The 117,970-nt window shown below is 52.8% G+C and overlaps 7 protein-coding genes across 12 annotated transcripts; 5 read left to right on the forward strand and 2 right to left on the reverse strand.

Moving 5' to 3' along the window:
• Positions 1-3,325: 3,325 nt before the first annotated feature.
• On the forward strand, positions 3,326-5,158 carry CEBPE (CCAAT enhancer binding protein epsilon). Its single transcript, XM_004609470.2, has 2 exons — positions 3,326-3,970; positions 4,770-5,158. The coding sequence occupies exons 1-2, from the start codon at positions 3,461-3,463 to the stop codon at positions 5,103-5,105; spliced, it is 846 nt and encodes a 281-aa protein (XP_004609527.1). The 5' UTR covers positions 3,326-3,460; the 3' UTR covers positions 5,106-5,158.
• Positions 5,159-17,826: 12,668 nt separating this feature from the next.
• CIROP (ciliated left-right organizer metallopeptidase) lies at positions 17,827-25,273 on the forward strand. The gene is made up of 13 exons (XM_055132092.1): positions 17,827-18,124; positions 18,212-18,305; positions 18,394-18,445; positions 18,705-18,848; positions 19,379-19,504; positions 19,598-19,682; positions 19,819-19,964; positions 20,196-20,367; positions 20,858-20,927; positions 21,002-21,098; positions 21,210-21,464; positions 22,987-23,213; positions 25,036-25,273. Exons 1-13 carry the CDS (start codon positions 17,827-17,829, stop codon positions 25,271-25,273), a joined length of 2,004 nt encoding a protein of 667 aa, XP_054988067.1.
• A 329-nt stretch (positions 25,274-25,602) lies between these two features.
• Positions 25,603-29,636, reverse strand: C3H14orf119 (chromosome 3 C14orf119 homolog). Its single transcript, XM_004609471.2, has 2 exons — positions 29,470-29,636; positions 25,603-27,066 (listed from the first exon to the last, which is right to left on the reverse strand). The coding sequence occupies exons 1-2, from the start codon at positions 29,484-29,486 to the stop codon at positions 26,655-26,657; spliced, it is 429 nt and encodes a 142-aa protein (XP_004609528.2). The 5' UTR covers positions 29,487-29,636; the 3' UTR covers positions 25,603-26,654.
• A 312-nt stretch (positions 29,637-29,948) lies between these two features.
• On the forward strand, positions 29,949-73,801 carry ACIN1 (apoptotic chromatin condensation inducer 1). 6 transcript variants are annotated; one of them, XM_055130071.1, is made up of 19 exons: positions 29,949-30,118; positions 31,650-31,715; positions 36,242-36,353; positions 36,932-37,036; positions 44,792-44,877; positions 46,653-47,909; positions 49,129-49,344; positions 50,229-50,344; positions 61,728-61,869; positions 65,319-65,361; positions 68,127-68,260; positions 68,391-68,507; positions 68,950-69,091; positions 69,438-69,583; positions 70,134-70,241; positions 70,362-70,469; positions 70,664-70,988; positions 71,284-71,384; positions 72,864-73,801. In XM_055130071.1, exons 1-19 carry the CDS (start codon positions 29,981-29,983, stop codon positions 73,188-73,190), a joined length of 3,789 nt encoding a protein of 1,262 aa, XP_054986046.1. In that variant the 5' UTR covers positions 29,949-29,980; the 3' UTR covers positions 73,191-73,801. The 6 variants fall into 6 exon arrangements, with proteins under 6 accessions (XP_054986046.1, XP_054986048.1, XP_054986045.1 ...); XM_055130073.1 differs by having other exon boundaries at positions 68,130-68,260; XM_055130070.1 differs by having other exon boundaries at positions 29,950-30,118; positions 68,130-68,260; positions 68,355-68,507.
• A 328-nt stretch (positions 73,802-74,129) lies between these two features.
• CDH24 (cadherin 24) lies at positions 74,130-85,220 on the forward strand. Its single transcript, XM_055133696.1, has 13 exons — positions 74,130-74,586; positions 76,061-76,365; positions 76,482-76,776; positions 76,956-77,075; positions 77,147-77,314; positions 77,469-77,656; positions 78,732-78,985; positions 79,663-79,799; positions 81,910-82,031; positions 82,112-82,223; positions 82,392-82,640; positions 83,945-84,918; positions 85,004-85,220. The coding sequence occupies exons 2-12, from the start codon at positions 76,165-76,167 to the stop codon at positions 84,442-84,444; spliced, it is 2,346 nt and encodes a 781-aa protein (XP_054989671.1). The 5' UTR covers positions 74,130-74,586; positions 76,061-76,164; the 3' UTR covers positions 84,445-84,918; positions 85,004-85,220.
• A 3,884-nt stretch (positions 85,221-89,104) lies between these two features.
• Positions 89,105-90,025, reverse strand: PSMB11 (proteasome subunit beta 11). Its single transcript, XM_004609687.2, has one exon. It carries the CDS (start codon positions 90,023-90,025, stop codon positions 89,105-89,107), a length of 921 nt encoding a protein of 306 aa, XP_004609744.2.
• A 10,896-nt stretch (positions 90,026-100,921) lies between these two features.
• PSMB5 (proteasome 20S subunit beta 5) lies at positions 100,922-109,878 on the forward strand. Its single transcript, XM_004609472.2, has 3 exons — positions 100,922-101,140; positions 101,930-102,236; positions 109,371-109,878. Exons 1-3 carry the CDS (start codon positions 100,943-100,945, stop codon positions 109,655-109,657), a joined length of 792 nt encoding a protein of 263 aa, XP_004609529.1. The 5' UTR covers positions 100,922-100,942; the 3' UTR covers positions 109,658-109,878.
• The last annotated feature ends 8,092 nt before the right edge of the window (positions 109,879-117,970 follow it).

The raw sequence follows: 117,970 nt of genomic DNA on the forward strand, positions 1-117,970 counted from the left end.
CAGGTTCGAGTTCCAGCATCCCATAGAGTCCCCCTGAGCACCTCCAGGAGTGAGTCCTGAGTGCAGAGCCAGGAGAAACCACTGAGCACCACCAGATGTGGCCTCGGAACTGAAAAACTCCATCTGCCTTGCTTTTTTTTTTTTAAAGGGGGAAGGGGTTCTCACACCTGTTCAAGAGCCTATCCCAGAAAAGCAGGCACTCCAGCCCTTTGAACTATCGCCCCAGTCCCACGAGGCCTTCCTTGCTCACCTCCCAGGGAGATGGCCAGGATGGAAAGTGAATGTTCCAATCATTGAAAGACCAGAAATTACAAGACTGAACCGTCAGCACTGTTTCATAATCAAGGAGGGGAAAGCATTTTTCTTCAGTGAGACAATGCCAGGGGGCTGAACCTGCCCCCACTCTTCTGCTAGCGCATTGCAAACCTGTGCTGGTCTTCCTTCTGGAAGCCCGGAAGAGCTTGCCAGGGGCCAGGGTCTTGGGAGGCTGCCCTCTGCCGTCCACCTGATTCCCCCTCCCCAAGTTCCAGAACTTGGAGCATTCTTGCCACCTAGTGGTCATAAGCGGCATCGCATCTAAACAAGTCACTCGGGTTTGGGTCGCGGCTACATGGAGAAGGTAAGTTTTTGGCTTAGTTTTGTTTGGGGGCACACCCAGCGGTGTTTGGGCCTTACTCTCATGGCTCTGTGCTCACTCCTGGTAGGGCTCACCACATGTGATCCCAGGGATTGAACCCAGGTTGACCACATGTAAAGCAAATGCCCTACTGGCTGTACCCTCTCTCTGACCCCAAGGTTCTATATTTGTTGGGTGTTTTTTTTGTTTTGTTTTTTTTTTTGCTTTTTGGCTTTTTGGGTCACACCTGGTGATGCTCAGAGGTTACTCCTGGCTCTGCACTCAGGAATTACTCCTGGCGGTGCTCAGGGGATCATAAGGGATGGCAGAGATCAAACCTGAACATGCAAGGCAAATGCCCTACCTGCTGTACTATCGCTCAAGCCCCTATTTTTGTTGTTGTTTGGGGGCCACACCCGGATGTGCGAAGGGCTTGCTCCTGGCTCTCTGTTCCGGAGTCACTCCTAGTGGTGTTCAGGGGACCAGATGGGATGCTGAGGATGGAACCCAGGTTGGCCACATGCAAGGCAAACATCCTATCTCTCTGACCCCCAGGTTCCTGTGCTGTGTCTCAGAGGCACACATATCTCTGCGTGCCAGAGCAGAGCAGCAGACACCACCTCAAGCCAAACAGAAAAGGTTCTGGGGGCAGGTACAGGTGTGGGGAGGAAGATGACCCCTCTAAGAAAGGAAGGGACCTTTGCCAGCCTTGGAGACAGGCCCCCTTTGAGGGTACTATTCATTTTATTATTTCAAGATCTCATTTTCCATAATTCTGTAATCTGATTTTTTTAAATGATTTTTATAAAGTAGTTCACAATATTTGTCTACATTTAATATTTGAACACCAATCCCACCAACATAACACCTTCTCACCACCACATTTGGGTTATTTCCATCTTAAGCCCCAACCCTTGCCCCAAAGCAGAACCAAGATAATTTATTTATTTATTTATTTATTTTATTAATTTTTTTTTTTTTGCTTTTTGGGTCACACCCGGCAGTGCACAGGGGTTACTCCTGACTCTGCAATCAGGAATCACCCCTGGTGGTGCTCAGGGGACCATATGGGATGCTGGGAATCGAACCCGGGTCGGCTGCGTGTAAGGCAAATGCCCTACCCGCTGTGCTATCGCTCCAGCCCCAAGATAATTTATTTTGTATTATTTGTTATGAATAAATCCCTGAAAGTGATCCCAAAAAGTTCCTTAGAGGAAAATGTGTGGAGATTTGCTGTATTTCACCCAGGGAAAGGGGGCTATTAAATTTTAGTCTTCAGTGCCACACCTGTCACTGCTGCATGTTAGCCTCCATAGCCTGACCGTTGGCATGTCCACTTACAAGACCTGCACCCCCACAGGTACCCACAGCCTCTGCCAGGGGTAGAGAACCAGAAGGCCTGAGCCATAGTCCAGCGGGTAGGGCGTCTGCCTTGCACGTGGCCGACCTGGGTTCATACCCCGGCACCCCCTATGGTCCCCTGAGCACCACCAGGAGTGATTCCTGAGTGCAGCGCCAGGAGTCACCCCTGCGCCTTGCCGGGTGCAGAGACATGCAGGGAAGCGCCTCAGCTGTGGCACAGTGGGCAAGGTTTCTGGCTCACTCCCAAAAGCGCACAGCAGGGCCAGGGGCCAAGGTGCTTTTCATTTTACTGGCCTAAGACCCATCTTGGAGAAGGAATCTGAGCGGTCAGAGCCGGCCCTCCCTCTGCAGGGAGAGTGGGGTGTACCCAGACAAAAGGTGAGGGAAGAGAAAGGGGACCCCGCCAAAGCACAGAGGGGCGCCCCAGCAGGCCCACAGGAAGCCCCAGGAAGAGGTGACGACAACAGAGAAAGCTCCTCGAGCCTCAGAAGAGGAAGTGGACAGAAGAGACACGCAGGGAGGTCAGACAATGGCCGTGCGGGGGCGGGTGGGGGGGAGATGAAAGCAGCAGGGCAAGTGGCCACTGCGCTGGCACAGGAAATGGAGCCGGGTGCCAACTCCGAGTCTGCAGCAGCACAGTGCCACCAGAGGGGGGCAGCAACTGGCCGGGGGCCCGAGGCACAGGGCCAAGTCCAGAACCACCAAGGCCTGGGCAGCGGGGGACCTTGCCAGAGGCGAGAGTGAGCCAAGGCTGGGGGCACATGTGGGCTGGCCCCATGGCTTGGACCCCGGGCACACAGCCTGCTCCAGGTCCCACCCCCACCCCGGCCTGACCTGTCCCTGAGCCCATCACTCAGCTCCAAGCCCCTCACACAGCCCCCTGCAGCCTGCAGCCAGGAGTGTGCCCTGGGAGGTGTGGCTGGCAGGAGCTATGGCACCCCCCCCCACACACAGTGGGTAGGTGGAGCCCAGCACCAGGGGGACACGACAGGGGGTGGAGGGCGGAGCCGAGCCCAGGCTGGGGGTCGGGCTGCAGGAGGGTTTGCTCCTCCATTCTCTCCTGGCTCGCACCCTGCACAGCCCCGATGGAGGCGGGAGAGAGGACGGTGCTGGAGGCCCCAGCACTCGGGGAGGGGCCAAGCGGCCCCAGAAGCCTCGGACCCTGACCCCAGAGTGGAACCCACCGCCAGCCAGGACAGGCGCCCTGTTTCTCAAAGACCTGCACCCTTCTCTCGGGGTGCACCCTGCCCCTCCCTGAGTCACCCCACAGGAGAGGGGGAAAAAAAGGGAAGAGAAAAGAGGCATCTCCGAGAGGAAGGAAAAGGAAGCGGCAGAGGGAGGCGAGGCCACACGGGAGCAGGGGGTGAGGGGAGCCCAGAGGGCAGCTCCGGGCGGAGCAGGGCAGAGCCGGCTGGCCAGCACCCGCCGGGGCACCCCCAGAGCCGGGCAGCGGGGGCGGGGAGCCGAGGGGGCGGGACGGCCATGTCCCACGGGACCTACTACGAGTGTGAGCCCCGGCCTGGCCAGCAGCCGCTCGAGTTCTCGGGGGGCCGCCCGGCGCCCGGGGAGCTGGGGGACATGTGTGAGCACGAGGCGTCCATCGACCTGTCCGCCTACATCGAGTCGGGCGAAGAACAGCTCCTGTCCGACCTCTTCGCCGTCAAGCCAGCCCCGGAGAGCCGAGGCCTCAAGGGTCCGGGCACCCCCGCCTTCCCCCACTACCTGGCGCCAGACCCCCGGCCCTACACCTACCCGCCGCACACCTTCGGACCCGACAGGAAGGCCTTAGGGCCGGGCATCTACAGCAGCCCCGGGAGCTACGACCCGCGGGCCGTGGCCGTGAAAGAGGAGCCCCGGGGCCCCGAGGGCAGCCGAGGGGCCGCCCGGGGCAGCTACAACCCTCTGCAGTACCAGGCAGCCCACTGCGGGCAGACGGCCATGCACCTGCCGCCCGCGCTGGCACCGCCCAGCCAGCCCCTGCGCGTGCTCAAGGTAAGAGCAGCTCTTGTCCTGGCGGGCCTGGGCTGGACACGGGCCTGGGGGCGCCTGGTGGGGGGGGTGAGCTGGGGTGGGGGGTATCAGACCGGATCCAAGCCACCCGCCTTCCCCCTCTCTGCTTCTCGGATTTCATTCCCACCCTAAACCGCACCATATGGCTAGAGCCCTGCCACCCCCAGGCCCCCAGCGCCAGCCAGCCCTGGGCGCAGGCTCCCCACCTGCTTCTCAGCCGCCCACCAGCCCCTCCTCTTGCCTCCACCACAGCTGCTTCTAGGGGGGTGGAGAACTGGGGCCTCCAGCTGGACCCCAGGGCTGGAGGAGGCCGGACAGGGCTGAAGGGGCTTGCCTTGCACCCTGCTGACCTGATTCCATCCCCAGCACCACACACGATGCCAGGAGCCCCACCAAGTGTGAGCCCTGAGCACAGAGTCAGGGTTTTAAGCCTTGAGCACAACCAACACCACTGACCCCCCACTCAAAACAAAAACAAAAACAGAAACAGATGGAGGCCAGAGAAATAGCACAGCAGAGAGGGCATTTGCCTTGCACACGGCCTACTCAGGTTCCATCTTCCGCTTCCCACAGGGTTCCCCGAGCACCCCAGGAGTGATTCCTGAGTGCATAGCCAGGAATAACCCCTGAGCATCACCTGGTGTGGTCCAAAAGGAAAAAAAAAAAAAAGACAGATGGGAGGAAAGTGTCCTTGGAGCATGGGGGTCCCCAAAGGGAGTGTGGGTCCCCAGGCACCGTCCTCAGCCCACCCTCAGCTGGTCCCTCCCGCCTTGCTCTCCAGGCCCCTTTGGCCCCGTCAGGCGCCCCATGCAGCCCCCTCCTCAAGGCGCCCTCCCCGGCCGCGCCCGCGCACAAGGGCAAGAAAGCAGTGAACAAGGACAGCCTGGAGTACCGGCTGCGGCGCGAGCGCAACAACATCGCCGTGCGCAAGAGCCGCGACAAGGCCAAGAGGCGCATCCTGGAGACGCAGCAGAAGGTGCTGGAGTACATGGCGGAGAACGAGCGCCTGCGCAGCCGCGTGGAGCAGCTCACGCAGGAGCTGGACACGCTCCGCAACCTCTTCCGCCAGATCCCCGAGGCCGCCAACCTCATCAAGGGCGTGGGCGGCTGCAGCTGAGGGGGCCTCCTGGGGCGCCCCACGCAGCTGGGGACCAACTGGGCTGGGACTCAGAGCCGGGACAGTGGCAGCGGGTGGCGAGGGCGGGTGGGGGCTGGCCCCGGAGCAACGGTTCTGTGGCTGAATAAAATTGCACTAGGACTCGGTGACGGGGCTGTCGCTAGGGCTGGGGGTGCAGCACCTGCGGGCCTGCGTGTTCACGGACATGCCTTGTATGTGTGTGCCTATGTGTACCTCTTTTTGTGTTCATGGACATGCCTCGTATGTGTGTGCTCGTGTGCATGCATGTGTACTTGTGTACCTGTGTGCATGCCCCTGTGTGTTCATGCATGTGTACCTGTGTACCTGTGTGCATGCCCCTGTGTGTATTCATGGACATGTATGTGTGTGCCCGTGTGCGTGTGTGCATGCATTCATACGTGTGTGCCTGTGTGCATGCCCCTGTGTGTGTTCATGGACACCCCTTGTATGTGTGTGCCTCTTTATGTGTTCACGGACATGCCTTGTATGTGTGTGCTTGTGTACGTGCATGCATGTGTACGTGTGTACCTGTGTGCGTGCCCCTGTGTGTGTGTTCATGGACATGCCCTGTATGTGTGTGCTCGGGTACATGCATGCATGTGTACATGTCTGTGTGTCCCTGTATGTGTTCATGGACATGCCTTGTAAGTGTATACCTGTGTGTGCCTCTGTGTTCATGGGCGCACCTTGTATGTGTGTGCTCGCGTGCATGCATGCGTACATGTGTGCCTGTGTGCGTGTTTGTGACATGGGGGACTCCGAGGACAGGAAATGCTTGTGGCTGGGGCTGCTTCCTTCTCTCCCAGGGTTGGCAAGGTGAGTCTGTAACACCCCCTACCTCCAATATGCTCAGCCCTTCTGGACATCACAGCACCCCAGCACAGGATCTGCAGTGTTCTGAGGATACCTCTAACCGCCCTCTGGCTGACAGAGCCCCCCGCCCCTTGGGGCCACCCCTGCTGACCTGCTCTCTCTTGCTCAGGAGACAGGAGGAAAGACCCTGTTGGCAGGCCCTTACACGCAGTCACTGGTCCCTTCTCTCCAGTCCTGCAGCCTCAGCTCCTCTCAGAAGCCCCTCCTGAACCCCGCCACCCACCTGCCCGCTCCTGTCCCTGCTGCTCAAACCCCTGACTCAGCTCCATATCGAGTGGCCTTGGGCAGTTTGAACAGGAGCTAGTGGGTGGGGGCAGAGACCGTGGGTCATGCCAGTGGAGCCCCGGCTGGAAGCTCTCCTCTCTGTGGAACCCTGCCGGGGGCCTTGGCTCCCTCCCCCTTAGCTGCTTGCCCCACTGGATGGCATTGAGCCACTTACTGTTTTCTATGCTTGTTTATTCATCTGCAAAATGGGAGCAGGGGGTTTCCCACCCCAGGGCACTGTCATGTTTTCAGGTAAATGGTGAGCAGGAAATAACATGTCATTCTAGGACCTCAGAAGTCTCTCCTGAGCTTCTCATTTTGCAGTTGAGGAAATGGGGACCCCCCAGAGAGGGGAAGGGACTCAGCCAGAGTCCCACAATGGGTTAGAGGCAGGACCCAAGAGGCCACTAAAGACAGATTTCCAAGGACTGCATATATGACTCTAAGATCAGCTGGTGGGGCCGGAGAGATAGTACAGTGGGTAGGGCACTTGCCTTGCACATGGCTGACTCAGGTTCAATCCTCGGCATCCCCTATGAGTTCCCCAAGCACAGACAGGAGTGATTACTGAGTGCAGAGCCAGAAGTAAGCCCTGAGCATGCCAGGTGTGGTCCCCCAAAAAAACCCTAAAGTGAGGGGCCGGAGCGATAGCACAGCGGGTAGGGCGTTTGCCTTGCACTCGACCGACCCGGGTTCGATCCCCGGCATCCCATATGGTCCCCCAAGCACCGCCAGGAGTGATTTCTGAGTGCAAGGCCAGGAGTAACCCCTGATCATCGCTGGGTGTGACCCAAAAAGCAAAAAAAAAAAAAAAAAAACCCTAAAGTGAGAGATCATCTGTAGGCTTGCTCTCAGGCGGCAGGTAGGGTGAGATACACTTATAGATAAAACAGCTGAGGTCAAATGAGGGGTGATAAAAGGCCTTGAATAGCTCCATAGCCCCCACCCCAACCCTTCCCCATCCCGCTCACACACGCCCTCATAGACGGACAGCCCCCAGAGGGGACAGGAATCCTTTCAACAGGCTGTTGCCGAGAAAAAGTCAGTCACCAAGGAAGATGGGGACAGAGAGCTCAAGTACTGAGCACAAGCGTGGCATGCAAGTGGCTGGGATTCCGACGAGCACTGACGACCATTCTGCTGTCCCCAGCACTCCGGGCCTGCACACCCCAGCACCAGGCTGGGGTACCAATCCATCAGACTGAAACACCAGGCCCAGTACCTCCAGGATGGGCTCCCTGAGCCCCAGAGCACTGCTGGAGAGCCCTTGGATCTCTCCTCACACACACAGGGGTGTTTCTCTGAGAGGGACGCTCAGGTATGGTCCCTCCCAGTCCTCTCTCTCTGCCAATCACCACACCCCTAGGGTCAGAGGTCAGAGACCCCCACCGCTGGGCAACCTGCCCTCATACCTGCCTCCCTTATCACACCGGCATTCACACCTGCCTTCCCTGCACTCACACCTGTCTCCCCTGCACTCACACCTGCCTCTCCTGCACTCACACCTGTCACACCTGCACTCACACCTGCCTCCCCTGTACTCACACCTGTCTCCCCTGCACTCACACCTGTCACACTGCACTCACACCTGTCACACCTGTACTCACACCTGCATTCCCTCCTGCCTTCCTTTTTGCACCTGCACTCACACCTGTCACACCTAGACTCACACCTGTATTCACACCTGCCTCTCTTATCACACCTGCACTCACACCTGCCACACCTGCACTCACATCTGTCTCCCCTGAACTCACACCTGTCACACCTGCACTCACGCCTGTCTTCCTTGCACTCACACCTGCCTCTATCACACCTGCATTCATACCTGCCTCCCCTACCCTTACCTGTCACACCTATACTCACCCTGCCTCCCCTACAGTCACACCTGCCTCTCCTGTGCTCTTTCTCCTTCCTTCGCCTCTGGTTCCCTCAGGCACCAACTCCCTGCCTCTGTGCCCCCGGCCCCATGTCTGGTGGGCAGACAGATCCAGACCTCGATACATGGTGTTAACTAACAAAAACACAGGTGAGCTCATCTAAAGACCTACTTGGGTTAATGAATCGTGAACTGGGGAGCATCCCATCTAGCAAGAAGAAAGGCAAAAGGTTACCATGAGAGGAAGGTTGTTAGAGGCAGAAAGAGGGTGGGATGAGGGCGTTTGCCAAAGGTAAGTCAGACTTTGGCAAAAATCCCTTCCACTTGGGCAGGCATTGGGTGGAGGGGCGTGGGGGTTCTTATCATGAAGGCGATCTCCTTAGTGTGGACCAGGAAATTCCTGATTGGTTGGTTTCAGTGAAACCCTGGTTGGACCCCCCACACGCCACCCGGTCCCCTGACCACTTTCAGAAGTGATCCCTGTGCGCAGAGCCAGGAGTAAGCCCTGAGCACCACCGGATGTGGCCCCAACCCCCCAAATAAATGATAGAAACCTGCGGTTGGGGCAGGTATTGTTAATGTGTTGGTGGCGCTCTGCATGAATGATTCCACTTGGGAGCTTTTTGTTTTTAAGTGCGGGGTGAGGGATGAGGGTTATGGGCTGTGGAGACGCTCAGTGGGGGGGCGCGCGCATGTTTGTGCCCCAGCACCGTCAGGCGTGTCCCTTCTGTGAAGGAAACCAAATAAGACAATCAAATGGGCAGGGGAGGCTTGGCGGCCCAGGAGAATCCTGCACCTTCCTTTCAGCCCGGGGCAAGGTTGCACAAGGGGCTGCCTGCCCTGCAGAGCAGGGGGATGACTCAACCTCCGGATTTCCTCCTCTCCGTTCAAGACCACTGCCCTGACCTGCTGTCAAGGTTCCGGGACGAGGCCGCTTGCTTCAGCCCCGACGCCAGGCTGTGCTCCCACCACCGCTCCCAGCCCCCACCGTGCCAGGGTCGGGGTGGGGGTGGGGGGCTCTGTGACTCACCTGGGGTCTGCAGAGGAGCCAGCGCCCCCGGGCCCCGGAGAAGAGCACCGTGGGGCTGGTCACACCCCTGCAAGATGGCAGGCATTCAAAAATCACACTTTGGGGGGGGTCCAGATCGTGAAGCTGACTGGTGAAACCCGTGTCTGTGCCCGGCCCTTGCATGGGACTGAGAATACTGTGGTGAGCCAACTAGCCCAGCTCTGAGCCAAGGGGGGCAGGCAGGAGGCTGGGGAGAGCATCAGGGCACAGACTAGAGTCTCAGGTTCCCCCCTGCCCCAGCCTCCCCCGCACTGCATGGTCCTCAGAGCGTGCAGGATTAGCCCTGAGCACTGCTGGGTGTGGCCCCCAAAAAGGGAGCATGGGGTGGTAGGAAGGAAAAGACCACAGGTCAGTGAGCCAAGGGGATTTCTCTGCATTCCTTTGGGTGGGGCCCCCCCTCTGCTGTGGCAGGAGATGCCAGAGATGGCAGAGCAACTTCGAACCCAGTTGGGTGCTTGTCCCTGACATCTCCCATCCCAGGACGCTAGGAGGGGCGCTCTCCTTGGCTCCAGGATGCCTGATCTGCCCCTGGGGGTAAGATGGGCCCCTGCTGCTCACCCCAGTCCTTCCCGCAAGCCTGCTTCGTCCCCAGGTCCCTCTCTCCTCTCAAAGCACTCCCACGGAATTTGTTCCTGCCACCATTGGCACTAGCCCACTGGAGACACCCAGTCAACGGACCAGGAGGCTGGCTAGCTGGGGTGGGTCATCAGGAAGGCCTCTTGTGGTGACACTGAAACTGAAAGCCAAGAAATTGCAAGGAGGGCTGGAGTGATAGTACAGTGGGTAGGGAATTTGCCTTGCATGCGGCCGGCCCGGGTTCCATTCCCAGCATCCCATATGGTCCCCCAAGCATCACCAGGGATAATTCCTGAGTGCAGAGTCAGGAGTGACCCCTGTGCATTACCGGGTGTGACCCAAAAAAATCATCATCATCATCATTATCCCATTAATCATCTATTTTCTCGAGCAGTCTCAGCAACGTCTCCATTTACCTAAGCCCTGAGATTTTAGAAGCCTCTCTTTACTCGTCCTTCCCAATGGTGCTGCATTGGGGGCTCTTTCAGGGTCAGGGGAATGAGACCCATCATTGTTACTATGTCTGGCATATTGAATACACCACAGGGAGTTTGCCAGGCTCTGCCGTGCAGGCAGGAAACTCTCGGTTTCTTGCCAGGTTCACTGAAAGGGAGAACTACACTATAAGATGTCGCTTCTGGGAGCTTGGTATTATAGTCTCTGGATGTTGGCCATTGATGGGATTACACGGTGCCGGGGGCAGTTTCTGGGTGTGACTGCCTAGCTACTGGAAAATGGGGGATCTGGGCAGAAGAGGACCAGTCCCGATCCGAGCAGCCTTGAAGGCCTCAGCCCGGGTCCCACACACACCTGGGTTCCTCTGCTGGTTGCTTCATGCATGGGGCTCATCTGAATGTGTGGAGAGGGGCCTTGAGCATGCCTGTGGCTGGGTTCTGGAGGTCTTCAGCTGCCAGGGCTCTGCTCAGGGTGGGGAGGGAAACTCAACCCGCCCCCTCTGAGGGGCCCCGGTGAAGACAGCCAGGCAAGGGGGCAAGAGACTTTGCCTACCAAAAAAGAAAAAAAAAAATTGCAAGGAAAGGAGATGTGCCAAATTGCAGTGTGTGTGTGTGTGTGTGTGTGTGTGTGTGTGTGTGTGTGTGTGTGTTTGAGAGAGAGAGAGAGAGAAAGAGAGAGAGAGAGTATTCAGGCTCTAAGGAGTTCAGAGGAGACCCAGTGACGGGGGCTCAGTAGGGGCTGCAAATGATCCGCTTGGTTTCTTATGGGAGGACTGTCAGGGAGCATTTGGGGAGGGGTGAGGAGCTGCTCCCCACACCCAGAGACCCTCCTCTCCCTTCACCTGCACCCCCAGGGAAAGACAATGAGCCAGTTCCTGCCTGGGGGAAGGAGTTGGCGGGGACTGCTGAAACGTCGGAAACCCCACAAATCCACATCCAAACACCCACGTCCTCCCATCACTTCCGAATCCACCGCTTCGGGGGCCCCCCATTTCCTGTCTGAGCTAAGCCCACGCTAAGGGCGAGGGGACAGGAGGCCTGAGTGGAGGGGCAGGGTCTCAGCTGGCCCTGGATGCCCGGGAGGGGAAGCCACTAAGGTGAGCAGCCACGGTCAGCCCGCGGTGGCGGCTGCTTGTGAAAGCGACTCCCCGGCTTGGTGCACACCTCCCCACGCCACCCCCACGATTGCCACACACCGGGGGCCCCCAGGGCCCCCAACCCTGGTGTTGCAAGATCCCGGTTGGGGTGGAGGGGTGGAAAGAGGCCTCTTCACCTCCACCCGCGACCCTGCCCCAGGCCAGAGAGGGGACGGTGGGACTGAGGAAGGCTGAGGCCAGGGCCAGCCCGTGCACCTCCGCTCACCTGGAGACCCCCACAGGCCACTCTCTCCTGCTCCCAGGACAGCTCCGGCTCCCCAAAGCACAAAGGTCAGCCCTGTGAGCGTGAAGGAAGCCGCTGTGAGCTCTGACCCAGCGGTGGGAGCCACCCCAGGGTGTTTTCCAGGTGAATGTGGCCCTTGGCGTAGGTGCGAGAGGAAGGGAAGGCTTCCCAGGAGCCGCCCCCGGCAGCTGCATCTCAGTGAAGGCCCGGGCCAGGTGGGGGTTCCCTGCACCCCTGGCTGCCACCCACACCTCGCGTCGTCGCCCCTGGTCAGGCCCTCATCCAACCTTGCTGCAATCGGGACGGTTTGCAAAACGCCCGCGAGCTCCCGCCTTGTCACCGTCTGAGGTTAGGACTGTCCTGGGAGATAAGCCGGGCCTTACCCGCCGGCCCCAGCGAGACGGCGAGAGGCTGCAATCGGGACGGTTTGCAAAACCCCTGCCGGCTCCAGCTCTGTCACCATCTGAGGTTAGGACTGTACCCCAAGATAAAGGATAGCCCCTCCCCCTGCCTGCCTCAGACCCCATCCTCAGAGCCAAGTGACAGAGCCCCTGGGAAGCCCACCACCAAGACCAGCGCAGGACCCCAGACCTGTCCTCGGCCCCTCGCCTCCTGTCCTCGGCACACACTCTGCCTCCCGAGTACCTGCTCTCACCCCTTCCCTCTTCCATCCTGACCCTCCTCCTCCCCTCTGCTCTCTGTGCTCGCCCACTCATTCATTCCCTTGTCAAACAGTGTTTGTCAAAGCCTTGTCAAACACTGACCCCAGGGGCCAGGTGCGGTAGGACAGCGGGAAGGACACTTGCTTTGCACACGGCCGACTTGGGTTCTAGCCCCAGCACCCGCTAGAGCCCCCGAGCCCAGCCAGGAATGATCCCTGAGTGCACAGCCAGTAGTAATGCGCTGAGCATGGCCAGATGTGGCCCAAAGACAAAAATGCATAAATGCATTTACCAGGTGAACAAGGACGGTATTTTTTGTAAGCCCTCTTGGAGGGCTTTTACATTTAGCAAGCATGACAAACTGCACATCACGTAAACAGGTGGTGGTAAACTGTGGCAGGGATACGGGGTTGCGTTCGCATTAACGAGGGCAGCTTTAACTGTCTCCTTTCAGCAGGAACCCCGGGACAGGCTTCTCGAGCACGCGCCCTGTGTGCAGCATCCGCAAGGGCAGCAGGTCAGCTGCCCTCCCAGAGAGAAGGGTGCAGGCCTGGGCCATCCAGATGGATCCGGATGGATCCGGACCCAGACAGGCCATGCAGCGCCATCCAGATCCTAGACTGTGGCTGAGCTGCCCAGGTGACATTAGACAGGGGCTGGCCAGACCCTGCTCCCCCAGTCTCAGCGGAGGAACCGGGATTGCCCTCCAGAGTAATGCGGGGTGTGGGGGGAGAGGCGGGGGGTGCAAGGCGAAGCCAGTCCTGTCTGATGGCTCTGCACCCCCTGGAGGAGAAGCTGACAGCAATCTTGTTCCCCCCATCTCTTCCCTTTCCTGTTGTCCCAGATCACACCCGCGGGCCTGCGCCCCACCTTCCGGCAGGGGGCGCACCCTCACCACCGGCTCCTGCTCGTTCTGTGTTGCACTCACACAGGTGCCCGCTGGGGGTCGCACTTCCCACCTTGGTACCCGCACATGGTTTCCCCTTGCGATGCTGACTGATCCATAAGTACATATACATACAAGTATCTATGTATTATATATGTTGGTTTTGGGGGCCACACCTGGCGGTATTCAGGGCTTACTCCTGGCTCTGTGCTCAGGGATCATTCCTGGCAGTGTTCGAGGGACCCTACGGGGGTTGGGGATCGAACCCTAGTCGGCCACATGCAAAGCAATGCCCCACTCACTGTACTGTACCCAGGCCCTCCCTGACCCGTTTGGTTGTGGAGCCCAGCTGCAGGGACTCAGTGGAAACTACAGGCAGTGGAGCGTGACAGCAGTGAGCATGAGGGGGCAAGGAAGCTGAGTGAGTAGTTGGGATAATGGGACGACAGTGACAACAGTCCTCCAGATGACACCCTCCAGGGGCGCGTTAGCCTTCTGGGAGTGAGGGTAGAGAAGACAGATGTTGGGGTCCGGTGGGCGCGGGCTTCCCCAGAGAGGTGGGCTGGGAAAGATAGGTGGAGAAGGGGCACCTAGTGGTGGCGTGGGACCCTGGGCTGGGGCGGAGGGGAGAGGCAGGAAGGGCGGGGTACAGCAGCTGAATACTCCAGGGCAGAGGACCCAGTGACAGGCTCCTGTGGCACTAACCCCAGGAGGGCGTGGAGGCGACAACATGAAGACAGTGAGCCGTGGGCATGCAGGGGGAGCACCCACCGTCATCAGCGCCCACTGATGACCCTCCTCCATCCTCTCTCCACACCCCACCCCTGTTGGCTCAGAGGTCCCTCCCAGTCTATCCCACTTCCTGCCAACACCCACCCTTTCTTACTCCCTCCACACCCTGACTCCATTTCCTGGGGCTGCCCCCTCTCTTCTCCCTCCCTCCCCTCCTGGTCCTTTTCCTCCACCCGCCCTCCTCAGTCGGCTTCTCTCATCACAACTTTATTTCTCCTGCCTGCTGTGCTCCCGGGAAGCAGTGTGGCGTGGAGGGGTGTTAAAAGTCTAACTCTGAGGGACCATAAAGGTAGCACAGCATGTAGGGCACTTGCCTTGCATACCGCAGACCCTGGTTTGGTCCCTGGTATCCCATATGGTCCCCTGGAGTGATCCCTGAGTGCAGAGCCAGAATTAACTCCTGAGCATTGCCAGTGTGCCTCCATCCCACCCCCCTTTAAAAATAAGCTGGGGCTGGATCGATAGTACAGCGGGTAGGGCGTTTGCCTTGCACATGGTCGACCCGGGTTCGACTCCCAGCATCCTAAATGGTCTCCCGAGCACCGCCAGGAGTAATTCCTGAGTGTAAAGCCAGGAGTAACCCCTGTGCATCGCTGGATGTGACCCAAAAAGAAAAAAAAAACCCGCCTAATTCTGAGTTCAAATCCTACCTTTACACTACCTCTCCATGTTGCCTGATATTCCCTTGCGTCTTGGTAAAAGTGGGCTTATAATAATAAATCCAACCTCCAAGGGTTGTGAGAGAATTTATTGCAAGAGCATAAAGTACTTGGGGCCAATGTCTGCTGGGTGGACTGACTCTTATTCTGACCCTCTCATCTCCTCTCCCCTCACCTCCTGACCTTCCTCTGCACTTTCATCTCTTCCATTATCCCTCTGTCCCGACTTTGTATCTCTTCAAAGCACAGAGATGAATCAGACTAGCAGCGAAACAAGCAAGAAAATAAATGGCAGGCGGATATCATAAATGCTACTTCAAAGATGTGAAAGAAAGGCTATCAGAGAACAAAGGATATGCAAACCAGTCAAGCGAAGTCTAGGGTTAGAGGACCTCTCAGCTGGATCTTAAGGAAGAAGTTTCCAGGGAAGGAGGGGAGGGAGAGACATTCCTGCAGAGAAAAGACCATGTGGCCAGACGGCTACAAGCAGGTGTGAAGGGGGAAGAATCCCTCCTCGCCCGCCTCACCCCGGCCATGCCCTGTCTCAATACAACCACAAGGGGGCAGCAAAGCACCAGGAGCGGCTGCAAACTCCAGGATGAACCCGCCCCAGGAGAGTCACCCAGACCTAGAAACAGTCCAGCTGCTTGTAACCGGGAGGGGGGGAGTGGGAAGGGAAGAGGGGGGCGGGACTCTGGCCCTCCCAACTGAGCCCATCCAGACAGTAAGTGAAGGAATTGCAGGCAGCTGAATGTGGTGGGGGATGGTAGAGTGTATGAGTGACATGTATGAGGGCCTGGGTCATTGCCTAGCGCCCCCCCCACACACACACACACACGCACACACACCTCAAAAGACAGTGGTACCAGAGAGATAGCACAGTGGGTAGGCTGCTTGCCTTGTACACAGTGAACCCTGGTTCTATCCCCAGATTCCCGTATGGGCTCTGGAGCCCCGCCAGGTGTAATCCTTCGAGTGTAGACCAGAAGTAACCGCTGAACACACCAGGTGTGGTCCAAAAAACAAACAAGAAAAAAAAAATCAAAACACAGAGACTCAGAGCTAGGTTTGTCGGGAGAGCAAGAGTCCCAACCTGGAGAGATAGTGCAGGAGTAAAGGCACTTGGCTTGCCTGCCACTGACCCAAAGTGTTGGATCCTTCCCACTGCCAGGAGTGACCCTTGAGCACGGAGCCAGAAGCAGGCCCTGAGCACAGCTGGGTGTGGCCCCCCCCCCCAAGTAAAAACAAACACGCAGACAAAAAGGACTTTGATGAGGACAGAATCCTTCTCGGCTGAGCGCAAGTGCCTGGACTGTAGGTGTTCTCCATTGGAGGGGGTTTGACTCCTCAGACTCGGGCCTCAGCAGCATGCGCGGCTGCTGGGAACAGCCCTGCGGGAGGTACAATCGCCCCACTCTGCAAACAGGAACCGGAGCACTGGGCCCGGGGGCACGGCTAGAAAGAGGCCAAGCTGCTTGGATGCCAGGGCCCGGCTGCCTCCCCTGTCATTGGTGGTTCCGGGTGGGTCCTGGTGCCACGTGCATGCCCCGTTTGGTGGCTGGTGGGCAGGCCATCATAGCAGGGCCTGGCTCCTCCTGCCTGCTCCAGCCTCCTGGACACTGCCCGTGGGTCATCTGCAGCAGTCAGGAGGTCAGGAGGCAGCTTGCTTCATTTATTTTATTTATTTATTTTTCTTGAGGGTGGTGAAGCACTTCTTGAAGGGGCTGGGGATGAGGAGCCCTGAGCCCACAGTGAGAGCCACTGTTCCCGGAGGGGCTGGGTAGGGGCTCCCTCCCCATCTGGCAGGGGCTCCCTCCCCATCTGGCAGGGGCAGACTTGGGGTGAGGCCTGAACATGGCAGGGAGGAATCTTATAGGCAAACTGGGAAGGAGGCGAGTGTGTGTGAGTGTGTGAGTGTGTGTGAGTGTATATGAGTGCGTGAGTGTGTGTATGTGTGTGTATGTGAGTGTGTATGAGTGTGTGAGGGTGTGAGGGTGTGCGTGAGTGAGTCTATGTGAGTGTGTATGAGTGGGTGTGAGTGTGTGTGTGTGAGTGTGTGTGCGCGTGTGTGCTCAGGGACGCAGGAGGACATGGGATGTGACAGCAGGGGGTGAGGAAAGGAAAAGTGAGTCCGAGAGCTGGGCCAGCACACCTGGGAGTCTAGTTTGTAGAGAATCATCATTGTTTGGGGGTTTCTGCTTGTTTTGTGGGGGGTCGTACTTGGCAGTGCTCTTCCCAACTCAGAACTCGGGGTCACTCCTGGCAGGACCGGGAGTGGATCTCGGAACTCCGGTGCAGAGCCTGTGCTCAGATCCCTGACCCGTCTCTTTAGCATGTGCGGGTCCCTTGGCAGAGCTGATTTCCCGAGGGCCGGAGAGGGCACGGGGGAAAAGAGCCCAGCATGCATGCGGCCAACTCGGAAACCACACACGGTCCTCCTCACGGTGTCCAGCTCACGGACAGGAGAGACCCCCAAATACCTTGCTGGGGGGTCCACCCATTTCTGACGCAGGAGCAAACTGTGGAACCTGGTGCGCCCCTCCCCCCATCATACTGACATGTCAGTTCTGGGATCATTCCAGGGGTGTCCCTAACTCAGAGGACACTAACCAAAGACAGGCTCTCCCCTCCCCGACCCTGCCCTGCTGCCCCACCCCCTCCTAACAGGCTTCCCCCACCCCCCTGCGGATCCCAGATGCCATCTCTGAGGCTTTGCCTGGTGGCTCGGAGCAGCAGGGATGGGAGATGGAAGAGGGCTGGGAGAGCAGCTCCGTGAGCCCGGCAAAGAGCTTCTGGTTTGCAGATATTTTCCTCCATGTACCTTATGGCGGGGGAGGGGTGGGAAGGGGGCTGCTGGGGACACTGGTGGTGGAGAATGTGCCCCGGTGGAGGGATGCGTGTTCCATCATTATATGACTGAAACTCAAACATGAAAGTTTTGTAACTGTATCTCACGGTGATTCAATGATAATAATTTAAAAAAGAGCTTCCTGTTTGCAGAGGAGCCGTTGGGCCCGGGGATGCGCCCCCCACTGTGGCCCCCCAAGTGGCTCCCATCCCAGCTGCAGGTTTGGTCAACAACACTCAGACTGTGAGCAAGCCAGGTGCAGGGGGTGGGGCAGGGCGGTGTGGGAGTCGGGAGAGGTCGGGCAGGGAGAGGGGGTGGCTCTGGGCCCTGGGGGGGCTGTGGACAGGGCAGTGGGGGGAGATGCTGCTGCTGCTGCTGCTGCCGCTGCTGCTGGGGGCGGCCGCCCGGCCCTGTCTCCATGGCCAGGCTCAGGAGTCCGTGCGCCTCCTCAGAGCCCCTGTCCCCGGCCGTCCCCGGGACACCCGCTCGGCCTCGCTCACCCCTCCTGGCCCCCGGGACCCGCACCCTCTCCGCATCCACGCCTGCTACCTCGGGGATCTGGCTTCCGACAGAGCAGGGGGACCCCAGGCCAGGGGGCCAGCCCGGGCCCTGGCCGCCGTGAGAGAGGCTGCCCAGAGGCTCCAGGGGGTCCTGGCAGGTGAGTGGGGTTGGGGGCCGGGGGAGGAGCCCGGCGCCCCACTGCTGCCAGAGGCTGAGGGGGGTACCGGGCCTCTATCCTGCCAAGTGTCTCCAGGGCAAGGCCCTCTGCTTCTGAGCCGGGACCCCGCACAGTACTGCCGCGCGGTCTGGGGAGACCCCGAGACCCCCAACTTTCACCGGTGAGTACGTGTCGCTGGCGGGGTGGGCTGCTGCTTCCAGGGGGCCCAGGAAGGGCTCAGGCCCTTACCCACAGTCCGTTCTCTGCAGGTGCAGCCTCTTGAACCCGACGTACAAGGGAGAAAGTTGTCTGGGGGCAAAGGTGAGAGAAGGATCTGGAGCTCCACAGCCTGCTGCACCCCCCCTCCCCCAGCTCTGACTGAACCCACGCCCACAACTGCTGCCTGGACCCAGAGCCCCAGCCCCCCAAGCTCTGGCAGCTGGAAGATGCGGGGGGAACCGCCCCGGGACTCCCATGTCCATCCTCTCAGAGGACACTAACCAAAGACAGTGTTTGACCCCCTCTCCCTACCCTGCCGTCCCCCCCTCCCGCTAACAGGCCTACCCCCACCTCCCTGCAGATCCCAGATGCCCATCTCCGAGGCTTTGCCTTGTGGCCAGAGGAGGGTCCCCCACAACTGGCTCAGTCAGATGGGCCTGGGGTCCCAGACACTGATTTTCTCTTGTATGTGCGGGTCGCCTACACTTTGAAGTGCCACCAAGAGGTGAGGTTCCAGTCAAACCCTCCCTCCCACTCTAGCTCCTCCCTCCCTGCCTCCCCACCCCTGTAGGGAGAGGTAGCACAGCAGCAAGTTTTATTCACTTGTGCTTCCAGGGAGGCGGGCCAGGTGGGGTGCAGCTGGGGAGCGCTAGGGCAAATTGAAGATGAAAAACCAAAGAAACAAACAAAAATCCCAACCACTCAACTGTTCCCTGCTACCTGTGTCACCAAGGCCCCAGCTCCTCCATTTTCAGGAAGGATTCTTTGTCTGGGTTTTGTTTGTTTCGTTTTTGGGCCACAGCCCACTGTGCTCTCCGGGATCACCCTGGTAAGTGCAGGGTGACCAGATCATCATCCGCGGTGCCGGAGATGACGCCAGGCCGGCCACGTTTAAGGCAAACACCCTCCCCGCTGTACGACGGCTCCGACCCCTTGTTTGTGTCGTTCGGCTTTTATTTTGGGAATTTTCAGGAAGATTTCTGCTACGTTCCTACACGTCCTGTTGATGCCCGCCCTTGTCTGTACTGGCCACAGCCCTCGGTCATTGCTTATGCTGCCTGCTGCCAGCTGGACTCTGACGACAGGCCCCTAGCCGGCACCATTGTCTTCTGCGCCCCGCATCTCACCAGCGCCCGCCTCAGTCACAGGGACATCGTCATGGTGACTCTACCTGATGAGCAGCACCTGGGGGGGAGGGGCTAGAGCAGAGGGCAGGGACCCTCGGGGCTGCTCACCCCCCTGCTGTGTCTTTAGGCCACGCTGCATGAGCTGCTCCATGCCCTGGGCTTCTCTGGACGGCTCTTCAGGAAGTGGCGGGATTGCCCGTCAGGGCCTAGTGGTAAGTGAGGAGCGAGGGAGAGAGAGGTGTCCCCACCCCACCCCACCCCAGCCCACCGGGTCCGCCAGAGGGAATGGCTACTGTTGTGGAAAACCCCTTCTTTCCAGTTAAGCTGCTGCCAACTTTCCGTTCTCAGCTAGAGAGGGCTGTTCCACTCGGCGTCAGGTGACGAGGCGAGATGAGAGGGGCCAGCTACTTCTCAGCACCCCGGCAGCCAGCCGCACCCTGGCCAGGCACTTGGGGGTGCGAGAGCTTCCCCTGGGCGTTCCCTTGGAAGAAGAGGTGAGAACACCAGGAGGTGATGGGGTGATGGAGAGAAGAAGATGGAGCCGAGGGGGGGAGGGGGGTTACGGGGGACGGCTCAGCCTCAGGCATGAGGACTTGCCTTGCATGTGTGAGCGCTGGATCTGGTGACCAGCAGTCCTGCACACACATGCACACACACACACACATGTGCACACACACACACACACAGGTGTCTGAGTGGCACTCAGCTCTCTCCTCCCCCGACAGGGCCCCCTGTCTTCACACTGGGAGGCCCGGCTTCTGCAGGGTTCTATCATGACTGCTACCTTCGACGGGGCCCAGAGAACCCGGCTGGACCCCATCACTCTCGCTGCCTTCCAAGACTCGGGCTGGTACCAAGTCAACCACAGCGCTGCGGAAGAGCTGCTATGGGGCCAGGGTGAGACCCAGAGTGGCGGAGGGGGCACTCTTCACTCCAGGTGGCTCAGAGGCACGCTCCAGGGCTGGAGAGAGAGCGTAGCTGGCACACAGGAGCATGGTCAAGAAAAACTCCGGAGCACTGAGCCAGGATCACCACCATGTGTGGCCTGAAACACTCCCCTTACCTGCCACTGGCCAAAAAGGAGAAGGGATTATGCATGGCTGAGGTGTCCTGGGCACTGTCAGCCTAGTTGGCATCAAGGGGGGTTGCTTTGTTGCCTTTTTCTTTTTCTTTTTGGTTTTGGGGCCATACTGGCAATGCTCAGAGGTTACTCCCGGTGCTGCACTCAGGAATTTCTCTCGGCGGTTCTCGGGGAACCATATGAGATGCCAGGGATCGAACCCGGATTGGCCGCGTGTTAGGCAAATGCTCTCCCTGTGGTACTGTCCTTCCGGCCCAAGGGACTCTGTTGCTTCTGAGGCTCCATCTCCTCCTCTCTCTCGAACAGGCACTGGCCTGGAATTCGGCCTGGTGGCCACCTGTGGGACGGGCCCCTCAGACTACTTCTGCACTGGCAGGTGAGTGTGCTGAGTGGTGGCAGGGCCAGACGGCCTTCCAGGACCCTAATGTCTCTACTATCCTCTCCACCCAGTGGGCTGGGCTGCCACTACCTGCACCTAGACAAGGGCCGCTGCTCCTCGGACCCCCTGCTGGAAGGCTGCCGCATGTACAAGCCCTTGGCCAATGGGGTGGGTGGACTCCTAGTGGGGTGGATGCAGGGGAAGGGAGGGGACCGGCCTGTCTATCAGCTTCTCCCGCTTCTGCGTAGACTCTCTTTGACCTTCTCCCCTGCCCTTCAGGGCGAGTGCTGGAAGACGGAGAACGGATTCCCAGCCGGGGCCCAGAATCCCCACGGGGAGATCCACCACTGGCAGAGCCGCTGCTTCCTCGCCAACGTCACTTCACAACGGCTCCCTGAGGACGAGGCCGGTGGCCCAAAGGAAGCCCTGCCCATAGGTCGCTGCTACTTACATCAGTGCAAGGAGCACGGAGCTTACGAGGTGCAGGTGGCAGGGGCCCCTTGGACCCCCTGCCTTCCAGGACAGGTGATCCAGGTCAGCATCCAGGAGGAAGAGCTGTGGCCTGTGGCACATAGGTTTGGCAAAGCTTCTGCAGTGTGGTTAGCCCGCCTGGTCTGACGCTCTCTGAGTCCATGACAGGGACTTAACTCAGAACCCGTTTCTTTAACCTTTTAACTTACCATCCCGAGAAAGTTTAATGCAGCCCAGTTATATCACTGTCACTGTCATCCCGTTGCTTATTGATTTGTTCGAGCGGGCACCAGTAACGTCTCTCATTGAGAGACTTATTGTTACTGTTTTTGGCATATCCAATACGCACGGGTAGCTTGTCAGGCTCTGCCGCTCAGGCTCGATACTCTCGGTAGCTTGCCGGGCTCTCTGAGAGGGGCAGAGGAATCGAACTCGGGTCGGTTTCGTGAAAGGTCAATGCCCAACTGCTATGCTATCGCTCCAGCTCAGCCCAGTTATATAGGTATATAAAACAGGAATAGAGTCACAAGTTATAATCAAAAACTTCTTTCAAAACACATTTTTGTTTTGTTTTGGGTCACACCTCGGCATATAGAATACACCAGGGGTAGCTTGCCAGGCCCTGCCATGCGGGTGGGACACTCTCAGTAGGTTCAGGGCTTACTCCTGGTTCTGTGCTCAGAGATCACTCCTGGTGGGCTCAGCGGCCCATATGCGGTGCCAGGGCTGGCAGCATGCAAAGCAATGCTTACTATTTCTCTGATCTTTCAAAACAATTTTTTTCCTTAAGTTTTTGGGCCACATCCAGCAGTATTCAGGAATCACTCTGGCAGTTCTCGGGGGTACTGTATAGGACGCTGGGGATTGAACCCGGGTCGGCCATGTGCAAGGTAAGTGCCCTACCCGCTGCACTATCTCTCCACCCCCTTCAAAACAAATTTTTAAGATTTTTCTTGGGGCTGGAGCGATAATACAGCAAGTACTTACCTTGCTCACTTACCTTGCTCGCAGCCAACTCAGGTTTGATCCTTGGTATTCTATATGGTCCCTCAGGCACCATTAGGAGTAATCTCTGTGCACAGAGCCAGGAGTGAATCTGGAGCACTGCTGGGTGTGGCCCCAAACCATATATATACATATATATATATATATATATGTATGTATATGGGCTGGAGCAATAGCGCAGCGGGTAGGGCGCTTGCCTTGCACGTGGCTGATCTGGGTTCGATTCCTCCGCCCCTCTTGGAAAGCCCGGCAACCTACTGAGAGTGTCCCACCGCATGGCAGAGCCTGGCAAGCTACCCGTGGTGTATTCTATATGCCAAAAACAGTAACAACACATCTCCCAATGGAGACATTACTGGTGCCCACTCCAGCAAATTGATGAACAGGACAACAGTGCTACACACACACACACACACACACACACACACATAAGGAGAGAGAGAGAGAGATTTGTGACCCCCATATGGGGTTACACCCCCAGTTCCCCGTTTCAGAAGCCAGGTCTACATTACACTTTCCCACTAAGGGGCTTAGACACGATGCTGAGGCCAGAACCATTGTGCTACTCATTGACTCGCAGATACCTGGGTACGATGGTCTTCTCGTCTGTCCCCGGGGTCGGCTCTGTCGGAGCAATGCAGGGACCAAAGCCGTTACTGCTGCACCTGCACATCTTCCCCCACAAGACCGGCTGTGGGAGCTGTCTGGATTAGCTGGGCCCCCAGGCCTCTCCCCGGGGAAGGAAGAGCGACGGGAGCCGAGTACCACAGTCCGACAGGCTGTGGCGAGCACAGGCGGCGCTGGCAGGTAAAGGAGTGGTTTGCCTTTTTGTGTGTTTGGGGCCACATGCTCAGGGGGATCACTCTAGGTGAGGCTCAGAAGACCAGATGGGTGCTGGGGATCAACCCTGGGTCTGCCATGTGCAAGGCGAGCAGTCTACCAATGTACTCTTTCCGGCTCTGCATCCCTTTTTTTTTTTTTTTTTGCCACATCTGACAGTGCTGAGGGCTTTCCTGGTGGTGCTCAGGAGACCATATGTGTGTCAGGATTCAAACAGTCTCAGCTGTAGCTGCATGCCTGGCAAACACCTTTGTACAGTCTCTTCAGTCCCTCTTTTTTTTTTAAGGGAGGGAGTGTGCATCTGGCAGTACTTACGGGCTTTTCCTGGCTCTGATCAGGTGTGACCCCTGGCGATACTCAGGACCATATATGGCACCAGGGACTCAAAGCCAGGTCAACAGGATGCAGGCAAGCCCTTAACTCCTCTGTCCATCCCCCTCGAACCCCGCCTCCCGACAAACACACATACCCTTTTTTTGTTCATTTTTGTTTGGGGGGTGTGGCCCTGTGCTACTCTGGGCTTACTTCTGGCTCTAGCTCAGGGATCACTTCCAGTAGTGCTCAGGGGACCCTATGGGGTATCAAGGCTGATCAAATCATGGTGAGTAGCATACAAGGCAAGTGGCTTAACCACCCTTGCATTTCTACAGTCCCTCTTTTTTTTTTTGGGGGGGGTCACACCCGGCGATACACAGGGGTTATTCCTGGCTCAAGCACTCAGGAATTACTCCTGGCAGTGCTCAGGGGACCATATGGGATGCTGGGAATCAAACCCGGGTCGGCCGAGTGCAATATGCCAAAAACTGTAATGATAGGTCTCATTCCCCTGACCCTGAAAGAGCCTCCATCGTTGGGAAAGACGAGTACAGGGAGGCTGCTAAAATCTCAGGGCTGAGGGCTGGAGCAATAGCACAGCTGGTAGGGCATTTGCCTTGCATGCGGCTGACCCGGGTTCGATTCTCAGCATCCCATATGGTCCCCTGAGCACCGCCAGGAGTCATTCCTGAGTGCATGAGCCAGGAGTAACCCCTGTGCATCACCGGGTGTGACCCAAAAAGCAAAAAAAAAAAAAAAAAAAAAACACCTCAGGGCTGAGTGTAATGGAGACATTACTGGTGCCCACTTGAGTGAATTGACAAACGGGATGACAGTGATAGTGATACTGCTAAAGAAAGCAGGCATTGTAAATTCTATTAAAATAAAAGTCCTTCAGGGCTGGAGTGCACAGCGGGTAGGGCATTTGCCTTGCATGCGGCCGACCTGGGTTCGAATCCCAGCATCCCATATGGTCCCCTGAGCACCGCCAGGAGTAATTCCTGAGAGTGGAGCCAGGAGAAACCCCTGTGCATCGCTGGGTGTGACCCAAAAAGCAAAATAAATAAATAAATAAATAAATAAAAGTCCTTCAATTCCTAACTCTTGGTATCCTGAGTCAAAGATTACCCTGGGGGGAGGAGGCTGGAGAGATAGCACAGCGGGCAGGGTGTTTGCCTTGCACGCAGCTGACCGGGGTTCGATTCCCAGCATCCCATATGGTCCCCTGAGCACCGCCAGGAGTAATTCCTGAGTGCAAAGCCAGGTGTGACCCAAAAAGCAAAAAAAAAAAAAAAAATTACCCCAGGGGACAGGCAGCAGCTCAGCAGGCTGAACGCAGGCTTTGTATGCAGGAGGCCCAGGCACAATCCCTGGCACCACGTGGTCCCCTGAGCACCAAGCTAGCAGTCCCTGAGCACTGTTGGATGTGCTCCCACCCTTAAAAGAAAACCAACTATTCCTTCTATGTTCCCAGGCTTCTGGCTACCTTGGACCACGACCACAATCCTGCCATGACCCACCGAGCATTGTCCACAGGACTCTGCCTAACGCTGCTTGTCCTGGCGGGTGCACTGGGAACCATGGCCTACTGGGAGCGAGGTGCTCCTCGGGTGGGGCCCTCTCCCCCTAACCATTCCCCTGAGCTCCCAGACACCAAGATCCAAGTGGAGGACGAAGGGCGGGGGGACGCTGCCCAGAGCAGAATGGGATAGGGTGGAGGCGACTGCTGGGACACAGGATGGAAAGTCCCTTTATAGTCTGTACTTCAAGTCTTTCTTGGTTTTTTTTTTTTTTTGCTTTTTGGGTCACACCCAGCGATGCTCAGGGGTTACTCCTGGCTTTGCACTCAAGAATTACTCCTGGTAGTGCTTGGGGGACCATATGGGATGCCGGGGATCAAACCCGGGTCGGCCGCGTGCAAGGCAAACACCCTACCCGCTGTACTATCGCTCCGGCCCCATGTACTTCAAGTCTTTCTTCAGATTGCCTTTGTGTATCAACTCTATACAATCTCGGAAGAATAAGGGAAAAGGAGTAAGGTTTGAAAAATTCAGTCTTTATTTTTATACAAAATTTAAAAAAATTATTAATAAAACCCTTCAACCTAAGACAAATTGTTACTTATTGTATAAAGCAAAGTTACAGAACAGTCTACAACTGCTACCTGTTCCAAGGGTACCCATATAGGCTTGGGAGGTTGGGGAGGGGATCATTGCTATTCGGATTGAAACACAATGTGGCTGAAGTTAGTAGCACTGTAGCTACCTCTCTTGAGTCTTCATAATCCTAGGAGACTCCATCACTAGGAAAGCTAGGAGTTTGGATGTTACATAATTAGGACAGAATCCGGGCAGGTGATGAAACCAGCCCCCTGGATGCAGGGAAACCGCTAGGAACATGGCTTTTCCCTGGAGGTATGGTCTATAAGTGGCAACTCTGGATTTAATCCCCAGCACCACATGGTCCCCAAGCACTACTGGGAGCAGTGCTGCCGTCCCCCCACCCCCCTCCCAACACCCCTAGTAAGCATCCCAGAGACTTTTATTGCCCTTCACTTCTACTTCCTGAGTAGATGGACACTATACCCAGTGGGCAGCAGCAGGTTTGAGTTACATGTAGGTTCCTTTTAGTTTTTGGCTTTTTGGGTCACACCCGGTAGTGCTCAGGGGTTACTCCGGGCTCTGCAGTAAGAAATTACTCCTGGCAGTTTTTGGGGGAACATACAGGATGCTGGGGATCAAACCCGGGTCAGCTGTATACAAAGCAAATGCCCTATCTGCTGTACTATCGTGCTGGCCCAATGTATAGATTCTTTTTGGTTATAGTTGCAACAGACATCCTGAAATCTTGAGGCAACAGCTTTGAAAAGCAGCAGCACTGGCAGGCAGGCTGCTTATCTGGATTTGCTTTTGTGGCACACGTTTATGCTAGGAGTCTTGCCGATAGCCTGTTAACAATGAAATCACCAGCTCGCTCAGCAAGTTCAGTCAGGTGGGGACCTTCGCCAGACTTGGACATGACACGTTGTAAGTTCCGACTGTAAAATGTTAACTCAGTCCCACCAGCAACGGTCATCTGTTATTTTCATGCCCCTCAGTCCTTACCGGCTGTAGCAGCCACTGCCTGGTAAAACTGGGCCACGAAGTCAGGCTCACTGACTTCCAGCTGCCGTATGAATTCATTGCGCTCCTCCTCGGCCCAGCCTCGAAACCACTGATCCCAAAGCCGTAGCTGGCACTCAAAGATACAAGGCGGCCGGTTTGTTCCAGACACACAGAGCTGCTCCAGACCCTCCAGCAGCAGCTGTATCTTCCCAGGCACTGCCTTGGCGACCAAGTCCTGCAGAAAGCGCTCGCGCTGAGGACCTGACCAGCTGGTGAACCAGTGAAGAACACACTTCATCTCCTGGGAAGTGATGTAAGACATCGGGGGAGGGGAGAAGTCCGGAACACTGTCAGGCACGGAGGGGAATAATGGGGGTGTCCCAGAAGATTCCAGTGGCATCCTGAAACATGGAAGTCCTGTTACTCTCTGGACAAGAAGCAAATAAAATACAACCAAAAAGGAATCGTACCATGGTCAACAACATCCCAACAAGGAATGTATCAACATGTGCAGTGAAAATCACTTCCTACCAATTTGATTTGCAGGTAAACAACAGGATGTTATTTACATTTTTATCCCCACTACCTTAGAGAAATCCAAGAATAACATAGAATAACTTCACTTCTTACTTGCCAACCTTCCTTTTTTTCAAACCTGTTACCCTCCTAATCTCTGCTTCATTTTTTTTTTTTTGGGGGGGGCACATCTGGCAATGCTTGAGCTTGCTTATTCTTGGCTCTGCACTCAGGGATAACTCCTGGTGGGCTTGGGGGACCATATGGGATGCCAGGGATAGAAGCTGGGTCCACCTGTGCAAGGCAAGCACCTTACCTGCTGTTCTATTGCTCCAGCCCTGCTCCCATCATTTAAAGATTCTAGAGATCAGTACCAACATAATTATTGCTTATTCATTTTCACTTGCCTCTGTAATATTAAAGGTTGAGTAAAGAAAACACACAATAGGGGCTGGAGTGATATAGCACAGCGGGTAGGGCGTTTGCCTTGCACGAGGCCGACCCGGGTTCGAATCCCAGCATCCCATATGGTCCCCTGAGCACCGCCAGGAGTAATTCCTGAGTGTAAAACCAGGAGTAACCCCTGTGCATCGCCGGGTGTGACCCAAAAAGCAAAAAAAAAAAAAAAAGAAAAAAAGAAAACACACAATAATCAATGTTGTTTAACCTGTCTTGCCTGAATTTTTTTTTGCTTTTTGGGTCCCACCCAGCGATGCACAGGGGTTATTCCTGGCTCTGCACTCAGGCATCATCCCTGGCGGTGCTCAGGGGACCATATGGGATGCTGGGAATTGAACTCGGGTTGGCCGAGTGCAAGGCATATGCCTTACCCGCTGTGTTATTGCTCCAGCCCCAATTTTTTTTTTTAAAAAAAGGTAACTCCCTCCTCTTCTTAATTGGATCTGTTGTTGCAGTGACCTATGGTAACTGCATGCTCACACAGGTACACACACAGAGTTCACATTCTACACCTTAAATTCTTATTTTTTTTTCTTTTGCTTTTGGGAGTCATACCAAGCAATGATCACGGGTTACTCCTGGCTCTGCACTCAGGAATTACTCCGGGCGATGCTTGGGGGACCATATGGGATGCCCGGGATGGAACCTAGGTCGGTCACGTGCCAGGCAAATGTCCTACCCGCGGTACCATCACTCTGGCCCCTACACCTTAAACTCTTGTACATGCACATGGTTGGGGTCTAGCTGCTTATCAATCTCCAGTTACCAGAGAGGAAAGACAAAAAAAACCCACATCGTGAAAAGACGTTTTTGCAACAGTGCATTCTCTTTGAAATATATGAAAAACTTTGTCATTCATTACTTCCTCATATTTCCTGTGAAACACCAAGAGAATTTAAAGAACACAGTAAGTGAAGGCACTTCCAAAAAGAATACAACACGAAAGAGTAACAGTAGCAGCCCCACTTTTAGAAGAAGGAAAAGCAGCCTCAGGGTTTGGTGGCTGGGGCCAGAGTGATAGTACAGCCTTAGGTAAGGCGCTTGCTTTGCACATGGCTGACCCAGGTTCAATTCCCGATTGATACCGCATATAGTCCCTTGAGCCAGCCAAGGACTGATCCCTGAGCACAGAGCCAGGATTAAGTCCTGAGCAAAGCTGGGCGTGGCCTCCAAAAGCCAAAACCACAGCAACAAAAAAGAAGGGTTTGGTGGTTTAGGAATTTGACTAGTGTTTCAGCGCTGGGCGTGAGGGTTCATGACTTTTTGACACTTTTCCTTGAGTCTTAACTTGGCCCCGTCCACGGATTGCCCAGCCACGGATCTGCACCACCGAAGCAACTGCACTGTCGGCCAACTCAGATTGTGGTCCAACCCTGGTGGAACCCATCCTAACGCCCAAGACTAGGAAACCACTTGTCTGTGACCTGTCTCCCTGTTCGTCTCTCCCGCAGCAAGCTGGGAGTATTTGTAGAGACAAAAGAAGGGACCCCCCCCCCACCCCACCACACATACACCCAAAGCAATTGACCTGAGCTGGGAGCGAAAGCGGCTTCTTGTCCACCGCTGGATCTGCGACCCCCCTCCCCGAGTCCCGGGACACGGCTGCTACGGCAACCACCGATCCGTTCAGAGTCGGGGTGCTGGTCCTTGCAGCCTCTGGAGCCCGCCGAGGTGGCCCCCAGCTCGGCCCCCAGCTGCATCTGCAAGCGGCGGAGGTTCGGGGCACGTTCCGGGGGGCGGCGGCTTTCTCCCTCGGCTTGTTCTACGGGGATAAACCGCCAGCCCCCAGGCCGGAGCCGGCCCCAAGGAGAGGTTTCTACTTCGCTTACCTCCCCTTTCCTCTCATAGGGCAGCCGGAGACCGTCTCCAGGAGGTTTAGTCCCCAACTACCACCACCGCTTCCATGTTTCCTGAAAACCCTAAACACAGCCAGCCCGGCAGCCCACGCACTTCCGGTCCCGGCCCGGGCCTCAAAGCACCCAAGCGCCTCCGCGCCCCGGCCCCGGGCACGGAGAGAGCCGAAAGACTCCGAATACGCTCAGGCCAGAGCCGAGCGCTTCCGAGTCGGTTCGCTTCCAGCCTCGGGAAGACGAAGATACCCGAGTTCCGAAAGCAGGGAGAGGGAGGGGGCGAGGCAGAGAGGAGCGAGAGCGCGGATTGGTGCCGAGGTGGAGGCGGAAACACCCGAGCAGCTCCGGAGGCACCCGGGGAGCTCTGAGTGGTAATCGAGGGGTTGACTGTTGCAGTGGGCGGGGCCAGTGCGGTCCGTTCGAAGGGCGTTGGCGGAAATTACCGAAGATGCCCGAAGCCGTCGGGACGGACCCGAGTACCTCACGCAAGATGGCGGAGCTGGAGGAGGTGACTCTGGACGGGAAGCCTCTTCAGGCGCTGCGGGTGACCGACCTGAAGGCCGCACTAGAGCAGCGAGGCCTAGCCAAGAGCGGGCAGAAGAGTGCCCTGGTCAAGCGGCTCAAAGGGGTAAGGGGACGGCGCTGCCGGGGTGTCGGCGGGGTGCGGACCCGGTAGAGACGAGTCTCTGCCGCGGCGCAGGCGCAGTGTCCGGGCTCGGCGCGAGCTCGCTCAGGCCGCCAGCGCGAGCCTTGGGGCCCCCGCGCGCACGGGGGTTGGCGAGTCTCGTGCCGGGGGAGAGCGAGAGCGAGAGCGAGAGCGCGTCGGTTCCCGCCTTAACGGCAGCGGCGCGAGCCCCAAAATGGGAGGGTGCGCGCTACTCTCCCGGAGTGTCTTCGGCTTCTTCCTCCTTCCCCCCACCCCCGCCTTGTTTGTGTCTGGGGCTCCGGCGCATGCGCCGCGGAAGGAGTTAAAGCCCACTACGACCCGCGGCGTTGCCGGCCCGAGAGAGGGCGGGGGTGGGGGGCGCCGATCGGGGCCGGGTCGGAGTTGTGGGGGTACGCTCGGGGGGGGGGGTGGGGGGCAGGGGGGAGGCGGCGCCGGGCCGCTGGTGCCCGGAAGGACGGGGCTCGGACCGGGCTGGACGTGCCCGCCCGGCGCGGTCGGGGGCTGCGCTGAGCTTGACGGCGCCCGGCGAGCGCGGGGCGCGAGGCTTCGGGCTCTCCTGGGCGTCCCGCCGCCCTCGGGGCGCCGGCGGAACCCGGTGGCGATTGGTGCGCGGGGCGGGCGGGGCGGTGAGTTGTTGGCGGGGCCACCCCGGCCGGAGCGGGCGCGGGCGGGGATGGTCCGAGGGGCACCCGGGGAGCCGGGCTCGTCTCCGGGGCTCCGGAAGGTCCGTGGCGAGCCGTGCCGGCGAGGCGGGGCGGCTGCCGCGGGTGCCGGAGGGGCCGAGAGACCGTTGCTTCCCCGGGGGCGGGGGCGGGGGGGGGAGCTGGTGCGGGGAGGCTGACAGTTCGGCGTGAGTTGTGTGCCATCCATGGGGGTCAGAAACGCCGGGTCGCTGCTGCAGAGTCGGATCATTTTTGTTCTGCGCACCCCCCCACCCCCCAATACACACACCCGGATAGCTGCTCTGTCAGTTTTGGAAATCGAATCCCACGGAGCCGCCACTTTGTGTTGGCAACTCGAGTTCACTGAGCGAAGTAGGTGGGAGTTCCCGGGGTCACTCACTTGACTTGAGGGATTCATGGCCGTGCGCCCCCTCCGCACCCAGCAGAACCCCCAGAGTGGTCTCGAGGAGTTGTTGGTGGAGGAGCTGATTGGCGTTGTGGTAGTGGTTTTTCCTACCTGCAAATTGATGCGGAAAGGGCGCTGGCCAAGTGCAGAAGATCAAAGGGGATGGAGCCCCCCCACTGTCACCCCTGCCTCTGCCTGTTGTTGATTTGGTGACACAGGTGGGTCACTCATGCTTGGGAGGTGTGACCCTGGCTCCCTATCTTCAGTAGATGAACAGAACAGTCTTGATAAAGGTTGTAGGTCCCTGGAAAAGGACTACAGTTTGTGTTTGGTTGCTGGGTGCATTTAATAAAAGAGATTGGTTGGGAGAGTGTTGGTTTCCTTTCCCCCACTGGTGTGTGACTTTTGCCCTTCTCTGTACCAGGCCCTAATGCTAGAAAATTTACAGAAACATTCAACACCCCATGCTGCATTCCAGCCAAATTCCCAGGTAAGAAAGGTTCATTAGATGGGTGGGCCATTTGGATGTACAGACACCAGGGGAAGGCACGGTATTTATTTATTTTAGTTAACTTAGTATTTTCTTGAGTTCCTTGGATCAGAAATTTTTTTATACCACGACAGTTGAATTCTAATCAAGCCCGGATTTATACAAGAACATAATTAGAACAAATATTTTTTTTTACAACTATTAATTTCTGATACTTTACATGGTTTGTATAGAAAGATGTGACTCTAGTAGATTAAACGTAGTACGGATCTCTGAAGTCATTTATTTGCCATTGATTTTTTTTTTTTTTTTTTTGGTTTTTGGGTCACACCCGGCAATGCACAGGTGTTACTCCTGGTTCTACACTCGGGAATTACTCCTGGCGGTGCTCAGGGGACCATATGGGATGCTGGGATTTGAACCCGGGTCGGCCGCGTGCAAGGCAAACGCCCTACCCGCTGTGCTATCACTCCAGCCCCTATTTGCCATTGATTTAGGCAAAGTAGGAATGAAGTAGACAATAAGGGCAGTGTAGGAAAATATTGATCCAAGAATACTTGTGTTGACATAGAATTTTCAGAAGTTTAAGCCTTTGAAAATCATTTACCATTACTGGACTTAACTGCTATAGACTTACTCCTAAATACCACTAATAACTCTGTTAGACAAGGAGCTTAAATTTTGAAGTATTTGGTTTCTTCATTTTACTTATGTATAGTAGGAGAAAAGGTTGGCCAATTTGTAACTATGTTGGGGTTTTGTGGAGTTGCTTTTGAGGTTTTATTTTTTTTTTTAATGACTACATTCTGCAGTACTTAGGGATCTGACTGTTCTCAAGGATCACTGCAGGCAGGGCTCAGGGGACCATCCATATAGGGTGTCAGGGATCAAACCCAGATAAGCAGTATGCAAAGCAGGTACCTTACCTGCTGCATTTTCTCCAGCCTCTGGAAGGCCCTTCTTAGGGCTAAGCTCAGGAGAGAAGTGTTTCACACTCCTTTTAACTTGTTGTGTTAAAAAATTACCTGCTTTGGGGGCTGGAGCAATAGCACAGCGGGTAGGGCGTTTGCCTTGCACGCTGCCGACCCGGGTTAGATTCTCAGCATCCCATATGGTTCCCTGAGCACCGCCAGGAGTCATTCCTGAGTGCAGAGCCAGGAGTAACCCCTGTGCATCGCCAGGTGTGACCCAAGAAGCAAAATAAATAAATTACCTGCTTTATATATTGCAATGACCAGAATTTCTTCAAAAGAAATTTTATACTAAAAAAAATTTGAGACTGTGAGCTGATTCTTTAGTGTGTATTTATATATATATATATGTGTGTATTATTTGTTGTTATATACCCTTTTTTTTGTTTGTTTTTGCCACTCCCAACAGTAGTCAGAGGACTACCTGGGGTCACTGCTTGCAGGGCAAATAACCTGCCAGCTATACTATCTCTCTAGTCCCAAACATGTGTATTTGTATTGGGGGGAGGTATTGGACCATATCCAGCAATGCTCAGGATAATTTTTTTCCCTTGCCTTTTGGGTCACATCTGGCAATGCTTTCGGGAATTGCTCCTGACTGTGCTCAGGGGAACATATGGGATGCCAGGAATTGAAGCTGGATCAGCTGCGTTCAAGGCAAATGCCCTATCTGCTGTACTGTTCCTCTGGCCCCAGTGCTCAGGATCTTGTCCTGGCCCAGGGATCACTCCTGCCACTCCTGCAGTGCTGGGGATTGAACTGGGGTTGGCTGCATGCAAGTCAAGTGCCGTCACCCTTGTACACTCTCTCTGACCCTCTTTAGCATTTTTAAATCCCTGTACAGTGGGTCATGCACTTACAGCGAAAAATCCAGGTCTTTGTAAGTGCATTGGTGTGCAGCTCCAGTGTTAGATGAAGTCCCAAGGTGCTTGGAAAAACAAGAGTGCCTTCCTACTCCCTTGTTACCACCTTGTTAAGCTGTAAGTATCATAATCTAGCCAGCTTACAGAGGTTTAGTATACAATTTTAACAAGCGAAAGAAACCAAGTAATGAGTTTACGGTTACGTTCCTTTTGCATTTTAGTTTTTGAAGCTTTAATTTTATTAACATAGGCTTTTATTTTACTTACTTACTTTTTATGGTGCTGGGGATTGAACCCAATTCACACACATTCAGGCCTAGCACTCTGCCCTGAACCATATCCCCAACCTCTAACATAGGATATTTGTAACAAATACCTGTATCCTCTTAATATATGCTACCCACGTTTCCTCACTATCTATTGTGTACCAGAAATTCATTTCTAGTTTAGGTGAAAATAAGCATTTACCATGCTTAAGAAAGTTGATTGGTGGGACTGGAGCAATAGCACAGCGGGTAGGGCGTTTGCCTTGCACGAGGCCGACCGGGGTTCGATTCCCAGCATCCCATATGGCCCCCTGAGCACCGCCAGGAGTGATTCCTGAGTGCAGAGCCAGGAGTAACCCCTGTGCATCGCCAGGTGTGACCCAAAAGGCAAAAAAAAAAAAAAGTTGATTGGTAACATGCAAAGTATTTGGATTTTTTCCTTTTTCTAGAGTACTGATAGTAGTACTTACCAAGCAAGAATGTTCTCTTGGGGCCTAGCTTAATCATTAGTGGGTAAAGTGACTTGCCTTGCATGCAGCTACCTGGCTTCTATCTCCAGCACCCCAAACAGCCCATCCAAGCCATGCCACGAGTGATCTCTGAGCATAGAGCCAGGAGTAAGACCTGAACACTCACATATATGGCCCAAACCCCAAACAAAAAAAATGTTCTCGGGAGGAGGACTTGGGTGCAAAGAAAGCTGAGGGCAGGAGGGTGATAAGGATAGTCTGAATTGTAGAAAAAGGGGTTAAACTCCTGGATTTTGTTTGGGGACACACTTGGCTCTATGCTTTAGGGTGGTTTTCATTGGTGCTCAGTGCTAAGAACTGAACCTGGGTCTTGTGTGTGCAAAGCATGCTTTCAGCCCATTCAGTTATTTGAGTTCCTGTATTTTAAGTATCGTTGCTGAGGATTTCTTCTTACCTGAAGAAAACAGGACTAAGAACTCTGTCTAAACACTGAGCTGAGGGCCAGAGTGATAGTACAATGGGGAGGGCATTTGCCTTGCACATGGCTGACTTGGGTTCTATCCCCAGCATCCCATATGGTTGCCCAAGCACTGCCAGGAGTGATTCCTGAGTGCATGAGCCAGGAGTAAACTCTGAGCATTGCTGGATATGACCCTTCCCAGCCCCCCCCCCAAAAAAAAGGCTGAATTGAGGGGCCAGAGTAAAAGTACAATGGGTAGGGTGCTTGCTCTGCACAAGGCCAACCCAGGTTCTATCCCTGGTTTCCCTCCCTAAGCACTTCTGGGTATGACCCCCCCAAAAAAAAACAAAAAAATGCTAAATTGATAGCCCCGTTCCTTAGTCTCTTGGCCTTAGGTCTTAAGTTCCATACTTGAATTTTGGAGATACAGCAAAATGTGTCTTGGATAAGTGGAGAATGATCTTCTTTTTCTTTTTTCTATTTTTTTGGGAATTGTATTTAGATAATTTAAATTGCGTGTAATTGTATATCATCTACAATTTCACAGGAGTATTCACTTATTTTTACTTTATTTTGGTTTTGGGGTCACACCCAGCAGTGCTCAGGAGTTACTTTTGGCTCTACAGTTAGGGATCACTCTAGATAGGCTCTGGGGACCATATGGAATGCTGGGGATTGAACCTGGGTCTGCTCTGTGCAAAGTATCCCACCCACTGTTTTATTTACCTAACAGCTAATTTTATTTCTATTTAAATTTTTTTTATTTTAGATTTTAATTATTATTTTTCTTTTTGAGTCACACCCATCGATGCTCAGGGGTTACTCCTGGCTCTGTGCTCAGGAATAACTCCTGGTGGTGCTTGGGGGACCATATGGGATGCCAGGGATTGAACCCGGATTGGCCGCATGCAAGGCAAAAGTCCTACCCGCTGTACTGTTGCTCCGGCCCCTATTTTATTTATTTATTTACTTATTTTTTATTTTTGGGTCATACCCAGCGATGCTTAGGGGTTACTCCTGGCTTTGCACTCAGGAATTACTCCTCGAGGTGCTTGGGGGGAACCATATGGGATGCCAGGGATCGAATCCGGGTCAGCCGCGTGCAAGGCAAATGCCCTACCTGCTGTGCTATCACTCGGCCCCCCTAATTTTATTTTTAAATTGTTTGTGCATCACTCTTTGGTTAGGAACGGAAAGATTACATTGCTTGGTGTTTTAGTTATGCCTTGCATGCTTAAGGCTCTTGGGTTTAGTCTCTGGCATTTGGTGGGGAAGGATATAATAAAATTATTCATGGCGATTTCTCTTTTTGCCATCTTTTGTGACAAATAGGACTATTTTGGCCCTCGACATAGGAATAGCTTAGAAAAGGACCTTCAGATATTTTTTCTTTCTTGGGTCCAAACATGAGGGATAGACTTTACTTCATGGAATTTTCTTTTTGCATTTTCCTGGTTTGCTTTCCTAGACTTTCTTTTTCCATGTCCTCTACATAGATTGGCGAGGAAATGAGCCAGAACAGTTTCATAAAGCAGTATCTGGAAAAGCAGCAGGAGCTACTTAGGCAGCGTTTGGAACGTGAAGCTCGTGAAGCTGCTGAACATGAAGGTAAGCTTAAACTGTTGCTTGTTACAAGGAGTTCTTTATTTGTAGTCCTGTCACAGAGTAGATGGGCTTGTTTAGGCAATTTTAGGAATAAGCCAGGCTGAAAAATGCGACTTAATTGCTTTGATAGTTTATGGAACCAAGAGAGTTTACTATTTTTATTTTTGTCAGGGAAAAAGACACTTATATTTTACTGTCATCTTAGAATTCCTGCCTAGAGGAGGAAGAGTTATAAGTAATTTTCATTTTGTCTTGGCTATGCTTAGGGGTTATTCGTGGCTGTGCACTCAGGAAATAGTCCTGGCAGTGTCCTGGGGACCAGATGGGATGCTGGGTATTGAACCTTGATTGGCCACGTGTAAGGCAACACTCTTCCCACTGTACTATTCCTCTGGCCCCAAATTACAAGTAAACTGCTTTAGGTAGAACTTACTCTTAAGGAGATTTTTTTCTTTGTGCAGTGCTCTTTGTAGCATATATTCTCTATCTCTGACTTTGCCTCATGTCCTCACTCCTCCACATATTCCCTCATGCTGAGCCCTTCACTCCCTCCCTGCCCCAACCCAATCTGTACTTTGCAGACGCTTCAGCAGAGTCTGAGGACGAGATGATCCATCCCGAGGGAGTGGCTTCCCTGCTGCCTCCTGACTTTCAGAGCAGCCTGGAGCTCAGCAGACATTCACCCAGTACGTATCTCCCTCCCCACTGCGCTTTTAGGTCAGTTCGCGTAGTTGGTGGGGGGAGATAGTTACACCTCCTTTCATGCTAAGCCTTCATAAAGCCCTAGGAAAATTGTGACGTTTCTATTTGACGTCTATTTTTTAAGGAAAGAATGTCTTTTTAAAAGTCTATATCATGTCAAGCTCTCCAGAGTATTTTATAAAGTCAGACATTTCTTTCCATTTGTACCTCTTTAAATCTCTACTTTTTCTCAATTTAGCAACAAATGCAACTGTTCGTCTCTTCATCAAGTGTATGTGTTGCATCTTTAGCCATATCTCCCAGTATATCCAGTCAAACCTTCAACTGTGCATCTGCTGCAATAACTGCAATAATTCATTCACCAGACTGGTATCAGATGCCTGTTATATGCACATTAGGAATACAGCAGAGGAAGACACAAGTATCTACTCTAAGGAAATGGCCAGTCCAGCAAAGATAGGGGGATTAAACAAGTTATTGCCTAAGTATTTACAGTTGCATTGTCTGCTATGCAAAGAGACAGGGCAGAAGTTTGGTTTGTTTTTGTTTTCGGGACATATCTTGCAGTACTCAAGGTTTACTCCTGACTGCACTAAGGGATCACTCCCAGCAGACTTGGGTAATATAGGGTGCTGGGGATGGAACCCAGGTCAGTGACGTTTAAGACCAGTACTTTACCTGCTATACTGTCTCTTTAGCCTGGAGCAGGTTATTTTTTGTTACAAATTGCAGGTCTTTTAATACAGTGTGTTCAGGGAAGATTAATTTTTTTCATGTTACTAAAATTTCTGAACACCCAGCATTGCATGATACATTAAGCAAAGTTACAAATGCAGCCTTTTAGGGGCTGGAGTGATAGTACAGCAGGGAAAGTGCTTGCCTTGCACGTGGCCAATCTAGATTCCAACCCCAGCACCCCACCAGGTGGTATCCCCTCTCTCAGTCCCATCAGGAGTATTCCTGAGCACTGCTGGGTGTGGCCTTCAAACCAAAATAAGTAAATTAATTCACCCTTTTGTCTTATAGGTGGTTATGTGTATATATTTACACACATACACATATATAAAATCTGAAGTGCAAATTAGAGAATATTTTGAACCACCTTTTGGTGGGGAGGACAGCCTTGAGCACTCCCCACAGCAAAAGGGGTGTGTGTGTGTGTTTGTGAGAGAGAGAGAGAGAGAGAGAGAGAGAGAGATGGTAGAGCAAATGTACAAACAAGGCCATGGGTTTGGTCCCCAGCATCATGTACATCCTCCCAACACCCCCTACATACATGCACACACTCTAGGAGTGTTGCCTAATTGTGTGGACACCACAGGGGTGGACCTGCTAGCCCTGAGCAGTCCTGCGTCTCCCACCTGTGCAAACACGAAATTATCAGGCCGGCACATCCAGTTGCCATGGATGGCCCCTATAGAATGTTTATATGTAGACTTTTATGGAATTCCCTTATAGGGGCTGGAGAGCTAGTACAGCTAGTACAGTGTTAACCTTGCATACAGCTGACCTGGGTTCTATCCCCAGCTTTCCATATTGTCCTCTGAACACCATCAAGAGTGATTCTTGAGTGCAGATCCAGGAGTAACCCCTGAGCATTGCCAGGTGTGATCGACCCACCCACCCCTCCCAACCAAAAACAGATTACTGCTATGTACAGATGTGCATGCCAGAATATATTTGAAGTTAACACTTTGTGAAATTTATTAGACAATTGCATATTAAACTTAACAGAGGTGATATGCTTTTGGTGTGTCTGTATGTATGATTGTATGTATGTGTATATGGTACCAGAAGTCAACCCAGGACCTCACATGTGCAAAAGCTGTGCTTTATCATTAAGCTACATCCACAGCCCAAAGATTTTTTTTTGTATTTTTAAGCTTTTTTGGTTTTTTTGTTTGTTTGTTTTTGGACCATACCTGGCAATGCTCTGGCTTTGCACTCAGCAATCACTCCTGCCTGTGTTCAGCGGGGGGACCTTATGGGTTGTTAGGATTTGAACCCTGGTCAACCATCTCCAAGGCAAGCAAGTGCCTTACCCACTGTGCTATCTATCTGGATCTGGTATGTTTTTTGTTTGTTTTGGCTTTTTGGGTCACTCCTGGGAATGCTCCTGGGAGTAACTCCTGGGAGTTACTCCTGGCTCTGCACTCAGGAATTACTCCTGGCAGTGCTTGGGTGACTATATGGGATGCCAGGATTGAACGTGGATCGGTCAAATGCAAGGCAAACGCCCCACCCACTTAGTATCGATTTGGCCTCAGCCTGGTATGGTTTTTTTTTTTTTTCTCTTTATTTGGGTCACACCCAGCGATGCTCAGGGGTTGCTCCTGGCTCTGCATTCAGGAGTTACTCCTGGCAGTGCTCGGGGGATATATGGGATGCTGGGGATTGAACCCAAGTTGGCCGCATGCAAGGCAAATGCCCTACCTGTGGACTCTCACTCTGGCCCCTCAGCCTGGTATGTTTTAAGTGACAAATAGTATAGATAGAGGCCAGAGTGATAGTACAGCGTAGGACTCTGGCCTCACTTATACAAAGTATGTACTCCAGCTCATTGAGCTCTTCCTGGTCCAATGTTGGCTCTTGATGTTTGGATGTTAGATTTAACTAATGTTAGATCATCAGTATCGCCATCACTATAGTGTCAGACAGATTAGCTTCATTGCTTTAAAAATCCTATATGCTCTATCTGTTCATCCCTCCCCTTACCCTCTGCCTTTTCTTCTTTTTTTAACCATAACAAATCAGTCTTCCTCATATTTGCAAAGAACCTTAAAATTTATGGAAAGCAGTCTTTTAGTTTACTCTATTTTTGTTTTTGGGTAGTTGGGGGTGAGGGGGTGGGGCTTGGGCCATAACTTCCTGGTGCTCAGGAAGTGTTCTATGCTCAGGAATTACTGCTGGTTGTATTCAGGGGATCATATTCAGAGGATTGCACCTGGGTTGGCTGCATGCAAAACAAGAGCCCTACCCACTGTATTATCTATCTCTTGTTCCATAGTCTTACTTTTTGTTTGGGGTCCACATTCAGTAGTACTCAGGGCTTATTTCTGGTTCTGTTCTCAGGGACCAGGGGCTTGGGATAACATATATGGTGCCAGGGATCAAACCTGGGTCAGCCATTTGCAAGGCTGTACTGTCTGTCACTCATTTTTATGACTTGACCTATTATAGCTAATTTAACTATGAAATTAATATTCCTACCAAAGCTATTAATTTCACAGATTATTCGTCCATTATCTTCTGAAGAGTCTGGCCTATCACTGTTTATTCTGACCATTGATGCTATGCACGTACTCAAAATGTAACTTGTTACTAACTGACTCGACATGAAGTGGCTTATACACAGAGAGTCTATTAAATAAGTGAATTGCTTTGTTTTGATTTTTTTGTTTTTGGGCCACACGTGGTGTTGCTCAGGGGTTACTCTTGGCTCTGAGCTTAGAAATCACTCCTGATGGGTTCAGGGGACCATATGGGGTGTAGCGGATCAAATCCAAGTCAGTCATGTGCAAGATAAGTGTTCTACTCACTGTACTATTTCTCTGGCCCCTATACAGATGATCTTTGAGTAAAAATTTACAACTTCTAGTTTGGTTTTTTTTGTTGTTGTTTTGTTTTAATTTTTTCATTTATTTATTATTGAATCACTGTGATATAGGCACGAATCACTGTGATATAGGTACTTAAAAAGCTGTTCATGGGGCTGGAGCGATAGTACAGTGGGCAGGCATTTGCCTTGCATGCTGCTGACCTGGGTTCGGTCCTCGGCATCCCATATGGTCCCCCAAGGACCACCAGGAGTAATTCCTGAGTGCAGAACCAGGAGTAACCACTGAGTATTGCCAGGTGTGACCCAAAAAGCAGGGGGCGGGGGAAGCTGTTAGAGCTGTTCATGGTTAGGTTTCAGTCATCCAGTGTTCCAACATCCATCCCTCCACCATTGTACATTTCCCAGCACCAGTGTCCCCAGTTTCCCTCCCATCACCCTCCCACCTCCCATCTAGTTTGTTGTATGTTTTTGTTTTATGTTTATTGTTTATGCTTCTTTGTGATGGGGAGTGGGGCCCACATCTGGCAGTTCAAGGTTTACTCCTGGCACTGTGCTCAAGGATCATTCCTGGGTGGATGTGATTTGGGAGACCATATGTGGTGCCAGGGATCAAACCCAGGTCAATTATGTGCAAGGCAAGTGCCTTACCTGCTGTACTCTCTCACTCTACAACCCCCTTTTTTAAAAAACGCAAGCAGAGATTTTATATTGGTTTTTAGACTTTTTATAAATATGAGAGAACACCTTGATTAGAGCTCATGCCACCTGCTTTATTAGGTTAGAAACTAGCTTCTTTTTTTTTTTAAACCATTAACAGCTTTTATTTATTTTTATTTTTTATTTTTTTTTTTGCTTTTTTTGGGTCACACCTGGCGATGCACAGGGGTTACTCCTGGCTCTGCACTCAGGAATTACCCCTGGCGGTGCTCAGGGGACCATATGGGATGCTGGGATTCGAACCCGGGTTGGCCGCGTGCAAGGCAAACGCCCTACCCGCTGTGCTATCACTCCAGCCCCAGAAACTAGCTTCTTAAACTGAGTTTTGCCTCCATATGTAACCATGTAACTGAATGCAGAGATTATGAAAAATCTTTTTACAAAGTAAGTTTATAAGGGGGCTTGAACACTAATACAGCATTTGCCTTGCACACAATTGCATCAGCTTCGACCCTCATTCAAGTCCCCAGCACCACATGCACGTATAGTCCTCTGAGCACTGCCAGGGCTCATCCCTCAGCACGGAGCTAGGAGTAGCCTCTAGAGAGCACTAGGGATGTCCCAACACCCCACCCCTCCATAAATAAAATAGGTTTATGATTTCTTATCAGTAATGTTTTATATATTTGCCCTTTTTGGGGCACAGAGGACATACCTGGCGATGCTTAAGGGTTATTCCTGGCTCTGCACTTGGGAATTAACATGGTAATGCTGGGGGGACCATATAGGATGCTGGGGATTGAACCCAAATCAGCTGTGTGCAAGGCAGGCACCGTATCCAGCCCCTACATACCTATTCCATATACCTGAGGTCACATGAAAATTTCTTGGCAAGAAGGGGTTACAAAAGAAAAAAGTTTTAAAAGCCCATTGTTTTGTGGGTAATTTAATTTTTTTTGTCTTTTGTTTTGGGAATTACCAGCACCCAGCAATGCTCAGGGCTTATCCTTAACCCTGTGCTTAAGAATCTAGTCCTGGCAGACTCGGGGGACCATGTGGAATGTGGAAGGTTGAACAGGGTTGGCTGTGTGCAAAGCAAATGCCCTACCCACTATATTGCTGTAGCCCTTGAATTTTTTGTACACTGCTTAAAAGTAAGCCCATTCTAGTAAGTGTCTTGGATAAAATTATCTTTAGGGTGTCATTCTAAACTCTTACTAATATTTGCATACAACTTTGAAATATTGTAATAGTAGAAAACCACTATTTAATACTGGTAAACATCTTTAGTTCACCCCCTTTCTTCATTTGTCAAAACATTGAACCCAATTTATTACACTTTTTTGTTTCGTGCTTGGGGCTACTCTTGGCTAGGTGTGCTTAGGGGTTAGTCTAGTTGATATTTGGAGAACCATGTGGTGTTGAAGATCCACCCCAGAACTCCTACATACAAAGTGCAAGCTATACGCAAATTCTTTTTTTTTTCTTATTTTTTTACTTTTTTGGGTCATACCTGATGATGCTCAGGGGTTACTCCTGGCTCTGCACTCAGGAATTACTCCTGGCGGTGCTCGGGGGACCATATGGGATGCTAGGAATCAAACCCGGGTTGGTCACATGCAAGGCAAACGCCCTACACGCTGTGCTATCGCTCCAGCCCCCCAGTACCCAAATTCTTAAAGTGATTTTCCCATATTTATCTTCAGTGGAATATATGTGACTTTTTTTTAGTTTTTACATGAACTTAGTTTCCCTAAGAAAAAAAAAATTGAAAAAAATCTTGAATTCCCAGTATGTAAAATACAATTGAAAAGGCCCATTTATGAAACCTTGTTTTGGTTTTGGTTTTTTTGGTTTTTCAGTGCTCAGGAAATACTTTATACTCAGTTCCCAAGGGACCATTCAGTACTGGAGATCGATCCATTTCTCCTGCCTGGGCTTGAAGTAAAAGGACTTCCTAGAACTTTAAGTTCCTTAAAACTACCATTTAGGGGCTGAAGGAATAGTACAATAGTACAAAGTACAAGCACTTGCCTTGCTGACCTGGGTTTGATCCCCAGCATCCCATATGGTCTCCAGAGTACCACCAGTAGTGATTCCTGAATACAGAGTCAGGAGAAAGTCCTGAGCATCACTGGGTGTGGCCCAGAAACCAAACCAACAGACACCCCATCATTTAAGGTAATTGGTCATCTGATGAAAAGGGACGCCAACCTGTGGTCATGTTAAAATTTTTTTTGGCTGAGTAGGGCGATGGTTTGGCCACATCCAGTAGTACACCAGGTCATACGTGGTGCTAAGGATCAGAGCTGGCTTGGCTGCATATATGATAACTTACCTGTATTATCAACCTAGTGTGACATTTTACATGAGTAATTGCCCTTTTTTTTTTCTTTTGCTTTTTGGGTCATACCCTGCGATGCACAGGAGTTACTCCTGGCTTTGCACTCAGGAATTATTCCTGGCAGTGCTCAGGGAACCTTATGGGATGCTGGGAATCGAACCCGGGTCAGCCGCATGCAAGGCAAACGCCCTACCCGCTATACTATTGTCCAGCCCCTGCCCTTTGTATTTTTACATTCCTGTCTGAAAGTTTGAAGTCTCTGAAAATCATTTTATATTTATTTGTAATATCTGAGTTGATTTTGAGATACACAAAAATGTTTTAGATGTGTATAGCAGGAATTTAACAATTCTGTCTGTATTCCTATTGCTCATTGATTTGATCGAGCAGGCACTAGTAACGTCTCCATTGTGAGACTTGTTACTGTTTTTGGCATATCGAATAGGCCACAGATAGCTTGCCAAGCTCTGCCGTGCAGGCAAGATACTCTCAGTAGCTTGCTGAGCTCTCTAAGAGGGGCGGGGGAATCGAACCTGGGTCAGCCACGTGCAAGGCGAATGCCCTACCCACTGCGCTATAGCAGGAATAATCAGTAAAACCCTTACTTTTTAAATTTAATCCTCCTGAAACTCAGGCTACAGTTTGCACTGTACTTGCCTCATAAATAACCCTAACAGGGCTTTTATGGGGGATATGAAGGGAGGGACACCTGGCGTAGTGCACAAGGATTAGTCCTGATGGGCTTAGGTGACTATATGTGGTGCTGGGTATACAACTGAGCTTGACCATGTGCAGGGCAGGTGCCCTACCCACTGTATCTTTCTGGCCCCTGACAGGCCTTTTTCTTTTTCTCTTTTCTTTTCTTTTCTCTTCTCTTCTCCTCTCCTCTCCTCTCCTCTCCTCTCCTCTCCTCTCCTCTCTTCTTTTTTCTTTTCTTTTCTCTTTTCTTTTTTTTCTTTTCTTTTTTCTCTTCTTTTCCTTTCTTTTCTTTTCTTCTCTTTTCTCTTCTTTTCTTTTTTTTAAAATATCTTTTTCTTCTTCCTTGTAAAAGCCAGAGACATTGAAGCAGATAATGTACTAACTATAGTACATATGTCTCAGTTGATTGAATTTTAGTAAGCAGCCCTAAATTAGTCCTTATGTCATATGCTTGACTTAATACTTATTTTCACTTAATAGGAAAAAGCTCTATTTCTGAAGAAAAGGGTGAATCTGATGATGAGAAACGAAGGAAAGGAGAGCGACGATCAACTAGGGTCAGACAGGTAACTCCGTATACCTCCTAAAATGTTCATCCCTTTGGACAGTGCTTTGGACATCTTAGAATTAGTTTTTGGTATTGTTTTTATAGATTCACCACCATCATCATATCATTTATCTTTCTCTTTGGATTTTGGGCCACAGCTGGTGGTGCTCGAGCTATCCTAGCTTTGCTAAAGGGCATTCTTTGCAGTACTCAGGGGACCATGCATTGCTGGTGATCAAGTCAGGCCTCTTCTTGCAAAGCATGTACTCAACCTAGCCCCCATGTTTCACTCTCGTTAGCATTAAATTTTTTTTTAATCTGCCTTGCCTTCAGATTCATAAGTAAGTATATAAAAAGCAAAACTTGGGTATGCAGAGGTAGTACAGAGTTTGAAGGTCTTTGCCTTGTTGCACGTGACACATTCCAGTTTGATCCATAGCAACACAAGGTCCATTGAGCACTGCTAATAGCACTCCTCATGCACGGAGTCAGGAGTATCCCTGAGTACTGCAGGTCCCTGAGTACTGCAAGTCCAAACCATCCTTCCCCATCTACTCCCAGAAACTTACATTTTAATGAACTTAGTAGAATTTGCCATCTATCCTGTCTCTAAAGCGCTTTTTTGAAATGACAATTGAAATCTTGAGATTCTAAGACTCTACATTGTCAGCAGAATACAGAAGTGTATGTGTGGGCCAGAGCAATAGTACAGTGATGAAGGCATTTGCCTTGCATGTGGCTGACCTGGGTTCGATTCCCAGTATCCCATATTGTACCCTGAAGTATACCACCAGGGGTGATTCCTGATTGCAGAGCCAGGAATTATCCCTGAGCATTGCTGGGAATGACCCAAAAGGCAAAAAAAAAAGGTGTATGTGAAATTGTAGTTGAATGAGGAGAGGTGGGCAGACAGCTCAACTGGCTGAGTGCATGCTTTGTATTTGGGAGGCCCAGGTTCAATCCCTGGCACCAGAGAGTCTTCAAATAACCCTGAGCACTGTTGGTGTGGCTCCTCAAAAAGAAGTGGAGGGTATTAAATAGACCAAAATGATGATAATCATATTCAGTGATCATAGCCCCCCATTTTCTAGACATTATATATATTTATATTTTGGGTTTCCCAGCCAGTAATCCAAAGGCCTCCGGGACCTCTCCCATAGCCAAACAGAACAATAGTTCAGTGTAAGAGTCTGAGGGTGTAGTGCTGCTGGGGCTCTTTGATGCTGGGCATAACCTGACCTCGGCTACCCTGGCAGTGCTCAGAGACCTTTAGGGCTGCATCTGGCATTACTGGGGTTTGTACAGGAGTTGATTGCATGCACAGCATATGCCCTATTTCCTGTACTTTTTCTGCAAACCCTGTTTAAGTTTGTTTTTAAAGCTTGAAACAAAACAAAACAAAAAAAGGACAGCATTATTGTATTCTCTTTGGTCACTTTATTTATTTATTTATTTTTGCTTTTTGGGTCACACCCAGCAATGCACAGGGGTTACTCCTGGCTCTGCACTCAGGAATCACCTCTGGTGATGCTCAGGGGACCATATGGGATGCTGGGATTCAAACCTGGGTCGGCTGTGTGCAAGGCAAACGCCCTACCCGCTGTGCTATTCCTCCAGCCCAGGTCACTTTATTTTCATTCCTGTCCCACTATTAGTCATGCTTTGTTGTCCTTATATTCAGTTCTGTGTTGATCAAAGTGTTTTTCATTGAGATTCTCTCCCATGTTAGTCTAGTGAGGTGTTTATTCTCCTTCTTGATAGTAAATAATTTGGAAACATTGTCACGTTTTTTAGGCAAGAGCAGCTAAACTCTCTGAATGCAGCCAGGCTGCTGAAGAGGAGGAAGATCAGGAAGCACCTTCCAGAAATCTGAGGGTCAGAGCAGATCGAAACATAAAAACTGAGGAGGATGAAGAGGAGGAAGAGGAAGAGGAAGAAGAGGAGGAAGAGGAGGAAGATGATGATGAAGGACAAAAATCTAGGGATGCACCTGTCCTAAAACAGTTTAAAGTAGAAGCGGGGACAGAAATGCCCGGAGCAAAACCAGAAGTGATGGACGAGAAACCCCAAACTGTAAAATCCCCAGAACAGGAACTGTTAGAGCGAGGAGGAAGGGTGACAAGGTCCCAGGACGAGGCAAGAAGAAGTTATCTGGCCAAACATCCGCCAGAGAAAGAGATGCAGACAGCTTCTCCCCCTGAGGAAGAAGGAAAGGAAACTAAACCTTCAAAAGACTTAGAGGAAAAACCCAAGTCTCCTTCTCCCCCTCGGTTGACAGAAGATGTGGAGAAGGCCCTTCTGGTGCTGCCGCCGGAGCATACTGCTGGTGAGGAGGAGGCTCCCCCACCTTTACTTACCAAGGAAGCTGCTTCTCCACCACCAAAAACCCAACTGCAGAGTGAAGAAGCAGAGCCCATGGAAGGCCCAGCCCCCCCAGTTCTCACTCAGTTATCGCCTCCTAATGCAGATGCTGAGGCTAGGGAGGTATTAACATCTCAGCACACTATCCAGGTGGTGGGAAGCCTGCCTCCTTTGTCAAGTCCTGCAGACACCAAAGCAGAATCTTTAGTAAAGGAAATGCCAGAAAGTGCCCTGCCTGCAGTACAGGCAAGCACGCTGGCTGAATCAACTCAGAAGATAACTGAAACAGAGTCAGAAAAATCTGTTCAGCCACTCTCCCTAAAAATTGAGGAGTTAGCACCAACCAAAGGGGTCACTGAGGAATCTTTGAAGCAGCCATCTTTGGAACAGAAGGAAGGCCTGAGGGCTTCTCCTGCCCTTCTGCCTAGCCACGGATTAAAACGGTCAGCTGACTCTTCCTCTAGCCGTTCCTCCTCCTCTTCCTCCTCCAGTTCTAGGTCAAGATCTCGCTCTCCGGACAGCTCAGGCTCTCGGTCCCACTCACCTCCAAGATCCCAGCAGAGAGATGTATCTCAACCACACATTCTTACCAACCCTCATGGTAGATCCACAATGGGTTCCAGATCTACATCTGAGTCCAGATCACGTTCCCGGTCTCGATCTCGTTCAGCCTCAAGTAACAGCAGAAAAGTGAGTGTTGGGGGCTCCTGCTGCATTTGTCAATCTCCCTCTGTCTCTGGCCTCTGCTTCACTTTGACATTTTTTGTGGAGGTGGACATTTGGTCAAGGTCTTAACACATGTAAGACATGTGCTTTCTTGTAAACATGAAGCAATATCCACAGCGCCTTCCAGTGTTTTTCGGCCCCAGTATAACCTGTCATGATTTCTGGCTGGAATAAATAGATTAATCTTCCTTGAAATCTCAGTTTGCTGATTACTTTTCCCTCATTTCAGAGCCAATAAATATTTTCAGTTCCTTGATCTCCGAATGGAGTCCTTTTGAGTCCAAAGAAAGTTGAGGACCAAGGCCCTGAGTTCTTTCCCCAGCACCCCTGGAGATACCCAGGACACCACTATTCCTATCTGAGCAAGATTTTTCTCTCCAGGAGTGCCTCCCTGCCCCCGCCCCCGCCCCGCTGGTGAGGCCCCTGTTAAAACAGAAAGTTGAATCTAGACTATATCTCTTTGTTGGCTACACCCAGCAGTGCCTTTGGATCAATCCTGGTAGTGTGCAGAGGACCATTACGTGGTGCTGAAATTGAATTAACTCATATACTATCTTTCTAGCCTCAAGGCCCTAAATTTGTATGTGTTTGGGCCACACCTAGCAATGCTCAGGAGCTGCTCCAGAGCTTTGCACAGAGTTGCTCTCAGCATTGCTTGAGGGATCAGTGATGTACTTGGGATGAAACCTAGGCCTCCCACATGCACACCATACAGCAGCCTTTTGACCTATTTCCCAGACTCAGAGATTCAAGAGTTCTTATGGGTATGGCTGTGTCTTTTCCTAGTTGTATCCGAGTATACAGCAGAGTTAAGGTTTCTTAAGTTTTTTTTTTTTCTTTTTGGGTCACACCCATCGATGCTCGGGGGTTATTCCTGGCTTTGCACTCAGGAATTACTCCTGGCGGTGCTTGGGGGACCATATGGGATGCCGGGGATTGAACCCGGGTCGGCCTCGTGCAAGGCAAACGCCCTACCCTCTATGCTATCGCCCCGGCCCCGGTTTCTTAAGTTTTAATAATCTAGGAAGTCATGGAGGTAACCGAAACAGCAGTAAACTAGAGATACAAAAGTCTAAACTATGTGGGTGGGAAGGAAAAAAAAATTTGAAGTTAAATTGTTCAGTACAGTTGGAAAACATATCATACAAAATAATTCCATTTACTGTGTATTTTGTTTCTTTAGTCTCTGAGTCCTGGAGTCTCCAGGGACAGCAGCACCAGCTACACTGAAACCAAAGATCTCTCTTCTGGTCAGGAGGTTGTCACTCCACCAGTGCCACAAGTGCAGGTCCTTGAGCCAAAGGAGAGGACTTCCACTCCATCTTCTCTCCGAGGGAGGCGTCTGAGCCAGCCTGAACCAGAGGAAAAGCGTGTCCCTCAGAGGTTACAGCCTGAAAGGGTAGGCTATCATGCCCCCTCCTTGTGGGATGCAGAGTTTTAGATGTGTTTTCCCCCTTTGTCTTAGCTACAAAACTGAAAAGTCAGACTGAACAAAATTTAATCACAAGGTAGAAAGGTTGGGGACGCTGGCGGGTCGGAGTTAAAAAGAAAAATAAAAGAAAAAAAGAAAGGTTGGGGACACCTTCCATTTCACTCACTTTCAGCTTCACTTCCTGAAAGTGCTATGAGGCTCATAATAGGCTTCTCATCTCCTTAGCTCTCGGGGCCAGTTCTTCTCAGAACATCTTTTTTCTTCCCAAAAGAATCTTCTCGAGGCTGGAGTGATAACACAGCGGGTAAGGCATTTGCCTTGCACTCGGCCGACCCGGGTTCGATTCCCAGCATCCCATATGATGCCCCTGAGCACCGCCAGGAGTGATTCCTGAGTGTAGAGCCAGGAGTCAGCCCTGAGCATCACCGGGTGTAACCCAAAAAGCCAAAAAAAAAAAAAAAAAAGGAATCTCTTCTTTTCTCCCATAATTCTATTCCACTTTATAATTTTTTTTTTTTTTTTTTTGCATGAGGGGTAGAGTTTGAGCCACTACAGCAGTGCTCAGGGCTTACTCCTGGCTCTGTGGTCAGGGATCACTCCTGGAAGAGCACCGAGGACCATCTAGGGAGGCCAGGGATGAATCTGGGTCAGCAGTATGCAAGGCAGTGCTCTACCTGCTGCACTATCTCTCTGGCCCCTACCTTCCACACTTGGTCAAATCTTGAAATAACAAAGTATAGGGTTGTTTATGGCTGGGACTATGCGTCCTAGTTTACTTTCCACCAGCTCACAAGAAATTGAGCATATTTAAGTACTTCGCTATGTTTGTTTTGCTGTGTTTGTCCTGACAGGGTAGCCCAAAGAAGTGTGAAGCGGAAGAGGCAGAGCCACCAGCTGCCACACAGCCTCAAACCTCAGAGATTCAGACCACTCACCTACCAGAATCAGAAAGAACTCATCATACTGTGTAAGTGATGGATATCAACCGGGGGAAACAAGGAACTAGGAGTGTGGGATAATTCTTTGCTCCCTTGGGATCTTTGAATAGGAATTCCTAGTTCCCTCTTAAAACACGGCAAAGCCTTATTTGGACAAAGGCTGATTTCAGTTACTATGCTGGTAGATGCCACCAGAACTCTCTTAAGGTAGTCTGGAAAATGGTGGTGAGAACATAAGAAACCCATATTTGGCAGTCATCAGACCATATTAGTCCATTTCTTTTAGGAGCAGGCCACAAAAATTTCTGTTTTTAAATTAAAGATGCTTTAAGGGAATTGACTTAAGAGCATCAGAACTCGATATGATTATAATAGACAGTTCCCAGCTGTATTTTTGTCTGAGAACATAGTTAAATAAAATATATTGTGGGTTTTAAAAAACAAAGGGAAGTTACTATTTTCCACTTCCTGTATTTTCCCTGATTATTATCATTTTATCAGTATAGTCTTAATTTAGCTTTTATAGCATGAGTATAGCAAAATATAAAATATTGGGCCAGAAGTTTTATCCCTGAGCTCATAGACTACTTGGGTCGATCTTTCCATTTAATTATTTAAATTTTTACTTAGTCACCTTGGATTATAAAGTTACTCGATGTTGGGTTCCAGGCATACAATGTTCCAGTACTATTCGCTTTATCATTGTGCACTATTCACCAGTTTCCTCTGTTTCCCTGCCTCTGTGACAGGCTTTTTTTTTTTTAATCTGGTACTGTGGCTTACAGTACTGTTTCTAAGAGGGCTTTTGCATAATACTTCACCACCTTTGAGTACCCTCCTCCTCCTCCTCCAGACATATTGACCATTTCCCTCCCCCATTCTTGTAGCATTCTCTTCCCTGTCCTGTTCCTCCTCCCCTACCCCTCACCCCCACACATTTAATTAATGAGTTTTTTATTTCCTATATTGAGTCTTAGAAAAATATTCTTTTCGGAAGTTAAATTTAACAAATATGTCATTCCTAGGTAGGTATTAGAGATTAAGAACCCATTGAAGCAAACTTATTTTACCTTCAAATAGAAGCATTTCTGGGGCTGGAGAGATGGTACAGGAGGTAAGGCACCTGTTTATATGCGGTCAACCCAGCATCGATCCCAGGGTCACTCCTGAGCAAAGAGCCAGGAATAATCCATAAGCACTGCCTGATGTGGCCCCAGCTGATGTAACCCCAGCTCCTTCTACCCCCCCACTTCCCCCAAAAGAGGTAAAGCATTGCTTCTAGACATCAAAAATCATGTGCTACTTTGGTGGATGTCCTGTGTAAACATTTGTTCCATAATTGTTTCTATATCACTTAACACTAACAATATCAATATGATCTGCCCTTTGTGTAAAAGTCTAACATTTCTAAAAGTTTGAATAATTTTATGAAAAATTATTTTTGGTGGGTGGGTACACAGATCACATCATTCATTTTGTTACAACTTTTTAATAGTTTGTATACCTTAATATATAGGCTTTTTCTTGGGGGCATATATACGTGTGTGTGTGTGTGTGTGTGTGTGTGTGTCTCTCTATGTGTGTACATGTATATACATACACTTATGCCCTTAAAATGCTATTGCCTCTGCTGCCATCTTGTGGCCAAAGCACTTTTGAAAACCAAAAGTTTACCTTTTTTCATTCAAAACTTTTTGTTTTACCTTTTTGGGATGAATACATTATCCTTTGGAAAGGGATTTTTCTTCTAGGACCATAAGGTGAAAACTCAACGGATTCTGGAAGGTGTTCAGGACTCCCCAGCTACAACATCGATGAGGAAATGGGGTGACACCTTCTTTCCATGTCCATCAACCAGAAATAATACCTATTCTCTTCTCCCCATCCCATGGAGAGTGCGGCACGTTCTTTATTTAATGAGAGTTTTGAAGTTGGTGTTGGTGCTTATTACCAGTTGGCCTGAGGAACTGCCTTCTTTGTACATTATGAAACAAGCAGTGGCCAAAGAGATAGTACAGTGGGTGGGGCATTTGCCTTGCACATGACCAGCCTAGGTTCAGTTCCTGGCACCCCATGTGGTCCCCTGAGCACTGCCAGGATTGATCCCTGTATGCAGCACTAGGAAAACACTTGGAGTACACTAGATGTGACCCTAAAACAGAACCAGACGAAAAAAAAAAAGCAAGTAATTTTCTTAAAATCCTTGCTTGCCCTAAAATTTTGTGGGTTTGTGAGATCCTGGCAGTGGAACAGCATTATATGCTACTTGGAAGCGCCTATATATATACATATATATATATATATATATATATATATATATATATATATATATATATATTACTTGACGTTCACATGCAGGTCTGAGGCAAGTAAGCATGGAATCTTTAACAGGTTTTCTTACTAGTGAAGATGGGTTTATTCTGGAGCCGGAGTGATAGTACAGCAAGTAGGGCATTTGCCTTTTCCTTGCACATGGCAACCCGGGTTCAGTCTCCAGCATCCCATATGGTCCCCTGAGCACCACCAGCAGTAATTCCTAAGTGCAAAGCCAGAGTAAGCCCTGAGCATAACCAAGTGTGGCTCCAAAACAAAACAAACAGAAAGATGGGTATTCATTTTATAAGGCATTTGCCTTGCTTGTAGCCAGTCCCAGTTTGATCCCTGTCATTGCATGGTTCCCAGCACTGTCAGGAGTGACCCCTAAACACAGAACGAGGAATAGTCCCTAAACACTGCTGGGTGTGGCCCAAATCAGTCCCACAAAATTTTCGTTGTTTGGGCTAGAGCAATACTACAGCGGGTTAGGGTGTTTGCCTTGCATGCAGCTGACCTGGTTTGATCCCCGTTACCTCATATAGTCCCCTGAGCACTGCCAGGAGTAATTCCTGAGTGCAGAGTCAGGAGTAATCTCTGAGCATCATTGAGAATGACCCAAAAAGAAAAATTAAAAATTGTTTTATGTGTGAGGTGGTAACCTAGTCAACATTGGTTCTGACAAGGCATGAGGCCGCTTGCATAGACCAAATTGTTCATTGTTGCTCAGGCAAATTGCGGTGGAGCAGCCTATAGTAGAAATGAAGTCAGAGGTAGCTTTCACACCTACTACTTACTTTCCTTCTACCTGTCTTCTGGATGGTCCAGTCAGCATCTTAAGAGAAATACATGCCCAAGCACCTTGGATCTCAAGGGTGACTGAGACATTTGCCTCCTTTTTGCAGGTTTTCCTGCATACTGATTGATAACATTTCTTCTGGTCTTTTACTTGTCTAAAATACTATTGTTCAGCCTAGTTAGACCCAAAAAGCTAGGCCATTTTTTTAGAAATAGCATTGGGGGCCAGGGAGATAATTCAAATGGTCTCCTGAGCATTGTTAGGAGCAACCAATGAGCAAGGGATCAAGGGTAGTCTCTGCAGTGGTCTCTAAGTACCACTCAGTGCGGACCTAAAACCAAAAACCAAACCTAAAAACCCCGCAAAATAAGTAGGATCAACAGTTCTAAATGGAAAGAACCATTTCTGGCTTAAACTTGGTTTTTCTTGTCTGTTACAAGAAGTTGCATGATTTTAACAGAAAGAGGGACTATTGATTTGGTCAAGCATTTAAAAAATAATAAAATTCAAGGACCCCTCCTCATCACTTTGGAAGAGAATTCCTGGATTTTTTGCTGTATTTGGTTAAATGCATTCTGATTCTGATTGTGCTCTGAGGAACTCTTGGTTGATGAGGTAAGGTATCTAATTTGAGCTGGAATTTGTGAGCCCTCAATCGTATTTCTTTTTATTGCATTCCTGTGTCTACTATGATTATTAAAAAATTGCCCTTATTACATCAGAAAACAATAGTACTCTCACTATAAAACTAGAGAAAGGAGATGGCAGCAGGTAAGGTTCTTGCCTTGAATATAGCCAACCTAGGTTTCATCTCTGCCACCCCATGTGGTTTTCTGAGCACCAGCCAACAGTGATCCCTGAGCATAGAACCAGGAATAAGCATTGAGCACTACGGGGTATGGCTTCAAAACCAGGAGTGTGTATAACTTTGTGTGAGTAGCTGTAACATATCCCAGTAATTAGTTCAAATTAATTCAGATTTCCTGTTTTCTAAATACTACTTTTCTGAGTACATAAAACTTGAAGACAATAGCAACTTTGGGGTCTTCGCACTATACTTATTTTATCTTTTTCATAAGGATAGGAGTAGGAGAAAGGATATGCTCTTTCAAACCAATATAACAGTATTTCCCAGGGAGCTTACAGTGTCTATATGCTATGATGCATAATTTTAAAAAGAATTTAAAAGAATAAAAAGATAAAAGAATTTATCTGAGGACATCACCCCTGCACCCCCAATCCCACTATTCTTGATTCTTGTGAAACAGGTGTTTTCGTGAGGGTTTTCTCAATTCTGCCTGAGGGTACTAAGTCCCACTGTTAGCAAGCTTCACTTGAAATCTCATGAATTTTCTATAATAATTAAAATTGAAAGACATGCTTGTAGAAAATTCCTTTAACATTTCTTTCTCATTCTTACTCAGATATGAATTGTAATATGATTATTATTCTCCCAGTAGTCCTATCCTTTTGTGCTATAAATGCTTTGTGTGCTGTTTAATTATGGATATTTCCAACCCCCATATTTTCACATATTTTATAATACATCAGAAATAGTAGTGCAAGAAACATAAGTAGGACCAGGTATGCGTTTTGTCCGTAAGGGCCCAGAAAGCAAAGCTCTGTGGGACAGAGCTAGACTTTGGGAAAATCCACACGAAGTATATTGAGTCCCCTTTGGAATGATTTCAAGGATTCCTCTTTCTCTTTAGAAAATAAAATTTTGAAACTCTTTGGATTGTAAAGAAATTAATGGCACAGACCTGTTGTGTTGAACACACTATATGCAAGAGATCCACATTTGATCCCCAAGTGGTGACTTGACCCCTTAGTGACCTCTCTACTCAAAGTACAAACATGTGGTCCAAATACCACCACCCTCCCTCGGAAAAAAAATAATTTAAATCTCCCCAAAAGTAGACTAGCTATGACTTAACAAAAAGATCATTTGGTAAAATTCATAAGAAAGAATTCCAGTAACAGAAAATTCTTTCTTGGGCTGGAGTAATAGTACAGCAGGTAGGGTGCTTGCCTTGCATGCGGCTGACTGGAGTTTGATCATCAGCATCTCATCCCCCTTCCAACCCAACCCCACCTAGCACATCAAGGGTGATCCTTGAGTGCAGAGCCAAGTGTAAGCTCTGAGTACACCAGGTGTGGCCCCAAAAAACAAAAGCTGTGTGTGGGGGGTTCTTCTAGTTACTTCTAGAGAAGCAAATTAACACTAAAGTATTTTATATAATTAATGATAAAGAGATTTTTGAGGCTGTTTGAATGCAACATTTTTTGTAAGAATTCGATCCAAAAGTGTTTGGGGCCAGGTCAGCAAACAAACCTAGGGCCTTAGACTTGTGAATGAAGCTTATGTTCTACCACTGAGCTTCATCCTGGCTCTGCTATGCAGAAACTTTTTGGTAAGGGGGTATGGTTTGTCTTTGGGTCCACACAAGGCATTACATGGGCTTCCCCATCTTGGTGCGGGGGGATCACTATTGATGTTGGTTGGGGGGCCATTTGCAGTGGATTTAACTTGGGCTTCCTGCATGCAAACATGTTTAAGCCTATTGAGCTATTGATGTCCCGTGTCCTATCCCCAACCTCATCCTGCATTGGCATTGGGGAGGGAGTGTTGGGCCACATCTGGCTATGGGCTACTCCTGGCTCTACTCTGGGATCGCTCTTGGTAATAATGCACAGGAAACCATATGTGGGGCTGGAAACTGAGCCAGGGTCAGCTGCATACAAGTCAAGTGCCTTTCCCTCATGCCATGCTTTGTCTCCAGCATTTCAAAGAACTTTTTTGGTTTTTGGTCCATACCGGCAGTGCTCAGGGCTTACTTCTTGGTCTGTACTCAGGGATCACTCCTGGTGGTGCCCGGGAAACCCATATAGGGTGCTGGGGATCAAATCTAGGTCAGGTCCCATGTAAGGCAAGTGCCCTATGCGGTACTGTTGCTCTGGCCCAAAGTACATTTTTTTTAAGAGGGAAACTAGAAGTTGGAGAGATACTTCAGTGAGTTGAGCACTTTCTTTGTATTCAAGAGATCTAGGTTTGGTCTCCAGAACTAAACATATGGTTGCCAGAATAATGCCAGTGGTGTCCCTCCACTCCCCAACCAACCAAGCCAGGAGTGGCTTCTGAGCACCACTGGGTATGGCCAAAAATGAAGAAATTGAAGATAAAGAAAGCTAATTTAGTAGTCATTAAAGTTTTCAATTTGTGTTCACAGTGACAAACCCGATTCAGAAATATTTATTGGGCATTTTTTTGTGTCAGGCCCTGGCTTAGGGTAATGTAATGTAGTCCTGACCATGTTGTGTGAGATTGAGGAGGAAGCAAACCATAAGTCTATAGTGATGAAGACATTGATGAAAATCTGTCAAGCCAAAAGGCATCTCTGAGTGCAGTTACATCAAAGAGGAGTCCACTCAGATGAAATCTTAAAAAAGCTTCAAGGTCATGGGGGCCGGAGTGATAGTACAGCTGTTAGGGTGCTTTTCTTGCACATGGCTGACCGGGGTTCCATTTCCGGCGTCCCATATGATCCTCCAAGCCTACCAGAAGCCCTCAGGGCAGAAACAGGAGTAAGCGCTGAGTACCTCCAGGTGTGGCCCCAAAAAGGGTCAGTGATCACACAGTGGGTGGGGTGCGTCCTTTGCATATGGCCAACCCAGATTCAAAGTCCAGCACTCCATATGGTCTCCTGAGGCCTTGAGGATTGGTCTCTAAGCACAGAGCCAGGAGTAAGTACTGAGCATTGCCAGGTGTGTCCCCATCCTCCACCTTATCCCCCCTCCCCCAAGAAAGACTCCAAAGAAAATGGCATCAATTGAGACACTGACCTATTGAATGCTCATAAAAATTTCCTTACCTTAGTTTGGTATATAACCCTATCCAATTTTTTTTTTTTTAATTTTTGTACCACACCAGTACAGCTCAGGGGCTGCTCCTGGTTCTGTGCTTAGAAGTGGCATCTCACAGTGCTCAGAGGACTATATGTGGCACTGGGGACTGAATAAGTGCAGAGCCAGTGCTTTGTCTTCCTATACTGTCTTTCTGGCTCCAAGTCAGACTTTGTGGGGATTGGTGAGGTGTGGGCATCACTGTATGGACTAAATCTGGTGGTGCTCAGGCCTTACTTTTTTTTTTTTTTCTTTTTGGGTCACACCCAGCGATGCTCAGGGGTTACTCCTGGCTCTGCACTCAGGAATTTCTCCTGGCGGTGTCTGGGAGACCATATGGGATGCCGGGGATTGAGCCCAGGTCGGCCCATGCAAGGCAAACGCCCTACCCGTTGTGCTATCATGCCTGCTCCTCAGGCCTTACTTCTTTCTCTGTACTCAGAAATTACTTCTGGCATTGCCCAGGGGACCAGTTGTGGAGTCAGGGTTGGAACCAGGGTTTGCCATGTACAAAATGAACACCCTAAGGGTCTGGAGTGATAGTACAGCAGGTAGGTTGTTTGCCTTGCGTGCATCTGACCTGGGTTTGCCCTCAGCACCGCCAGGAGTAATTCTTTTTTTTTTTTTTTTCCTTTTTGGGTCACACCCGGCGATGCACAGGGATTACTCCTGGCTCTGCACTCAGGAATTACCCCTGGCGGTGCTCAGGGGACCACATGGGGTGCTGGGAATCGACCCGCCCGCGTGCAAGGCAAACGCCCTGCCCACTGTGCTATTGCTCCAGCCCCTTAAGGAGTAATTCTTGAGTGCAGAGCCAAGACTAACCCATGAGCGTCACTGAATGTGGTCCAAAAAACAAACCAAAAACCACCTGTTATCTCTGGCCCCTCTAACTCAACTCCTTTTTTTTTTTCTCTTTTTTTCTTTTTGGGTCACACCCGGCAGTGCTCAGGGGTTACTCCTGGCTCTGCATTCAGGAGTTACTCCTGGCAGTGCTCAGGGGACTGTATGGGATGCTGGGGATCGAACCCAGGTCGGCCGTGTGCAAGGCAGATGCCCTACCCGCTGTGCTATCGCTCCAACCCCCCTCCACCTCTAACTCAACTTTCAAGAACAGCCTTTATCCACCTATCTGTTGACATAGGAATTGATATTCTCCCCCTTTTATAAGTTACACAGGTACACAGGATTGGAAACCTACCTAAGGCCAGGATCAGAGTTGGACCCTAACTAATTTGACTCCAGAGTTCTCATTTCGTTTTTGTTCTGGGCTACATGCAGCAGTGGGGGGGGGAGCGGGTGGGCGGGGCAAGCCTGTTCCCTACAGGGTATGGGGGGGGTCACTCCTGGCAGTGCCTAGGGGACCAGGAGGTATCTGACATCGAACCCCTGGCTCCTGCGTGCAGAGCGTCCTTTTCATCCCTTTGAACTATCTGGTCTTCAGAGCTCTTGGGCTCACTGAGTGGCAGAGGAACCCTAGTCACAACTTCTTTACAGATAACGTGCCATGTATGTTTTAGAATTTAAGCACCAAGAAAGAATGCCTTTGCAGTTTGCATCTACTGAGTACTCTTTCGAATGGATAGAATTTTTTTTTCCATTGCACATTTAATTCATGGTGAATAATTTCTGAGTATTTTCCCATCACCCAGACCCACAGATCTCCCTGTCCTGTACAACAGCTCTCTCACTTGAGTTTCTTACCTACTCCAGACCCTTCCCCTTAGTGCCCTCACTCGGAGAAGTGGCCTTCCTGTTTCAGCTACCCAAGTTCTTTACCCTGTTTATCCTTGGTTTCTCTCTCTGGTGAACCCCAGGGCAGGTGACCTTATTAAAGACTGTGTGAAACAAAGTTGTCTGTTATCTCTTAAGGGACACCGTCCCTTGTCCCCACCCCGCCCCCTTCCAGATAGAAGCTCTGTGTACTCCTCCTGCCATACCTCGGTTTGGAGTGTACCCCGTGGTCTTTGCCCAGGGTGTGCAGCCAGTAACTCTGGTGATTGGGCAGTGCCAGTCGCCGTCCCGCCTCTCGGAGTTGCTGACAGACCTGATCTCTCTGTTCCGTGCCTGGCTTCTTGGGGAGAGGGAAGTGGCATATACAAAAATTACTCGGCCCTGCATTCTGTTTCTCTTTCAACTTTGTTATCTTTCTCCGTGAATCATTTTCCAGTCCTGGCTGTTCTAGTTCCCTTCCTCCCGTTCTCTAGAATCTTCCAAGCTAGCAGCTGTAACTTGTGTGTCCTCTCTCTCCAGCCCCCTCCCCCGCCCCATGGGAAGATGAGGCGCGCGCACCCGCTCCCTGTGGGGTTAGGCCTCGGGAGCCGGTGTAACCTGAGAAAAAACGGAAAAAGGCCAGGCCAGTGGAGCCGGCCGCGAGCTCCCTCTGGCCTGCCTGAGAATAAGAACCTTGCTCACTCAGCGCCCTCCCTCTCCTCTGTCCCCTCCCCTGCTGCAGCAGGGCCCTCCCCCATCCGCACACACGGGCTGCTGGGTAAGTGGCAAGATGGCTCCCCTGCATGTCTCCGGCTGATCGCCGCCGCTCCGCCAATACAATAGAGCCAGCCACCACCAGCAGCCTGGCCCTCTTCCTCCTCCTTCTCCAGGGAGACCAATCCAGCTGAACTCGGGGTTTGCCGTGAGGACTTAACGCTTATCTCTTAAAAGCCAGATTTATTTTAGCCTCCCCTCACCACCACCACCACCTCCCCTTCCATTTACCATTTTTTGGATCCCTAGTTGCTGCATCTTGGTTTTCTGTCTCCGGATCGGGTGGCCGGGGAGGAGGTGGTGGGATCCTGGAACAAGGAAGGTGTGCGTGTGTGTGTTTTAATTTTTTTTAGGATTTTTTTGTTTGGTTTTTGTTATTTCTTCCATTCCAGAAAGGGATAAACAGCACTTCCAGGGGGAGGAAAAAAATCATGTTATCAGAAAGCAAAGAAGGGTGAGAGCTTCACATTTCCACGTACCCCTTTCCCCCACCGCTCTGGCCTACCTCATCTATCTTCTCTTTGCCCCGTGGCTTTCATTCCGTCTTTCGTTTTGATTTGTTTTCAGTCATTCTGCTTTCCCCCTTTGTCCTTCCTGCCTAGTTTCTAATTGGCCCCACTTGCCCTCTCGGTATGGGAAATAGGTATCTTTGGGGTAAATTCTTTTCTTTAGGTTTCGGCAGTTGACTGATGTGTTTCTGTGGGGCCCTGTTAGCTGGGGGCCCAGTTCCGATTTTCCCCTCCCCCTTCCCTTGCATCCCTCCCTCCCTGCCTGCTTTGGGGAGGCTGTTCTGACCTCTGAGTGTCAGTCAGCCCATCAGGAATGCTGAATTTTCTGGTGTGCTTATCAGCCTGGGGAAGCTTGGTTTCTCCTCTACTGAGACTTAGGCCCCTGATTATCTTAATTTTTATTTCCCCCCACTCCCAGTGTTTGGGGGTGGAGGGGATGAGGGTCCGTGGGTTTGAAAGAAGTTGGGATGGAGACAGGAAAGGTTGGGCAGATAGTGTATATAGCATGGATCTCGGGGAGTCAGCCCTGCAATGGGAGCTGACTTGTGTGGATCGGAGGGGGAGTGGGTTGCTGCGGGGGAAGATGCGAGGTGCATGGCGCGGGGGAGGGCGTGTCCTGGCTGGGAGGCCTGCTCTCTTATCTCCTGGAAGAGCGGGAGAGTGGGGGGCAGCCAGACATCGAATAGCAGAACAGTTCTTACGCCTCTGAGCAGGTAACAGGGCCTGGTCCTTCCCGGGGTGTTCCTAGTCTCTGGCGATTTAAGTTTCTCCTCTTAGACACGAGGGGTCTGAGTTGAGTCCTGAGCCCTCACAGTGCTCCTGTCCCTGCAGCCCCTGGGCCTCCATCTCTCATTTCTAGGCCCCTCCAGATCCTCCAGGTCAGCAGGCCTTTCCTTATTAAGTGGTGATTAATCACGAGGGAATTGGGATCACTGGCCACCGTAAGGCCTAGCAGTCTCAGCCTTTTTTAAGGAATTCTGCCGGCTTTCCCTTAGTTCCTCCTGCCTCTGGGTCAGGAAGAGTGCCTGTGGCCTGAGGCTAGGGCGGTGGCCTGAGCATTGTGGCAGGCCAGCACTCAGGCACTCAGGCACTCTTGAGGGACTCCCCATTTAAGCGTCTGCTGGTGAATTCCCTGAGAGCAGTTGGCATCCCGACCCCACACATCACGGCTTTATCCGATCTGGGGAGCGGGTGGATTTGGTGGCTGTGATCTCTGTGCTTTCCCTGGGGAAACCAGCCCCCCACCTTTCCTGCAGGGGCCAGGCCTCTGCTCTAGAAGCATTCCTCCCAGACACCCGAGCGCTGAGGCACGGAGTTTCTGGCCTGAAACCTGACGTCTTGCTCTCTCTTCCCTTGGTTCTTCTCTGCCTTCCCTCCCACTCTCTTCCCCCGTTCTGTCAGTGAGGAGAAGGAGGAAGTGACCATGGACACAAGTGAAAACAGACCTGAAAGTGAGGTTCCGGAGCCCCCCGTGGCGATTGGAGACCAAGTGAGCAACGACGACCGCCCAGAGGGCAGTGCCGAAGACGAGGAGAAGAAAGAGGTAACTAGCCAAGGCTCCTGTTCGGGCGGGCGGACAGGAGCGGGCCTAGAGGAGAGAGCAGAGCCATTTGGTGACCTCTCTCGCACCGAGGGAAAACTTAGGGACGAGGCAGAGACTTGGATTAGGGTAGGGCCAGTGGAGGATTCACTGGTTTGGCCAGGGAGACCCCTCGTGACAGGAGCAGGGCCCACTCACCCCCCTGGCCTCGCTGGGGAAGTGTAGTGCGCACCAGATCCTGGGTCTTTGTCACTCGGGGAAGGTCCGCTAATGGCCCTTTATCTGAGACCCCAGCTCAGCTTTCCCTCCTCCACCTCCAGCCGCTCCCGCTGGTAACTCATGTAGCTTTCCCTCCTTTTTAGAGCCTGGGAGAGCTCAGCGCCACCTAGTGGGCTTTGGTGGTTCTGAGTTGACCAGCCATACTGGGGAATTTTTGTTCCTCATCTGCCCCCCAGTGGTCTGTCTAGTTGCAGAGATGTAGTTACTTGCATCAGCACCTGGGGTGATCCCAAAAGCCCTTTCTCCTGTGTCTCCAACCCGCCACCCCTGCCACCTTGGGTGGTGCATATAGATTCTCTTGAGTCCTGCACCTACCTAAGGGGCCTTCCCCCATCAGAGCCAGCGAAGTCTTCTTGTCTCTTAAAGTACTTGAGAAGTAACTAGCTGGGTGTGGGAGTGGGTGATGGTGGGAGGGACTGTTGTGTGTGTAGCCTTTCTTTGGTGTGTGTTGCGGGGGTGGGGGCCGGTGAAAGTGATTTGATGTGCAGAATATTATTTATTACAAGGTCCTTCTTCCCCGTAAAACTTTGTCCAAGTACCTCATGTACGATAATCCGCCCGTAAAATATAACCCTGCCCAACTGGCCAATCGCTGATGCCGCCTCTTCCTCTGGACCCACCCGCTGCTACCGAGCTGCCCAATCAGAGCCGAGTCTGCTGTCCAGGTGTCTTGGCCAGAGGGGGGCATGCGTATGGGATCCGTGATGAGCCCCCTTTTGGCTCCCTGTCTTGCTTACTTCAGGGGGCCAAGAAGAGCACTGTTCTGGAGAGACTTGTATTGAGAAAACAAAAAGCATTTGGAAAGGGGTGGACTTGAATCATCTCCCTATTTGGGGCACCCCAAGAAGAGCTTGTCAGTGCTGGGGCACAGACCCACATGCCCTTGCCCTTTTGAGGACTGTGGGTCGCCTTGTTCGCTGCAGACTGTCGGGATCCCTGTCTCGGGCACCGAGACCTAAAGAGCCCGTGTTTGTGATCGCAGTGCTGTGCTGTTGAATCCTGAGTGGGGCACTCGGCCTAAGCTGTCGACTAGGATCCCTGCAGAAAGATGTAGGGTCTGAGCCCAGGGATCCGATGCTGATGACCACCCAGCCATGTGTGAACGAACACTTGCACGTCAGATGGACTTTTCCTCTGGTCCCTGTTGTCCATGAAGGGCAGCGTGTTGGCTGCTCCAGCTTCTCCTCCATCCCTGGAGGCAGGGCCTCATCCGTTCACCTGACTGGAACCACTGTCTCAGCTGGAGTCCCTGAGGAGGCGCCACAGACAACTCTCAGAAGATGCTCTGACCTTGCTGCTGTATGCGCGCCAGCGCCTGGGGCTGTCCGCCTGCTGCCCCGAGGCTACCTTCGTCAGGGGCTTCATGACCCCAGTTTGGTGCAAGGACCCCCTCCCCAGTACAGGCAGAGGAGAAAGGGACTCTGGAACCATCACCTGGATCCCAACTTTGGGTGGTGGTGTTGCCGCAGCTTGCCACTGGTGGACATAGGGTCCTGCTGGCCTCTCGCGATCAGCGGCCAGGACCATTCCTGCTACTCTCGGGCCATCTCATCAGGGACTGCAAGATGATGCCCCTCTTGGGCTGGGACTGATTGATGTCTCTGCCCCTTACCCCCGTACCCCTCGCTGAGCCTGGCCACCGCCAGTGAACTGTCTTGACATCATGGAAACTGGGCAGCGTCCCCCCACATGTTTCCCTCCCGCCCCCCCTGCGCCCCTGGGAGGACTCTGGCAGTACCGTGCTGACCACCACGCCGTGCGCCCACCTTTTTTGCCAACCCAACCCCCCACCAATTGCACAGCGCCTAGCAGGGAGGGCTCATTCTGATTGGACCGGCGGTTGACTAGATACAGTACACAGTGAGGTGCGATTGGCTGAACTGAAGATCCCAGGTGTGAGATGGTACCTGGAACATTTGTCATATTCCTAGTTTATTTTCTTCTTTATTTTCTTCTCCTTTAAAAAATCTTTTATTTTAATTTTTTCTTTATTTTTCTGATTACTTTATTGGATCTCTTTATTTATTTGGTTCATGTTTTTCCTGTTTTAATTAAGACTTTTTTTTTTTTTTCCCTCACTAACTTACCCATCGAGAGCGGCCCAGCTAGGGGTCAGGCTGGCCCTTAATGGAGACCAAGGAGACTTGGTTAGACGACACAAACGGGGCTGGGGGTGGAAGGGAGAAGGAAGGTCTCAAGGTCCTGCCATACCCTTTAGAAAGGGTAGTAGGTCTTAGTTTTTCCAGAAATAAGCACTTAGAGTACTCTATCCCCCTTCTCTCTCTTTTTTTATTATGGCCATAGTCTTTCTCCCACTCTCGGGGGCTAGGAAAGGGGGGCAGTGGGGTGGAGAATGACAGGACTTGCTCTGGAGCCAGTTTGGAAGTTTCTGGTCCTCAGCAGAAGCCCTGGCTGGAGAGGAAAGACTTAGATTCTACTAAGGGCTCTGCAGTGGTCGACTGGTGGAGGCGGGCCCTGGGGACAGTGCCCTTCATCAGGACATTCCCTTGCCAAGGACACTTCAGTCCTGCTGCCAGGGACTTAGGAGCCTCATGTGCAGACATCTCAACAGGCTGCACAGTCTCGTCCAAGCAGCTCACAAGGTGATGTCGGGAGACGTCAGGCTGGCCACTGAGAAAGGGAAAGGGGTTTTCATGCTGAGGTTGCCATCCCAAAGTTGGTTTTCCTTGTTTCCTCCTGTTTTCCTCAGGTTAGCAAGGCAGACCCAGGAGGCCTCTGTGACCTGGTTTTGGGTGTTTTTTTTTGTTTGTTTGTTTCGTTTTGTTTATTTGTTTGTTTTTTAGCTTGTTGTCCTCTCAATCCATAGAGACAGTGAAAGGGAGGGCATAGCCAACACCTTTAAAGGGCTGGGCAGCTACTGACTTCTTAGCTTATTTCTGGTTAAGCTAATACACAGGTGTGGTATGGACTAGCTGACTTTTCCCTGCTGTGATGTTTGATTTTATTTTTTTCTCTAACTTGCATTGATTCTGCTTCGTTTTTGCCGTTTGCCGCTTCTGTTTTGGTCTCTTGTCTGTCTCTATGTCTCTCCTCTCTCTCCCTCTTTCTCTCTCTGTGTCTTTGGAGTCTGTGCTGAGATTGCCCCATCTAACCTCTTTCCCCCCTCTCTGTGGGGTGTGTCTCTCTCTCCCCCCCCCTTTATATCTGTACAGAGTGCGCTGCCCAAATCATTCAAGAGGAAGATCTCCGTTGTCTGTAAGTCCAACCCTAAAATGTGCAATAAAAATCAGGAATACCATAAGAATTCAAGGTTATAGAAAAATAAATATCCATTCTTTATTTTTTTTTGGGGGGGGGGGAGAGGTGGCGGTAGCGTACCTGACAGTGCTCAGGAGCTTCTCCTGGCTCTGCTCAGGAGTTATGCCTGGCAATACTGAGGGTATGTATCTGGTGCCGGGGATTTGGTGAGAGGTTGGCCATGTGAGGTGGGCCACATGCAGGGCCAGCACCTTGCCCCCATACTCTCTCTCCCTCTCCTCCCCCCCAAACCCTACCAGACCCAACCATGCTCAGGGCTTACTTTTGGCTCTGTGCTTAAGGATCACTCTTTTTTTCACTTTTTTCTTTTGTGTGTGTGTGTGTTTTGGGTCACACTTTGCAATGCCCAGGGGTTACTCCTGGCCTTGCACTCAAGAATTACTCCTGGTGGTGCTCAAGGGACCATATGGGATGCTGGGAATCGAACCCTGGTCGGCCACGTGCAAGGCAAACACCCTACCCATTGTACTGCCGCTCCAGCCCCTCATCAAGGATCACTCTTTTTTTTTTTTTTTCTTTTTGGATCACACCTGGCGATGCACAGGGGTTATTCCTGGCTCTGTGCTCAGGAATTACTCCTGGCGGTGCTTAGGGGAGCATATGGGATGCTGGGAATCGGACCCAGGTTGGCCACATGCAAGACAAACACCCTACCTGCTGTGCTATCTCTCCAGCCCTCAAGGATCACTCTTGACAGGGCTCAGAGACCACGTGGGTGTTTGGGATAAAACTGGGGTCAGCTGTTCTGCAAGAAAAGTGCTCTAGTAGCTTTATTATCTCTCCATTTTCCCCCATCTCATTATTTATTTTGGTTTTGGGGGCCACACTTAGCCGGGCTAAGGGCTCTGCACTCAGGAATTTCTCCTGGTGATGCTTGGAAGGCTCTATAGGTTGCTGGGGATTGAACCCAGTTTGGCCCAAGGCAAGGCAAGTGCCCTACCGCTGTACTATTGCTCCAGCCTCTACTCCCCTCCCCCCTTCTTTTGTGGGTCACACCCAGTGATGCACAGGGGTTACTCCTGGCTCTGCGCTCAGGGAACCACATGGGATGCTGGGAATCGAACCCAGGTTGGCCATGTGCAAGGCAAACGCCCCTACCTACTGTGCTATCATTCCAGCCCCGGCAATGTAATTTTAATTTTCCTTTTTTCTTTTAAATTTTTTCATTCAGCCGGGCATGGAGCCCAGGTCCTCTACGTGCAAGGCATGTGCTCTACTACTCAGCCATTCCTGGGCCCCCCTGTACCTATCTTGTTCAGTTGTGTTGCTTTGAGCAAGACACTTCACTGGACTTGTTTCTGATTTGTAAAAACAACATCGTTGAGAAAACAGAGCAGTAGTATAGTGGCTAAGGCACTTGCCTTGCATACAACTGACCTGGGATTGATCCCGACATACGGTTTCCCATTGTGCTATTGCTCCAGCCACACCTCCCCAATTGGATTTTTGAGGAGGTGTGGCTGGAGCAATAGCAAATCCCCCCCCCCCCCATTGGATTTTTGGATCACCCTTTCCCACATTACACCCTATACTCAGCAGATATGCATCTTTTTTGGCAAGTGTTGGGTTTTATTTTGAAATTAAATGTCATTTCCCCTTACCTTTCTTAAAATTTGGTGCATTTTTGAGGCATTTCCTGTACATAGATGTACTCTTCAGAGAATTAACCTCTGAACCTTCAGAACTGGGAGAATTTTAAGAGACTCTTCACAGTACTTGCTGGTTCATGCTTTATTTTGAGAAATAAGAGAGTGCCCCACCCTTAAAACAATAGCCTTGTGGTGGAGTGATAGTATAGCCAGTGCCTGGTTTTATCTCCAGCATTCCATATGATCCCCTGAGTACTGCTTGGAGCAGTTGCTGAGTACATAGCCAGGAGTTACCTGAGCACTACCAGGTGTGGGCCCCAAAACAAAACAGCAACCCCCCCACAACCAGGAAACCCAGGCTTGCAGAGTTTCCCCAGTGAGGAACTCTGACAGCCCTAACTTCAATGTCAATCTATAGAGTGAAGGTTAAACTGAAGCTTGGTCAGGTCCTGTCCTGATCTTCATATTTATTTATTTATTGCATTTTGGGTCATACCTGACTGTGCTCAGGGGACCATATAGGATGCTGGGAATCAAACCCGGGTCACCCGCATGTAAGGCAAATGCCCTACCTGCTGTGCTATCGCTCCAGCCCTTGGTCTTCATTTTAAACTTAAATTTTAGTATCACATGAGAATTGTTGTCAGTCCCTTTATTGTTGACTCTGAAGGTCTCCCCCGTCTCCAAATAAGATTTCCTTACATTAACCTTTATTTTATTATTGTTACTATTTTGGCTTTTGGGGCATGCTGGAGGTGCTCAGGGCTTACCCCTTGTTTGCTCAGGGATCACTCCAGTGGGCTCCGGGGAACCGTGTGTGGTGTTGGGAATGGAACCTGACTCAGATGCATGCAAGGCATGCTCCTTACTGTTGCTCCAGACCTGGTTGTTTTTTTTTTGTTTTGTTTTGTTTTGTTTTGTTTGTGGTTTGTTTGATGCCAGGGATGATACCCAAGGCTTCATACATACAAGGATGTGCTTTACCACTGAGCTGCATCCCTGGCCCTTTAAGTTACTTTTTGACAAAAATTCCAGTTGACGGCTGTGGGTGCTGTGTGAACCTGCAGAGGGCCTGATACTATCTAACTCCTGGGTCCTGTTTCTTGGGGACAGCAGCTACCAAGGGGGTGCCAGCTGGAAACAGTGACACAGAGGGGGGCCAGCCTGGTCGGAAGCGGCGTTGGGGAGCCAGCACAGCGACTACACAGAAGAAACCGTCCATCAGCATCACCACCGAGTCGCTCAAGGTGAGGTGGGAGGAGCCGGGGAGGGAGGATGAGACATGGAGGTGGGAGTAGACATGGGCCCAGTGTAACGGGGTGGGGGGTATCTGTGTCCCAGAGCCTCATCCCCGACATCAAACCCCTGGCGGGGCAGGAGGCTGTTGTGGATCTTCATGCTGACGACTCCCGAATCTCTGAGGATGAGACGGAGCGTAATGGCGACGAGGGGAACCATGACAAAGGGCTGAAAATATGCCGGACTGTCACTCAGGTAAGGCTTCTGCACCCCAGTGTCAAGGGGATGGGGCTGTGGGCGCAGGGCTGGCAGATGAGCTAAGTGGAGGGGGCCCAAAAAGACAATCTCCCGCCTGAGTGTAGGGTAGAGGGGGCAGCTGACTCCCAAATCCAGACTCTTGCCAGTTCGTTAATTCTTACCTATGTGTTTAAATGCTCTGATGTCAGAAGTGAATGGTTGCAGCAAAAATTCTATTATGTACAGGAAAAAATTGACCTATTCCTGCCTTGGTTTTTCTGTGGCAGTATTGATGCATTATAATCCCAGGACCGGTGGAGGTGAACCTAACTAATGAAATCTGCCTCCTAGCGGAAGAAACGTGCTAGATTGATCGTACCCCACCCTCTCTCGCCAGGGAATCAGGCTGAAAAGAATGTACCCGTGTGGTGATTCAGTGTTTATCTGTCACCCACTACAGGTAGTGCCTGCTGAGGGCCAGGAGAATGGGCAGAGGGAAGAGGAAGAAGAAGAGAAGGAGCCTGAAGCAGAGCCCCCTGCACCGCCCCAGGTTTCAGTAGAGGTGGCCCTTCCACCGCCTGTGGAGCACGAAGTAAAGAAAGGTGAGTGGGGCAGCTTCCCAAATTCCCAGTTCTTTATTTGGACCCCTTTTAAAGCATTCCTTGTTTTTTTTTTTTTTCTTTATTGTATTTTTCCTCATTTACTCTTCACCCTCAACCCCCACCCCACCCCTCTACCTCCTAGTTTTTAAGCTACTTAAGGGTAGGGTTTGAATCTGTTTAGTCTTTGGATCTTTGAACAAGATTAGCCTGATCAGCCCCTTGCCCTTGTAAGCGTTTCACATATTGGGCATGGAAGAGTGACTGTTGCTGGGCAGGAGTGGAATTTGGGGGTGAAGGAGCCAGCACTCCTCCTTACTGAAACCACTCTATCTACTCTCTTGGATAGTGACTTTAGGCGATACCTTGACCCGAAGATCCATTAGCCAGCAGAAGTCTGGGGTCTCCATTACCATTGACGATCCAGTGAGAATTGCTCAGGTGCCCTCCCCACCCCGGGGCAAGATCAGTAACATTGTCCACATCTCCAATTTGGTAAGTCATTGTCCCCCCAAAATCCAGCGACTTTGGTGGTTAAAGAAGTTTGAGTTTGTGGGTCAGGGTAGGGTTAAAGCACTTGTCTTGCATCCTGTTGACCCCGGTTTGACTCCTCAGCATGATTCGTATGATCCCCTGCTTATGATCTCCTGACACCCAGGTATGGCCCACAGCCTCCAAAAAATTTTTGAGTTTTGGACACTTGCTTAGGTTTGACTCTAGCGCAACCGGTTACTCATTGATTAAGTGACTTATTAACCTCTTAGCCTTTTTCCTCATCTGAAAAGTAGAACCAGACCTTGAAGCTGTACTCTGCTAGACAGTTGGGGAAGCTTTGTTTGTTTGGACCCACACCAGTGGTGCTCAGGACTATTCCTGGGTCTGCACCCAGGGATCAAACCTGGCAGGGCTCGGGGGCCATGTGGGGTGCCGAGGATTGAACCCAGTCACATGCAACGCACTCACGGGCCCCAGCTTGGGGAGATTTTTAAGACAGACAAGTGACTTGTCTTCTGAAAGACCCTGAAATTCCCACTTTTGTTGGCAGGTGCGCCCCTTCACTTTAGGCCAACTGAAGGAATTGTTGGGACGAACAGGAACTCTGGTGGAAGAGGCCTTCTGGATTGACAAGATCAAATCTCATTGCTTTGTAACGGTGAGGGAAAGAAGCTGCTCTGTGGCAGGTGTCCTTGTGTGTGGAATGTGGGCAGGCTTACGGGCTCTGGCAAGGACGAATTGGAAGCCTAGAGCGACCTCTGTCTGCTTCCCCCACCAGTACGCGACTGTAGAGGAAGCTGTTGCCACCCGCACGGCTCTACATGGGGTCAAATGGCCCCAGTCCAATCCGAAATTCCTTTGTGCTGACTATGCTGAGCAAGATGAGGTAAGGCGCTGGGGAAGGAGGGGGGGCATTCTCTGCCAGGGCCTCGCCAGGGCCTCGCCAGGGCGAGTTACTGAGATTTCTTCTCCCTCTTTTTCCCCTTTGGCTCCTTCCGTTGAATCCTGGGGCCATCCCTGGATTCAGCAGGGTGATGGCCTCCTCCTTCCTCACTGTTTGTGTTCCTTTTTTACCCGTAGCTGGATTATCACCGGGGCCTCTTGGTGGACCGTCCCTCTGAAGCTAAGACAGAGGAGCAAGGTGTCCCACGGCCCCTGCACCCCCCACCCCCACCCCCAGCCCAGCCACCACAACATCCCCGGGCAGAACAGCGGGAGCAGGAGCGGGCAGTGAGGGAACAGTGGGCAGAGCGGGAACGGGAAATGGAGCGGCGAGAGCGAACTCGATCAGAACGTGAATGGGATCGGGACAAAGTTCGAGAAGGACCCCGTTCCCGATCACGGTCCCGGGATCGTCGCCGTAAGGAACGTGCAAAGTCTAAAGAAAAGAAGAGTGAAAAGAAAGGTACTTGGGGGCTGGAGTGATAGCACAGTGGGTAGGGCGTTTGCCTTGCACGCGGCCGACCCAGGTTCTATTGCTGGCAACCCATATGGTCCCCTGAGCACCGCCAGGAGTAATTCCTGAGTGCAGAGCCAGGAGTAACCCCTGAGCAATGCTGGGTGTGACCCAAAAAGGGAAAAAAAAAATGGAAGGTGCTTGGTATGGGGAAGCGTTCGCCCAGTGGTAGGTCGGAAAGGGACCCGAGGGACTGGATAAAGGGTCTCAGGCACGAGTCTGACACACTGTGTTCCCCCTTCAGAGAAAGCTCAGGAGGAGCCACCTGCCAAGCTGCTGGATGACCTTTTCCGTAAGACCAAGGCTGCCCCCTGCATCTACTGGCTCCCGCTGACCGACAGCCAGGTGAGTGGGCCCCTCCTCATGGTGCTAGCCGGCCTTCGGGAAGGAAACTCGGCACCATGCAGAGAGGCGGTTTAAGACCAGGTGGGGCCCCAGGGGCTCCACAGCTAAAAGCAAGCACCACAGCTATAACCCAGGTTCTGTGTCCCTTCATGAACGTGCAGCCTGTAAGGCACTGCCTTGCACACAGCTGACTCTAGTTTAGTTCCTGGCACCCCATTTTGTATGTCTTTAAGAAGCATTGCTAGGTGTGACCTAAAACCTAAATTGAAACTAAATTAAAGAGGTTGTTCTGTAGAAAAGCCAGAAACCAAAGGAGCAGAGAGGGCTCTTGGTGACAAAGCTGTGCATCTCCTGGGAAGCTGGCCCTGTCAGCCAGGCCGGGAAGTTGACTTTAGCCGAGAAACCCATATTTAAATTTTCATTGCTCTGCTTTGAGCAAGCTATCCGTAGCATATTTGATATGCCAAAAACAGTAACAATAGGTCTCATTTCCCTGACCCTGAAGGAGCCTCCAATTGTTGGGAAAGATGAGTAAGGAGAGGCTGCTAAAATCTCAGGGCTGAGTGTAATAGAGACATTACTGGTGCCTACTCGAGTAAATCAACGAACAACAACGGGATGACAGTGATAGTGTGATACTGCTTTGTTTTGTTTGGAGGTGGGGGGTCTGCAGTGCTGGGATTGATCTCAGGGTCTTGAACATGCCAAGTATGTGTTGTTCTGCTTGATCTCTCTCTCCCACCCCACCACTGATTTTTTTCCTTTTGTAAGTTTGGGGAGGTAAGGAGGGATGTTGAGTCCAGTGGTGCTCTAGGGGGCTACTACTCCTGGCTCAGTACTGGGGGTCCATGTGGTACCAGTGGTCAAACCCAGGCCTCTCATTTTCTACATGTAAAACATGCATTTAGCTGTCAGGTGTGGGTGCTTCTCATTCCTCATCCCCCCCACACCCCAAAAGTGTTAAGCCTGCCAAGCTATCTTTCCAGTCCTCTCTGGTTTTTGTTTCTAGAGTTCTCCCCTTCTTTAAAAAAAAAAATTAGATTTATGCTAGTCAACTGAAAAGTACAGACCATCACATGCCCCCAAAAAAGGTGGGAAAGAATGAACAGTAATTTGTTTACATAAGATGGCTAGGCAGAAGCAGGCCTGAGTGAATTTGGGGGCCCCATCTCTAGGCTAAGGACATTTGTACTGCTGAGTCTAGTTTTCTGCTTCACATCAGAGCTGGTAATGTCCCTGATTGGGGTCTGGGTGCAGGTAAGAAAAAAGGGAGACTGAGGCCAGAGAGATATGGAACCAACTTGTGTTCAGTCCTCGGCATCCCATATGGCCCTAAACCCTGCCAGAAGTGATCCCTTGAGCATTGAGCCAGGAGTAAGCCCTGAGCACCGCTGACTGTGGGCCAGGAAAATAATAGGAAAGGGGAGCCTGAAGGGAGTGGGCTGACACGCCTGTTCTCTGCATTCCTGCCTGCTACAGATTGTTCAGAAGGAGGCTGAGCGGGCCGAGCGGGCCAAGGAGCGGGAGAAGCGACGGAAGGAGCAAGAGGAAGAGGAGCAAAAGGAGCGGGAGAAGGAAGCGGAGCGAGAGCGGAACCGACAGCTGGAGCGGGAGAAGCGGAGGGAGCATAGCAGGGAGAGGGACAGGGAACGAGATCGGGACAGGGAACGTGACAGGGGGGATCGAGATCGGGACAGGGAGCGGGACCGGGAACGAGGCCGGGAGAGGGACCGCAGAGACACCAAGCGTCACAGCCGGAGCCGGAGTCGGAGCACACCTGTTCGGGACCGGGGTGGGCGCCGCTAGCCGGGGACACCAGGGTCAGCTGCTGGTGGCAGCCCCCCTGCCCCTGGGGTTCAGGGTCACAGAGTCACAGAGGGATAGGTACAATCTCCACCCCCCCAGAACCAAGGGTCTCTACACCTTTTGCCCTGTGCTGAAGCACGGCTGCCTCCGGTCCTCCCCACGTACCAAATGGAGCAGTGGCCGCTTTTTCTCCTGCTTCCCATAGCCTATTTGCAGACTTGGCCCTCTCCTCCCTCTCATTTCTCATTGTCCAGTCTGAGAGTGGGGGGGGCGGGTAAGTTAAGGAGGAAGGTGGCTGGCCGAGTGCGGGGGGGACAGTCAGGAGCCCCAAATATCTTTCATCTTTCCTCTGTCCTGCTCACCTTGGTTACTCTCACAGCCTCTTGGGAACAGCCGGGGCCAGGACTGGGTCACCTATGAGCTGAATCAGCATCTCCTCCTGAGTCCCGGGCCCCGGCAGTTCCCATTTCTTTGCCCTGCAGTCCTTGCCTCTTGTCCACCGGTTCCACTTTATATCCACCTTTTCCTTTTGTTCAATTTTTATTTTTATTTTTTTTATTATTAAATGATGTGGTCTATGGAAAATAATAAAAAATCTGACTTAGTTTTAACTGGTGTGTGAGTGCCTTTCCTTGGACAGGACCCGGGTGAGAGTCACGTTGACGTGCATATGGTGCACGTCACTGTGCCGACGTCGGTGTAGGCAGGCTGCAGCTTCCTCGGACACTCGCGCCCCTTCGGCACCTTGCCTGGGACCGGTGGAGGGTGGAGGGACCAGCCCCTGGGGGTGGAGGGATTCCCAAATCCCATGCAAGACCTCGTCACCTGCTCGCCGCCCGCGACTCCCGCGACTGCCACCAGGGAGCGGCAGCTGCCCGCTCCGGAGGCGCCTCTCCAGGAGCTCCCCGAAAGGCTCCGCTCGGCACCCCTCCCGCCGGTGTGCCTCGGTTCCCCGAGCCCGGCCCGCGGGGCGCTCGGGCCACCTTCCGGGCGCCCGGGCGCCCTCGGCCCTCACAGCCAGGCGGCGGCCGGGCCCCGCGGCGGCGGGCACCGAGTCCCGGGGCCGCGGCGGGGCGCGTGCGGGCCGAGCGCGCCCTCCGGGTCAGCCCCGGGCCACCGGCCGGCCCCCGCGCCGCATCTGTATGCGCCCCGCGGCCCGGCCCAGGCGCCGCCCCCGCCCCCGCCGCGCGGCCGGGCTGGCCGGGGAGGGTCGGCGCCGGGCGCTCCTCTCCCGCGCGCCTCCGCAGGCGGAGCCTCCTTCCCCCGCCCCCTCGTCTCGCTGCCTTGTTCTCGCCGGGGCCGCTCAGACCCGCAGCGGAGCCGCGGCGCCCGCTCATCGGCTCGGGGCTGCGCCCCGGGACCCGGCGGCGGGGCGGGCGCGCCGCGGCACTGCCAGGTAAGGGCGCCGCGCCCGGCCCCGGCTCCCGCGCCCCGCGCCCGCCCTGCCCCGCGCCCTTCCCCGCGCCGCCCGCCGGCCCCTGCCCTTCCGTCCTGCCCCGTCGCGCTCCAGCTCCTCGCCCCGCCGGCCCCGCGCCGCCTCCGCCGCTCCCGTCCCGGCTCTCCGCGTTCCCTTTTCCCGCTCTCCGTCGCTGCCCCGCTGCTCCCCGCGCCCGCCGCTTCCCTTCCCGCTATCCTGTTGCCCACCGCTCTGCCTTCCCTTCTCCCCCCCCCCCCCCGTCCCGCCCCCCTCTCGGGCCGGCTCCCCTCGCCTGTCCCTGGGGAAGGGAGGCACCGGCAGGTGTGTGTGTGTGTGTGTGTGTGTGTGTGTGTGTGTGTGTGTGCGCGCGCGCGCGCGCGCGCGTGTGTGTGTGTGTGTGTGTGTGTGTGTGTCTGCTCCGGGAACGCCGAGGGCCCCCTCCCCAGAATGAAGTTCTGGCGGCCTGCTCTGACCCTGTCCGCGGGGGCTCCCCTGCCTGCCGAGCCCGCACCCTCGCCCGCCCTGCACCCCCAAGCTCGCACCTGCCCCTTTCATGTCTCTCCTTCTGCCTGCCTGTGCCCGGCAGCCCCTCATTCTTGGTCTCACTCCCGCTCCAGCCGCTGGGTCGGCCTCTGCACCCCGTCGCTGCCCTGGCCCTGCCCGTCCGCAGTTCTCTCTCCCCCCCTCACTCAGCTCCCCTAGTCCCCCTTCAAGGACTTCAGCTGGTTCTGGAAGCGGGAGGGGTGCCTCTCTGAAAGGAGGGGTTTGCGGGCGCATCCCTGCCCTCGCCTGCACTCCCCGCGGTCTCTTCGCTGACCCTGACCCTCTGGAGACCACACCTCCGGGGAATCCCGGCCCCAGGGATAAAACCCCTTCTCCAGCAGCCCCGTTCTCCTCCCGTCCCCAGCCCCCTGGCAGCGTGCCCAGCCGGCAGGACAGAGAACAGGTTTGGGATTGCAGGACCCCCCAACATCCCTTCTCCTGTTTTCCTCCCCAGCTTCTCAGAGTTGACTGGCTGGAGATTTATCAGCCTGGAGGGCTGGAGGTGAATACAGGCTGTCTGGGGGGTGCAGGATCCACCGTCTGCTCTGACTTAGTCTGGCTTCTGGGCAGTGGGGTGTCTGATTTCTGGAGGGTTCATCTCCAGCATCTCCCTTTGCTGGTGTGTGTGTGTGTGTGTGTGTGTGTGTGTGTGTGTGTGCGCGCGCGCGCGCGCGTGTGTGTGTGTGAGAGAGAGTGAGTGCGTGCATGGGTGTGAATGTGTGCATGTGAGTATATGCATGTGTGTACATGTGTCTGAGTGTATGCGTATGTGTCCATGTATGTGAGTGTTCGTGTGCATGTGTCTGAGTGTGTGCGTATGTATGCATGTATGTGAATGTGTGTGCATGTGTCTGAGTGGGTGTGGGTGATGGGTAGTTCCCTGGTCCCTGAGCAGCCACCTGTCCTACAGGTGTGGCTCCATGGGGTAGCCTGGATGCATCGACCCCTCCGCCCCAGCCCGCTCATGCCTCAGTGTCCGGGTGCAGTGAACAGAGCCCTGGCTGGAGCCCAACCATGTGGGGCCTGGTGAGGCTCCTGCTGGCCTGGCTGGGTGGCTGGGGCTGCATGGGGCGCCTGGCAGCCCCTGCCCGGGCCTGGGCAGGGTCCAGGGGTGCCCCGGGACCAGCACTGCTGCGGACCCGACGGAGCTGGGTGTGGAACCAGTTCTTCGTCATTGAGGAGTACGCTGGCCCAGAGCCTGTCCTCATTGGCAAGGTAAGGCTGGAGCTGGCCCGTCCACCGTGACTCCAGGCCCCTGGGCGCTGCCCTGCGGCTGACCCCCATGCCTTGTGTTCGGGGTCCCGAGGCTCTGCCTTTCCCCGGCCCTGCAGCTGCACTCCGACGTGGACCGGGGTGAGGGCCGCACCAAGTACCTGCTGACCGGCGAAGGGGCGGGCACTGTGTTTGTAATCGATGAGGCCACGGGCAACATCCATGTCACTAAGAGCCTGGACCGGGAGGAGAAGGCCCAGTACGTGCTTCTGGCTCAGGCCGTGGACAGAGCCTCCAACCGGCCCCTGGAACCCCCCTCAGAGTTCATCATCAAGGTGCAGGACATCAACGACAACCCACCCATCTTCCCTCTGGGGCCCTACCACGCCACCGTGCCCGAGATGTCCAATGTGGGTGAGTAGCCCCCGCCCCACCTCCTGAAGTGCCCTCACCCGTCTTTCCCCCGTTCCTCTCTCCCCAGAACCCCCACGTGTGACTCAGCCCCCCTCGTACCTTGTCCCTCTGTTCTGCTGTCCCTCCCCTCCTGGCCCTTCTCCTGCTGAGTGGGGTTGCTGGCTCCCCCCACACCGTAGGGACATCAGTGATCCAGGTGACCGCTCATGACGCCGATGACCCCAGCTATGGGAACAGTGCCAAGCTTGTGTACACGGTGCTAGACGGGCTCCCTTTCTTCTCAGTGGACCCCCAGACGGGTGAGGATGGGGTGCGGGCACTCGGCAGGGCAGCTTCGGGGGACGCCGCTGACCCCCTCCTGTTTCCCCAGGAGTGGTGCGAACGGCCATCCCCAACATGGACCGCGAGACGCAGGAGGAGTTCTTGGTGGTGATCCAGGCCAAGGACATGGGCGGCCACATGGGGGGGCTGTCGGGCAGCACTACAGTGACCGTCACCCTCAGCGATGTCAACGACAACCCCCCCAAGTTCCCTCAGAGTACGGGGCCAGCACGGCCACCTCCCCCCCTGCCCCCCCCACACTAGGGAGAAGCCCCCTACCCCCACCCGGTCCCCTCGGCCAGACCCAGGGAGGAGGACGGGCTGGGCTGTAGAGACCGGGGCCTCCCTGAGAATGTTCTCCCAACCCTCAGGCCTCTACCAGTTCTCCGTGGTGGAGACGGCTGGGCCGGGCACCCTGGTGGGCCGGCTGCGGGCGCAGGACCCGGACCTGGGGGACAACGCCCTCATGGCCTACAGCATCCTGGACGGGGAGGGCTCGGAGGCATTCAGCATCAGCGCCGACGCTCAGGGCCGGGACGGGCTCCTCACGGTCCGTAAGGTCAGCCCCTGACTGCCCCGCCCCACGGCACACTCCAGCCGCCTTCTGTTTCATCTGTTCTGTCATTGTTGTTGCGGGGTGGGGTGGGCTGTGCTTGGGGCTTCCTCCTGGCTCTGTGCTTAGCGATCACTCCTGGCGGGACTTGCGGGGACCAGGTGGGGCGCCAGGGATCAGACCCGGCTCAGCTACGTGTCAGGCAAAGGCCCTGGCTTTTGTACTCTTTCCAGTGTCTCTAGCTGGCTTTCTGGAGCTCACTCAGGGGCCCCTCTGTGTAGGCAGGTAAAAACCATGGTCATCTGGGGCTCCAGAGGGAAGCCTGAGGCCCAGAAAGCAGGGGAAGGACCTGCTTGAGGCTTTTGTTTTGTTTATTTTTGGGGGGGGCTACACCTGGTGGTGCTCAGGGGTTATTCCAGGTGGGGCTCAGGAATCATATGGGGTGCCGGAGATTGAAACCCGGTCAGCCACATGCCCTACCTGCTGTACTATCTCTCCAAGACCAAGTGTCTCTCCCTCCCTCCCTCCCTCTCTCTCTCTCCCTCCCTGTTCTTCCCTCTCTCTCTCCCTCCCTCCTTCTCCCTCCTTCCCTCTCCCTCCCTCTCTCTCTCTCCTTCCCTCCCTCCCTCCCTCCCTCCCTCCCTCCCTCCCTCTCGCTCTCTCCTCTCTCTCTCTCTCTCTCTCTCTCTCTCTCTCTCATCAGTTCTGGAATTGAGCCCAGGGCTTCACACAAGCAAGGCAAGTGCTCAAAACTTTTCCTAAAGCAGGGCCAGAGAATTACCTCGGTGGGTTAGTTCCATTTGTCTTCTGCAGAGCTCACCTAGACTTGATCCCCAACATCCCATGTGGTCCCCTAGGCTTACCAAGAGTAATTCTGAGTGCAGAACCAGGAGTAACCCCTGACTGCTGCTGGGTGTGCATTCCCAACACCCCCCCTTCAAAAAAAAAAAAAACACTTTCCTAGAGTCAGTCTGTGCCAGTCTTGAGGACAGACCCGGGCTTAGCCACTCAGCACTTGGCGGCAGCCACATCCACTCACCCCCGCGCCACACATCACAGCTTTCCTCTCTCCTCGCCGCAGCCCCTAGACTTCGAGAGCCGCCGCTCCTACTCCTTCCGCGTGGAGGCCACCAACACGCTCATTGACCCGGCCTACTTGCGGCGAGGGCCCTTCAAGGACGTGGCCTCGGTGCGTGTGGCCGTGCAGGACGCGCCCGAGCCACCTGCCTTCACCCAGGCTGCCTACCACCTGGCAGTGCCCGAGAACCAGGCTCCCGGGACCCTGGTGGGCCAGGTCTCGGCCGCCGACCTGGACTCCCCGGCCAGCCCCATCAGGTGAGCTGGGGTGTGGGCTCGGCCCACTGAGGGGATCCCCTCACCCCTGTCCAGCAGGACGCCCCCAGGCTTGTGTGTGGAGGCCTGGGGTGTCTCCCCCCTCTCCAGCACGGCCTGGCTCCCCCCACCCCACCCAGCAGCCCCTACCTCTCCCTCCGGGTGGGCAGGAGCAGACGTTTCCCGGGCGTCTCTCTCGTTGTTCTGTCCATGTCTGGATCACTAGTGATCACCCTCAGCACTTCATACTTCCCCCCACTGGAGGCGCTGAGTGACCCAGGCCCCGGGGATGGCTGTCACCCAGCCTATGCCCAAGGCCGCATGGTCAGTAAGGGGCAGAGTTGGGTCCAGATGCCACTCTCGACCTCCCCAGCCAGCGTGCCCCCCTTCCGCCCCCTTTGTAATGGGGTCGTGGGGGTGGGGGGCACGTTAACCTGTGCCAAGGTCACCCTGTGGGTCTGAGGCTGAGCTGAGCTAGAGCCTGGGCCCCTGAGCCCCCAGGACACAGCCCGGAAGCCTGGGTTTCCCTTCCGCCTCTGCTCTGCTCCCACCCCGAGCCTTAGGCCTGTGACTCCCCAGGGACACTGTCTTTGAAGGGGCCCGAAGGCGGGTTATGGCCCTGGGAGCAGGGGCAGGTCCTCCTCCACAGCGCCCGCCCGCAGCCGGCCCCTCTGCCCCAGGTACTCCATCCTCCCCCACTCGGACCCAGAGCGCTGCTTCTCCATCGAGCCTGACGACGGCAGCATCCGCACCGCGGTGCCATTGGACCGAGAGACACGCGTCTGGCACAACCTCACAGTGCTGGCCACGGAGCTCGGTGAGGAGCCTGCCCCTAGCCCTGGGGAAGCCGCGCCCCCCCCCCCACCCCTGCCCAACACATCCCTCTACCTGCCTGTTGCCGGGGCACCTCCCGCCATCTGGCCACTGGGTCCCGAGCGCGGACCTTGGCCACCTGGAGGTCGTGGCTCTAGGGCCCAGTTGAGCGCAGCCCCACCCGGTGTATCTCCCCTTACCGGATGGCAGCCACCTGCAAATAAATCAGCCCCCCGGGAGCCTCATTAAGCTGCGCCCTGGCAGGCCCTGCCCTCACCTCTCTGCCGCAGATCTGGGGAAGGACAAGCACCTTGTCTGGGTGTGTGGGGCCCCTCCTGCCCCCTCAGTCGCCTGTCACCAGCACGCGGCTCAGCTGCCTCTGTGCAGATCTGGCCCAGGGAGACAGGCGTCCCCACATGTCAGCGTGCCTCCCCTTAGCTCCTCTGCGGGCAGGCTGTGTCCTGTCCGTGGGAGCTGTCATCAGATGCATGGGTGTTGGTGCGTGTCACTGGAGGGCTGTGGGAACCCGCTTCTGTGTGGATAATTGCACAGATGTGAAAGTCCCTGAATATGCGTGGACACAGCTATGAATACACAGCCGCCGCTGGCCATGCATGTGTCTGTTTGAGTGTCTGTGTAGAGGTACGTGTGTGTGGTTAGTTGTGTGTAGCTATAAGGGGTTGTTTGTATCTCTGTGGAGTGTGTGTGTGTGTGTGTGTGTGTGTGTGTGTGTGTGTGTGTGTGTGAAGGTTTGTGGGCAGATGACCACTTACTGTAGATTTTGTTCCAAGTACCAAATAGGAATTAGGGCTGGAACTATGCCAGTACAGTGGGCAGCGCATTTGCCTTGCATGAGGCTGACCTCGGTTTGATCCCCAGCATCCCATGTGGTCCCCCGAGCACCAGGAGTACAGTCCTGAGTGCAGAGCCAGGGGTAACCCTTGAGCATCGCTGGGTGTGCCTCCTCCCTCACCAAAAAGAAAAAGGAATCAATTCACGCACGGAGTCCTCACTACTACTTTATGAAGAGAGTGTATCAGGCCCTCATTGTATGAGGAAACCTGAGCAGAGGGAAGTCAGGCCCCTCCCCGGGGTCACGCAGAGATGAAGGTTGATGAGCATCCGAGATGGCGTCACGCGCTTCCGGCTGTAGGTCTGGGCTGCCTCTGGCACTCCCGAGGTGTGGGAGGCACGTGTGTATTTATGGGCACCTGCCGTATGGCACGTGGAGCTGCCTGCCCCTGGGAACATGTGTGTGTGTTGACTGTGCTTGTGGCTGCCTGTGTGTGTTACCCTGACTTCCACGTTCCTGCAAAATCCTCCACTCCAACCCTGATACCAGCCAGTGGACCCTGGGCCCTCAGTAGACACGGAGCCCAGCCCAGACCCTCTAGGCACACAGTCCACTCTGCCCAGGCTGAGAGCCCAGCCCCTCTACCAGGCCGGCCAGCTCTCTGGAGGAGACAAAGGAAGTGGGAGGCCCCACCCAGGGATGGTGAACCCCAGAAAGTGCGGGGGTTCCCTACCTTGTTCTCCGTGGATGGCATGAACAGTGAGGAGCAAGGCAGGGTCATGGTGGGTGGAACTGAGAAGGGGGTTGGTGGAGAGGGGGCCTGCGCCTGGCCTTGGGGTCCCACCTGGGCTGGCTCTGGTACCCCGTGCATTGCGCAACTCCTCCCTTGCCCCGGTCAAGGCTGAGGGACAGTCGCTATGGCACCACCAGCTGTCAGCTCCCTGGGAGAGGTGGGTGTCTGTGTGTGTGTGTGTGCACGCAGGGTGCGTCCTCTGCCATGGCCTCGCTGGGCGGGGGCACAGGCCATCCCGTATATTAGAGAGAACAGCGACTCGGCGTGAGCTGCATCTGTTACCCATGCTGAGTATCTAGCCCCTTCCTGGGTGTGTTGGAATTCCTCGTGGCTGGGGGAGGCGACGGTCCTGCTGAACAGAGGTGGTTCCGTGCGCATTATCTGGGGTGCTCCACGGATGGGGGCTGTGCTTGGTCCCTGGCAGAGACACACGTCCTGTGCCCTCCCGGTGCTACACATGTGCTGGCTCTGGGTAAACTGTCGCGTGTGCATGGGGGGTGGGGGGGTGTCTTCGTGTTCTGGCTTCAGACAGCTCCGCGCAAGCGTCCCACGTGCAAGTGACCATCCAGACCCTGGACGAGAATGACAATGCCCCCCAGCTGGCTGAGCCCTATGATACCTTCGTGTGTGACTCTGCAGCCCCCGGCCAGGTGAGCGGCGGGGGTGAGGCTGGGAGTCCGGGCCCCCCGCGCCCCCAGGCCCGCTTCCTACCATGTTTCTCTCCCTCCAGCTCATCCAAGTCATCCGGGCTGTGGACAGAGACGAAGCTGGCAACAGCAGTCGAGTGTCCCTGCAGGGGCCCGTGGGGCCTGACGCCAACTTCACTGTCCGGGACAACAGAGGTGGGTGATCCCCTGTGGCCGTGCTCCCGCCTGCCCCCCCTCTTCCACCCCAGCCCTTATGGGGTCTCCACCCAAGCCCCCCAAGTGAAGGCAGAAGTGCTCAGTGGCTCTTTCCGCCTCCTGGGGAGGGCCGTTGTCTCAGGAGGTGCTCTTCTTCTTGTCCCTCAGACGGCTCCGCCAGCCTGCTGCTGCCCCCCCGCCCTGCGCCCCCCCGCCAGGCCCCCTACCTGGTCCCCGTGGAGCTGTGGGACTGGGGGCAGCCCGCCCTGAGCAGCACGGCCACCGTGACCGTCAGTGTCTGCCGCTGCCGGCCTGATGGTTCCGTGGCCTCCTGCCGGCCCGAGGCTCAGCTCTCACCTGCTGGGCTCAGCACTGGGGCCCTGCTGGCCATTGTCACCTGCATAGGCACCCTGCTCGGTGAGTCAGAGCACAGGCGGACAGAGAAGGAGGCGGCAGGGCTGTGGGAGGGAACTGGCCTTCAAGATCCAGGTCTTCAGGGCTGTGTTGGGAATAGGAACCATGATTCCAGGGGCCGGAGCGACAGGGCGTTTGCCTTGCAAGCAGCCAACCTGGGTTCAATCCCTGGCATCCCACAGGGTTCCCCCAACACCGCCAGGAATAATTCCTGAGTGCACAGCCAGGAGTAACCTCTGAGCATCCTGAGCATTGCCAGGTGTGACCCAAAAAGCCAAAAAAAAAAAAAAAAAGAATCCTAATTCCATAAAGAAAAATTCTCCAGTGGGGCTAGAGCGATAGTGCAGTGGGTAGGGCACTTGCCTTGCACATGGATGGCTGGTCCGGGATTGGTCCCTGGCATCCCATATGATCCCCCAGGCAGGAGTAATTTCTTAGTACAGAACCAGAAGCAATCTCTGAGCATCCCCAGGTGTGCCCCCCCAAATAAAGCACACCCACTTCACCCCACTCCTCCCGCTCCCACCCCACCACCCCTATCCCCGCTGGGGTAGCCAAAGTGAGAGTATAGTGGGTAGAGCACTGTAACAACCAGTCTGACCCCTAGCATCCAATAGAGTCAGGGGCCAGAGAGATAGTACAGCGGGTAGGGAGCTTGCCTTGCACAAGGCTAACCAGGTTCCACCCGCAGCACCCCATATGGTCCCCCGAGCACTGCCAGGAATAAGTGCAGAGCCAGGTGTGCCCCAAACCAAAATTAAATACAAAACCCAATATGGTCCCCCAGGAGTCATCCCTGAGAGCAGAATCAGGAAGTCTGAGTACAGGGGGGGAAAGCCTGTTTTTTTTCTGTTGTCCCGAAAAGCTCTGACTTGGGCTGCCAGGTGTTACCTGAAATAAAAAAGAAAAAAAAAAAAAAGAAAACTAAAATCCACCCTAGTGGGGCCAGAGCGACCCTAGTCATCCCTGGCACCACATATGGTCCCGGGGGCACCGCCCTGAGTGTTTCCTGTGCCGGAAGGGAGGCTGGTTCCTGGTTTTCACCCTGCCCTCTGCATTCGAGAGATAAGTCCCGGTCTCAGAGCCCTTGCGGGGGCCCATCTGCAAGGATCCCCCCAGCCGGCAGAGTTGTTTGTCTCGCTGGCTCCTGGCCACATCAGGGTAAAGGCTCCGCAAAGCGGAGCAGCTTCCCCCACAGGCCCCCTCGTCGACCCCTCAATCAGGAAGGCTTGAGGCCAGGCGCCCCGGGAGGGAATAGCCCCCCGCCCCTCCTGCCGCCGACTCAGCGCGCGCCCCTCCCGCCCCAGCGCTCGTGGTGCTCTTCGTGGCGCTGCGGCGGCAGAAGCAGGAGGCGCTGATGGTGCTGGAGGAGGAGGACGTGCGCGAGAACATCATCACCTACGACGACGAGGGTGGCGGCGAGGAGGACACGGAGGCCTTCGACATCAGCGCCCTGCAGAACCCCGACGGCGCGGCCCCGGGCCCCGGGCCGCCGCCCGCGCGCCGCGACGTGCTGCCCCGCGCGCGCGCCCCGCGCCAGCCGCGGCCGCCGGGACCCGCCGACGTGGCGCAGCTGCTGGCGCTGCGGCTGCGCGAGGCCGACGAGGACCCCAGCGTGCCGCCCTACGACTCGGTGCAGGTGTACGGCTACGAGGGCCGCGGCTCCTCCTGCGGCTCGCTCAGCTCCCTGGGCTCGGGCAGCGAGGCCGGCGGCGCGCCCGGCCCCGCGGAGCCGCTCGACGACTGGGGGCCCCTCTTCCGCACCCTGGCCGAGCTCTACGGGGCCAAGGAGCCCCCGGCGCCCTGAGAGCCGCCGCCGCACACGCCCCCGCGGAGGGAGGGCGCCCCGGCCGGCCCGGGCAGGGGCCAGCAGCTCGGCCCCCCACCCCGGCTCCTCCCAGCCCCTCCCCGCGTGTCCATCCACAGCTGCTCCAGGGCAGCCGCCTGGGTCCTCCCTCTCCCGTGTCCTCTTCCTGCGTCCCCTGCGTCTCTCCAGGGACCCTCTGTGCGTGCGTGCGTGTGTGCGTGTGTGTGTGTGTCTGTCTGTCTGTCTGTCTGTCCCCCTCTTCCTGCGTGGCTCCGGCTCCGAATCTCTGTCCTGGCACTGTGACTCCACTTTCTCCGTGACTCTGTCCTGTCTGTCTGTCCTCAGCCCACATCCACCCCCATTCTCGCGGGGTCCCTGGGACTAGCTTTTGGATTTTTCTGTTGTCCATCCCCAAAGCAAGGAAATCTTCCAGCCACTGCTGCCCACCCTCCTGCAGGGGACGTTCTCCCCCAGGTCAGTGACCCTAGATGTCGGGGTGCGGGGAGACGGAGACACGACACCCCCACCCGCTGACCTCCAACCCCTCTCCTGTCTGCAGACCTGCCCGCATGGTCCCATCTGTCACTCATGGTCTCATCCTGGCTCCGCCGGCCTCCAGCACAGAGAGGGAGCCCGCCCACCACCCAGGGCCCACCTCCAGCCCCCAGCTGCCTCTCTGGGGCTGGGTACCCGGAGAGCTCTCCAGGCATTGTTCTGTGTGTGCTTCCCAGGCCCCTGGAGGGGAGGGGAGGGGCAGAAAGGGGGAGGCAGCAGCGGGAAGGGGAGAGAGGGAGGAAGGGGAGGGGCCCCCATCTCTAATTTCATAATAAACAAACACTTTATTTTGTAAAGGAGTGCTCGGCTCTGTTTCTGTAAGAGAGGCTGGCAATCGCTCCCCAGTCTCTCAGAGAAGAGGGTGTGTGCTGGTTGGGTTAGGGTCTAAGAGATGATGACGCTACCCCCACCCCCCACCCCTGCTCTCTGGGTGCCTGTTGATCTCTGGCCAAGGAAATTAAAATGTGGGGTGGAAGAAGTTGGGGTACTAGGAGGAGGGGAGAATGGGGCCAGAATGATAGAACAGCAGGTAGGGCATTGGCCTTGCATGCGGCCCAGCAGGGCTCGATCCATAGCACCCCACTTGTCCCCAGGGCCTGCTAGGAGAGTGATCCCTGGGCACCCAGCCAGAAGCAAGCTCTGAGCACCGCCAGGTGTGCCCCCGACCCATAAAAGGGGGAGAGCTTAAAGACTAAGAGCACAGAGGGGAGGCACCTGCCTTACACGTGGCTGACCCCAGTTTGGATCCCCAACTACCCACATGGTTTCCCAGCACCACCAGGCTTCCCTTCTGAGTACTGAGTCAGGAACAGCCCCCAGCACTGCAGAGTGCGGCCCCTATCCCACCAAAAATGAAAAGTCTAAAGGAGGAAGAGAGAAAACAGGTAGTGGGCAGCAAAGAGGACAAACTGCGTCCTGCTGGGGTCCCTGGTGCTAACTGGGGAAGGGGAGGCAGGGTGAGAGGACACCACCTGAATCCTGACCACCACCCCAGCTATTTTTTTTGGGGGGGGGATACCCACCAGGGCTCAGGAGCTAGCTCTGCTTAGGGCTCGGGGGTTGCTCCTGGTGGTTCTTGGAGGACCATGAGGTGCTGGGGACCAAACCCGGTAGTCCCCCATGCAAAGCATGCACACAGCCCATGAGCCCTCTCTGGGCCCCTCGACGGCCATGTTACTCTTCTAGGAACACAAAGGAGGGAGAGAGATTAGGGAGAGGCTGTGCCACCCTCAAAATCCATTCCTGGGGCGGAGAAGGGTCGTGGTGGGGGAGGGGAGAGAGCAGCGAGACCCCACTTTGGCAGGCCTCTCGGAGGCAACACAGGCTGGCGTTCCACAGCTGACCTGCAGCCGGCTGTCCCTCGGGTGTGGGTGCTGCAGGGGTGGGAAATGCCTTCTCTCACGCCTGCGTGCTTCAGCCCCCAGTAGGAAAACAGGGACCCCACCACCACCGTGCAGAGGTGGGAGGTTGTCCTTCACTCTCTGGAGTGCTGGAAGGGATCACCTGGCCACCCAGAGGATGCTGTGAGGAAGCATGTCCAGGAGGAGAAAAGAGGCAGGGCCACAGGCAGAACAGGCTTGTGGGACCAGCCCATGGTGGGCAAGGTGACCAGGTCCCCCCCACCCCCCCGGGGTCAAAGGGCCTCCGCTGGGAAAGAAGGGACAGAGTCCCAGGCTACTCCTAGGGAGGGGCCAGTCACTGAAGTAGGTTTCTGGGCTTTGCCTGTTCTCCCAGCTCAGAAAAGCTTCAAGGAAGGTCTGGGGACACAGGACAGGAGATAAGACATTTGCTTTGTACACGGTGGACCCAGGTTTGATCCCCAGTGTCCCATATGATCTTCCAAACCCCACCAGGAGTGATCTCTGAGCACAGAGCCAGGAGGAAGCCCTGAGAACGGTCAGGTGTGACTAAATAAATAAAAGTAAATAAATAAACTTCAAGGAAAGAGGGCCAGAGAGATGGCTCAATAGGCTGAGTGCAGGGTTGGATCCCTGATATCAGTTGATCTCCTGAGCACAGAGCTGGGAGTAACCCCCAAACGTTTCCAGGTTTGCTACCCACCAAAAGAATTCAAGGATAGAAATGGAGTTGCTGGCAAGACCTACGGGTGCATCTTGGCTATCAAAGCACCTCTGGCAGCCGGGGGTGACTCGGGGAGAGCGCACACTTCTGCTCTGTGAGCGCACACTTCTGCGGTGTGAGGAGCCAACCCGGCCACAGCTCTGCATGGGCCAAAGCCATCAAGCACTTAAACCTGTGATGCAGGGCTCAGAGATCATAGTGCTCAGGAGTGGCTCCTAACAGTGCTCAGGGGACCATTGGGACTGGGACTGAACCTGGAACTTCTGCATGCAAATACATTTCAGCTACTGAGGCTTCCTCTGCAGCCCCAAGTCGTCCTTCCAGGGCCTGGGAGATCCTCAGCAGGCTGGACGCCTGCTATCACTGCTGCCTGCCCCTTCCCTGAGGCCTGAGGAAGGACTGTGGGAGCCACCGCAATGCTCCTGGGCCCTGACTAAAGGCCCCTTCTGCTGCTCCCCCAGTTCTTCCCCACAGACCCCCGTACCCCCATTATGATTCTTCTTAAGATTTTTTTTTTTTTGCTTTTTGGGTCACACCCAGCAATGCACAGGGGTTACTCCTGGCTCTGCACTCAGGAATTATCCCTGGCTGTGCTCGGGGGACCATATGGGATGCTGGGAATTGAACCCGGGTCGGCCACGTGCAAGGTTAACGCCTTACCCACTGTGCTATCACTCCAGCCCCTCTTCTTAAGATTTCTTGATCTTTCCTCCCTCCTTCCCAGTCACCCTTGCACCAGCCGGCCTGGAGGTCCCCTGTCTGGCCTGGGGGACTCCCGAGCCCAGGCTGTAGTGCTGGGGTTGGGCTGGGCTGGGCTGGGGCAGGAAGGGAGCCAGGAGGGGTGGAGGGAGAGGAAGATGGTCCACCCGCTGCACACCCCTTCCTTCTCCCCACCCGGGATGGGCAGGGTCCCTCCGGAACCTCAGCCCGGCACAGCCAGGCTTGCTGGGAGCTGGGGGTTGGGTGTGCTGAGCGCCCGCCCCTGGGCTCTGCAGTTCCCTGCCTCCCTCCCGCGTGTGGAGCCCAGGAAGGAATTTGCTGGAAAGAAGGGGAGGAGGGGGAGTCGGTGGCTCATGTACCCTCAAGGTCACCAGTGTCTAGGCCCAGCAGTTCCTTCCACATCACTGCCAGAGCTGGGGTGGGGCAAGGAGGGGGAGGCAGAGCTTAGGAGGGGTAGAGGGAAGGTTGAGGAGAGAAGGGCAAGGGAGGGCTGAGGAGAGGAGGCGAAGACAGGGCTGAGGAGAGGAGGGCAAAGGAGGGCTGAGGAGAGAAAGGCAAGGGAAGGCTGAAGAAAGGAGGGCAAAGGAGGGGTGAAGAAAGAAGGGCAAGGGAAGGCTGAGGAGAGGAGGGCAAGGGAGGGGTGAAGAGAGAAGGGCAAGGGAGGGCTGAGGAGAGGAGGCAAGGGTGGGGGGTGAGCAAGGGGCCTGGGAGGAAGCCCGGCCCGGAAGCAGGCCAGCTCCAAGCCTCCTCACCGTCACTTACTGTGTCACGGGGCGGGGGGTGGAGTGGGGTGTTACACAGATCTTTGACTCCTCTTCTGTAGACTCACGCTACAGTCACCTCAGACAGTGACCTTGACCCGTGTGTCCAGTGACAGAGTCTGGGCAGTGGGGGGCAGCAAAGAAGGAGCGTGTGTGGCTCCTGTCCCCACTCCTCAGCAGGGTGTCCGTGAAGCGCCCCTCCCACCCTGGCCTCATTCCCGTCCCAGCTCGCCCACCTCGCCCAGGTGAGAAGCTGGCAGCGGACCCAGGGAGGGAAGAGAGGGGGAAGTGGGGAAGGAGGGAAGGAGGCGAGAAAGGAGGGTGTGGAAGGAGCTGGGTGGCGGGTGGGCAGCGTTTGCCTCTGAAGAAGAACGCGGTGCCAACAAGGAGGCTGGACCGTCTATTGGGTGTGGATCACACGTCGGGTTTGCTGCCAAGAGCTCTGGGAGGTGAGGTGGGCAGGGACGGCGGGAGCAGGGAGCCAAGCAGGGGGCTGTTCCCCTCCTCCCGCGTGTTCCTAGCCCCCAAGTCCTGCCCTCCTGTCACGGCACTTCCTCTGCCTGTGTGGGCACCTCTGCAGGCAGCCCAGGGTCTGCGGGTGCTGGTTCCCCGGAGATGTCCCCACTGTCCCCGGCTCCCGGGGGGCTGGCGGGCCCCCGGCCGGCCTGTCCTGCCTCCTCCTCTTCTTCATCCTCTTCGTGGGGTTCCGGGAGCTTCTGCAGCTCTGAGTACAGCCCCCAGGCATCGCAGCGGGACACGTACTCCCACCCGCTCTCACGCACGTGGAAAAGGTCCACGGAGCCCCCCGAGTAGGCATCTCGGTGGGTGGCGTGGGCCACGGCGCGGCGTGCCAGGGCGTAAGCTTCCTGGGTGCTCATGTCGTAGCGGTAGCCCCGGTCGAGCACGCCGTAGGCATAGGGGGAACCGGAGCCCACCGAGAAGATGTCCCCCTGCAGGCGGGTGCCGTCGCTGTAGACATAGAAGAGCGCGGGGCCCGAGTGGTCCCAGCCGCACAGGGCGGTGGCCACACACAGGTCCAGCCCCCGGTAAGGAGCCATGAGAGCTGACAGGAGCTTGGCGGCGCCCGCCACGCTGGGCAGCTGCCCCTGGCGCAGGGCGTACAGCCGCAGCTCCCGCTGCAGCACCCGGTACCACGTGGCACAGTCTGCTGAGGTGCCCGACGTGGTGCCCAGGAGGTGCCGGTGCACCGGGATCACCTTGAGGGAGGCCGGACAGGCCACGTAGCTGCCGCAGGAGGACCGTGTGTCCGCGGCGGCGATGACTCCGTGCTGGAAGCGGAAGGCCAGGGTGGTGGTGCCGTGGGCCAGCCTGGGGCCATGGACCTGCAGGAAGGTCTTCGGGTCCCAGCCCCGGGGCATCGCCCAGCCACCAGTTGGGGGCAGGTGAGGTGAAGGCTCCTGGGCATCCGGGCACTGCCACTTGCACACGTCCTGCAGAGCCATCTCTGGAGCCAAGTGAAGGTGGAAAGGCGGCCGGCAGGGACTGCGGGTTCCAGACGGGCCGGGAAAGGACGCTGAGGAGAAGCTGGGCTGCAGCCAGCGCCGTGAGGAGGCGTGTCTGGCTCCCGGCCCCCTTCTTCCTGACCCCAGAGCAGGCTTGGGGACTGGGTGGCTCAGGGAGCAGGCGTCCCCTCTCCCAGGACCCAAGTGAGGAGACAGGTTGGGGCCAGGACGCTACCGCCCAGGACACAGCTGAGCGTCCCCACGGAGTCTCCTGTCTGTCATCCTCAAGGTGCTGGCTGGGTGGGGGCTGGGATAGCTGCAGAGGGAGGACCAGGGCTGGGCTGGCTTGTTCTCCTGTGCCGGGCGGCGGACAAGCCAAGACACATAGGGCTCTGACCCAGCCTGCAGGGGTCCCAGCAGCGGAGCAGAAGCTGAGGCAGTGAGTGCGCCAGGGCGTCTGCTCTGGTCACATTTCCAACGTCAAGGTGGGAAAGAAGACTGAGGGGCGGGGGGAATTGCTTAGTGGTGTGGAGCATGGCTCTGCATGCGGGTCCATCCCCAACACCTGAGTGCCGAGCCAGGAGCAGCACTAAACACCACAAAACTGAACAACAATGACATAAAGGCAGTGGGGTGAGGGGTGGGGGTGCCAAAGAGACCGTACAACAGGCAGGACGCTTGTCTTGCACGCAAGCTGACCTGGGCTTGATACCTGGCATCCCATATGGCCCCCTAAGCACCATCAGGATTAATTCCTGAGAACCAGGAGTAAGTCCTGAGCATTGCTGGGTATGGCCCCAAATCCCTCCCCGCCATAAAAAGTGGTGGGGTGTGGGGGCTCAGGGAGAGGGAGGGAAGTCGGCTGAAACAAGGACAGAAGAGAAAGGAACAAAATAATCTTCTCTGGGGTGAACGCCCTTCCAGAAGAGCAGGAGGTTACTGATGGGCCAGGGTAAGGCAAACTGAGGCCTGCAGCTCTTTCCTTAGCTTTATTTTTTTTAATTAACTAATTATTATTATTCTTTTGCTTTTTGGGTCACACCCAGCGATGCACAGGGGTTACTCCTGGCTTTGCACTTAGAAACCACCTCTGGCTCAGGGGACCATATAGGATGCTGGGAATCGAACCTGGGTCGGCCACGTGCAAGGCGAATGTCCTACCCGCTGTGCTATCACTCCGGCCCTCTTTCCTTAGCTTTAGAGGCAAAAATGAACTTCCATCAGCAAAGACCTCCAGACAGCTTTCCGTGTCAGCTTCTCCCACCAGACTTTCTGTTCTGAGGATGGGGCCGAAAGGATGAGACAGTCTTCTCTGCCCTGGTGTCCTTCCCGCCTGGCCCCTCACACATGACGAGAGAGATCATTTGTAATCCCAAGGCAGGAGAAACGCCCAACGGCTTCACTTGGTCTTAGGCCAATGGGGTGGGCGGGAGTGGGGTGAGTGGGAGCTCACAAGCCGAGGCTTCAGAAGGACAATGTATGTGTCAGCAGAGGGACAAGTCACTGCCACTTCCAGCACCACCCGGAGTGTCTTACTGAGCATCGTCAGTCAGGAGCGCTGGGGGGATGGGCTCGGACCTTCCAGACGGAGTGCTGGTGTGCCCTCGGCCTCACGCTTTCGCAGGATGGAGGGGGCGTCTCCTCCTCAGGAAGTCTGGGGGGCCAGGGGCCACACATTAGCCACCAGCTTTCTCCTTTCTTCTGCAAAGCCACATGGGCCTCCTACGGAAGAGGCGAGAAAGTCTCCTCCTGGACCAGAGAGATCATCAGGTGTTAAGGCACTTGTGTACTCAGCCGAACCTGTGTTAGACCCCCGGCACCACTTATGGTCCCCCCAGAGTCCCGCCAGGATTGATCCCTGAGTGCAGAGCCAGGAGTAAGTTGGGAGTATTGTCAGGTGTGTCCCAACATCCACTTCATCCTCCCAAAGGAATATATTTTTTTTTCTTTTGGTTTTGGGGCCACATCTGGTGGTAATCAGGGATCACTCCTGGATCATATGAGGTGCCAAGGATTGGACTGGGGTCCACTGCATGCAAAACAAGTGCTGGAGTTGTTCTATCACTCTAGCCCCAAGAATATCTCCTCCAAAACACTAAGCTCAGAGGAGAGGTAGAGGCAGGGCCAGGGGGTCACTGTGGTGGAGGTATGGTGTTGTAACATTGTATGCGTGAAACAATACTGTAAATCATGGTGCCTCAACAAATTTATTTATTTATTTATTTTGGTTTTTTGGGTCACACCCAGAGATGTCAGGACTTATTCCTGGCTCATCACTCAGGGATCACTCCTGGAAGTGCTCAGGAGACTATATAAGTGGATATATATATATATATATATATATGTGGATATATATATGTATATATATATATATATATCATGAAATCCCGTTGATCATCGATTTCTCGAGCGGGCTCAGTAACTTCTCCATTCGTCCTATCCCTGAGATTTTAGAACCCTCTCTGTGTGAAAAGAAATGCTGATGAACCAGAATCACAGCAAAATTTTCATAGAACAGCCAAAGTGAGAAAAAAAAACAGGTTGATAAAGATACAAAGACTCAGACTTGCAATTCTGGGGTCAAATCTGTGAAAAATCAAGCTCATCCTATATTGAAAAAACATCACAGGATCAAAATTTGGTACAGAATTCTAAACCCTTAGTTCATTCTTTGAATGACAAGTCTCATGGTCCACCTGGTTGCTCTAAAGAATAGCAACACCCTGCACAGACTGGGCATTTACTACATCAGAAACAGTGCCATAAGCCTCAGCAACTGGTTATAGCAATGAAAACCAATAGTCATGTGAAAGAAGAGCTCGAACATACAACTGCGGAACATTTTAAGGAGGAAGACAAACTGAAACTGAAAAAGCCCGAGAGAAACCTACAACCCCGCCAAAGAAGAAGCAGCAAAAATTTTTCCATAGATGAGCCACCATTGTTCATTCCAGACAACATAGCCACAGTAAAAAGAGAAGGCTCAGATCATAGTTCTCCACTTGAAAGCAAATATGTGTGGACTCCCAGCAAGCAGTGTGGGTTTTGCAAAAAGCCTCATGGCAACAGGTTTATGGTTGGCTGTGGGAGATGTGATGACTGGTTTCATGGTGATTGTGTAGGATTAAGTCTTACTTAAGCACAACAAATGGGAGAGGAAGACAAAGAATATATATATATATATATATACATAAATAGACACATATACATATATATTATATATAATATATTATATATATATATATACATACCCAGGGATCAAACCCAGGTCACCCCATGTAAGGCAAATACCTACCTACCCACTTGTCCTATCTTTCCAGTCCCATCCTCAACAAATTTAAAATAATAAATAAAATAATAAATAAAAACTAAATTTTAGACTCTTGCATTTGTTTGTTTGTTTGTTTAGGGGACACATCTGGTGATGCTCAGGGATTACTCAGGAATTATTCTGGCAGTACTCAGGGACCATATGGGATGCTGGGGATTGAATCTGGACCAGCCACATGCAAGGCAGGAGCCATACCCACTGTACTATCTCTCTAACCCAGAAGCTTTTGGGGGGGGTGTGGGCACACCCAGTGGTGCTCAGGAATCACTCTTGGCGGTGCTCAGGGGACCATATGGGATGCTGGGGATCAAATCTGAGTCAGCCGTGTGCAAGGCAAGCTCCCTACTCACTGTACTATAGCTCCAGCCCCTAACCCCAAAGCTTTAGACTCTGTATGGGGAGGATTAATCGTTAGGCTGTTAGCAAGTGGGCTGAGTGGCTCCTGGAAGGCCAGGGGACTGTCTCCCCTTCCCCACACCAACAGTTTGCTAATAGATCCTGCAGCTTCTGAGTCTCCTCTGCTGAGAAAGCTTGAAGGGCCGCAAGACCAAATCCCAACTACCTTCCCCACCCTAGGCTGGCATTTAAGGGCCTCTGTGATCCAATCCTAATTCATCCCTCCACAACCTCTCCTTATTCTGTTCCTAGCATGCCTCACACCTCTCCCTCAGCTGTTCACATCCTATCCTTCAAAGTCTGGCTTTAGAGCTGCTTACTCTGAAAATCCTTCCCAGGTTTGGGCTGAGAGAACAGAGTCTCGGGGCTGAAGGAGCCAAGAGACTTAAGCAGTCTTCGAGGGAATGAATCCAGATTCTGTGGCCGTCCTCCCGTCTCCTGGACAGTCTGGTCCGAGCCCACCCCACTGTGAACTCAAGCACTCATCATTGCTCCCCTCCCCCTCGGGCTTTCGTGATTTCTAATTGATATATCAGATTGTATAAGTTAATGTGGTGAAGATTTTATACGTGCCCATATTGCAAAATGTTTACTACAATAAGACCAATTAACACATCCTTCACCTCCTCTAATTGCCAGTGTGTTGTTATAGCGAGAACATTTAAACACCAATTCCCAGGGGCCCACACAGGAGCAGAAGCCCGGACCTGGAGCAGCAGTGGCAGCAGCGTGGCCCTGGGGGTCCTGGAGGGAGGATTGATGGCCTGAATGGAGGGAAGGAGATGGTGGGTGTTGGACCAAGAGTGAGATCTGAAACACTCAGGAGTGGTCGTCCAGTACTTGATCCAACACGGTTCTGGGAAGAAGCAAGGTGCTCATCCAGCAGGTCCACCTGTCCAGAACGAAAATGCAAGAGGGCTGGAAAGATAGCACAGTGGGTAGGGCACTTACTGGTGTTTGGCCCATCTGGGTTCAATATCTGGCACTCTACATGGTCCCCTGAGCACCGCCAGGGTAACTCCTGAGTGTAGAGCCAGGACTAAACATCCCCCGACATCCACCCAGCATCTTCGTAGGGTGTGGCAGATAGACGGAAAGAAGGAAGGAAAGAGGAAGGGAGGCAAGGAGAGAGGGAAGGAGGGAGGGAAGGAGGGAGGGAAGGAGGTGAGAAGGAATGGAGGGAGGAAGGAAAGGAAGGGAGGGAGGGAGGGAGGAAGGAAGGAAGGAAGGAAGGAAGGAAGGAAGGAAGGAAGGAAGGAAGGAAGGAAGGAAGGAAGGAAGGAAGGAAGGAAGGAAGGAAGGAAGGAAGGAAGGAAGGAAGGAAAATGCAGGCATGGAAATGAAAGCATCCATCTCTCCCAAACCGGCCGGGACTAGTGAGCCCAGGAAAGCAAAAGAAGCCCAAAGCTGGGTCTGAAGAGCTCAATGGGCTGGGCGCATGCTGAGCACACATGATGCCTGTTTTGGTCCTCACCATGCACTACCTAGAGTGACCCCAGCACTGCTGGGGGTGGCCCCCCAAAAAATCCAATAACAAAGGAGACAAAAGCCCCTGGACATAGACAGACATGGGAGATCTTGAAGATGAGAGCCCACCTCCGTTCCTCGCCCACTTTACCACCCACGGAGGGGACTGCGAGGGCCCTGGCGTATCTGCCCTCACCTGTTCCTCTGTGATGAGAGCTGGTGCCTCTCGGCCCCAGGCAGGAGGACGCAGTGTCTGCCCGGGAGGGCTGGAGGGAGCACAGGCTGTCTCACTCAGCCCAGCTCCCTCTTCCAGAACAGCCTGAGACGCTGGCGAGAGAAGGGGGAAGGAGCTTGCCTGCACACAGCCAGCCCGGGCAAACGGGCACCCCATCTGGTCCCCCTGAGCACAGTGAGGGTCACTCCAGGGCACAGAGCCAGGACTGATGCCTGAGCACTGCTGGGAGCGGCCCCAAACGCCCACATTCTCTAACCGCCACCCCCCGCGATAGGAAATAGAGAAAAGCAGGGTCCTGCCGGGAGGGGTGTGTGGAGAGGAAGAGGTGAAGGGAAACATGCCAAGACCCCCAGCGGTCCCCTCCAGGGCTGGTGAGGCAGGTGCGGCTCCTGTGTGCAGGGATGGAGGAGGGCTGAGGGAAGGAAGAGAAGGCAGAGTGTGGAAACCTGCTGTGAAGAGGAGCCACACACACATCAGAGCAAAGGGCCTGAGAAGCCGCTCTGGGAAGCAGGAATGGAGCCTATAAGGGCCAGAGTGACAGTACAGAAAGCAGGGCATTTGCCGCGCACGAATCCGACCTGAGTTCTATCCCCAGCACCCTATACGGTTTCCTGAGACTGCCAGGAGTGATCCTTAAGCACAGAGTCAGAAGTAAGCCCTGAGCACAGCCTGATATGGCCCCAACCTCCAGGACCCCAAACAGGGAGGTGAAAAGGGCCCTCCTGGTCCTGGCCCTGCCCCTGACTGAGCAGGGTGCACAAGCCACTTTACATCAGGTTCACTCTGCCTCCTGGCTGGGTCTAGGGACCTAAAATAAAAATGCACTCTAAGAGGGGTGGAGCAATAGCACAGAGGGTAGGGCATTTGCCTTGCAACCCAGACAGGAATCCCCGACATCCAGTAAGGGCCCCCTGAACACCACCAGGAGTAACTCTGAGTGCAGAGCTAGGAGAAACCCCTGAGCATCAATGAGTTGAGCACCTCCCACCCCCCCCCCAATACCCTACTCTAAGCAACTTTTTTTTTTTTGCTTTTTGGGTACACCCAGCAGTGCACAGGGGTTACTCCTGGCTCTGCACTCAGGAATTACTCCTAATTACTCCTGGCAGTGCTAGGGGACCATATGGGATGCTGGAAATCGAACCCGGGTCGGCCTCGTGCAAGGCAAATGCCCTCCCCGCTGTGCTATCGCTCCAGCCCCTCTAAGCAACTTTTATATAATATAGTATCATTAACTCTAGTCACAGTGCTATAAATGAGAGTCCCAAAACTCACTTCTGTATGTGTGTGTGGGTGGGGGGTGAGGTTTGGGTCACACCGGTCAGTGCTGGATGAATCCCAGACAGCAAGTGCCCTGAACCCACTGAGCTTTTTTCCTGTTGTTAGGGCCATGCCCAAGTGATACTGGGGGTGTGATCGGCATAAAGTAGCAAGCTTGGACCATGGATTGAACCCAGGACCTCACAGACAGAAGCCATATGCACTGTCATTTGACTCCCCTCACCAGCCCAATTTACTCCATCTGTAAGTGTAAATCTTGGTTTTGGTTTTGGTTTTGGTCTTGGGGCCCCACCTGGTGGTGCTTAGGGAATACTCCTTCCCCTCCCCCATACACCCCTACCCAGGGACCATGTGGTGCCAGGGATCAAGGTCAGGCCTCCTATATTCGAAGCAAGCTGCCTATTCCCCTTGAGTTAGTTCTTTGGCCCTATAAATGTAAATTTGTATCTTTTAATCAATAGTTCATCACTATTCCCACCACTTCCTCTCCCACCACTCCCAGCAACCATCATTCTTTTCAGTTTCTAAGTGTTTAGTATTTTTTAACTCCTTACACAAGTCATATCACACAGTACTTGCCTTTAGCCTGCCTTGTTTCACTTAGCACAATACCCCAACGTTTTTCTATGTTGTTTTAAGTGGTAAGATTTTCTTCTTTTTTTTTTTGGTTTTTGGTTTTGAGTCACACCTGGTGATGCACAGGGGTTACTCCTGGTTCATTCACTCAGGAATTACTCTTGGCGGTGTTCAGGGGGCCATATGGGATGCTGGGGATCGAATCCAGGTCGGCCATGTGCAAGGCAAACACCCTACCCGCTGTGCTATTGCTCTAGCTCTAGCACCTTCTTTATTTTTTCTTTTATTATACATATTTTTGGGATAGCCCTTTGTTGTGCCCAGGGGTTACTCTTGACTCTGCTCTCAGGGATTGCTCCTGATGGTTCTCAGGGGACCACAGTGGGTGCTGGGGATCGAACTGGGTTGGCTGCATGCAAGGCCAGTGCCCTGCCCACTGTACTATCTCTCTGGCTCCTCTTTTTCCCTTTTTAAATTTTTTTATGTCATACAAAAATTCCTGTGGTGCTCAGGAATTACTCCCAGCTCTGGGGCTGCTCCATACAACACCAGAAATCAAACCCAGACCTTCTGCAAGCAAAGCATGTGCTCCAGTCCATTGCCACTGAGCTCTTTCTTCAGTCTTTTCTTCTTTTACTGCTTTGATTTTTTTTTTTGCTTGCTTTCTTGTTTGGGGGCATACTGGGTTGTGCCCAGAACTTACTCCTGGTTCTGTGCTCAGGAATTACTCCTGACAGGGCTTGGGGGACCATATGTGGTGCTGGGAATAGAACCTGGGTTTATCATATATAAGGCAAGTGCCCTACCCACTACGCTACCTTTCCGGCCCTTTCTTGTGAAGGTTTCTGTGAATAGCAACCTTGGAGCGGAGAACTAATATAAGTGAACAAGTAATGAAGGGCTTTGAATGCCATGCTGGAGAGCTAAACCTAAAGAACATAAAGTGAGACATAAAATGATGTTTTAGGAAAATCAATCTGGTGCTATGCAAAATTAATTCAAGAATCAAGTTTGGGCTAAAAATCAGCATATTTCAGTAACGGGCAAGTAAAGAGATAAGAAGTCAAAGATGGTTTCCAGGGGTGTCCAGAGTTTTTTGGGAGACACAAAAGAAAGTCATAGAAGGTGACTGAAAAGCTACCGCTTTTCAGGGGGCAGAGAGCAGATCTTGTGCATGGAGAACGGAAACCTGGTTCCCATCCCTGGTACCTCCAAAAAAGAAAAACCATAAGCAAGGCACGACAGCTCTGAAACTCTAGAAGAATGACACTGTTGTCATTCTTTCATCCATTCATCTAACAGACAGGTTTTAAGCACACAGTGAGCACAGAGAGGAATAGTGGAGAAATACCTGTATTTAAAGGCTCACAACTCTTGTGGCGCCTGCCATGTGACAGACCCCTGGGGTTCCCTAAGCCTTGCCAAACATGTCCCAAAACCTGAAAATAAATAAAGGTTTACAGTTTAGATAAATACACACTTATTATTTTTTGGTTTGAGGTCACACCCAGCGATGCTCAGGGATCATTTCTGGTCCTGCACACAGGAATCACTCTTGGAAGTGTTCAGGGGACCAAATGGGATGCCAGGGATCAAACCCGGCATCATGCTAAGCAAGTGTCTTACCCATTGTATTGTTTCTCTGGCCCTGACAAATGTACACTTACTACCAGAAAAACAAACAGGGGCTGGAGTGATAGCACAGTGGGTAGGGCGTTTGCCTTGCACGCGGCAGACCCGGGTTCGATTCCCAACATCCCATATGGTCCTCTGAGCACCGCCAGGGGTGATTCCTGAGTGCAGAGCCAGGAGTAACCCCTGTGCATTGCCAGGTGTGACCCAAAAAGAAAAAAAAAAAAAGGGCTGGAGAGATAGCACAACGGGTAGGGCGTTTGCCTTGCACGCGGCAGACCCAGGTTCGATTCCCAGATTCCCAGCATCCCATATGGTCCCCTGAGCACGGCCAGGGGTAATTCCTGAGTGCAGAGCCAGGAGTAACCCTGTGCATTGCCAGGTGTGACCCAAAAAGCAAAAACAAACAAACAAACAAACAAACATGAACATGCTTAAGAGGAATATAAATGCTATTAGTGAAAAAGTGAAAGAATGAGAGTTAAAGATGTCAGGAGGAGAGCCTGGAGCGATAGCCCAGAGGGTAGGGCACTTGCCCTGCATGCGGCCAACCTGGGTTCGATTCCCAGCATCCCATATGGTCCCATTGAACACCGCCAGGAGTAATTTCTGAGCTCGGAACCAGGAGTAACCCCTGTGTATTGCTGGGTGTGACCCAAAAAGCAAAGTAAAAAAAAAAATGTCAGGAGGAATATCTCAGGGCAAAATAATATGTGCTCAATAAACGGAGGCACTCTACATTTCACCTCCTCCAAGTGTGAGACACAGATAAAGATCTGCTTCATTACACTCTGACTGTTGGGCTTGAACAGGGTTGCCAAATTTTAGCATTAAAAATACAACACATTGCAGAGACTGTCGGGGAAGAGGAGGAGCTGATTCAGGCACCAGAGGAAAGTGAATGCAAGATGTTGATGAATGTTGCTCTTGGAATCCAACAAGGAAGGCCAGACACTGACTTCATAGAACCATAAAGCTGGAGGCAACATTTCATACATTTCCCACTTCCTGGCTTGTTACAGTTCCCAAAAGGGTTGGAAAATGAAGGTGGGTGGAGGGAGGGAGAGAGAGAGAGACAATGAAATATAGCATATTGCTGAATAGAGAGCTCGTCTTAGCAAGTTTAAGTCAGAAAACCTCTTGGTACATGTTTATGGAGCCTCAACTCTCCTCCAGGCCCCAAGATGGTATATTATTACTATTGACTCGTTTATTCAGGACTTGAATTGAGAATCTAGTTTGTGGATTAAGTGGGCCCTTTGCTCTTCCTTCCTGACTCTATCTGCCTTTTGGGCAATACATAACTTATGAGAATTTCCACCGAAGGATGGGAGGAAAAAGCATATTGACTCTTAAAAATTGGTTACTGTTGAGGACGCGGGTGTTGTGGCGATTAAGACAATCAAACAAGAAGTCTAACACTTTTATTTGCGGCGCTTTTCGACCACCACCTACTAATTTCGTTGGGAAATGGCCTCAGAGTAGAACATTATTTTCCCCGGTAACTATTAGAGGGTGCCCTAAGACAAAACTGCAAGTTCAATCGTGGTAATAGAGTGTTGAAGCCGGGAAGATGCAAAGCGTTGCTCGGACACGGGGCTGGGCGGCTGGGGCGCGCGGCGCGTTACCGCTAAGATTTAGGAACCGATTTTCCAACCCGTCACGCCCTTCTCAAAGATGGCCAGCCTCCCTAAGATGGTCGTTTCCCAGGGCTTCCTCTGTATTGAATGCGGTGCCCAGATTGCATCAGGACCGGTGTTGACGGGCCTTTAGAATATATGAGGTCGGGAAGCCCAGTGCGCGCCTCTCCCTCCTAGGGGAAAACGGTCCCTCGCCCTGCGGAGGGGCGGGGGGGGGTGTTCTCGCACGGTGGGGGCGTGGCTGCCAGGAGTTAAGATGGCTCCCGGGATTCAATGAATAGGAAGTGAGGCTGTGACGGCCACGCGCTGCCCGGCCGCACTTGTCTTCTCGCGAGAGCTTCCTCCTGCCCTTACCAGTCATGGCGCTGGCCAGTGTGTTGGAGAGGCCGCTAGCGGTGAATCAGCGCGGGTTTTTCGGACTCGGGGGTCGCGCGGAACTGCTGGACCTGGGTCCAGGGAGTCCCAGCGATGGGCTGAACCTAGCCGCGCCCAGCTGGGGTGCCCCAGATGAGCCGAAAATCGAAATGCTTCATGGAACCACCACCCTGGCCTTCAAGGTGCGGACCGTGCCGTGGCGGCGGGGGCGCGGGGCTCCGGGCTTTCGCGACTCTCTCCCCCCGCGCCCTGGCCGTGGCGAGGAGCGGGGGCTGCGGGTGGGCGGGAGGACCATCCCGCTTGGGCCCGGCGTGATTCCCGGGCGACCCCCGGGTGCTCCGCGGGGGTCGTGGGCGCGGGGGCGGCCCGTGCGTTCGCTCAGCAGGGGCTGGCGAGTCGAGACCTCCCCTTCGAGGCCCGACGACCTGAGTGGAAGCCCGGGGCGGAGGGGAGGGGGGAAGAGGAGCACTGTGTGGCGAGCCAGACTGGGGGACTCCCGGCTCAGCTTTGCCCTGCTAGGTCTGCTGTGATCTTGTGCAGGTCGTTTGAACTCCTTTGACCCTGTTTTCTCATCTTCTTTGTTTTGTTTGGAGGGAGGAGGAAGGAGGAGGTCACATCCAGTAGTGCTTAGGGCTAACTCCTGGCTCAGCATTCAGGGATCGTTACTGGCGGGCTGGGGGGGGGTGGGGCGTGTGGGGTCCCAGGGATCGCACCTGGGTTGGCCATGTGTAAGGCAAGCGCCCTACCCGCTGTACTATCACTATGGCTCTCCTCATCTTCAAAGTGAGGTTACTAATGGCCATCCCGGTATCTCAGGGTGGAGATGGCCCCACTCTGTGGGCAGGTATGTGGTGCCAGTAACAGCGCCCCCGAAAGAGACGCCTGGGTTGGCGTGCATGCATCCAGCAAGGGGCAGGGGATGTGTGATGTGTTCTGTGCTCTGACCTGCTTCCTCCCGCTCATCCCGACAGTTTCGCCACGGAGTCATTGTCGCCGCGGACTCCCGAGCCACCGCGGGTGCCTACATTGCCTCCCAGACGGTGAAGAAGGTCATCGAGATCAACCCCTACCTGCTGGGGACCATGGCCGGGGGCGCCGCTGACTGCAGCTTCTGGGAGCGACTCTTGGCCCGGCAGTGCCGCATCTACGAGCTGCGCAATAAGGAGCGCATCTCCGTAGCCGCAGCGTCCAAACTGCTGGCCAACATGGTGTATCAGTATAAAGGCATGGGACTCTCCATGGGCACCATGATCTGTGGCTGGGATAAGAGAGGCCCTGGTGAGTGAACCCCTCATTGCCTAGGCGGGTTCTGCTTGGATGAGCAGGTGGTTGGCTGGACTCTCAGCCCTTCTTTCTGTCCAAGGAAAGAGCTTTGGTGTAGAAGGCACAAAGCTAGGGACCTGAGAGATAGTACAGCGGATAGTGCATTGGCCGTGCATTCAGCTCATTCGGCTGCTGTGGGTTGGATCCCCGGCACCCGATATGGTCCCTGGCACTGCCAGGAGCGTACCCTAATCACAAAGCCAAGAGTAAGTCCTGAGCACAGCTCAGGATTGCCCCAAAAGGTCAGCTAAAAGAAGAGGAAGGCATGGAGGGATTGCAGTGATAGATAGTACAGCAGGCAATGTGCTTGCCTTGCATGTGACTGATACGGGCTCAATCCCTTGGCACCCTGTATGGTGCCCCGAGCACTGCTAGGAATAGTTCCTGAGCACAAGGCAAGGAGTAACTCCATGAGTATAGCCTGGTGTGGCCTCAAAACAAAAAAAGAAGGCGTGGAGTTAGAACCATTGTGTCACTCATCACCATGTGACTGGCAGATTCCAGACTGTTTCATCATCTGTTACATAGGTTAAATGTTAAGGCCTTAAATATCAGATGAGTGTTTGGCCCATGGTGATTTTTGCTTCTGTCCTTTTCCTAGGAAATAAAACTTCAGGGCCAGAGAGTTCAATGGGTAGTTCAGTGAGCTGAGTGCAGGCTTTGCAATGTGGGAGGTCCAGGTTTGATCCCTGGAGCCACCATGTGATCCCCACGCACTGGAGTAGCCTCTGTATCATCCAAAAACCAAAATTGAAAATTGAATAAAATTCATCTAGAGTTGTATTTGAGATTTAGGTTAGCTAATAGACATGAGGCTCTCATCAGTGTTTTCTAATTAAAACAAACGATAAGGAGGGTTAGAGAGATAGTGCAGTGGGTAGGGCACTTGCCCTAAGCGAAGCTGACCTAGGTTTGCTCTCGCGTATGGTCCCCGGAGCCACGCTGGGAGTGATCCCTAGCACTGCCAGGCATGATCAACAACCAAACAAAAAAAATACTGTAATGGGAGGAGCCCAAGAGCTAGCACAGGGGATATGTCACTTTCTTTGCATGCCATTGACACTGGGGTGGGCCCCCAGCACTACATATGATCCCCTGAGCACCACCAGGCGTGATTCCTGAGCACTGCTGAATGGGACCCCCAACCCTGGAAAAAAAATGTAAAAAAAAGGTGAAATTTTTTTTCTCTTTTTGAGTCATACCCAGCGATGCTCAGGGGTTATTCCTGGCTCTGCACTCAGAAATTACTCCTGGCTCTGCTCAGGGGAACTATGAGGGATGCCAAGGATCAAACCTGAATCAACTACATGCAAGGCAAACACTGTACCTGATGAACTATTGCTCTGGCCCCTGAAATAAGTTTTTGACAGCTTATCTCAATACCCAAAATAGTGTTTCAGCATGTGGCATTAGCCTCCCTTCGGGTTCTTTTGGCAGCCAGGTTGGGGGCGGGTGTTTCGTTTTTTTTGGGAGGGAGCCACTCCTGGTGATACTCAAGGGTTACTCCTGGCTCTTCACTCAGTAATTACTCCTGATCCTGGTGGTGCTCGGGGTACCATATGGGATGCCAGGGAATGAAGCTGGGTTGGCTGCATGCAAGGCAAATGCCCTACCCTCTGCTGTTCTATCTCTCCAGCCCAGCCCCCTTTCAAGTTCTTAGCCATGTCTGTTGTATTGCACAGTGAAACACTACACACACACACACACACACACACACACACACACACACACACATACACACACACACACACATACACACACATACACACACATACACACACACTTGCTTTTTGGGTCACACCCAGTGATGCACAGGGTTACTCCTAGCTCTGCACTCAGGCGACCATATAGTATGCTGGGACTCGAACCCTGGTTGGCCGTGTGCAAGACAAATGCCCTACCCACTGTGCTATCACTCCAACCCCAGTGAAACACTATATTAAGTGGCCATTAGGAATTGCCCTTTTTTCTTCAGCATGATTTTGGCCTTACAGGGATCTCATCTCATTTCCGTAATGTAAGCATGATTCTAACCTGTTGTCTCTGAAAAGAAATTCCTTGACCTATTTTCCACTCTGCTGGTATATAAAAGCCTTTTTAGAAAGTTTAAGTTTAGCCATGTGCCTGGTGTCAGCTCCTCTTCAGCCTTCCCCCCCCCCTGCCCCGGCTTTTTGGGTCACACCTGTTGATGCTCAGGGGTTATTCCTGGCTCTGCACTCAGAATCACTCCTGGGGGTGCTCAGGGGACCGACATGGAATGCCGGGATCAAACCTGGGTTAATTGTAAGCAAGGCAAGCACCCTCCTGCTATACTGTTGCTCTGGCCCTTATGCCATTTTTTATTTTTATTATTATTATTATTTTTTTGCTTTTTGGGTCACACCCGGCGATGCACAGGGGTTACTCCTGGTTCTACACTCAGGAATTACCCCTGGCGGTGCTCAGGGGACCATATGGGATGCTGGGATTCGAACCCGGGTCAGCCGCATGCAAGGCAAACGTCCTACCCGCTGTGCTATCGCTCCAGCCCCTATGCCAATTTTTTAAATGGCACATAAAAGCAGAATCAAGTTGGGGGCTTCCTTTATGCAAGGCATGTTCTTTACCTCTTGAGACACATCTCTTGGCCAGTGTTTTTGGTGAGGAGTATATTCTTTCTCTCTCTCCCTCTCTCCCTCTCCCCCTCTCACAATCTCCCACTTCGGTCCTCCTCCCTCCCTCCCCCCTTCTTCTCCCCGTGCCCCTCTCCCCTCTTCCTCTTCTTTCTTTTCTCTTTCTTCTCTCTCCCCTCTCTCACCATTCCTGGTGTAGCTTGGTGGACCATAAGGGTGCCGGGGATAGAACCCAGGTCAGCTACATGTAATAATTGTTTTGGGCTTTGGGGAACACTCAGTTGTGCTCAGGGGTACTTCCGCTCTGTTTTGGGGACCATTTGTGGTACAGGGATCAAACCTGAACCCCTCATACAAAGCATGTCCTCAGCCATTGAATTATCCTTCTAGCCCCACTCTGTTTTAAGTGTCACTTTAATCAATACAGCTAGTTACCTTCTGTGTAATTTTCTCCCTCAGTGCTTGAAAATAATTATTCTTTCCTATTGTTTTTGCTTCGTGCATTTTCTTGCTTACTAAACACCTAGTTTTCTTTTGAATTATAAGATATTCACAACTTCTTCACTTGGAGACTATCAGTTCATTACTGCGTGCAGGATGAATGAGGAGATTAAAAAATGAGGGGGTGGGGGCTGGAGAGATAGTACAGCAGGGAAGGTGTTTGTTTGCCTTTTATGCGACTTGCCTGGGTTCAATCTCCAGCATCCTATATCATCCCTGAGCAGAGCCAGGAGTAGGCCCTGAGTATAACAGTATAAAAAAACCCACCAAAAAAAAAAAGTGGGGGGGGGGGCAGAGAGATAGTGCTGCAGGTAAAGCTTTGCATGTGACCATCCCGAGATTGATCTCTGATATTCCATATGGTCCCCTGGCTTTGATCCCCGACATCCCATATGGATGACCCCTGAGTGCAGAGCCAGGAGTAAGTCCTGAGTACCACCAGGAGTGGCCCAGAAAGAGAAAAGAATTCTAGGCATCTTTTTGTTGTTTCAATTTTGGTTTTTGGGCCACACCCAGTGGTTCTCAGGAGCTACTCCTGGATCCATGCTTGGGAGTCACTCCTCATGGTGCTCTGGGGACCATTTGGTGCCAGAGAATAGAACCAGGTCTCTTGCGTGCAGAGCTTATGCTCACCTCATCAAGCTGCTCTCTGACCCTTAAAATGTGTCCTCAGATGATTCTTCTGCATAGTGAGAGTTGAAACCCACTAAAATAAAACCATTAGTGATGCTCTTGTCAGAATCCAGGACCACTGGGGCCCAGAGCAACAGTATAGCAGGTAAGGTGCTTGCAAGCGACTGACCAGCTACAATCCCAGCATCCCATATGATCTCCTGAATGCCTCCAGGAGTTATTTTTGAGTGCAGAGCCAGGAGTAATCCCTGAGCATCGCTGGGTGTAGCCCAAACCACCAACTCCAACCCTGCCCCACCCCACCAAAAAAAAAAAAGGCAAAATAGAAACCAGGACCACAGAGTGGAGTATAGGCTGATGAGACCCAGAAGGGATAGGTTCAATAAGGGACTGGAGAATTACTGAAAGTATTTGAGATAGGAAATTAGACTTTGTTCGATTGGAACTTAGTATATATATTAAATAGGCACATGCAGAATCTCGCACAGCAGAGCCTGGCAAGCTATTCATGGCGTATTTGATATGCCAAGAACAGTAACAATAATGGGCCTCATTCCCCTGGCCCTGAATGTGATAGGGACGAATGCCACATTACTGGCGCCCGCTTAAGCAAACCGATGAGTAACGGGATAACAGTGATACATATGTATGCATAAGTATGTATATATAATTAATGAGTCATGACAAGGTATATGGCTTAGTACTTATACCTTGCATGCATGAGACCTGGGTTTGATTCCCAGTGCTTCTTGTTGTGGGGAGGGGTTTTGGGGCCATGTCCAGTAGCACTCAGGGCCTCCCCATGGTTCTGTGTGCTCAGGGGTCACTGCTGATGGTGTTTCGGGACCATATGTTATGCCTGGGATAGAATCAGGGCCAGCTATGTTCAAGGCAAGCTCCTTACCCCTGTATTGTCTCCACATTCATCTCCTCCAAGTTCTTACTTTGCTGTTGTCTAGGCTTGGAGACCTAGCTCAACAGGCAGAGTGCATGCTTTGCGTGCTGGAGGCCCAGGTATGGACCAAGTGGTCCCACAAACACTACTACTCGTGGCCATGAAACAAAAAATCAGTATTTGTGTACAGTTCCATATGTACTGAAAGCTTTTTTAAAGTTACCTTCTTCGTGAAGCAAAATTTTTTCTCTTAAAGGAAATTTTAGAGATGTGAGGGGAGAGAGAGAGATAATGTGTTCAAAGGGAACAGAGACTTCTCCAGAGTGGAAAAAAAACAGAAATTGGGGGGTGGGGGGGTTGTTTTTAGGGCCAAATAGTAAATACTTTTTTTTTGTTTGTTTTTGCTTTTTTTTGGGGGGGGGGTCACACCCAGCAATGCTCAGGGGTTACTCCTGGCTTTGCACTCAGGAATTACTCCTGGCGGTGCTTGGGGGACCATATGGGATGCCGGGGATCGAACCCGGGTCGGCCGCGTGCAAGGCAAACGCCCTACCCGCTGTGCTATTGCTCCGGCCCTAAATAGTAAATACTTTTAAGTTTATAAGCCATTATATATAAGCTAAGTGGACATAGCTATATTCTATTTTTTGTTTGTTTGTTTAGCTTTTTAGTTAGATATATTTTAGTTTGCACTGGAATGGCCTGGAACAAATGATTTGCTGAAATGCAGGCAGCCAGGGACCAGAGCAATAGTACATTGGGTAGGGCACTTGCCTCACTCATGCCTTACTCGTGACTGACCTGGGTTCCATCCCTGGTATCCCACATGGTTCCCTGAGCACCACCCGGTGTGATGCCTGTCATAAAAAGAAAATGCAGTGATAGTACGGTGGATAGGGCATTTGCCTTCCATGCGGCCGACCCAGGTTCGGTCCCCAGCATCCCATATGATCCCCAAGCACTGCTGGGAGTAATTGCTGGGAGTAATTCCTAAGTGCAGAGCCAGGAGTAACCCTTAAGCATCTCTGGGTGGGACCCAAAAAGCGGGGGGGGGATGGGGAGAGAAAGAAAATGCAAGAGTCCAAGTTCAACCCCTTGCACTACATGATCCCCCAAGCAATCGGAGTGATCTGTGAGCACTGCTGGGTGTGACCCCCAAAACCAAGATACCTATAGATAAAAAGTTTTTTTTTATATAACCCAGCAGGTCTAGAGTACTGTCATTTAGGCATGTGGTGCTAACTTAATCATAAAAGCTCTATAGTTAGATGTGACCAGTGGTTACCAGATTGATCAATGGATATCTTTATTGAGAACTCTAGACTTTATTCTACTGTGGAGGTATGTCTTGTCCCAGATAGTTTACACTTTGAGGACAAAGATTATTATTTTTCTCCTCAGGCTTTATTTATTTGATTTTGGGGCCACATCCAGCCGTGCTCAGGGGTTACTCCTGGCTCTGCACTTAGGAATCATTGCTTGGTGGTCTTGGGGGACCATATGGGATGCTGGGATAGTACCCGAATTATTGGCTGTACACAGGATAAGTACCCACTGGACTATCTCTCCGGCCCCATGAAGGCTAAGATTTATTATTATTATTATTATTATTATTATTATTATTATTATTATTATTTGCTCTTTGGGTCACACCTTGCGATGCATAGGGGTTATTCCTGGCTCATGGCTCATGCACTCAGGAATTACTCCTGGCGGTGCTTGAGGGACCATATGGGATGCTGGGAATCGAACCCGGGTTGGCCGCGTGCAAGGCAAATGCCCTACCCGCTGTGCTATGGCTCCAGCCCCAGGTTAAGATTATTTTTAAATAAACTTCCCACTGTGCCTAAAGTTCTTTTTGTGTTAAAAATCTAAGTAATTTGAATTTTGCTTTTCTTTTGCATGTGCCATTAGGCCAAACAACATGTAAAAGGGTGCTATGTTGTTTAATCTGGCATTTTATTTATTTATGTATGTATGTATATATGTATTTATTGCTTTTTGGGTCACACCCGGTGATGCACAGGGGTTACTCCTGGCTCTGCACTCAGGAATTACTCCTGGCGGTGCTGGGATTCGAACCCGGGTTCGCCGCTTGCAAGGCAACGCCCTACCCGCTGTGCTGTCGCTCCAGCCCCATTTTATTTTTTAGTGTTCTGGTTTGGGGGCCATACCCAGCTCTGCTCTGGGATTACTGCTGGCTCTGTGTTCAGGGATCACTCCTGGCAGGCTTGAGGGACTGTGTGGGCTGCTGGGGATTGAACCCAGTTCGCCGGGTGCAAGGCAAATACCCTACCTGCTCTCCTAATGCTCTGGCCCTGACTCTGGCATTTTTAAAATAAGAGCCTCCCTTGGGTTTCACAAAAGATGAAATTACTGCCTTAGTGCATGAGTTAGCTGGTGGGCGGATAGTTGTTTTGTTTCCGATAACCAGATCTCTCTTTCCAGGCCTCTACTATGTGGACAGTGAAGGCAACCGGATCTCAGGGGTCACCTTCTCTGTCGGCTCCGGCTCTGTGTATGCTTATGGGGTCATGGATCGGGGCTATTCCTACGACATGGAAGTGGAGCATGCCTATGACCTGGCCCGCCGAGCCATCTACCAAGCCACCTACAGAGATGCTTACTCAGGAGGTTCGGTCAACCTCTACCACGTCCGGGAGGATGGCTGGATCCGAGTCTCCAGTGACAACGTAGCTGACCTGCATGACAAGTACAGTGGGTCTGCCCACTGAAGGAGGGTGGATGTGGCCACTTGCATTCACCCCTTGGGCTGACTTGGTTAATACGAGTCCAGCACCCCGTTCCATCGTGGCTAGGCCCCGAATTGTATCGGTCATTATATTTTTTAAAGCTCTGGAGCATTGACCTCTGCCTGTTACCAATTACTGAGTTGCTCCGGAGCTGATTTCTTGTTTAACTCTCTTGGTTGTTAACATTACACTACTCAACCTCAGCCTGTGTGTTGTGTCTTTCGTCCACACTGTCCCTCCTCCAAGCACTTTGCAGTCAAATAAGCCGGGGCAGTGGGAGGGAAGTGACTGTAATTACAGGAAACAGTGGTGTGAAGACATTGTCTAGTGAATACATTAACGTCCCCACTCATGAAGCTAATAATAAAGGAGAGGAAGGAGAGAGGCAGGGAGGAGGGAGCCCTTCCCGATGCTGTTTGCAGAGAGATGAAGAGTTGATGAGGTGGAAAGATGCACAGGCCTGTACCACGCGGCGCTGTGGAGAAAAAAGCTCTCACCCTCCGGTGGGGGGTGGCTGGGGAGGCTGGCGGCCTTATGCACAGCAGGAGCATGAATGAGTATACCTTTTTTTTGGGGGGGAGGGGGCTCCCCAGGAGCACTTTGAGCCCAGGGTCACTCCTGACACTCCTAGATCTGGTGGTACCGGTGTAGGTCTGAGGGTTTGGTGTGGGGGAGCCCACTCTGCCGTGTGTGCGGGCTTCGGGGATGGCAGGGGTCGGACTTGCAGTTCTTGGGGTCAAACTCAGGGCTTCACAAGCCAGTTATGCCCACCACACCTGCGACCTCTCTCCCCTGCTTCCAAGGGGGTAAGTCTTGAATTGGGAAGGGAGGCTAGGACCCTGGCAGTGGACAGGACAAAGAGATGGCTGTGGGAGCAGTAATGACCCTGAACTTGGTCGTCCTTGCCCTGCTGGTCTCCCACCGGGGATGTTGGTGGACTCAGCTCCCAGGCAGGAAGCAGCCCAGAATTGTCACTGAAATGTGTGCGTGGGGAGAGTCCCTGCTGAGAGTGGAGATGGCTGATTTATCACACCCAGCGCTGGGGAGGCTTGGGGGGTGGGCTCCCAAGCTATGATGGCAGCAGATGGCAAGGCCTTCTGTTAAAAAAGACTGGAGAGCTAAGAAAGGTGGATGGGAGAAGCCTTTAAAACACGGGAGTGGAGAAGCCTTAAAACAGCACAGTGTTAGGATGCTTCTTTGCTCTTGGCTGACCTGGGTTCAATCTCCGGCATCCCCTATGTTCCCCTGAATCCACCACGAATGATCCCTGAACACAGAGATAGGAGTAACCCCTGATACTGCTGTGTGTTGTGTTTGCCCTGACCCTTGAATAAAACCCGGGAGTGGAGGAGACCTTGTACTCCAGTCAGGACAGGTCGGTAGGGTGACACTACAGTGTTGTGTTTTGACATAGAGGAGCGATGGTGTACAGGAGTGGAGGGTGAGGCCTCCTCCCCATCCAAAAGCTCCCTTCCCTCGTGCTCCTTCCCCTCCCCCTCTGCCTCATGCAGTCTATTGATTAATGACGGCTGTCGGCCAGGAACTGATCGAGGCTTGTTAATTGCATTTGTCAAATGCAGGGAAATTGGGAATTAGTGAGATTGGAGAAGGGAGTTTGGAAAACAAATGACTCTCGTGCTGAAAGAGATTCATTTTGCTGAGAAATGCTTCTGGAGCCCCTGGAGTCTGGGAGCTGCTAGCATCAACCTGGACCTGCTCTAGGCCAGAGCTGGCCAGGCCGTATGGCCCTCTGTTACGTGTAGCCATTGGCAAGGATAGCTTGTATAGGGGCCACAGGTTCGATTCTCTTGCTCACCACCTAGGACAGTGGTTTGCAGAGCTTTTGAAAAACAGAAACATTGCAGCCTGTAGAGATTGTACAGGGGTGAAGGCATTTGCCTTCCATGCAGCTGACAGCCAACTCTGCTATAATAGCCAGCACCACATGGTCCCCCAGGCACCCCTGGGAGTGACCCTTAAGCTCAGGGTCCAGAGTAGCCCCTGAGTACCCCTGAGGCCCAGACCCCCACCTCCACACCCCGAAAAATGAACTTTATAAGAAAAATGAACACTTAGAAACCCCAACACCAGGGGCTAGCTAGAGAGATAATACAGTGGTTAGGGTTCTTGCCCTACACGTAGCTGACCTAGTTTTGGTACCTTGCACCACATATGGTCAGTGCCCTGAGACCTGTCATGAGTGGTTTTTTTTTTCTTTTTGGGTCACACCCAGCGATGCTCAGGGGTTAATCCTGGCTCTGCACTCAGGGATTACTCCTGGCGGTGCGCAGGGGACCATATGGGATGCTGGGAATCGAACCTGGATTGGCCGCGTGCAAGGCAAATTCCCTACCTGCTGTGCTATCGCTCCAGCCCCATGTCATGAGTGATCTTAAGCAAAGCCAGAAATAAGCCTTGAGCACAGCTGGGTGTAACCCCAGAATTTAAACAAAAACAAAACACACACACACAAAAACTTCAAATCATAGCTCTTTAATAAAAACTAACTTTTTAAAAAAGCTGAACACCTGAAAGAAAATTAGGTTGAAGTCAAACCGGGTACAGATTCAACCACTGAGTTCCCCTTTAGCCACTTCCCTATCCCCACCCCATGTACATATAAATTCCCTGGCACTTCTTGGAACCCTGAGGAACACAACTGCCCTAAGGAGTGTCCTTGAAGATATAAAGTTATAAGCTAGACTTTCTTTACATGACCCCAGAATGCCTAAAATTCCCTTGCCCACTTAGCCCATGAAAGAAACAAAAATCACTGCAAAGGCAAGAGACAGTGTTCGACCAGAGTGGCCTCACCCAAGTGGCTGTCCCCTGCTGAGCTCTGGTGGTTGCAGAGCTGTTTGACTCCGCTCCTCACTGAGTGTCCACTCAGGTGAGAACATGCAGGACCGTGACCCCAGGTCCCATACGCTGTTCTCATTACATCCCCTGTTCTCAGCTTCCTCTCATGGATCAGAGGAAGACTCGCTTAATGGAAGAGATCAACTTGTGGTCATTTTCTGGAAAAAGTCGGAGAAGGGAGGGAAGCTGCAGTAACTGGCCCAGGGGCCTGCGCACGGGCCCTTGTGGTTGCTTGCTGCCGAGTCTGGTAGGGAGTGGGTTTTGCCAGTGAGGCTGCGTCTGTCTCTGCTATGTGGGGATGATGGATGCTGCATAGCAGTGGAGAGATGCTGTGGAGTGGAGTGTACCAGTTCAGGGACTCCCATCAGATTCATTTCCCAGTGCAGTCCTCTTGACAAAGGATGATGGAAAAGAAATTGCCTTAAATAGCTGGAAGATTAATTTCTCCCGGCAGTTCCCAGATGTCCAAGGGACAGGGCTCTTTAAGTGATGCCTGACAATTTCTCCTCCTTCCACAGGCGACTCAGTAACACCCAAATCTGGCTCCTCTGGGTAGGTGAGGGGACTAATCTGATTAAAGAGGGAGCAAACACTCCTGGAGGTGCTTTTTCTAGCTAGCAGGGAGGGCTCTGTGTGTGGGAACATGATCTTTCAGTTGCTCCCTCTGGGTAAGGCAGGGCTGTGGGGAGTCAGCATAGGCCGGGAGGAGAATGTTCCTGAGGGCAGGTAAGAAGGTAGGTCTGGTCATAAGAGGGGAGGGGGCTGGAGCAATAGCACAGTGGGTAGGGCATTTGCCTTGCACTCGGCCGACCTGAGTTCGATTCCCAGCATCCCTTATGGTCCCTGAGCACCGCCAGGAGGAATTCCTGAGTGCAAAGCCAGGAGTAACCCCTGTGCATTGCTGGGTGTGACCCAAAAAGCCAAAAAAAAAAAAAAAAAAGAGTGGAGTGGGGGAGGGCACAGTAAAAGCAAGTGAGGACCAAAGCATTAACTTCCTTCGTATTCCTTCTGTAGGCCAATCCAGAAGGTCTCTTGATACCCCCCTCAACTAGCAAATGGGGGAACACCATATGGGGAGTGGAAGGAAATAAACCAACTGGTTCATTCTGGTCCATGGGCTCTGTATTGTCTATTAGAGGAGGTGGGATGAAAAGGGAGTGAGGTAAGAAACTGGGGACATGGCCTATCTCTGGCTCCAAAGAAAGGAAGCAGGTTGGGATAATTTCCATGAGCATATTTGATTTGTTAAGTACGGTTAGTTTTTTTTCCATTTGTTTTGGGGCCACACTCAGTGATGCTCAGGGGTTACTCCTGGTGGCGCTAAGGGGACCACATAGGATGCCGGGGATAGAACCCAAGTCCACCACGTGCAAGGCAAGCACTCTACCCGCTATACTATTGCTCTAGCCCTTTTTTGTTCTCTCATATTTGTGTGTTTTGCTTAAACTGCCCTAACGGGAGCAGATGAGCTATTTCCTGACACCAGCAGGGTGACCTGAAGACATGAGGAAGTGCTTTAGGAACTCAAATACATGCATATTGCAAACAAGCATTGCTGCTGGGCTTTCTTTTCAAAATCCTAGTGTCCCTTCAGGAAGCCAGAGTCATATTGGGAGAGCTTTCATTATAGCAAAGATTCATCACAAGTATCCTGATCAGCTGCTGCTAGCCCCTCCCAGCTGGCCCAGGCACCCTCTCGGTCCTCAGGATACACTCCCCAGGGCTTGGCCAACTTCTTGCTTCCAGGGGCTATGCCCCACTGAAGCACCATAATAAACATCATTTAGAAAATGTCCTGTTTGCAGTTGTTAGTGGGTCAGGCAGAAGAAATTTTACCCACGTCAGCTTCTTGGGTTTATTTAACCCAACTCATTTCTCCCTGAAGCTTTTTGCCTGAGCTGGGTGCCAAGCCTAACGTGGGACTTAACCCTCTACAATCTAGATTTAGTTGTCAGCTGGTGTATTTTATTTGAAAAGAAATGACACACCCTTGAGTTCGGCCTCTTCTGATGCCCGCCCACTCCTCCCCCCAACCAAGATGCTCTCAGGCAGCCCCCATCTCTCCTTTTTGCTTGTTCTCATGCTTTTGCTTTACTCTAGCTTTAAAAAAAATTTCCCTTTTCTTCTCCCTCCGCAGAATTTAAATAAAAAACAATCAATCAATAAACCAAGTGCTGCTTATGGATTTTAATGTAACGAGAAAAGGTTATCACTAGCTGCAGGGTGCCCAAAAAAGCTGGTATTACAGACGGGGAACACGGCTGGAATGAGAGAAAGCAAGCTAGAAAGAGCGAGAGACAAATGAGAGCGAGAAAGTGAACCGCCACTCCTGGGCAGCAAGAGAGACTGAACGAAACTGAGGGAGGCGTGGAGATGGATGGAGGCGCTGATGGGGAGATGGACGGGCAAATGGGGGACAGGAGAGGAGCGGAGACTCAGGAGGACAGTGATGGAGAGAGTGGGCAGACAACCGGGAGGAAGCAAGTGGCTAGAAGCTATTGCACAGTGAAATGTGAACCCCCCTCCTCCCCACACCGAGACAGACCGTCTGTCCTGTCATCAACCATGAACAGGCACCTCTGTGTGCCCTGCCCCACCACAGTCGCTCACATTCCGCAAGAATCTTGCCTCTTCTCTACCACTTGTGCAAGGCTGCATTCTTAAAATCACTTTCTTAGCCTAGCCTGGCCAGAGAAAGAGCAAGGATCACTCTCATAAAGGGAACAGGGTCCAGGGCTGGAGCCATACTGAAGCACAGTGGGGAAGGCATTTGCCTTGCATAGGGCCAACTAGGGAACAACATCGCACATGGTCCCCCAGACCCCACCAGGAGTGATCCCTGAACACAGAGCCAGAGGTAATACCCTGAGCACAGCCGGGTATTGACTGATGCCCGCCCACTCCTTGTTATGACTCCAAAACAAAAATATAACATTAAGCTACTTTATGAAAAGCAGTTTTGAAGGGGCTGGAGCAATAGCACAGCGGGTAGGGCATTTGCCTTGCACACGGCTGACCCGAGTTCGATTCCCAGAATCCCATATGGTCCCCTGAGCACCTCCAGGGGTAATTCCTGAGTGCAGAGCCAGGAATAATGCCTGTATATCGCCGGGTGTGACCCAAAAAGAAAAAAAAAAAAAAGGCAGTTTTTTAGGCTAGAGAGATAGCAGTGAGTAAAGCACTTGCCTTGCATATGGCCAACCCTATTTGGCCAACCCCATTTAGATGTTTGGCACTGCATGCATTCCACCAAGCACCACCAGGAGTAACCTTGAACATAGCTGGGTATAGCCCAACACCCCCACCCCCACCCCCACCACACACACCACCGGGGGGAAAAAAAGTTAGTGAGATAGAATAAGGGTTAGGCACTTGCCTTGCATGCAGCTGACTCCAACCCCTGGCACTGCATGGTCCCCAAGCACAGCTGGGAGCACTCCCAAGCAGAGAACCAGGAGTAGCATCTGAGCACTGCACTATGCCAAGTGGTTACATTTTATAAAGAAAGATACTTGGACCCCCAGGTGCAGGGCAGTGGAGATGGCTCAAGGCATAGTGTATGAGCTTTGCATGCATAATTAAGCATCCTAGAGATCCCTACCACCATCCTGGGCACCAAGCCAGGAGTAGCCCCCCAAGCACCACCAGTTGTGATCCCAAAACCAAAATACAAAACAAAATCAAGGATTGAGAGAGAGAGTAGAAGGGATAAGGTGCTTAGCCTGCAGGCAGCCAAGACTAACATACTTCAGAGAAAATGGCCCCCTGAGCATAGCCACGAGCCATGCCTGAGCACAGAACAAGCAAGTCCAGAGCACCATAGCAAGGGGTGACCCCAAAACAGAACAAAAACAAAACCCAAATCAAATCTTCCCTCATACCTGCTATGACAGAAACTTCTCTCTGCCTCTTCTTGAGCGCTGTTCTCAGTAGGCCTTCCTTCCGTCTCTTTCCCTCTGAGTCTCTTGCCTCTTTCTGGAACCTCTTTCCTCTCTCCCACTCTCAGCTCTGCCAAACTCTTCCCTCTCCAGCGCCTCGGAGGACACCCTCTCATTGGCTCTGGGGTCTCCTTCCACTCGGATTGTCAAACATTCCTGGAGATGTTAATGCATGACTATCAGGAGCAGTGTCCAGACTGGGGGGAGCAGTACAGGGGTGGGGGGAGGGGAGTTGGGTTCACTGCCTAGGAAAAGCCTAGGCAAGCCCCTCTGGGATCCCACTGAACAGAACCAGCTTCAATCAGAATCTGCTCCACTCAAAGCCCCATAAGCAGCTTTCCTCAATTCACATGTCACTTGCAAAATTTAATATTTGAAATCTCAAAGTTTAGAATTAAAATGCTAAATTGGGGGGGGTTGCTGGAGAGATAGTTCAGTGGTAGGTAGCTTGCCTTGCACACAGGAAACCCAACTTTAGTCCCCAGCTCCCTGTATGATCCCTGAGTCCTACCTGGATGACCTCTGAGCACAGAGCCAGGAACAAGCCCTGAGCACCACCAGGTGTGACTTACCCCACCACCACCAACAACAATAACAGAAAGGTAAACTTGGGGTCTGAAGATAGTTCAGTGACTAAGGCACCTGAGGTTGCAAGTCTGGTCCCTAGTGAAACCATATGCATCAAACGTGGTACCGGCAGCTGCACCGTCGGGAGCCCCACAGTGTCATAACAGAGTGAGTGATCTCTACACAGCTAGAGATAGGTCAGCCAGGTGTACTTTTTTCTTTCTTTTTGGGTCACACCCAGTGATGCACAGGGGTTACTCCTGGTTTTACACTCAGGAATTACTCCTGGTGGTGCTCGGGGGACCATATGGGATGCTGGGAATCGAACCCAGGTTGGCCGCGTGCAAGGCAAACGCCCTACCCGCTGTACTATCACTTCAGCGTCCGGCCAGGTATACTTTAGTACCAAAACTAAAATGTGGGACCTCAGCAGGTACCACAAGTAAAGACATGTTGTGGGGCTAGAGCGATAGCACAGTAAATAGGGCGTTTGCCTTGCACGAGGCCGGCCCAGGTTCGATTCCCAGCATCCCATATGGTTCCCTGAACACCGCCAGGAGTAATTTCTGAGTGCAGAGCCAGGAGTAACCCCTGTGCATCACCAGGTGTGACCCAAAAACCAAAAACAAACAAACAAACAAACAAAAAAACAAGTAAAGACATGTGGGTACCACGATCAGTGTGTAACCCTGGGCATTGCAGCAGCAGCAACAGCAATAACAAGGACTAGCGGAAGGGGGTAGGAGAGAAAAGATTCCCCTATGGCCATAAGGAAGGGAGGGAAAGAAATGGCTTTTCCAAATTAACTCTGACCTTTGTAGAAATAGACTCAGAATTATCAACAGAACCGTCAGGCTGAGAGAGCTCCAAGGGCTGGGCACAGGCCAGAGGCCTGGGGTGAGCACCGCACAGGGACCCTGTAACCACGTGT

The sequence above is a fragment of the Sorex araneus genome, chromosome 3 (genome assembly GCF_027595985.1).
Source record: "Sorex araneus isolate mSorAra2 chromosome 3, mSorAra2.pri, whole genome shotgun sequence".
Classification (NCBI taxonomy): domain Eukaryota; kingdom Metazoa; phylum Chordata; class Mammalia; order Eulipotyphla; family Soricidae; genus Sorex; species Sorex araneus.

Excerpts from the sequence above, each read along its gene's own strand:
- CEBPE (XM_004609470.2), top strand. The coding sequence starts at position 3,461 with ATGTCCCACGGGACCTACTACGAGTGTGAGCCCCGGCCTGGCCAGCAG. Across the intron at positions 3,971-4,769 it reads AGCCCCTGCGCGTGCTCAAG|GCCCCTTTGGCCCCGTCAGG; the intron begins GTAAGAGCAGCT and ends CTTGCTCTCCAG.
- CIROP (XM_055132092.1), top strand. The coding sequence starts at position 17,827 with ATGCTGCTGCTGCTGCTGCTGCCGCTGCTGCTGGGGGCGGCCGCCCGG. Across the intron at positions 18,446-18,704 it reads AAAGTTGTCTGGGGGCAAAG|ATCCCAGATGCCCATCTCCG; the intron begins GTGAGAGAAGGA and ends ACCTCCCTGCAG. Across the intron at positions 23,214-25,035 it reads AGCACAGGCGGCGCTGGCAG|GCTTCTGGCTACCTTGGACC; the intron begins GTAAAGGAGTGG and ends CTATGTTCCCAG.
- ACIN1 (XM_055130069.1), top strand. The coding sequence starts at position 29,981 with ATGGCGGAGCTGGAGGAGGTGACTCTGGACGGGAAGCCTCTTCAGGCG. Across the intron at positions 31,716-36,241 it reads CATTCCAGCCAAATTCCCAG|ATTGGCGAGGAAATGAGCCA; the intron begins GTAAGAAAGGTT and ends TCCTCTACATAG. Across the intron at positions 36,354-36,931 it reads TGAAGCTGCTGAACATGAAG|ACGCTTCAGCAGAGTCTGAG; the intron begins GTAAGCTTAAAC and ends TGTACTTTGCAG.
- CDH24 (XM_055133696.1), top strand. The coding sequence starts at position 76,165 with ATGTGGGGCCTGGTGAGGCTCCTGCTGGCCTGGCTGGGTGGCTGGGGC. Across the intron at positions 76,366-76,481 it reads AGCCTGTCCTCATTGGCAAG|CTGCACTCCGACGTGGACCG; the intron begins GTAAGGCTGGAG and ends CCGGCCCTGCAG. Across the intron at positions 82,032-82,111 it reads ACTCTGCAGCCCCCGGCCAG|CTCATCCAAGTCATCCGGGC; the intron begins GTGAGCGGCGGG and ends CTCTCCCTCCAG.
- PSMB11 (XM_004609687.2), bottom strand. The coding sequence starts at position 90,025 with ATGGCTCTGCAGGACGTGTGCAAGTGGCAGTGCCCGGATGCCCAGGAG.
- PSMB5 (XM_004609472.2), top strand. The coding sequence starts at position 100,943 with ATGGCGCTGGCCAGTGTGTTGGAGAGGCCGCTAGCGGTGAATCAGCGC. Across the intron at positions 101,141-101,929 it reads CCACCACCCTGGCCTTCAAG|TTTCGCCACGGAGTCATTGT; the intron begins GTGCGGACCGTG and ends TCATCCCGACAG. Across the intron at positions 102,237-109,370 it reads CTGGGATAAGAGAGGCCCTG|GCCTCTACTATGTGGACAGT; the intron begins GTGAGTGAACCC and ends CTCTCTTTCCAG.